At 42.4% G+C, this 121896-nt stretch overlaps 3 protein-coding genes across 3 annotated transcripts in view; 1 reads left to right on the top strand and 2 right to left on the bottom strand.

Moving 5' to 3' along the window:
* Nucleotides 1-477: 477 nt before the first annotated feature.
* syn3 (synapsin III) lies at nt 478-86120 on the top strand. Its single transcript, XM_070853767.1, has 13 exons — nt 478-890; nt 9250-9307; nt 21002-21093; nt 32493-32649; nt 33533-33622; nt 71493-71555; nt 77406-77548; nt 78758-78832; nt 78937-79039; nt 84190-84315; nt 84992-85001; nt 85758-85914; nt 85997-86120. The coding sequence occupies exons 1-13, from the start codon at nt 478-480 to the stop codon at nt 86118-86120; spliced, it is 1611 nt and encodes a 536-aa protein (XP_070709868.1).
* On the bottom strand, nt 35987-52668 carry LOC139221907 (metalloproteinase inhibitor 3). Its single transcript, XM_070853857.1, is given in 7 exon segments — nt 35987-36322; nt 38515-38636; nt 40483-40594; nt 42916-42998; nt 52277-52447; nt 52450-52606; nt 52609-52668. Coding segments are annotated over 7 exon segments (903 nt in total). The 3' UTR covers nt 35987-36124.
* A 19200-nt stretch (nt 86121-105320) lies between the features above and the next one.
* Nucleotides 105321-121896, bottom strand: part of rerg (RAS-like, estrogen-regulated, growth inhibitor) — a 37803-nt gene continuing 21227 nt past the window's right edge. The window contains exons 3-5 of the mRNA XM_070854077.1: nt 115300-115356; nt 107762-107835; nt 105321-105879 (exon numbers count right to left, since the gene is read on the bottom strand). Of these exons, the coding sequence (XP_070710178.1) occupies nt 105469-105879; nt 107762-107835; nt 115300-115356 (542 nt within the window). The 3' untranslated portion in view covers nt 105321-105468. The remainder of the gene's footprint in view (nt 105880-107761; nt 107836-115299; nt 115357-121896) is intronic.

Below are 121896 nucleotides of genomic sequence, written 5' to 3'. Positions count from 1 at the left end.
TCGTTCTGGCTTTGCTTCTGGTTTCTAATCAGTGTTTTCTCCGCGGTTCACTTCCTGTTGCGGATGGAGCTGTCATGACTGCCCCTGGCTCCTCCACCTTCAGTCTGAAAACGATGTGCATTGTTTTGCTTTGGTTTCCAGGTTGAATGTTTTTCTCTCCTTTGTTCGGTGTGTATGAACCTGGGTGTTCTCTGCACCACAGTCCCTGTTTGAATTAAACATTTTGTTGGGACTGAACAACAATAGCATGCTGAGTTTAGCCGGTCAACACATAACAGACAGTGAACACTCAACTAAATAGTAAATAAAGGAGCTTTTCACCCGACTGCTCTCCAGCAGCAGCTTTAAAACAGGATGCTGTGACAAATAATCGACACTTATAGGGATTCTTTCTCCTCTGCTTTGTCTCCTGTGCAGGATTTCACACATTCTTCCCCTTCACCTCCTCTGGCCTGACTGACCCACCAGCCCGTCACCATGAACTACCTCCGCCGGCGCCTGTCAGACAGCAGCTTTGTGGCCAACCTCCCCAACGGCTACATGATGGATCTACAGAGGCCGACTCCTCCGGGCTCATCCACGTCCTCTCCTGCGTCCCCGGCCACAGAGAGGCGGCAGCCCCCGAGCATCCCGAGTCAGACCCAGGGCCCCGCCTCGGCCCCGGCCCCGGGGCCGGCTACCGGCTCGACCGCCGGCTCAGGGAGCTTCCTCAGCTCCTTCTCCAGCGTGGTGAAGAGCGCTCAGATGGCCCAGAACGTGGCTGCTGCTGCACACGCCAAAGCAGCTGCAACAGCTGCCGAAGGAGCCTCGACAGGAAGCAGTCAGCCGCCCAAACCTGTCATACGCAAGCCCAAGATCCTTCTGGTCATCGATGATCAGCACACAGACTGGTGAGTGGACGTTAATGGTGTTAGCATGTAGCTTCCAGTAAGCATTGTAGCTCACTTGCCGTCTTCATGACTGGAAGTAACATCTCCATGAAGCAGAGCAGCACCGGGGAAATAAAAGAAGACAGCTTGACCTTTTAATTTCAAATGTTAAGTGTGTTTATACTGAATAAGTGAGCGCTGCTTTAACATCAGCTCAACCTCTGTAAATATGCTGTTTTTCACAAATCATTAAGAGAATAGTTTGATAATTTGGGGGGAAATGAGGTGATTCTCTTTCTCGTTGAGAGCTAAAGGAAAAAAACTACAAAGATACAAAGAGTTATAATTGACTGTGTTTATAGTTGGAGGTGTTCTACAGACGTCTCTTTTACAGCGGTGGGTTATCAGGAAAATCCTTTACAGGCCGCAGGGGATTATTTAAGTGCAGTTCCACAAGTGGACACTTGGAAGATTTGGAAATAAGTGGTGGGAGTACTGATCCAGGACTTAAAATACATCTGTGCTCCATCCTCTGATTTATGCCCAGATTCTCAGCAAGAGAGGAACAAAGTTTTAGTCCCCAACGTGTCTTGTACTTCCTGTTTTGGAGGCAACTTGTCACTGTCAGTACGTTAATTAACCATCAAAATCTGCTGGTTTATGATGAAAATAGTGGCAAAAAAGAATGTGAGCGCTTCGCACTTTGCTTCCCTTTGTTTCTCAGCTGCTGCTAAATCAAAAACAGTCCTTCGGTTCAGTTGTGACAGACGTGAAACGTCTTCGTACGTCCTTGGTGTATGGAGCCTTATTCGTTAGCTCTCTGTGCTCGTATGAAGATTGTCATGGTAACAAGAGGAAGGAAATGACAGCAAAGTAAATGAACTTCAATGAGAAGAGATGGTTCATCTGTCAGGTTCAGCACGTTAGAGGCTGATATCAGCCGTCTTTTGCTGCAAACTGTGGAGGCATTGATTTCCAGAGCTGCAGACGTGCAGCAGCCAGTTTATCATGTTTGTCCTACTGAATCAATAAACCACTGTTCCGTTTTATGAATTGTTATTCTGCTGCCTGACATTTGCTGGTAAGTCGACCTGAGTGAAGCTGTTATTAGCTATTTCCAGCCCTTTGAATTTATCTACACAATTAGCGGGGATCATTGTGTACTGAAGCCTCTGTATGTGAGGCTCTGCTCTAAAAATGATCACTAAATTAAAGCGCCCCGCTGACAGCCCTGCCAAAAGCACCAAGATTGCTCTCAATACTCTGAAAAGGCGGGTGGCCTCTTTTCTTTAATCCGGCTAGGCTGAAATCTCAGAAGGGCCCGTTGCTCTTCACATCCTGGTGTTTGTGAGACGAGTCGTCAGAGGATCATTCACCCACCGAGGGGCCGTCGTCACAGCAGGGGTGTTAATTCACCTAAACAAACTCAGTCACTTATATAAAGAGAGAATAACGGAGGCTTTGGAAAGTGTTTGGTTCACTTTTCAGTGCAAAAAGAAATATATTTTTGTGAAGGTTCAGGGTTGACACGGAAACAGCAACGCCTTTTACAATATAATGAAATCCACTGCAATCTCACCTTTGGTTAGTTTTTAGTGCACTAAAAGTACTTTTGTTTTGCCACTGACAGGCTCAGATTATTATTCAGAATGTCTGACAACATTATGGAAAGGATCCCTACAGAGACAGATCTATAAGAGCCTTTATGTTTAACCAGAAATAGCTGTTACATCGCTTAGTGTAAAGCCACCAGACTCCATTGACAAAAAGTTGCTGGTTTACTACTGTCTCAATCAGTTAGTTTTTTTGTGTTGTTGTGTGACTTTGGTGTTTTAAAGGGTTAGTTTGGATCCAACACAGCATTTGTGTAACACACAGTAACACTAACAAACCAACCAACTGAGGCAGCAGTAAACCAGCCACTCCCATGCTCTGCAAGGTTAAATAACTGTTTTTGTCAATGGAGTCTGGTGGGTTTGAATAGCACGATACAACGGCCGTTGTATCTGGTTTAACTGAGGATCTGACAGGTTTATATCTGTAGGGAGCCTTTCTTTAATGTTGTCAGACACTGTAAATAACTATCTGAGCCTAATTTACATTTCCCTAAACAAAATAAATGGATTGCATTGATTTAGTCTGATTTGATTAGTAACCCGCTCTGTTCCTTCTCTGACCACTAAGTGTCATTGCAGTTCAACTTCAGCGTGGCAGAGAAACGCTCGTCAGCTCTCCTCATGCTCTTCATTTCTCTGTAGAAGTGAAGGGTTTTGTCCAGCAGATGGCGATCTGTGACAGCGTCTGACGTTCATATGAAACACTCTTCCTCTACTGTTGTAACAGTCAGGATGATTGGTCTTATAGATGTTCTGTGATCAACACTAGCTCCTCTACACAGGCTGAATCAGTCAAATCTGAACACACAGACACGATAAACACATTTTTCTAGATTGAGAGAGATTTAAACTTTCCAAGTATCATTATTAGCGTCATTGCTGATGTCCAGAACTTCCCTTAGAATCATAATGTTTTTAAGTTTTCTTAAGTATGAAAGCACCCCAGTGATAGTTGTCTGTATGTCAGTGGGTACACTGCAAACAGGAACTGCTAGAAGCCAGTTCGGCGCTTTTAATGGTGCCAAAATGTAAACAAGTGAAGGGTGCAGTTAAATTTTGTTGAGGTGTCCAGAGGCTTGTCTCAGTGTCATCGTAGTGAGCTGCTAGATGGATCAAAGTTGAAGAGGTCTGTTCAGAGCTGACCAGTATAGCTAACTGTGATTGGCTGAGACCTTTTTGTCAAGTAAAAAGCTTTATTATTGAACGTTTTATTGAATTTGTAAAGATTGAGAATCCACTGTGCTTCCCAGTTCATTCAATACAGTCCTGCAGCCTGTATCTAGTGGCCACTGCATCATATGCATCATTAGGCCGGTTCATATTGGCTTCAGTATTAGAGGTTGGTTGTTTCCTTTTTTCTTTACATTCTGTCTGGTGGCTCTTTTCTGCCACACAGAGTGATGACGTTTGTTTGGAGTAAACACAGAGAGAACCTTTTAGTGTTTCTTTACAACAATATAAAAGAAGCATCTGAGCCTGCAGCAGATTATGTACTTTGTTCTGCTTTATCTCCACACATGCAGCCTTTCTGTGGGAGCTGTTATGTAAGATATCCCTGACACAGACGCCGTGAGAGCGTGTGCGATGCTGCACAAGTTAAAGATAAGATGGCAACAGCACCGAGGTCAAAACTCTTCATGTCTGCCTCAAGGTCACTTTAAAAAGTGACCATAAATCTGAGAGCTTTCTCTGAGTGTCAGAGGCCACTTCAAAAGGTGCAGGTAGAGCACGAAGCAGTAGCTTCGCAGTTAAAGCTCGACCCCCTGAGACAAGTACAGCTTGTAAAAAAAAAAAAAAAAAAAAAAAAAGACCAAATATTTGGCTGCTGCTTTGGCAACGTGTCTGTGACACAGTGTTGGCTTTTTCTATCACAGCGTTTGCTTTCAGGACAATGTGAAACCTGCTTTTAGGCAACTGCTGTTGGTTCACGGAGCGTGAGGAAACAGGCACACTGCGAGCTTCAGCTTCAGCGACACTCGCCAAATTTCTAATTTACTTGACGGCTCAGTACTGATTCCAGATGTAATCTTGATTTTATTTTCGAAGCCACCATGTGGTGCTCAGTGAGTCTTCCAGCAGTCACCCTGTAAGCAGATGTGTTGTGTTTTTCATGCATTTCCATAAATCAACATTGATCTTATCCCATCTGTGGTCACCGGTTTAACTGGAGCCTCAGCTGCCAGCAGAGCTGTTTAATCTGGAGGCAAAACAACTTCACTCTATTGCACTGGCAGATAAGTAATCACAATAAACTGTAACCATCCACCGAGGCACCGCTAAAGCCGCTGTGTTGCAAAAGTGCAGACTTCATATTTTTCTCAACACATTTCATATCAGGGAGAATGTGAAAGGAAATCCCCTGAAAACTGGGACATTAAATGTAGCTTTTAGCATTTATTATTAAGAAATTATCAAATTGATCACCAAAAATTAGCAGATAACTTTTCTGATGATCTTATCAACTAACTGTATTGTGATCGTCAGTCTGCAGGTGTGATTCCCAAATCAAATCCAAACTTATCAGCTGTTTCTTGGCATGAGAGTCTCTGTACGAAGAAAATATCTCCCTGTCAGATTCTGTTAATATACAGTGGAGCCAGACGTTTATATCCGTGTCATGAACCTTTATTTGAGCTTTTGCTAAGCTGCAGGACGGGTTACTGGTCCGATAGTGAGCTCAGTCTCTCTGAACTGTCCGGACTCGAGGGTGCAGTGAAGGTATCACAGTGGAAGTTGAGGGTGTCCGTCCATCCATCGCTCCCTGTCTTGGGGTTGAATTTCCTCTTGGGCATTCCAGCCGAGAGGCTGAGGTCTCTGGGGAAACGCTGCTCTGTCCTGACAGTCTTGGCCTCCAGCAATGACTGATGCACAATAGCAGTACACAGCACTGAGGCAAAGTATCCGAGAGCATCACCGCCACCACGACAATCCCTCCTTTTCTGTCTCTATGTCTCTCTCTCTCTTTCTCTCTCTCTCTCTCTCTCAGGCTGACGTGTGAGACGTTTTGCCAGGAAGCTGTCACTCTGTTTGCACTCGGTTCTGAATGATATGAGCATCTGATTGCTCAATACAGCTTCGCTCTGGCAAAGTGTTTACTTCATGCACACAGCAGAGTACTGTGGTTGCCCTGAGCCATATGAAGATGGTTTTAATTTCATGTTTTGTCTAAAGAAACAGGAGAGCCCACACGCTGCTGAAGGTCTCAAGGGCAAAAAGCAGAGCAATCTTTTGGCATTTACCAATCTGTGCTGATCCTCACAAACAGGGCGAAAGTTCAGCGCAAACACCAACAGGAGCTACCAGAGCTATTTAAAAAAAGAATTAAAAGGTGAAGGCAGTAATCTACTCAATCAGGACAGCTTGTCTCAAACCAGAACATCCCAGACACCTCTGGTGACATTTAGATGAAACCGAGAAGTTTCTGGTGATGAACAGCATGTTCAGGTCCAGTATTCTGCTCATTTTCAGGTTCGTACTTGTATTTGAAGGTCCTACTAGAACTGGTTTACATGGTTTAATGTTCATAAAACACTTTATTTTTCTCATAGCAGACATGGCTGCTGCAGCTCTGAATCTAAACGGAGCGTTTACATACGTGAAAGATGAAGCAGGATGGTCTTTACTCTGAGTTTGGTGGCCTGTAGGCACACAGGGGACACACATTTATGTTTGAAAGACAGTAAAAAGTGCATTTTGTATAATATGGGAGCTTTAAGTGTTTGGCCTCATAGGGATCCTGTAGTTGAACGTCCACAGCAACTTTGACAAAATCTGAAAGGAAGATGGCACCACTGTATGTGTCAGCACTAAAAAACCATATTGGATTAGTGATGTCCTAGACAGGCTGTCAGACTGACACCACATGTGCTAAACACATTAAGGTATCCTTGAAAATCACACGTTGTTTTTCCAGTTTTACGCTTCGTCTTTCAGTTTGCACTCACAAATTGCCCTTGTTGTGCTGCAGGCCTTGTTATTGTCAACGTCACTGTTGGCCAAGACAGCCATGCACCTCCGTCTATACACATTATTACAAGCTGCTTCTTCAACTCCATGAGAGGGTATAAAAGCCTCGATATGTGTAGAATAAAGTTCTTGTTGGATTGTCATCAGTGTCGGAAACAAAGCAATAATTAGTTGGGTGCATTATGGGGAATTTGCAACTAGCTTAACTATAAGATACTGAATATATTGGATGTTTTAGCGCCTAAAGAGCCAGATATGTTCCTCAAAAGTTGGTGGAGACCAAAAATTGAGCTAAAAGGAGTGGCTATTGGACTTTCATTCATCAGTCTCATGAATGCTAATGTTGCTCCATGACTGCTGGATGTGTAAATAGGCAACTTGCTACCAAGTTGGCCATTCCAACTTAAATAATTGTTTTTCTGCTGCTCCCAAGTGGCCAAAAACCGATCTGTTGATGGTTTAAGGCCTTGACGGGCAATAAGTACACTACTAGTCAGATTATGATGAAACTCGACCAGTTTCCTGTTACTGGGAACCTTGTGCTCAGGAGAAAACACAAGCTAAACTAACACACGGGGAATTTAATCTTCATGTAAAAATATGTTTCCAGCATAGAAAATCTCCTTTGTAAACACAGCAGTATTAGCACAACATCAAGTTTAGCGGAGTGGATACAAATAGAAGCAGGGATAACTGTAAAAACACCCTGGAGGGGTGATTGGTCTTGTCCACATACATGACTCATACGCTTCCTATTAGTGGTACACAAAAGAAGGAACATATTCTCATGGTAAAACAAAGGAATTCAGCTCCATGTGTTTGTATAGTGGGTGTATGCGCGACCAGGAGACGGAAAGCCCGGACCTCGTTGCGAGCTGAATGTTTAGGTTTGAACACATATGAAGCCGTTGTTCAAACCAGAGCCCTGCAGCCTGTAAATTAAATTGATCGTTTGGAGTGACGACATGTTTTGCAATACCTTGAAACGCATACCAGTCATTTTTAGGCGGTGAGCTCGCTGGTCCTGCCTCGTGCTCTGTGGTGGAGGTGGTCCAGGGTGACAGGGGGCATTGCCTGTCGAGTATGTAGGTCAGTCACGCTGAAGATTCACGGCTTCCAAAATTACAGAGAATGAGACAGCGAGGGGATGCAGATCTTTAAAGTCCAACAGCTGGGAGATCTTAAGAATAAGATCCCCCCTCAGTGGTCGTAATGAACATTAATGAACGGACCTAAAGGGACAGATGTAGGTAGATGAAAAACAAAGAGGCGGATGTGGAGAAGATAAGTGGAGGAGGAAAGAAGCTTTGTTTGGTGAGACGCTGCGAGGGGAAAAACGCCGCCAAAGGAAAATGTGTTTTGGTGTGAGTAGGTCGAGAGGGGCCCTAAATCCCGAAAAGCCTGTCCCAGTAAGCAAAGGCCTCCAAGCATGTAGCCCAGAGCCTCCGCGGCACACAGCTCCAGCCTGCAGCCCTCAACAGATTGTTAACTGTCCCACGCCTGCAAGGGGGGAGAGTTCAACACTGAGCCCAAAGAGCACTGGGACACAACATGGCTGTAAATTAGCTGAAAATGTGCGTCAGAGAATCCACTCCAATGTGAGTTTAAGGGGACATATTATACAAAGAGCGCTTTTTAATGTCTTCTTAACATTAAAATGTATCCCTGGTGTGTCTACAGACTCTCGAACTCTCTGTGTTTGTTCTGCTCCATCTTTCAGTAAATGTGCGTTAAAAACAGGCGGTTTAGTTTTGGCCCCACTTGTGATGTCACATGCAGGCATCTGTCGATCATGTGACCATATTCAGTGTTAGCATGTTGCTCGGCTGATGTGTTTCCCCTTTGGAGATGACGGAGCTCATCACCGGACGGAGCCAGACACCTGAAAATGAGCAGAATATGTCTCCTTTAAATAAATGTCACTGTTTAGTTGAAGTGATTTCCCAAATCAGGAAACAATCTGACTCAGCAAAAAAGCTGAACACAAATATTCATATTCACAAATATTGGTTTTTGTTTTTGCAGTAATGATGGTAAAAGTAGGTGTGGATGTCTCTGCATCTCAGGTTTGACCAAAACTAAATAATTAGCGCATCTGTTCAGCTGTATGAACGTCAAACAATAAGAAGCATGTGAAGAAGACAGTCCTGTCCAGGTGAAGTTACACCTATAAACCTATAAATGTATGACAGAATCCACATACATCTATCGGTCCCTGCAGGTCTCATCTGCAATGTGACCATCAGACGGCTCCTAAACTCCAGATCAGTGTGAGACGACGGGTGGCGTCTTTCTCTGGTAGCGGGAACAGAAATATCAATTCAGTGCAGCCACCAGGGTTTAGTTTCACCTTGACCATACACACACACACACACACACACAGGGACTATCCCCAGTGAGTTCTCCTTATTAAAAGCACTATATTTCACTAGTTGCTCTTTGCCAAGAGATTCTGTTTACTTGAAGCCCGGCGAGGTCAGATTCTGTAATTATGGAAAATATGAGTCAGTATGTTGCCCGCTGACGAGGTATTTTGGAAGGTCTGTTGAAATTTCAGCTCTCCTTCAATCAAATAAACAAAAGATATTTTAAGGTTGTTTTGACTGTTAGTCGTCGGTGCTGAGGACGAGTCCACATGTTGGAGCACACGTGTGTTTCGAATCCGTCCCTGCAATATAGGAATCTATACTATCATTGATCTCATTGTAGAAATGTCACATCTGCAGATTTACCTAATTCAATAAAAGGCTCTGTGAGTAACAAGCATATTTTTTTGTTTCTCTTCCGTTTCTTTGCAGGGCGAAGTATTTTCGAGGGAAGAAGCTCAACGGGGAGTACGAGATCCGAGTGGAGCAGGTATGGTGGATCATCTACATGAAGATAAAGATCACTTCACGACTACGACCTTTAAAATCACTTTCAGGAGTCAGTCAGCAATTAATTCATGAAGTAATATTGTGGGTGATCTTCAGTTTGTAGCCAATGCACAGATTTTAACAGATTATTTATGAGGCAGAAATTATGTTTTCTTCGCTGAATGCTCTGATACCGTGCCACTCATTTCCATTTCCTACAAGCTACTTGAAATATTGAGGTATCAGGTCACTTGTTATGTTAAAAATAAGTGAAAACAAGATGTACAGTTATTTATATACATTTATGCCCATACATGCAGCGACCCAGAGACTATTATTGTGCATTTTCTTTTAAATTTGAGTGCAAACAGCAGCAGTAAAATAGTGTTGATAATGTCGTAGCTCATCAAAATTTTGAGTATTTTCGGCCCACTTCATGAAATTACCCACCAAACGGTGTTGATGTACAGTGTTGATCATGATCTAGTCTTCTTAGAAGGGTTTTTAAAAGAATTATATGCATTTCTATGAAGATATCTGTTTATAGAGATTAACCTTTGCAAGAAAGCCCAGAAGCATAATCCCACACATGTTGAACTATACCTTTAATGTAGCCCGATTCTAATTCAACACACGATCGTGCCAATATGATACAGTATACACAGAAATATGTGTATGAGTCTAGACACAGAGTATTTACAGTGTGTAGATAACATCTAATTTACCTCAAGTAACTGTTCACTTATACATCTGCAAGCCATTGTTGAGACTGGAGCTGTCTTTGAAATGGAGCGGTGGGTTTTTATGAGAGAAGGAAAAAGGGACCACAAAAAGCTGGACTGGTGATTTTATAGCCTGTTTGCTCGACTCTCTACTGTTGTGGTCACATCCTCTTAATGAGACCGGGTGGGGTTGGAATAGGAGCTGAGATTTTTCTACGAAATGTAAACCTGCATGGATTTTCTCTTAAATCTCGTGGTGTCACCGATATTGAACCCCAATAAAAATGCGGTACAGTTAATTCGGCCGCTTCAGTTGATAGTGAGCCGCCCCCAAAGCTCAGCGAGGGCTCCAACTGACCTACTTAGATCTTGTTGGACCCTCCACTCTTTCCCAGAAGCCCTCTGTGTTGACGATAACAAGTCAGTTGCTAATTGCCTTCCGCAGCCAGACTCTTCATAGGCTGCTGGTGCACCTCGCTGAGAGCCTTAGGACGATGGAAACCCAATCTCTGTGTGAAAAGTTAGCGACATGCTGAGATGAACCCTTTTAGGGGATGACAATAAAAGCAGAGAGACCCGCTGCACTTTCTCCCTCTCTCTTCAGTCCCACTTCCTTGTGAAAGCTAGAGCCAACGTTGAAGCTGCTTCCCACATTTTATGCCTGTGCATCCACCAGATATTGTAAAAATCGTTCTAATTTCAGTTCAAATGGCTCTAAAGCTCTAAAGCTTACTATTTTTAAACCTAATTTTTTTTACATATTTAGGGTTCAAAATGGTTAGTATGAAAAGATTTGGAACTGGTCCGATAGATCGCCTCAGCCAGCAGCCGAGAACGGGCGGCTGTAAAGGATGCAATGTAATCCTCTGGGGCAATTGTGCTAAATCAAGGTATGTCCACTAAAAGTGCTTGTTGTTGCCACTGACATGCTCAGATTGTTATTTAAAGTGTCTGACAATATTGCAGAAAGGATCTCTAAAGAAATAGACCTGTAGGATCCTTTTTGTTTAACCAGAATCACGCTATTCAAACCCACCAGACTCCAGTGACAAAAATAGTAATTTTACATCGCAGAACAAGGGGAGTGGCTCGTCCACTGCTGCCTCAATCAGTTAGTTAGTTTGGCGTTTTAAAGGGTTAGTCGGGATCCAATACAATCTTTGTGTAACACACAATGACACAAAGTCAAACAATAACACAAAATGAGACAGCGGTAAACCAGCACCTCCGTTATAAAATTACTGTTTTTGTCAATGGAGTTTGGTGGCTTTGAACCAAGCGTTGTAACAGCTATTTCTGGTCTATTTCTGCAATATTGTCCGACACTTTGAATCACAATCTGAGCCTGTCAGTAGCAAAAACAAGCTCTTTTCGGATTACACTTCAGCCATCGTAACATTAGCCTATTGCCTCCTGGTCTCTGCTGCCAGCTTAAGTGATCTACTGGACCAGTTCCTAAAGCTTTTATACCTACCAGCCATTTCAAACCCAAAATATGTGAAAATAGGGCCCAGCCTTAAAATATCATGTTATCCTTCAATATAGTTGTTTTAACCATAAAATGATCCATCGTGGTCATTTTTACATGTGTTGAATGGACATTGATGTTGCCTAACATATGCAAGCTGTAATCTATCATGCAGATGCTGCTGAAGCTCTCTGAACCAGTGTTCACAAGCCCCAAGCTAATATAACTCTTCTCCGGCTTTCTTGCTGCCATATAAGGTACCATCTTTAGACACCGGCACAGACTCAGGCCTGCTGCCAAAATGTATGAAAGAGAAAGAGAGCGGCTTTGATTCCTCAGTGTAATATCTGTCATTAAGGCTGCCACGCCACCTGTACCTTCCCCACAGCAAATCTGTGAGCCCATTGTTGTGGATCATTCCCTCTCATTTAGACGACCCACTTTGAAGTCCTGTGTCCACCGGGTAGCTCTTTTTTATCTACTGCTGCTTGTTTGCACTCCTGAATGACTAAAAACAAAACAAAAAAACAAGCTTGAAGCCATTGCTTTTTCACAAAATGATGAAATATGTTCAGCAGTAGTTCTTGATGCTCTCGAGTGCCAAAAACATGCCAAGCGATCCTCACAGCCAAATTAGTAGAACAGCATACCTCTTTTGATTCCTAATAAAAAACACAGGCAGAAATGTGAAGGGAGGGCTTCACTGACGCGCAACTTCAGAGCCAAATACGAAAAGGTCTCCGCTGCACTTAGCATGAATAGAGGTGGGAGTTGTGTCTTAACTTCCTTCACTTTTTCTCAGTCAGTTATTCCCTCAGGGAGAGTTTAAGTGCAGTTACACCAGCTTGGTGCTCATATATCATGAGCTGGTAATAAAATAAATAAATAAATAAATAAAACGAGGCAAAATAAAAGCTAAAAATATGATGATATATAGTTTAGCCCCTGGTATGTTCCTCCTCTTTCTTCCATATTGTCATAAAAGTTTAAATAATGTAAGCAATGCTGGCACACGGTGCTGATATTAAGCCTGCAATCTTGTATATCATCATCATCATCATGTTTAGTGTGAAAGTGTTAACACTAAACACAAAGTGCTGCTGAGGCTGATGGGAATCTGAACTTCTTTTCTGCTAAACTACCAGTTAGTCACCGCTGAGCTTGTCAACATTGCAACAGAAAAGTGTGTAAGATGCCAGTAGGGAGGAAACTTTGGGGCTTATTTATTGTGTTCACTACCTTGAGAGTGTTGTACAGCAAAACAAGGTTTTTATCGACCCTTACAATGAAATGGGAAGACGGTGATCGGCCCTGTGAGGTCTTCATGATGAAACTGCTTCACTTACTGTGAGCGTGACTCAAACCGATAAGCATTTTTTAATATATTCGCAAACTTTTTTTTGTTTCTGTTGGTTTTGTTTACATCTATGAACTTGTAAGAGTAAAACTGATCAGTGTTTTTGACCAGTTAAAGTTTTGATTACAAGCAGCGGCTCTTCAATTATGTCTGTAAATTTAGCCCAGATTTTGTAATGATTGATTTAAAAGTTGTCTAATTTTTGGTTCCACAAGTGTGAATTATGGGATAATGCTTAAAAACCTAAAAGCAGCACAAGTAGAGCTGTCAGTTACTGTCAGTAAAGTCAAAGTAAAGTCAGTAATGTGTGTTTTATAGCCGTACTTAGCTTGTGATTCCTAACATTAGCTAACATTAGCCAGCTGCTGGTCATACCAGACCAAGTAAGACCATAGCATCAAAAGTTCACTGAGGTGAGGAGGGGAGTTTTTTTAGTCTGTAAGTATTCAACTTTTCATTTGTAAAAAGAGAATTGTGTTGTTTCTCCTTTCAAACGTGTCGATTTAAGAGTATTCTCCAGGTCCTGACCCACTTTTGTGTTATTTTCTTAACAAACATTTCCTCTGGGAGTTTTATCTCACAGTAGGTGGCTGAAGATAAATCAGCCTACTGTCTTAACCACTTTGTTATCTGGACACAAATGCTCGCCACTTCTCACTTGGACCCAGAGATATGGCGCCTTCCAGCGAGCTTAGGGGATTAGATATCGCCTACAATGCCTCTTGTATCCTTTGAAGTATCTTGGATGTATGTAGCGTGGTGGCAGTGCCAAACTGAGGGGAGCGGAGATCTTGAGCACTGAAAGTTGTCGCTCTGCTCCTGATGTTTGGCAGTTGAAGTTCACCAGCTGCAACCAAGGTGATGACACCCAACAAACGGCTGTCAAGCCGACTGTCAAGACTGTGCGAAGTCATAAACAGTGCAATTTACACAATTGGACAAATTAGGCAGTTAAATTTGAAGAGGTCTGGTGTTTGTGAGGGAACAAGGGGAGGTTCTTCAGGGTTGCCGGACCATGTGTGGTTTGGGTCGCGCAGGGCAACATCTGCTCAGCAGGCATATGACCTCAGTCCAGTCCGCGCTCCTTTCTGCTGCAGTCACGGCAGCTCACAGGCAGTTGGCTGTATGTTATCCGTACCCTTTTTTGGCAGGTATTTGCACATGACACAGGGCATCTGGGTAGAACTCGCTCAAGATGGAGGATTTGGTTCGCTGCTCTCTGCAGACGTTTGACTGATCCAGCTGCCCTTGTGCCTTCTGTCGGCTTGTTGCATTCAGCATCTGTCTTGGATTTCAACATTTGGTGCCTCGGTGGATTATTTCGCTGTTGTACAAGGTGGTAGTGATTAGCGGCAAATACTTCTCTGGGGTGCACATGAATGGTCCACTGTACTTCAGACCTCTCAATTGCATCAGTGTGTGATTCAACCGAGCTTATCAAGAGTTGCTAATAAGTCAGAGTTAGTCAACAACGTCTGCCCTGCAGCTCCAAATCAAATCACTGCAGTCTGGTCTGCCTTAACATGTGCACACAAAACTGAACAGCTTTACCTCATATAACTCTTAACGTGTCAATCTAATCACTCATTCGTATTCCCCAATTAGTACGCATTACAATCCAGTAGCAGTGCAACAGCTACTTCGTTTTCTATTCAAAGTTATCTTTCACCCAGGTCTTGGTTGGTCAAGGTTTTTCCCAATTGAAAGTGAAGAGGTGGAGCAATAAAAGAAGCACTTTGTGTCACAGAGAAACATCTATTTTGAGATGAAAGGAAACCACACAATGAGAGGCTCCATCTGGGCTACAACGATTTTATCAACAGCTTTTCCAGTTCTGTCTTCCAGAAATAAAGACTATCAGCGGAACAAAGTCATTGTTGAAACATATATAATAAGCATTTGTGGAGAGGGAAAGTTAAATATCAGTGATGTTGATTGTGGCTTAGATCTGAACCTTCACTGGCTCCTTGTAATACCTGCCTCTGTGATTAGAAATCCTAATAGGTGCTCTTTTCCATAAACGTCATGATAAAGTATACATAAGTATTCTTTTTTTATTCAGGTTTTTTGTTTTACGCAATTAATTTATGTGCGTATGCATACAATCTCCAAAGTATAACATTTTCTTGAGTCCGAAGACTAAATCGCCACCGGGAGCGTCTGCATTGTGCCGCTTATCTCCACTAAAGATTCGGCACCAGGTCTGTTTTTGAGCAGCACCGCAGATGAGGCGGGCAGGAAATCAGCCAAACAAACAGCAAAGAGAATTTTCAAATGAAACATAGTGTGCAGACTTTCAATCGTATATTTCGCCACCACATCTGCCAGATGTTAACCAGTCAGAGTGTTTTTTAACATAATTGATAATGAGATGTTTGTCTTGGAAGTGGAAAAACACTTTCCCTTGAGCTGCTGTGTGTAGCTACAGCACAACAAAGTAGTAAATACGTATAAGAAACACATCACGGGGTGTAACCCTAACCCAGCTGACATTGGGCGAGAGGCGGAGTCAATCACATGGCTGACACATGGAGACAGACAACCAGTCATGCATGTCTTTGGGCTGTGAGAGGAAGCCGGAGAAAACCCACGCATGCACGGGGAGAACATGCAAACTCCACACAGACTTGCCCAGGTGGGATTTGAAGCTGCGTGCAGGAAAACCGGGTTGCCACAGCATGCACACTCGCGGTTTGCAGTTTAAGTCACATTCCAACTCTTGTACCTCAAATGACAGTTCAACTACAGTTCTCTGTTTTCAGCGCTGACACGTCAACATTTCAGTTTTCTGTGGTGGTTTGGACATGTCCTGGCGTTTCAGCTGCTTTCCTCTCTTCAGCTGACAGTTCACCTGTGTAGAGGGCTTGAACTTGAACTTGAAGCCATTGATTTCAGCTGCTTTCAGCTCTACGACTGCAACTGAAACCTTTGCTCATTTCAGTGCTTACACTCAGACAATAAGTTCTTAGTGCTTTAACTTGGAATGACCTTCAACTTAGTCCACAAGTGCCATGCAATATTTCACATTCAGTGAATTAACATTTTTAGACGTTTGAACCTGATTACAGTGTTTGCACCTTCAGTTTTAGTTTACATTTGCCTTGGAACATTAAGCTCTCTCTAGTTATCAGAGAAAAGTTGCAGATTGTTGCTGAAGTGCAGCTCCTCCCAAGTTGTTTTTGCCAAAGGACGAACAATCCTGTTTGCAATTTGACTCATGACCAAACAAAAGGCACCTTAACCTCAGTGACATTGCAAAGTCCAAACCTAAAAATACTCGCAAAGATTCCAGATGAGCTTCTGTCAAGTGGTGTTTACTGTACTGTCCACAGGTTCACATGGCTTGGCAGTCAGGACAGCGTGCACGCAGCACTGCAGGGATAAATGAGGCTTGCCTGTAAACTCCTGTAGCCAAGCTAAATCAGTGTCTTACAGTGCAGTACTTTTCTCAGTAACAAGATATTGTTAATTCAAGTATAAGATTTTGTTGATTTATTGATATAAATAAAGAAACATTTGTCCTAGGTGCTCTTGTCTTTAACATAATGTTTATCTAAAACTTGTTAAGCCCATGGAAGATTGCTCACTTGCTGCTCTAAAGAGAGAGAAATGCATTTTGCATTTGTAGTTTTCTTGGATTATTGTAAATAGACTAATTAGGGAGCAGTAGCAGTGGCAGTGAATACGGCTGTCATACATTCAGACGGCAGAAGAAGCTCAGTAAAGAGAAAAATACAGCTTGAGACATGATTGAACCTGATCGCAACCATACTGTCTTCAATAATTCTGTGCCTCCTAACAGGTTGGCTGCAAGCTGTCCAGCTCTGGAGGCCGTTGTCCCATGTATCACTTCCTGTTTTCCTTTCCCAGGGCAAGAGCTGCTCCGAGACAAGTGTCTGAATGTGTTACCGTGATGGTAACCATGGCGCTGTGAAAAGCCTCCTGTCCTGGCTTCTGGGCCTGTGCCCCACACCAGCCACTTCACCCATTGCTGCCCAATGACAGCCGCTCTTAGCGCTCCTCTTACCCAGAACGAGCCTATCAGAGGAGACGTGGAATGCTCGACCCTTGCCAAAACGCTGCCCACTCTCTGGTTTTATCTGGTCACTGCAAAAGTCAACGTAGGCCCCAGTGTTTGGGATGGGATTTGCTTAGGAGATGCAGTGATGGAGGATGTGTGCGTTTGACTGTGCTTTTGGGTGTGCGGTGCATTTAAGAGCGTTTTTTTTAAGCAAGGCCTGTGCTGCTGAGCACACAGATGTTTCTTTCAGAGGTGGGTATCAGTAAAGAAGAGCTGAGAAACGGAAAGCAGCCAAGTGCATGTCCTTGAGGCACAGTGAGTGTGAGTGGCGCCTCGTTGTCCCCTAAATAAGATTACAGCATTTACTCGCCTCTGCTCTTCCTCTGAGAGTGCAACACAATAAATAAAAGAGGTGGGTGTTTTTTCTTTTTTTCTCTTGGCAAAAAAAAACCAACCCAGTTTCGTTATGTTAGCACATTCAAAACTGACTCACTCCCCCATGCAGAGTTTACATGGGCCGCAGCGCTGGATGAAAGGGAAATTTATCTCTGAGAGAATATTGCTGATAATATTTCCTTTTTATGTGGATGAAAGCCCATGTAAAGCCTGGTAAAGCAGGATTAAAGTCTCAAATGATGATCACAGAATGAGAACGTATAGATAGCAATTGTTTTAACTTGGTATGCAAATTAGCAGGAACTGGGTTGAGTAGAGGGTCAGCTGGAGGATTTGCTTGCTTTCCAATCCATGCTGGTGTTTGTGAAGGCTCGTCTATATGGGACAAGTAGCTCTGACTTTCTGTTGAAGCCTACAAAACTGCAGCCTTGTGTCGTCGTGAGGCTTGTAGAGCATCTGACACTTCAACACCTGCTCATTATTTTTGTTTTTTATTAATTTGTTTATGAGCATTCAAAGCATAATTAAGTTTCCTTTGCCGTGAGGTGTTGGTACCTCTGGCTGTTACTCTTTATACCACAGGCTCATGTCCCATCAGGTTTTTGGTGAGCTATCATGTCATCAATCTTTATATATAGTCTATGCTATATAGCTGCATTAATTGTTGTTTTAGTGCAACAAGCTGTAAACACAACACTTTTCAACTTGCAGTTGTGTTTCTGGTGACTTATAATAAAACCTACAATGTAAATCCAATATTGTATTTTCCTTTAGCTCTGTTTTTGGTCTCCACCAACTCCTGATTATAATATCTGGCTGTTTGGCCGCTAAGTGCTCCATTATGTTCACAAGATAGCTGCTAACTTTGTCTATCTATCGCTGTTGCAAGAGTAGAGTTAAGAGAGAGATACATTTCTGTGGTTTCGTCGCTACAAGTGACACCTTTCACATTTTATATTGCCATTTGACTCATTGCTGATGTAACAGTATTGATCAGAGCAGCTTTAAATCTCTAGATTGATCCACCGCATTGACTATCAAGGGTGAAACCAGAGTCACAGCGCCCCACTGTTCGGATTGGGCAAGTGACAAAAATAAACAGTGATAGTGATCGTTCTTGCACTTAGAAGAGAACTTTTTCAAAGGCTTTGAGTCTCCACAAATGGTACAAATGCAGAGCAGATACAGATGGCTCCATAGTGTGCGATCAGGCTTGTACTTACTTATTTATCTAGCCAGTCCAGGATTTAATCCATCAACCCTCCAGTCACAAACCTATTTCTTTGATTAGCTGCCTGCCGTATGCTATTAGCCATGTGCTGTCCATGTGTGCAGGACTTCTCTCCAACATGCAGCACGTCCTTCAGAGGGATGCATGAAAGGCTATAATCAAGCTATAAATCAAAATCTATGGAAGCTAACACTGGATTATGAACTCGCCAGTCCCCCAAGGCGCAGGCCACGTGCGACACATAGCCCGAGACTTCCAAAGGTGGTTGAATGCCAGCAGCCCTCAGTGTGATAGCAAAAGCTAACAACTAAGGCCCCCCAGTCCCCTCAGTGCTTACAATGTGTGGGCCCTCTGACAACAAAAATACCATAAAGCATACCAAAAAAAATGTGGTCTCAAGCCACGCACAGCTATGGATTTATGGATCTAAATCTTTTTCTCTATGGAAAAACTAAACTGGGACATAGAGAGCCCACATGTGCTTTTGTAGGCTAAACTGGAAGTTAGCATCGCCATGAGTTCTCGCAACAAAACTCTAAAATCCTACAATATCAACTTCTAAAGATCGTTTTTTTTTTTACAAATGAGAGCCACGTATAATAATTTAAGCATAAAGTTTGATAAAAGTGAGAAAGCTAAGGGGTGTGGACAATGATCCAACCCTGACTGTAGCATTTTATTTATTTTTTGATATGGTAACAACATCTTTAGATGTAATCAGTTGAGTTTGATACATATTGATGCAATTACTGTAATTTTGGGCCAGTCTCTCCAGCCAAGAGTAGGTTTTAAACACATTGTGTTTTGTTCTTAGTGGCAGTGTGCTGTGCTCAAAACTAAACTCTTGGCCTCAGTTTGGCACATCTATGGAAGGCATTTTCATTTGATTATGCATTTCCTTTGAGAAATACTTCATTGTTACACACTGCAGTGTTAAGAGGGAGTGAATGCTTGAATTTGTTCCATTGCTGACTTGATGAAATGCAGCCATGTTCTTTTTGTAGTGTTGTGTTTGGTAGTCCAACCCCTTCATGTTGAATTCAATTTTTGTTTTTGAACAGAGAGTCAGCAGGCTGCTTGTTTAAGGCCCATTAAATCTGCCACATTAGCGTCACTCCTCATAGTTTAAAAGTGATGTGAAGTTGAACAAATGGCAGCTTTTCATGTCTGAGGTCAACTGGCTGCTGTTTAACTTTCCTCCAAGTACCTGGAGTTTTACGATGATGTAGCTTTGAGGCGGACTACGCCAGGGAACGTGGGATATATGTGACCCAACAGGGTGTTAAATTTATTGAAAACGTTCAGTTGAGCCACGCAGCCCTCATCATTACTCTCCCTCCACTTGCCCTCTGATGAAACAAGCAGACCTGTTCACAGTGTAGACAGGTATCTGGCTGAAGGCTATGTTTTGCTGTGGTGCTGTTTCCCGTCCTGATTCTCGGGGCATCATCAGACGCTTCATCACCACCTTTGGTGTTTGATATTGATGCACAATGCACCCTTCTGCCTCAATATTAGACATTGTTCTGGCCGTCCCTTCCCTCCAAATGGCTCTCATTCCCACTTCAACAGACACTGACACCTTATGTCCATCACGTTAACAATAAAAACGTGTTTAACGTTCTGCAGATTGGTTAGGTTTAGGCACTAAAGCTGCTTGGTTGAGTTTAGGTATCAGTCTCAGACGCCAAAGGTGGTTTGATGCCCTGGGAATAAGAACAGGCTGGTATTCAGCAAACTATATTATATTAGTTGGCTACACAGACGTGCTAGCTGCTCAGGGACAATAATTTAAAAGCCCCTTTGTTGTAAATATATCACATGTGGTTCACGGCACTTTTATCACAGTGGTGTTGGGCTCAGTGCTGAAAGCAGCATGTTCATATACTAACGATGACAATGTTAACATGCTGATGCCTTTTGTGAAAATGGCATCATTAATGTGACAGAAGAGCAGTTCATTTCAGAAATGCTAAATTTGGCAAGGGGCATTGACATCTCAACTGCAGTGCACAAGGAAAATTGAATTGTTCCTCTCTGGTCTATTCCCAGAAGTCGACTGTCGCCCCTCCTTTTGAGTATCTCTGGGAGTTTGACTGAGTCATTAGGTAGCCAGGCTACGGCCTTTCACAAGGCTCTCACTGTCCTGGAGGCCACAGGCTGGGGATAACTCAATTAGTGTCCTCTCACCAACTCTGTTTCACTCTGAATCTTGTATTTTTCTCTCTGATGCAGAAATATAAAATGACGTTAACCCGAATTAATCTATTGTCTGTACTGAATTGGTAGTTGGAGCTGCTACCCCTGTATTTTTTTTTCTTTCTTGTATGAAACATGTGAAATGGAAGTGCTGAAGTAGCTCTATCACATGATATTGAAGTCATGAAAACAAGATGTTATCACTTTATGACATTTATGTCAGAAAGGCCTATTGTCCAGTATGTTGTTGTGGGATGTAACATCTAATCTCAGGTTGTGTTTTCTCCTTTTTGTTCCCCAGGCGGAGTTCTCAGAGATCAACCTGGCCTCCTACGTCAACTCGGGCTGCATGGTGGACATGCAGGTCAACAAAGGTGGCACCAAAGTGGTCAGGTAAGATGCTTGAGGACTAAAGAGAGCTGGAGTCCTTTGACGCATTTGCCCACGCAATCTGTAATCTGCCTCAGTGAGCCTGCACAAAGACTCCACTTCTTTTCTCTCGGTGGCATTGAGCATGGCTGTGTATGTATAACATTGCTTGCACTCAGAGAAATCAAGGCTGTAACGTGATTACGCCACGGGGAAACAACGAAAAGACTTCTTACCCTATTTCAACCTTTATGGAACATTTGTGTTGAAATAAGGATTCAAGATATTTAATCTTCTCACCTCTTCTACTGTTTTCATGTACTTATGAGCACTGTTTAAACTCTAGTTCTCACAATTTCACCATCACGGTATCTCATAGTGCTAAATGCATGTTATACACCCTGAGTTGTTTTAGCTAAGCAGTCTGTTCAGCTGTTCCAGCTTTTGTGCAAACCAGTAACCTAGTTAAGATTGAGCAAATGTACTAATCACTGTGTAGAAATGTGATTATTTTGAGTCATATAACCCGTCATTACAGCTAATATGGGCTGTGACACTGACAATTGCATCACCTTCATGCGGTTAATCACAGCGAAGAACATACATATCTGTGCTGTTTCTAGGTCGCTACTGAGCATTTGGGTCATTTGGAGGCATCTGACAATTTTAAAACAATCTTTCACACTTTCATCTCGCAGTGGCAGAGGTGGCCTCTGGCCAGTAAGCAGATCCTGCAGCAGCAGCAGCAGTTAGACACGTGAAGCCGGCTGTTTAAATAGACTCACTGTTGTGTGAAGTTGGCATTCAAGGAGATCACTGATGATCAGCTGATCAGTGGCAACGATGACTTCATGCTCCTGCTCAGCCCGCACTGTAATTGAATAAGTAGTTTTATTAGCAGCGACGATCAGTGTTTTTATGACAACGCCGGGTCACATGACTCTCACAGCAGGAATCCTTTTCCTTGAAAAAAGCTCAGATGAAAGGTCAAAATGTGTGCTGTGAAAAAAGGCCGTCTTTGACTCGATGTCTGTTTGTTTTAATGAATCTTATAAGTTACATCCAAGTATATTTTAGGTCTCTAATATTAATTACCTTAATTTACTTCTTCTTTACACAAATTATTTTTTATTATTCTCATCATTCTATGAAAGCCAGTAGTGCCTCAGTAGTTAGCTACACTAAATAATGCTAGAAAACTTATAAGTATTGAAATCAACATCTTTGCTGTTCTCACTACTTCACTTCACTCCTGCAGTGCAACCATTTATCGGCAGTTTTTTCCTTGTCTGGTTGTTACGTTTTCCCCCAGCCAGCTCTCTCCTTGACACCCCGCAAGGCATCAACTGTCATCGTAAAATAAAAATTAAAGACCATATCTGCAAACCCTCAATGGGCCTCATTCACAAACAGGATCACAGTTCTGGACGACATAATCTGCTGCCTCTGGGCAAACAAATGTGTCATGTATGTGCCGTGCTGATCGCAAATAACAGCCAAGCACCTGCCAGTTTACAATAATTCTGATTGACTAACATATGTATGTATGAATTCGACGGTTATTTTGCATGAACACTTATTTTTTGTGCACTAAAAGAACATTTCTATGCACATATTAGTGAACGAGGCCCAGCGTTGCTCTGTTTTCTGAGTTTCCGCATCCTGATTAGTCCAGTTTCAGCCCAGCAGTCCTCACTCCAGCCTTCTTGGGGAATAATCAGCTGATCTGTGTTTTGGCCTCGACTCTGCACGGCTTCGTAGAATAACTTTCTTATCGATGTTATAAGTAGCATTTGTGCAAACTGTGAAATCAAGCGAGGGTAATGGCAGACTGGGAGCACTAATGTGCCTGATGTTACAATGCAACCTGTTGTCAGAATGGACACAGAGGTTATTGTGCGGGTCGAATATTTTTTGGTGATATTGCTGTAATGATAGAGAAGCCAAATTGGCTGCAGATGGTCTGACTACTGCCTTGTTCACACAACACTGACATTCACTGCCAAATTGTTGAGGTTTAGCTTGTCGTTTATGACTCTGAACTCGACTACAAATAGCATAATGACAGTGTCTAGCTAGCAGTCTGATTGGCTGATGACTAATAAAGCATAGTGGTTTAGAAAACAAGCTCTTGTAACTGGAAAGTCACAAGTTCAAACCCCTAAAAGTTGATGTGTTTCACTCTGCAAGGCACTGAAAACTTAAATAAAAGATCAGCTATGGATCCCAGAGTGTAAACTGATTAAAATCTGTCCTTGTCTTGATTATAGCTAATATAAGCTAATTATTTCGTTAATGCGTTTCATTCTCAGCCAGAAGAATGTTGTAATACATCCACAGATAGATACAGGACAGACACAACACTGGTTTCCCAAGCACAGAGTGCACTCTGATCACATTTTCCCAAGTATGTGAGTGTGACCGTACGAGGACTGCACACATGCATACGGGCACGTTTACACCGTAGTGTATATTTAAAGTGGGTTCCTGCTTTCCCATGTGTCCTCTGACCTCTGACCTCTGTCGTCCGTCCACAGGCACGCTCTCTAAGACCTCTCCTCTGCCGAGTCTGTGCAGCAGCACGCTTTCTCACAGCTCTGTGGTTTCAGGGTTGTTTATGCAGTGAGGTTTTTCTCACTTATGTCATGTTTGTTCTTCATTACAAAAATATGAATCCACTGTTTGGTTAAAGATATCCAATGGAAAGGAGGCAGTGGGACATCACACTGAGACACAATCAATAAAGCGCCGCTCCCTCTTTGGTGTTTTTGATTTTATTGACAGGTCTGAAAACTTGTGGAGGAGAAACATTAATATGCAAACAGGTCACTAATGGTGTCTTCATCCATTTATGGCTAACTGTAGGACTGGAAATCGTCAGATGCCACAAAGCCTGACTGCCGGCTCCTGCTTCCAGGCTGTGAAATAGAAAGTTGAGCTTACATGCAATTATGCCACCAATGTGCGCAACGTGCAACGTGGCACGCATGCACAGCCTACAGTAGAGCAGAGCGACACGCCACAAGGTACAGTAGTTATGGCGTGTTGTTCCCTGCTGCACTGCTGTAGTCAGCCCTTTGGCCTCTCCGCTCTCTGCTGCCAAAACCTCCGGAGTGCTGCTCGGCTCCAAGTGGGAACGCTGGTCTGGCTGAAAGACGGCTCGCAGCAGCCAAAGTATCATAAGCTGCAGAGCAACAGTTCTCTCCTTCACGACCTCTCAGAGCGCCTGGTGTGGTTAATGAAACCCGCTGATTAATTAGTGGTGAATAATGTCAGGGTGTGTTAACTCTTGCTGATTGAGGAGTTTGTGGCAAAAACGTGGATGCTAAAGTAAGTGAGGTGGAGGTTTTAAACTTCTTGGAGTCCTTCCTATCATGTAATGCTGAACTTTCAGCGCACTAAACTACAGCATTCAATAAAAAAACATTTATTGAGTGCCTAATTAACACTCACTGACCACATTATTGGACTGATGGCAACTGAATTTCAATGAAACAAGCTTAATTCAAGCCAGTTTTTCTTAATAGACAAAATTTAAACAGATTTCCCATCATGGATTGATCTTAATGCTATTAATGCTTTCAGTTATCCATTATTTTTTTATTCAAACTGACAAAGTGACATACAAAACGTTGCTTTACATGAAGCCTGATGAGCAGAATGAATTGTGTTTCACCTCGTTCAGTCAGTCCTCAACGCTGTGCTCATGTTAGCTGACATCTTCGTTGGCAGTAATCAGTGAGAAGCATCTTTGTCCGCCAGATGTCACTTTCAGTCGATGAGGAAGTTGGGGTAGCTGTTGCTAGGAGCAATCTGATGTAGCTGTAGTTATGGAAATCAAACTACAACATAATTGTACAGCTGCATCAATCTCATCATTTTCCAAGGAGCTAGCTAACTAGCTATGTAGGAAGACGACGACCACATATGAGCAAATGGAGGATGTGGGTGGTGATTCACTGCGGTCATGTGGAGTTTTCTTGTAAGGAAACAAAAATGTACATATTTTATCTCTAACCAAAACTATTTCCTTCGTCATAAAACTTTTGCAAAGCCAAATTTCTTGAAAATATCTAAAATCCTGCACTCTTTATATACGTGTTCGCCTGCTGCAAGTGTTCTTCTTCATCGTCTCTGTTGGCGCACTGCTGTGTTTCTTGATGGATTAACACAGCCTGCTGTCGACGGAAGGATTTAATCACACAGCGATCGATGCATAATACAAATAAAACAGCTTGTATGAACTTTGCTGCATCACAGGATAAACAAAACAGTCCAGAACAGTCTTCCTTCAACTGAGCTGACTTCAACTCAGGCGTCCACAGATGTATGAAGTCAAGTTCAGCTTGTGTTATGACAACCTGAAGCATAATTTCAGCCTTTAACAGTCCAAAGTGCAGCTTATTCACATGCAGTCAGTTTCTTTTAATATATGAAAATATTGTAAATGGGTGTTTTTTCGTAGTAAACATGGTTCCTGATCGTACCACGGCCATTCTGCACTCTTCTCTGCCCCATAGATGGATGCAGGGAGGGAGCCAGATTACATTAGCAGATCCTTGTCTGATTTCTTTTTTTTTCTCTCTCCTTCAATTTAATTTAGTGTTTACTGAGAGCTACTGGACTCGGTCAGACAGGGCCACCCCTCTTTCCTTTCCAATCCCTGCAGAGCACATAACAAGACTGTCCTCCTTTGGTTACCTGAGGTGACGATTTACTGCTTAGACCACACAGAGATGATTCACACACACACACACACACACAAGCCTTTAACCCCCCTTCCCTTGACCCCTGTGAAAGCCCATTTTAATCAGTGAAGGAACCGTCTGCCCGGAGCAGGCTCAACACCTAATACCTTAGACAGGTTCATCTCGTTACCAAGCAAATAAATCCCGCTCACAGACACGCTGAGTTCAGACATGGCTTTAGGAGGCCTGAGGGTGGTTTCCTTTAGGAGTGCTGTGACTGTAATGAAAGCATACAGCAGCCGTGAGGCCCACTCCACCATCCCTGCTTTTGTAATATAGCCATGAATACAAATGGCCCCGCTAATTCACTCAAACTCCCAACAACACTCATTTCCCCTTCTGCCAGAGGTCATTTGGTGCTCTATCACTCTTGCAGCTCCTTTCCTCATTACATCTGCCTCCCGTGGGACTCTTCTCCAAATCCTCAACACAATCACTGCTAACCAACTAAACATTCCCTAATTTGTTTTCCTAGTAGATGTGAAGTTACACCCTCTCCTGTTTGGATTTCAGAGGTGTAATTCAAATGTATCTACAACTCTCTGTTACTTTAGTTGTTGGCGCGTGTCCTGTGTTTTCTACGTGACCTTCGCTGTGTTCAGTGCGGTGTGGAGATGAGCCCTGGAGTGCGATCCAGAGCTTTGGCAGCCCCGACCGGGCCGCCGCCCAGGATCTGAGCCGCTGCCAGGTCGCTCTGGTGCCACCGGGCCTGGAGCCACCGCCACAAACACAGGGAGTCCTAGTCCAGGCCAGGGGACCACAGCATGAAGCTAGGCTACATGGAGACACAGAATGGAGGGTTCTTCTGACGCTCTTTACGCTCAATAGATAAAAACCCAACCGAAGAACAGCCTGGTTTGTTTGAGTAAAACTTTACAACCATCATAAAGTAAAAACTTAATGTTCAGCATCATTATTCCTGCATCTAATTGGTATTTTTTTCCAACTACTTTTGGTCAAACTTTAACGTTATTAAAATAAACAAAAATGTTGATTTTCGCAAAATTGGACCAAGTCGACCCTCTCCAGTTGTTTCTGATTGGCGATGCTTATCATTTAACGAAAACACACACGGTTTTCACAAGCAGAATGCTTGTGAAAAGTAAGTATTAAAACTAAACCCCAAAGCTAATATCTTTGTTTAATGTTTGACAGGATTAAATATTTTGTTACATAAAAGTGGGAGTGCTCTGCCAAAAGGCATGAAACGGCGATCCTTCTCATGTGTAAATGATGTCTTTAATCTATTTGGATTTGCAACAGTTATTATATTCTTAAAGTTGCACAAGGCAAGATTTTAATGTAATAAGAGAGCAGCGTTGGTGGCCTTAAAGACACAATGAGGTTGCAACAGAGAGAACAGAGTGAGAGCTCCGTTGAAATGGAACTAGTTTCTGAGGCAATTTACTGATGTTGACATGGATGTTCAAACTGTTCTTCTTTTAAGCAACCTTACCATAATAGCGCTTTGAGAAATATTGCTTTCTTTCCAAAAGTTTTGGGGTTTTTTGCAATAGTTTCTGTCGTTGTAACAGGAAAGCACAGATTTTCCTCCCTAAGGTTCATTTCCCTCCGATGACGGAGAGCCAGTTCAGCACAATGCGCCATTGTGTACAAATGCTGCGCTGATCCTCGGTATGTACTGTTTGACATTTATGGCATTCCCGCCGAGCTCTACCCCGATTATCCTTATCATTGAGAGACAGACTGATGGGAGGAAGATAAGGCCCTTGCCAGCCTTTGAGCCAGGCACAGGGCCGAAGACAAATGTTCCCCGCAATTCAGACATCCCTGTGGAGCCTATTAGGAGGTCAGAGATTCTGTATGATAAATGCCTCTGGAGAACAAAATGGCAGCATATTGTCTTGATTCTGAATAGTTTTCTGCTCTAGGAATGCTGATTAAAACATCCTGTTGGCTCTGTTGGACAGTTTATTATATAATGGTCATAAATAACTGCCCAGGTTGCTGCGTATTTATTTTTATATTTTTATATCTCCTCCTGTTTATATCACCAGTTTCCCCATTGTGGGACTAATAAAGGAATATCGTATCTTATCTTATTCATAATCAGGCAGATAGGAAGATATAAAAGATATAAAGATGGATATAAACTAGCTTTAACCACAACACTGACACTTGACACATGAGCATTCATTTGATGTGTTTGTGGTCGCCCGAACACTCACTCTCCTTTTATCTCTGTTTTGTTCTCCACCACCCCTTGGGGAACCCCCTAGTTACAAAATGCTCCACCATGTTCACTAGTTTGTTGCTAACTTTGGTGATAACTCTCTGCACTCTCCATACTGTACATTTCTGTTCACAGGGTAAATATTTATTAATTATCATTACAATATATATATTTATTTACTATTGCTTATTTTTCTACTGTTGCTCATTTTATTTCTTTTTCTTTCTATTACTGCTCATCTTGCCTCTGTTGCTGCTGTAATATGTGAATTTCCCTCTATGGGGGATCAGTAAAGTCTATCTAATCTAATCTAATTTAATCTAAAGTAGTCATTAGATCCTCTGTGAATATAAAAACACAGATTGTAGCAAGTCGAAGTATTTTCAGGTTCCCTATAACCAGCTCATGGCTCACACATACATCATGCACAGTTATGCAATGTCACTTTTAATATTTACCCATTTAAAACAAGTCAAAAATCTGCTAGCAGTGTGAAATAATACCATTTTAATGTCAATAAATGTGACAATATCAACATGAAATAAGGTAGATTCAGTAGTATTAAGACCGTTAAGGCTTCTCACAGGTTTATTTGACTTGCTGAATATGATCTTGCTCAATTTACGATTCGAGGGTTGAGTGGGCTCATGATTCATGATCCATTCCCTCCTCATGTCGTAATCTACAACCCCGCTACAAACCCCCTTTCAGCCTTTATTGCACCACTGATAACCCATTCAAAGGGTACATCAGCACGTCACCTGTGAAGTGATGACCGTAGGGCCTGAGCGTTTCACATCGTAAAGCATAGATGTGCAGCTTTAGTGTAATCCACGACCCGCAGGGAGCCCTGCTTCTGCAGAGCAAGTCCGAGTGAAGAGACAGAAAAACAAAGTTAATGGGTGACAAACCCCCAGTAATGCTCCGCTGCTATAGGGCACTGGCTCCATTAAGCATAGCCGGTGAAAGCCATCCCACAGAGCTGAATATCCTCTGCATCTGGCCTTTCTGTGGTAATGAGGTAGCACAATGCTGTGGTCTATTTGGCTGTGTGTGTGCCTGCGCTTAGCATCACACACAGAAAACACTTTTGTAAACAGACCATAAAGGGTAAAAGAGGTGTTTAAGAGTTTGTACATCTGTGTTTGAATATATCAGATACATGGAAAATGCCACTGTCGGAGCAAAAGTCCATCTAGGATGTTTACACATTAAAGGTTGGTTGGTAATTCATAGAAAATTTAGTTTTGTGACCAAGTCTTACATGAAACCCTGTGAAACATGTGTTAATGCCAATGGGTTGTCAATTGATTGGTTGACAGAAATCTAATCGGCAACAGTTTGTTGAGGTGCATTTTTCATTAGTTTGATAGTTGGCAGCTAAATGGTGGCAGGAAGTGTTGGTAAAGAAAGGAGGGAGAACCAGGAACACCATCATTACATGGTTGGCATCTTAAAACCCTCAGTCCATCAGAATGCCCAGGCAACAGATTATTAGTTAAGATTATTGATTAATGGTTTAATTTTACAAGCAAAAAGGCTCAAAATTCACTGGCAGCAGCTCCTCAAATGTGAATACTTCATGGTTTTGTTAGTCTGTAGCTATAATAGTAAATCACTTTCAGGTTTTTGACTGTTTTCTAGGCAAAACAGAAAAAGATTAAAGATAGAAGATGATGGGTATTTTTTTTATTATTTCAGGCTTTTTATGAAACAATGAATCAACTACTAACTGGAGGACTGATTGATAATAAAAATAGGAGTTACTTGCGGCCCTGCTTTCTTCATAATCTGCATTCAAACCAGCCGATCTGGATTTGAAAGCTCTTCTTGGATGCAGCGCTACATTTAGCTCTAGGCTCACAGTGCAGGTGTAATTTAAATCAACGTCTTGGCTCATGCAGTGTTAAACTTCTCATGCAGACTCTGAAGCAGAATGGTGTTCTCCTTTAACTTTAACAAATCAGCCCATATATTTAATCAGGGACTTGTGCTTCACATGAACTGTTGAGTCTGATTTGGTTCTGGAGCCTCAATAAACAGCTTCATCCAGTATAAATAGCAGAGCCTTTGGTCTGCTGCCACTGCGGCTGAGTGCAGCAGCAGGGAGGAACAGCTGTAGTCGCTCTGTCGCCGAGACCAGATCACTCCTCAGTCATCCTGCCAGTCCCGTCTGAGGCCGTCTAACATAAGCAACACTTGAGGACCCAGAGTCCGTCGGAGGGCCAGGCTGTAATTTCAGCCTACAACCTGCAGCCCTTCACCTCCTTCGTGTGCGCTAATGCTGTGCTCGTTCAGAAGGAGGCTAATGATTGGCTCCCACCAGGTCTGCTAGCAGCATCGTCTGGGCCCCATTTGGAGCACATGCCTGTTGCGTGGCCTGATTGCTTCGTCCCTAAAAGTGCTGCTCTCACTCAAAGCTGCCTTGTCTTGGGTCCTCAGCAAAACACCCACCAAATGTGAAGGTGATTGCATGTATGTCAGTGAGAAAAACATTTGTGACTGGTATTTTTTACTGGAGTCCAGATTGTGCAGTGAAGATGAACTATTGCTTTTTTGAGAAATAGGGAAATCGATATCACTAGTCTTATTGGTTATGTTCTTTATCGATACTCTTATTGGTTCTTTTCTTTATTAGATATTTGCTTTTAAGTATATATATTACTGTAAAAAAGGATGAGAATTTATTACTAAATTACATAATGTTGGGTCCCAAACCAAACAGCCACCAAGTGTGAAGTCGATCAGATGAATGGTTGTTATATCGAATATCGAAATTCCTTCCATTATAGTCAGATACCAATCCATAAATATTTATCAAGTGTCTGCAAATTAACACAAATTTACGTCTGGTAACTTGTATAAAACATTCATCCATCCATCCATCCATCGTCTTTACCGCTTGTCCTTCAGGGTTGCGGGAGAGCTGGAGCCAATCCCAATGGACACAATGAACTGGTCGCCACATTCACACCTACAGGCAATTTAGAGTCACCAGCATGTCTTTGGACTGTGGGAGGAAGCCGGAGAGAACCCACGCAAGCACGGGGAGAACTTACAAATGACTTATTGAAGATGCACCTATGAATACCTTTAATTTATACCTTTGATTTGTGTAATCAAGAACCTCTGATAAGGCCGCAGTACACTTCCTGCTCAGCAGACAGGGTTAGTTAGCAGCAAGTAGCCAAGAAAAATCATGAATGCTACTTTAATGATGCAGTAATATAATTATATATATATATATATATATATATATATATATATATATATATATATAATAGGTTTATTTGTAAGTATGTGCTCATTTAAAAACCATATCTAAGTGTAGTCCTGTCAGAAATCTGTATGAAAAGCTACAGTCATGTAATGCAAAACACACTGATGTTGTATATAAAGTGCATTTAAAAATATGTACTGTAAATGTACATTTATAACCATAATTGTATGATTCAGATACATTTTACACAAAGAGTAAAAGTATAACTTTAGTAAATGAATGGAATCTGAAACATGCACAGCTGCACAGTACCTGAATCAAAACTGAACACATTAATAAGTGAAACTTGACTGCAGTCAAAATAAATTTCCTGTTAATATGAAATGTGGGCTGCTTTAAATGAGGCCTCCAGGTGCCTGATGGGTTGCTTGGCCCTGCTCCCAGAACAGTTTGTAAAGGAAGGATTAGGCTGTGTTAATTGGATAGATGGTCCAGAAAGATTAGGTGCTCCGAGGAGCATTTCTTCACCCCTTCAGCCCGACACAGCCGCTGAATAATGGAGCAGCTGACTGTAAACACAAGGCCCAGATACAGCGTGTTAACGTGCTGACAGAGCTGTCAGCCCGGGAGGAGCCGCCGTCGTGGAGATGTTTGACCTGAGCGTAGTCGGAAAAGTGACTCTTTTAAAACCTTCATTGAAACTATATTGAAAAAGGGAATTGTATTGCTGAACATGTCCAGATGCACCTGAGGGCATTTAAACTCCCTCGTCCTGTTTACGTGATGGTTTGTGGCAGGGTGGGGGGCAGGACAAAAGCTTCACACTGTTGCTTCAAAATTCAAAAATCTTCTGCTTTTGAAAGTTTGCAGATTTCAGGAAATTTGACCAAAGACTGGAAGCTTGTGAAAATCATTGACTGTATTAGCAAATAGATGCAGCTACAGAAACCAGCCATTGGTTTGAGGACAACTGTTTTGAAGCCTCATGTTTGGTATTTTCACAATTGCCTCTGATTGGTTAGGTTTAGGCATGACCCACCTCTAATTGGATCATCATAAGGTAGCCCCGCCCTAAAACCTCCCTTGCTTTATAGTGTATTTTACTCTAAATGGGACCATAATTTGTAAAATGATCGTCATGTTCACATCACTTATAGCCCTTAAATTAATTATTCCTCCTGCATCAACTCATCATATCCACTTTACATAGAATACCTTAAAAGGTAACCTAAACATCTGCATGCTTCATGTCTCACTGCAGGTCCTTCAAGGCAGACTTCGTCCTGATCCGTCAGCACGCCTACAGCATGATCCCCGGCGAGGACTTCAGGAACCTTGTGATTGGCCTGCATTTCGGCGGCGTCCCGAGCATCAACTCTCTCTTCTCCATCTACAACTTCTGCAGCAAACCCTGGGTGGTAAGCGACCTTTAACTGCTGTCTTTGCTCTGCTTTAACCCACACCGAGGCGTCGTGAGTCCAGGCGGCTGCCTCTGACTGATTTATTTGGGCCATTAAAGGGAGCTGTAACACCTGTCTCTGGCCTCCACCACCTTCACCACACATTATTACTCACTCTGCACTCAGAGAAAACAAGATACAAGACTGCAGGGAAAAGGGTGTAAATACTCTCGCATGGCTTCATAATTGTAGGCTTGTCAACCGCAACTTTAACGGAGCAAGTATGTTCCTCAAGAGACACATACTTCCATACTTGTCCAAGCACTTGTCCATGTTGAGGCTAATTCACCTCATACTTACAGCTGTTACTTATTTCACAAAGCATGTCATAAGTTGACCACAATGTTTATTATTAGATCTGAAAGCTGCCTGAGATACAGTAGATCATCCATCATTATCCATGGTGGTTATTTACTGGCTGCAAATCAGTTTCTTTGGGTACTTCTTTCTGTCACGTCCTCCTTTGGAGGCCAAAACCACTTTAAGGCTTTAAATTAGTGACATTGGAGGAGCTAGTAAGAAAAGTAGCACATGAACATGAACTACATGTTTCTTTTTAAGCATATTTCCCATCAGTTTCTGCTTTTTCTAACCAAAAGAAGGTTTTTCTGGCTGCTTTGACAGACACCTTTAGAACAGTGGTTCAGACCTTTACAGTCAGAGGTGGGTGTAATTGTACTGGGTTACATTTTATAAGCATATGAAAGGCCAGTGTCCCCTGGTTATGGATGTCGTGCTGTGAACGCAGGTGTATCCTCTAAAAGCTTGTGTTAAGCCTCTCCCACACGCCGCCGCCGTTTAAATAATGACGTCTGACTGTCTTCTTTATTTCTGCTTGCAGTTCTCTCAGATGATTAAGCTCTATCACTCCCTCGGTCCTGAGAAATTCCCCCTGAATGAACAGACCTTCTATCCCAACCATACGCAGATGGTGAGTGCCTTGCAGATATTATTCTTCATTTAAAAGCACACCAAAGAAAATCACAACAGACCTCCTGTGGCCCAGTTTTCATTAAATCTTTATTATAAAAATATAAAACACAGAAATTAAGTCAAACATTTCTATAACCCCTACAAGGAAACACCCCCCCACACACTTCAGGAATCAGTGTTTACACACAGACTGTACACAGCTTCCTTGATTGGATATTTTCTTTTTTTTAAGGATCAAACTTGACCAAGTGTTTCTGTGTTAAGCAGACAGTATATTTACACAAACATGAACCACAGAAATAGTGACACAGAAACGCCACAGCTGAAGAAAGAGCCTCGTCATCACAAAACAGACGGAAAGGAAATGTTTTATTTGATACATATATAAAAAAATTGTTTTTCCTCCAGGGTCATTAGCTATTAACTTTTCTTAAAAGCAAAATTATTCCTAATCACGTCATTGTCACTTTGGAATGGAGATGAATTAATTTAGAGGAACTACTTTTTGGGAAATACGCTCATTTGCTCTCTTAGTATAGATAGTAAGTCGAGAATTTCGATTCAGCGACAAGACAGTTAGCTTAGCTTAGCTTAACTTAGCTTATCCAGCAAAAAGCTCACTAATTAACATTAATATTCATTTTATCTTGTCTATCAAAAACAGTAAATATGGCAAATATTATACTCATAACTCATAACACATCAAATTGTTGTTTTTGAATTGTGGCATTTGTACAAATTAAACAAAGGAGATAGTTATCGAGCTTTAGTGGTGTTTGGTAGGCAGATATTATTACTTATTAACCATTTCCTGTCTGTATGCGCCTGTAAACTAGCTAGCTATTCAGCGGACAGACTTAAGAGTGGAGTCGACCTGCTCGTCTTGGTCTGCCAAGAAAGCAAATAAAGTGTATTTCCCAAAACTGTTTAGGGGAAATAAAAACCCAACTTGGTCTAAGCCACAGTGTTGCCTGTGTTAGCGATGTAATATTCATTTAGTGTCGGTGATGAAGGGGCTGTCACTCTTTTTGAGGCAAATCTGTGTCGGTACATGGAATGGACTGAAGGTACGGCACTGGGAAAATAAGAGAAAAACCGTAAATGGGAACAGGTGAAGACGAATGAATTTAGTGACAATATTGTTACTTTCTTATATATATATATATGTATATATACACACATATACATATACATACATATATATATATATAATGTCCATTTGAAATAGTTAAATACAAAAAGATTGAATATACACTTAAAAAATATCTCATTTTCTGAAACCTCTGCTTATATTTGACTTTGTCTTCCGTGAAAAGTACCAGTCGGGGAACAAAGCTGACGAAGAAAGTACCATAAGTACCATAACATAAGAGATAGTCCTTCATTCTGGACGGGTGCACAGGCTGTGATGGTTGTCTCAATGTCGTTTTGACCTGTTATTATACATATATTTTTTCTTTATTTTGCAGATATACCACATGGTTACTGTGTAATCCAATAAACATATAAATAAATGTGTTACAGAGGTTTCAGCTGAGTTGATAGTTCATTTCTGTAGCTTATGTTATATACAGCAAAAAATAAAATATCATCATCTCTGCAAGAAGTGAGCTCTTCCCTGTGTTGGCACTGTAAGAGACATTTTTAGTATTTCTGATGGTCATCAGTGCTCAACAGAAAGGGTGTTGTTTGTGATATAACTGCAAAATGAGTTACATGACAAACATTCAGGTAAGCAGAGATACTACCATCCATAAAGACACATGTTACAGTAAAAACTGTCAACATAAATCAATGTATACTTCACTGTAAAACAATACCATTTTCCAAAAGTTTCTTTTGAAGCCGAAATAAGAGGTATAACTTTCAGAGATCATACCTCGCATTGGCATTGGCAAGTTTCTTGGCTCTGTTTTGTATTGCTGATGTGCAGAACTGCGTGAGTCAGATGCCAGCGAGCGCAATTCAGTAATAACAACGTTTTACTTCTGAAATTTACGTAGTGATCACTGGCTGTACATTGTTCTGATACCTCCCGACCTTTAGTTGTCAGGTTAGCAGTAGTCAAACTGTAGGTCAATGATGATTTTAATTGTGTGCAGGTCACTGCTTGTCTTGAGAATTAGTTCTTCAATTGGGAGGATCCCAATGGAGGTTGAGTGAAGTCTTACAGTTCTGATGGGTGCTTTAAATGTCACCTTTTAACTCCTTTGAACGCTAAAAAGACAGTTTGGTGCAAAGACTATTTGAGTCATGGCTTGGGAAAATGATAATAAAGTTCTACAGGACGATCAGCAAAACAAAAAAGGTATTGTTTTCTACCAGAAGTGCTACGAAACAGGCACTGTAATGGATTTGTTCCTTTCTCTTTTTTTTGCCCCTTTAAAGAGGCTGTCACCCAGGTCAGCGAGCTTAAAGAGTCCTGTAATACTCTAGGAGTGATCGGGATGGGACGGAGTCAGGGAGGCGGCAGTGGATTTCGGTCAGGGTGCGCTGAGTTTCAGGGGTCGGTGGCGTTGATGGTGGTTTTGTCGCGTGCGGTCATGCCCCGGTACCAGCTGCAGTAGCCCTCCTTCTGCTGGATGCAGGCGTAGTGCCGGGACTGGTAGCCGGGATAGCCGAAGTGGGAGAGCATGTCTGTCCATAGGCACTCGTTCTTTGAGGTCACGAAGCAGGGCAGGTAGTGGCAGGGCTTAATCTACAGAGACAGAAGCGAAACTAAAGATGTAGCCATGAAGCAGGAAACAAAACTGGATATTAGCAACAACTAGCGCAGACTCACTGTGTTTTAATAGTCAAATACTTGTGCATCTTACTGCAATTTACCTTAATATGTTAAGAAGCCAGTGAACTTCATATCCTCATACTTGTAAAATACACTTTATGGTAAGTTAACTTTAAAAGAATAGTTTGACACTACTACTAGCCAGAGATCGACACCACTCTCATATCTGTGCACTAAATATGAAGCAAAAGCCAGCAGGTCATTAGCTTAGCTAGCGTAAAGATTAGAAACAGTAGTTGTTGAAACAGTTATTTAAAAATTAATCGTTTAACACCTCTAAAGTTGTAGCTAGTGAGCTAGCAGGTGGCTTTTTAAACTTTGTAAACAACTAGCTTGGCTCCATCGAGTCGTTACGCTAAAGTAAGCTAACGGTCTCCTGGCTGCGGCTTCAAATTTAGCATACAGACACGAGAGTGGTATTGATGTCTTTACCTAAATCTTGCCAAAAAAGTGAAAAAGCATATTCCCCAAACTGAACAGCATTAATTTAATGTTGCTGAATGACATATTGGACTTTTTCAACGTCAACAACAGTGAGTCTACAGTCTAGAAGTTTGTGCACAGGCCAAAGTAGAATTAGCTTAATGAGCCATTAACATATGAAAAAAAGTCTCACAACTGTACAAGAGAAAAAAAGCTCGGATAATCAAAGAAAAGAAGTGAGTATATGATTTGGTTGAATTATAAAAGGGTGAACATGCGCTTGGTGAAACAACTAGAATGTGAAACTTTGCTCGACAGCTTAGACTTTCAGTCATTTACAGCAGCAAATTAATAGATGAGGTGTAAAAAGGGGCAGCTTTTTGAATAACTAAGTGCAAAACCAGTAAGCGCACCCTAGCATTCATAGGCTTTGTGCTGAGGAATGTTAAATGAACGGCAGCCTTCCTGAAGCAAGTGATGCTTGTGTAGTTTCTTGAAGATTCAGTTGGATTTTTACTGAGCCTCTTTTGTGCGTCACACCACCAGGTGCTCGCACAAAAAGCGGCTTCACGGGTGAATATACAGCATGAATTGACAGGAAGATCCTGAGAGAGGTGATGAGCGGAAACGCTGTGCTTGGTGACAGCAAAACGGAATCATCCGCTGCAAAGCGCGGCATTTATCTGGATCTGAATGAGCCAGCAAATTCAATCAGCTCAAGTTCAAGGGCACACTTCCCATTTTGGGTGTTTTTATTATTCAAGCATGGGGAGTCTGTCCTTCACAGTTCAGATATGTTCGGCATAACTTCCTGGTTTGAGTGGTTTTTTAATGATGTGTGGAGAATGATTTTCTAACCGGTGCGACACGCTTCCTGCTTTCCCGTGCAGTAAATGATCATTTGCGGAGGAATGCGGAGGACGGTGGAGTGTGTTTAACAAGTATGATGATGTTTACGCCTGCCTGTGCTTACTGACTCTCGAACTGAAGTCTCAGTTGATCGATGGCCTTCTCTGGATGCCTCTGGGCTGCTGCCATGTACACAATTTACAGGCGCTGGCCCGCGCTGGGAACAAATAGGTCTCTCTGCTAAGCCACTTATACTGATAGGGACCGATGGTGTTAGCAGATGTCCGGGACGCTGCTGTACAGTAGGCGGGTCCGCAGCTGCACAGCACCAAGCAACATGTTTGAGTCACATAAAACTGGGAATGAAGACTTGAGCTGATTCCAGAGATGTTATTTAATAACTCCCTATGATAGTAGTAAAACTTGTTTTCTCTCAGTTTGTGTTGCCGGTGAACATCCATGATGTGTAATAGTGGAAATAAGGCTCATAATTCAGTCTCAATAACAATAATACAGCATGTGACGAAGAAAGTTGTTGACGCAATGAGTGTTGCTCTCTTATTTGTTGGCAAAAGAAGTTGAACGGCAGCATTTATGAGCCTTAATTGGTTTGACCCTTCATCAACAAGGGTAAGTATAGTATAGTATAGTATAGTATAGTGTAAGTATTGCCTTCGTCCTGTGATCATTGATAAGCACTCTAGTGACTTTATCTAAGCAGTCAACCAGTTGCAGCATAAGCTCTAGCTCCTCCTTCTCTTGATCCTCCTCCTGCCTCCTCTTCCCTCATCTTTCTCGTCCTTGGCGGCCGGAGGTTGCTGGTTTCCACTCACCCTGCAGTTGCAGCCCAGCTGGTAGCGATGGTTGATGCCTTTCTTCTGGGCCAGTGAGAGGCGCTCCCACCGCTCGTTGAAGTTGCACAGCCCCGTGTAGACCTTGCCATCGTACACTCGACCTGAGGAAGCAAAGAATGGAGCGAGGGAGTCGGTTAGCGCTCTTAGACTTAGAGGTTGTGGTAGTAGCTGCAGATTTCTGCTGTTTCAGAGATGTTGGGGATTTAAATTCCTGATTCAAGCAAAGTAAACAGGTGCCTTCTTAAAGGAAATGCTCGGCATAAAAGCTTCATGTTAGTTTTGTAGGTATCGTTCTGGGATGGGAGCATGAATGTCTGTTAAGAACTTCAGTGCAAGTCATCCAATAATTGTTGAGACATTTCACTCAAAAGCTCGAATATCAACCTGCTGGTGGTGCTGAAGGAAACCTCAAGTGATCACCAACATCATTAAGATTCATCACTTGGTATCCCGAAAACATCTGTACAAAATTTCATGGCAATCTGTCCAATAGTTGTTGAGATATTTCAAAGTGGACTGAAGGTGAACTGATCACTATCTGATTTCTAGTGTTTTCTACCGCTTTAAGAAAGTTAATGACTTATTTAGTTAATCAAACTTGGCGTCATGTTGCTGGGATCTCATTTTGGAAAGACGGCCATTACCGTGAATGCACTGGTGCTATTTTGTTATTTGTCTAATTTCATAATCCTCTGCATGTAACATAGGATAATATAAACAAACCGCTCAAGCAATCCAACGTGTTTATGTATGGTAAGACAATCTCATACAGTAAGCCCATAATAAACCAACACCCCTATTTCTGACTATCCAAAGGTCAGCAGACGTCTATTTTTAGCGCCGGACCGTTGGCGGCTTACAGACTCCTGAGACAGGTGCACCTCAGTGGCCTGCTAGCGCTCAGGAACATCATGATTTGTCACCATGTGTCTCCTTCACCGTGTTGTCACTACGCAGGAATGTGACAGCTCACAAATATGTGCTTCTTCGACCCCGCTCGGCCTGCATCCCCTCACTGGGCTCACTGGAGTCACTGGCAGGATTATTACATGGTGTTGAGTGTGTGACATGCTTCTAAAATACTAATCAGGGCCGGAGCACTACAGACCTGATCAAAGCAGAGCCAAGCAGCTCGTCTCACAGGCGTTTAGATTGCCTGCAATGCGGTCCTCATCATATACAGGACCTATTATAAACGCCATGAAAACAGCGACAGACGTCAGTGATGTCACTCGCACTCGAACTGGGTAAACATAGCCGCCGCTGCCTGGCAACGGCAGCTCATTGACTTGTACTGGGGGGTGCAGTTACAGTATTTACAGGTCGGGACTTAGCGACAGTTACATACACCAAGCACAGCAGGGTCCAAAGTAAACTGCACCTCTGTTGGAAATAGCAACTCATAAAAAGCTTCTGCTGGAAAACGCCGGTCGCTTCCTGCTAGCTCTTAATTACAAGTTGTGAGAGAGAGAGAGAGAAAAATGGCTTCTGCTGTTTCTGGCCTGAGAAGTTGAGGGAAATGAGTGCAGAAATGTAAAAAGAAGGGCCCCTGCTCTGCCTCCGTGCACAGTGGCAAATGGGAGGTTATAAATAGTGGGAAAGTTTGTGTCACAGGACAAATGAAGAAGTCCTTGGAGAGCAGCGAGGTGAGGGTGCACGTTCAGCCCCTGAGAAGGAATCAGTGTGTATTGGCAACGGAGGGCTGAAATGTTGTTTTGACGACTGCGTCACCAACTTGGAGTTAAAGGACAAAGTATAAATGGAGAAAGTAAACAAATTACTAATTGCTATTATCCTCTAATTGTCACAGTGGCCAGTGTTCATGGAGGGGCTTTAAGTTTGCCAGACTTGACAGTTTAACAACAGATTAGAACTTCCTGTGACTAGTCAATTGAGTGGATTGTCCCTTTAATAAAGCAGCATAAGAAGCATAAACATTCAGCTTACCTGTGATCAGGTACTGGTACTTGTTGATATCAAACTTAACGCCACACAAACTCTCGGAGGCGTCTGTGTAAATGTGCTGTACATGCTGGACTTTGTCGAATCCTTTGTACATCTGCAACACACGAGAAACAAAACTGGAGTTAAAGCCTGAATTTAAAAAAAGTGCAGCGTTGTACCCATCGTCCTGGCAATACACCCCGACTCCGCCTCTTCACAGTAATAATCAGGAATGAAAACAGCACGCCGGCTTTATCAGATGACATTCCTTAAGGAATGCCTGGCGGGAGGAGTATTAGGCTCTGCCCTTAACTAAATCATAGATAACATGATTACGTTGTGTAATGTGCTTTGACTTTGATGCTGTTTTGGCAAGGTCATTGCTAAACTGTGGAGCTCATCTCCTTCTATTCAGCTCAGGTATGCAGAGCCAGTGGTCAGGGTTTGCCCTGAGAACTGTTTTGTTTTCTTCAGTGTAATTTATTTGTCTGGGAACAACAGGAAATCCCTGTTTAGACGCATTGCTCCCAGAAAAGCAGAACAAACTGTTACTTAAGCCCTAAACTGCGGAGGTTTGGGATCGCCAAAGGCATTTGTCTCATAGGATTTGTTGAAACTTGGAGGGAAATGTATTTTATTATAGCCCACAAGGAGAACCACTGTTTGTATTATAAACCAGCAGACTGTAATACAAATAAATTACCTAAGAGGTGCAAAGGTCACATCTAATTCCTGAGCATAATCCTTATAGTGATGATTGGTGTGCTTCACGAACAAGAGGGCCACTTAATGCCTTTGTACAAAGTGGGACCGTACTGATGCAGCGCATGACTGTGTTGAAATGTTTACTCTCAGAGTGAGGAGTTTGGTTGAGCTGTAATGCCCGTAAGCCTGCTAATCTTCCGGCCTGGCTCCTGTCTGAGCAGCAGGCCGATGGCAGCATCTGTCAGAAATATGCAGCGTTATGTAAGAATATAGAGGAAGTGAAGAACAGGCTTTCGGGCTAAGTATCTCAAACTGCTTTTCAGCTATCACACAGCAGCTGGGGGGGGGGGGTGGAGAGGCAGTCTTGTAACTGAAGGGTTCCTGCTACATCCGGTGTATGACTTTTTATGTGCCAGTGCTTCTAAATAGGTGTAGTGTGATGTCCGTCCTCCACACGGCTTCATACCCCACCTGGAGCGTCTCAGAGGTGGAGCGCTTTGCCTGGCTGTCGATTGGGTTATTTTTCCTTCTTCTACTGTGTATAAACAGGCTGCTTAGTTAAATGGTTTGTTGTTTGTCTGTTAGTTGTGTTCATTATTGTTATTTCAGTATTTCCACTTCCTCTTGTCATCCGCGGTGATATTGACGGTAATAATGATGCGAAATTGACTGGATTCTTTACACTGTTCCTGTGTCTGTGTCCATTCTGTGCACCTTGGCACGGCCCTGGAGGTCAAAAATAGACTTGGCACATATTTTTAGCGGAGAGTCACCCCTGGCACGCTTCTGAAACACTCTGACACTTCTGGTGGCATCACAAGTATTAACTAGAGAGGCCGCCATCAGCCGCGCCAACCTGGTGGAATCGAGCTGTAAATTAAGTGGAAGAAAAATGAGTTTGTTTGTCCATCTGTGGCCCCTTAGAACAGCTTTTACTTGCTTATTCATAAAGATAGCTGATTAAATAAGGGGCAATAATGAAAAGCAAACCAAAATAAATTTGCAGCCTAAGCCAATTGTTCCAATATGTTCAAATACAACAACAAACAAAAAATAAAAGCCTACCACAGGGTGCAACAGAAAAAACAAGGCATACCAAAATGGAAGTCACAAAAAGTTTAAATTTGCTAAGAACATTAGCTGATTCGCTTCATCAACAAATGTAAGTTTGCAGACTGCTTTAAAGTTTTAAAGATCCGCCCACAGGGTGAATGTGATGGACGCCATCGGTCCACCGCTTCCTGTTGCCTCGCTTCATCCCTTCCACACATTACTGCAAAAGGAGCAGCTCAACATTTTGGGAAATACACTTATTCCTTCTTCTCCTAAGTGTTGTATGAGGAGATCGATGTCACTCTTGTTTGTTTGTGCTAATTATGCAGCTAGAACGGGTGATTAGCTTAGCTTAGCTTAGCTTAGCTTAGCTTAGCTTAGCTAAAGACTTGTGGGGGGGAAATGGCTAGCCTCGCTCTGTCCAAAGGAAAAAATAAATAATAATAATCTAATTAATCAATTAACTAAATATATCATACTGTTTTCCCCGTCTTTATGCTAAGCTAGGCTAACCTTACACGCTCTAGCTTCATATGTAGCTCACAGACATGAGGCTGGTATCAATAACATCAAATAATGGAGTTAAGTGTATTTGCTAAGATGTTGCTGCTCCCTCAAAGCTGAAATACATTGAGTGTCTTGCTCAGCAGCACTTCATCAGAAGATCGGCGCTCTCACCTTCATTTGTTTGACCGTGTAGCGCATCGTTCCAAAAGGTCCGTCCCTCAGGAGCTTCTTGCCGACCACTTTAGCTCGAATCACTGCAAAGAGAAGAGACAGACTGGTCAGTGACTTTGAAATGATCAGAACAGACTGTCACATTCCTCTAACATCTGACTTTGAGCTTTCCCCTCCAATCCATCAAATAACACACTGCCTCGGCCAGTAGGAGGCATTAGCAAACCCATTATAAATACCATTTCAGGATGAGGTTGGCACCACAGTTAATCCGTTTATCCGATTTTCTGCATTGCTGCCGTTTGCCAAGGGAGGCCAATGGGAAAAATACTACAGGGACTTTTGAGTTTGATACAGAAATTAGAGGAAAAGAGACCCCGTCCATGCATCAACGCTTCATTCTCACTGCTGATTGGGTTTTTTTAAGGATTTTTTTTGACTGCTTTTATCTAAAGATGGAGCTTCAATCACAGGAAATGTCACATCCGCTTTTTGCACCTTGGTTTTTGATTGTGTAGATGTCATTTCAGAATCGTCAAAACATGATTCCAGTCAGCTTAAAAACACCAGAGCAGAGTCACACGAGGGAAAAGGTGCAGTGTGTATCTCCGCTGTTTAAACAGGTTTCCTTATATATTGGGATCAGGGCTTGAAAAAGATCTTATCTGTGTGCCGGTCCCTCATGTAAACGTCTGCGAGGTGAAACCTGGCAACGACTTTGATTTGTTTGCTTTCACTAACGTTGGAGTAAGGGGGCTTATTGTGGAAGGGCAGGGAGCCGGGAGGGTACAAACGGGTGATAATTTGAGCCGGTGAATCGAGTCTAACCAGAGCTGTGGGTCCTGCATAAGCACTAAAGTTCACCTGCTGCCCACAGCCCACCAGCCACAGACACAACTAACACTGGCCGTGTTTGTTATCTTCTGTCTGTGGAATTTCCTCGACACATTCTTCGGGGGGCTCACATTCCCCAGAAACAAAGAAAGAGAAAAGAAATGAGGCATGTGGCATCTTCGTGTGGTCTGTATTTGTGTAGCTGTCCCACTTCCAGGCAAATGGAAACGGGCATAAAAATAAAACTCCAACAGGAAGCGGTAACGGCACGGCCACCCAAAAGTCACGACCACAAATTTGTTCTGGACATGAAGACCCCAATTTGAACCAAGCGTTTATTTAAATAACCCCAAAAATCTTATGTTGAGCCAGTAGGTACAAATTAAAGGAGCGTGGCCTTCTAGCTGCTTACCAATAGAAATATAATGTACTCTGTTTTATTAATTCTGCTTTAATTTGGTGTATTTTTATCAGTGAAAGAGTCAATGACAAAACGACATGCAGGTCAGATGAGATCTCACTGCTCTCTGAGGCTGTACTTTACGCTAAATGCTAATGTGAGCATGCTAACGCACCTGCAATGACAATGCTAACGTCCTGTTTAGCAAGGAATGTCCATTATGGTTACCATCTAAGGTTAGCACGTTAGCATGCAGTCACTGGCTAACTAAACACAAAGTGCAACTCAGGATAAGTTGCTAATGGACAAAGTGAAATTTGATGCTATAGATGAAAAAGTCAGAAGTTATTGTAACCACAAATGTCTGTATAAAATTTCATGGCAATCAATGAAACAGCTGTTGATATATTTCACTGAATTATCACCAAAATCATCGGGATTCCACGAACATTTGCACATTCATCCAATAGTTGTCAAGAGATTTCACTCTGGACCAAAGACTAAATATTCAATCAGTGTTAATCTGTCCAAATTCAAAATTCATGACTCCACCTGTTAGCTTGTCGCCCCAGTGAGGCAGTAGATGGTGCTTTAGAGTGCCAACCACACATTTAACATGCAGAACTACAGAACTGCAAAGTGGAAAAATCTTAAAAACAGCATGTGAGGTAACACTGACTGACACCTGCACAGTAAATCACTCTACTCAGGCAAATGTGTGTCATTTCAGAGCGTTGGGTATGAATGTACTGACCCCCTGCCCGACCTTACACAATAACTTGCTGCAGAACATTTGATACATTAATCTGTCAACTCTTTTAATATGAACCGAACCGTGCTACTGCCTGATGTTTGACAGACGTTTGCCGACGCAATTACAGAGGAACCAGGTCACAATTACAAAGGAATGTGCAGATATAACAGGATACTTTTGCCTCTGCTAAATACACTGCTGCCATTATTACCAAGTGTCACCCCAAAACCTAGTTTCCTACTCTGGTCTGACCTCAAAACCAGCCCTCGGGAGAAACAAATGTTCATGTTTGACGGGGTGCAGGTCAGCTGGTTTTACTGAAGTACGCCCAGATAGGACCCCTCTTGTTGGACGGCAGCCACTAATTGGCCAGTGATGGTGCCATCACTCAAAGGAATGTGTGAAGGGCCTCAGCTGCTGCGGAGACAGAGGATTTGTGTCATTCCCCTGCAGTGACCCCTTGACCTCCTCTACATTCAGCACGTATATTTACGTACAACCGCACGGCAGCCTGCTCACGTCAGAAAGTCTACATTACCAGTGTTTATTTAACCCAGTTCAATAATGTGATCTCACAGCACCCTGCTTCAACTATGGACACACTGTGTAGATAAAAGTGCTGTTTCCTCACTTCATTCTACCTTCTTAACTTCTCTGTTACGTACTTAAACTACCCGGACACGTACATGTGCCTGCTTACAACACAGGAGATACAGTTTATTTCTACTTTTGAACTCATACCGACAATATTGTAGTCTGATCAACGTTTGCAGCATCTTGCAGCATGAACATTACATATGAATGCAGAAGTGTCAGGATATCAGGCAGGTTGTAGAGATCATATTTCCAGCCACATTCGGCTGAAGATGTTTTATGCTGACGACTTCTGTGGCGAGCTGCTGACTTTAGAGCTACATACTGTGTAAGCTATGACCATTGGAGCCTGTATAACAGTAGCCATCAACTATTAGCGATTTAAAACTCTCGCTTTTCATTATTCGACATGTGGGAGGACTCACTATGCTAGCAAGTGTAAGCTGGTCAGCCCGGCTAACCGTACTTCTGATACACTGTTTTGTTTCATGCCACTTCAACACCTGCTGAATCATTTTAAATGCATGTATAATGATTTATTTGCTAAAAAGCTCGTTTTACTTTCACTTAAACTTGAATCCTATAATTATGAGGATAAAGTTGCTTTCAGACAGCGAGCACTTGATGCCTTGCAACGCTGATGTTGCTCCCAGGTCCTTCCAGCCCGACCTGTAATACACCTATTATAATCTAAACACACAGCTGCACAGAGTGGGCTGCTTTAAACAGAAGAAATAACAATATGACACAATTAACATGGCAGATTTTTCTAACTAGCATCATAAATGTTGTTTATCGTCCCAGCAGCAGCAGCAGTCGCCGTCTGAAAGCACCTTATAAGGTGAAGCAGCCACATGACAGTTAATAACCCAGTAGTTATTATAGTCGGGTTGAAGTATCTGTCGGCTACTCTATACTGTGATGTGAGAGTCTGTCTTCCTCTTACTTTGCTAAACACGAGGAATTACAGGCCAACGCTGTGACGCACGAGCATTCATCTTCTGCAGAGGATCTGACATACATTTTCAAGAGTGGGAGGCTTTTCGTGATAAGAGAGGTAACAGGGGTCTGACAAAAAAGAGAAAAAAGAAGAAGTGAATCCATTTTTCACTCAGTATATCTTGCCTAAAGCAGGGGATTACAAATGCTAAATCTTAAGGTGAGCATGTAATTTAGTTAAACATTCATTTCAGCCTACGTACAATGTGGCAAACTGCATGAATAAGGTTACTCATTTATGTGTGTGTGTGTGTGTGTGTGTGTGTGTGAGACTGAGAGGGAGAGAAAGAAAGCGAGGCGCAGGGTGGATGACGCTGATTTTAGTATGCGGAAAGTGGTCCAAGTTTGAGGAGGCGAGTGGGAGGAAGAGGAATTCTCAGGACGACACACTAGCATGCTCAAAAATAAACACTGAAACTGAAAACTGAACGCCGGAGCATGAAGCCTGTAACGTCCACTGACCGGCTGGCAAAATGCAAAGGCAGCCGACGAAGTTTGCTCTGATAATAATAAATCCACCTTGTAACAAACAGCTTCTAAGTTTGCCCAGATGCAAAGTGACTATGTAACGTTTAGGGAACGGATCGTAGAGTAACAGTAGTGCAGGTGCAGAGGAGTCATAGACCCTGTTTGCACTTTAAAGTGGACATTCGTCACTTTGAAGGTGAAAGGATGCACAGTTAGCACAGTCTTGAGCTGAATAATCTGCCCAAATGGAGATTAGGCTTTGATGACGTGTCCTCCTGTTACATCCCATTCAGATCAGAACGCATATGTGGTCATTTATGCTTTTATTTACACATGTTACCTGACACATGTTAGAAAACAGCAGACTGACTCAGTAACATCTTGCTAAAGTCTGCTACCATACGCCAATACCAAGGACGGCTGTGCCAACAAAATCCATTATATTCTTCATGAATTAAACTTTTATTTAGTAAATTTTGTGTTATTTCTTCTTTAGCTATGTTGTTTCACTAACTCATGACACACATACATTACAATAAACTAAATACAGAGAAGAATATGCAGTAGGAACTAAATAGTGGCACAGGAGTGAATTATTTTTTATCCATCAGATCATTAAATTATGACAATGAATATCAAAAAGGGGCAAATTTGAGGGCTTGTTAAAAACTTTGCTTAAACAGTTCAGTCTATTGTCCAAAGAATACAATATTTTTTGACAAAGACCTTTCAAGTTTTCAACAAAGTGACAAATAAGTGTAAATGTTTCTGTTGGATTGAGGCATGGAAATCTTTAAGCAGCTAGTCATTTAGGTTCAAATGTCATGTTAGCAGACCTCAAAAACACGGGCTGTCAGAGCTAAAACTGGTGTCTAAGTAAGCTTTGCCACAGTATTTAAACTAAAGAGTGAGTGTCTTAGAGAGTCACAGCCAGCACTCGAAGCCTCGTCAGCTGTTATCTGTGTGTTCTTGCTAACTTGGTGCCTGCTTTTCATATCGCTCTCGTTTTATCTTCGTCATTTACTCACTTGCCGTGTGTCTTTGTAGCTCGCTGCCTCTTTTCCTTTTAGACGTGCCGGTCAGATGATTGTGTGACTGCTGTTTAAATGTCAGTGATACTATATGAATTTACTGCTTGTAGTTTGACCTCTGTTTGGATTATCTAGCTTACTGCTCACATTTCAAAAAGTCAGGCCACCATAAGTAAAGGAATGTGACATTCTGGTGATGAATAGGTGAAACTACTCAATACCGCCTTTATAAGTACAACTGAAGGCGATTAAATCTTGGGTTGGTGGTGCTCTAGTGAATGTATCATCATGAGTGTGTGCTGGGCTGACGGCCACGGCCCCCGTGCTGGCCTCCTGTTTAAAACAGCGAACCCCTGAGCAACTGTGTGGTCATTAGAGAAGGGAGGGACGGACTGGAGATTTGATACTCCTGGCTCACGGCTTGAACATCCCAGGCTTGTACGGAATCCAGACCCTTTGACATCTCGTTGTATTTTAGCTCACTTTAGGGAAAACTACGGATATCTGATCCTGAGCTTTACATAATACTTCATAACAGGAGTCCTGGCTTCAGTCAGGTTATCAGTTGTCACCTGCTGACCTGCAGATGAGGCTGACGGAGGGAGTAGTGATTTAACTACAAGCACCATAGCTCATCAGTAGAAGGAGGAGGGTGTATTGGTACCAGGAGAGCGCCGTCACAAAGCCCCCGGCCATGCATCGCTCCAAAACTGCTACGCTGCACTTGTTTGACAAAGCTCGCCAATGCACAACAACGTACCCACGGCAGGGTGGGATCCGTTTCTCTCAATGACCTGATCCGCAATCCCAAACCCAGCGTACACGCATCCCGCTAATCCTCAGCAACTGACCTGGTTCACGGTGCAAGCATGTAAAGGTTTGCTCCTGTCACCCCGAGCGCTTGGGAACGAGTGTTGTTTCGGAGCGATATTAAATCTCAGGGTCAAAGTTTACAGCCGGGCCTCTAATCTTGCTTTCAGAGGGCTTTGGAAAAACAAGTGCTGCTCATTTCCCCTTGTGAATGGGCCGCTTTAACCCAGCTGCCTAATAGCAGCCAACTAGGTCTCCTCACAAGAATGCAGCCAGGTCATTGCCTGCTGCACAGGTATGTTAGCAGGGAAAACTTACAGGACGTCTCTCACCTGATGGAGTTAAGCCATCCCAGCGCACCGTGGAGGATCTCCCACGTATAGCTCCACGAATTCAAACCATAAAAATGTCATTTTATCAGCAAGTGCTCAAATACCACCATCAAAATGAAGGACAAGCCTGATTAAGAAAAAAACATGGCACACCTTCATACTTTTGATTTAAATTTGTTAAATTGAGACAGACACCAATAACCCAATTTTCAACCCTTTTAACCTAATTGTGATTCATCCAGTGGAGTGCCTGCAGGTGATTATGGGTCCGGGCCAAGACAACAAGAGCAAAACGCTTTGAACTCAAGTACAGGTCTGAAATTGGGAAGATGCAGGCCCGTCGCCTTTGATGTTGACGGTGAGAATTACAGGGTTTCTCCTTCGCCGCATTAGCATTTCAACCCCGTACTTGGTTGTCACGTCTCCTTGATTTAACTCGGCGGCACAAACAGAAGAGCAGCTTTCAGTCCACTGTGTTAGAAATAGAAGTTAAACAAAGTAGGATCACAGCGTGTTTGTGTTCCAACAACCTGATATGTTTGTTTTAACATTAGCCACAAATATCTGACCAAAGACGAAAGAAACCCTTCAAATCGTTCATGCTTCCTAAACACACATCGCATCAAATCCACTGAAGGAAACCCGAGAAAAGTAGATTTTCCATCGCAGCACTAACTTCTAAGTACATTTGACCCAGATTAATGAATGTTACGAGCTGTGACCTTTGTGCTCTGCGTCCAACTGGCGTCTCCCTCAGAGCGCCGAGGTATAAGAGAGACTGTGAGCATTCAAAGCACACTTCAGGCTGAGCCGGGACCTTGGAAATGGGATTTGTGAGGCTCACGACTGATCACTGCGCCCATTGAAGTCAGTCCCACATTCTACACTGGCAAGTCTCAGCGGGTGCCAACACCACGAGCTATCTGCAGATCTGAAGCATCGCATGAGTGTTTTTTGGAGGCGGCATCTCCGCTCAGTCCAACCGGGTCACTTGGCTGAAGACGCTCCCGCAGCCCCGGGGGTTACCGAAGAGCAGGAGACACAGAGTGACCATTTTGGGTCTTCACATCACCATTTCTGTGACCTATTTCACAGGCTTCCTCTCATAATGGGGGGGCTCTCAGGAGGCTAGTAGGCTAAACGTGCACCTCCTCCCCTCCAGGACTCTAAAGAGGATTCACCAAAGCATCACCGTGAGTTCCCGCCCACGTTAGAACTAAAAGAAGTGACTTGCGCCTACAAAAAAAATACACTGTCCTCTGAATCTGGGCAAGAAACCCTCCTTTTCTTGGCTGCGTTTAAAGGAGTAAGTAAATAGGACACACTGCTAATAAAGAGACATTTTAAAGGCACATTATGTCTTTAATGTGAAGTGTTTCTGGCTGCAGTGGGATCAACAGGAGATCAGATGAGGAGGGACAGAAGGACGGGAGCAAGAAGTTATTTAAGGTTTACATTTTCACATGCTTACACCGTATGAGGCCATAACTAAAGGAGTAGTTCAGTAGTTTAGGGAAAACGTTTATTTGTCTCTTGCTGAGAGTTTTGAAGATTGATAGCTTAGCTTAGTTTATTTTAGCTTAGCATAGCGTAAAAGACTGGAAACAGGTGGGAACAGCTAGCCTGGTGCTGTCCATGGAAGCTCATCTCTCAATCTCACTAGATAACACGGCAAATGGTTGTTTGTTTATTCAGTACAAACAGTGTAAAAACACTGGGGGGGTTACGTGCTGGACTGTTTTGTGGCCGGGTGTAGTGACTTCCTTCCACTGGCTCCTTCACTGTGACTTCACATTTACTTTACAAACATGAGAGTGGTGTCAATTTTCTCTCTCCCAAAATGTCAAACTACTCCTTTTAAGGATTTAAGGGTACCTGTAGGAGTGTCTAACATGTGAAATGTCTTTCAGCCTCCACTGATGAGCATTAGTAAGTGCAACATCATTGAAAGTGCCATCTGTGTGCGTAGAGGGGCGTTGCTGCAGAAACTAGGACTTCCCTTGTATCGTGTTAGTCGACACAAGGGCGAACACATGGCTGCAGTGTGTGTGTGTGTGTGTGTGTGTGTGTGCGTGTGTGTGTGCATGCTCAGTTTAGACTGAGAGATTATTGTTCGATTATGTGTCAGGGGTTTAGAGAGCCTCATGATGGTTTCATGTTTTTGGGTCAAGTGATGTTGAAGCAAAATATCAGCTGCACTCAAAAAGACCATCAGCCTTTTGCCGTTGGCTTAAAGTGAAAGGTTATCGGTCAAAGAAGCTCACGTCAGACCACGTTTGGCTCCTTCCCCAGCCGCCCTGCGGTCACATGTGAAACATCTCACCTCCCAAACTACAAATCTACCCCCAAAAAACACCCCCCCGCTCTTCCTACAGGGCAGATCAGATAATCCCAGAGTCTTTACGAGTGTTATCTAAAAACAGAGGCCAGGTTGAGCTGGCTCTCCAGGCTAAAAGCCAGATCCTGAATTCATATTATTGTGTGGTGTCAGAGAAAGCACAGCCAGGCAGTAAAACAAGCCATGCAACCCCCCCCCCCCACTCACTCTCTGCTCCCCACCTCCACCACCTCCGCTGTCCACTCTGTGAACCAGAGGCCGGGCATATCTGAGTTACAACCAGGTGGCAGTCTGACAGAGAAATACCAGAGTGTGCAGATAAACAAGCACGATTTAAAGCTGATCTGAGCTCTCAGTGGATCGTACCTCACGCTTAAGCCACAAAAACACTCCTGCAGCTTGGACAGCTGAAGAAAATATACAATAAAATCAAATCTTCATCAGTTTGGGGATGAAAAGCATGATATTTAAGGGGAACCTTTGAGTTAGTGGAGCAGCCACTACTTAAAGAAGCATCACTGGTGTTTTGTCAGCTGACTTAAAACACTGAAGTTTGGTGTATGATGATTTAATAGTAAAAAAAAAACTCTTGGCAGATGATGGCTGAACAGAGCCCAAAAATTACACAATCAGAAGAGAAAGCAGGAGGATTATGCAATTTATTATGTTTCCTTCACACTCAGAAGAGACATTTGGCTGAAAAGAAGCTTCCACACTTGTATCTCAGCATCTAATCTCTGGAAAAACTGAGGAAAAACGCTCTTTTGCAGGGAGGGAAAGTGGATTTAATGCGTTGCTCACCTATGTCGGAGTTGCAGAAGGCGTCCTGCGGGTGCGTCAGAGCGCACGAGCAGCCCTCCGTCAGCTGGTGAACCTGCAGGCTGCTGAAGACAAACAGCAGGCTGATCAGGTGCTGGTACACTGACTGCATCTCTCCAAACTTTGCGCACTCCTCTCTGCTGCTGGAATAAAGTGCGTGGAGTCCGGTGCTCTGCGGGTTAATGTCCAAGTCTCTGCTCCTGCTCTCGCTGCTGCTGCTGCTGCTGCTGCTTCTCGCCTCGCTTGCGCGTTTCCTTCTCCTGGTCCTGGAGAGGCGCACAGCCGCACATATAGCGCGCCGGAGAGACGTTCACGCCCCTCTCCACCTCTGCAGCTCGCGGGCGGGGCGGCCAATCAGCGGCCGGTGATGCCATTAGGAATCACAGACACGATGACATACTGGAACTTTCTTATTTTTCTTGCGTCTTATTTTCCCAGACTGACACACACAAAAAAAGAGAAACAGTGATAGAGTTTGTCTCAAAGGTGCGCCGAAAAATAAACGTGTAGTCCTGATGTATAACTGGACTTATTTCCCTGCACAGAGAGCAAAACAGTTGTGAGAATGGCCTGAGATTTATTTCTATAGAGATATATATATTAAGTTTGGCTGGAAAGTAATGCCTCCATGTATTATGTATCATAATGTGATTGTAAGTCTTCCCATTCTGCAGTATGATTAAAAATATGTACTCCTGTAATATAAATTAAACAAACTTAACAACGTAGATTGGCATTAAAATTTAAATCTTAACTGATATTATGATAATATTATAATCAGATAAGATAAGAGGACATTTACTTGTTACAGCAACAGAGGAGACAGAAAAAATGCAGAAATAAAGTGTTTACAAGGGATTTAACAAAATACATAGACTACAATTAACTATATTTTCATTATAGAGTAACCAGCAAGTAATCATCTTCAAATGACACATCCTGTCTAAAAACAGTAAATCCTCACAATTAAGAAACATAATCTCGATAATGTTAATCTTAAACAATTGACTGTCAGAGTGGTTGCGGATTAATTTCCCGTTGATCATATAATTGGTTAATTGAGCAGCTCTAATGTGTTTTAAACCCTGTAAACAAATGTGTCCATCTGACTGTGAAGAAACTTATATAAGAGACTGCTGGCTGCTTTATTCTTTTCTTTTTGCTCACATCTCACGTCCCAGAGTCTCACTTAGTCACGCTGCCCACCCCCTGACGCCCCCTTAATTAGTAATACTTACAGTATATTGAACGCAGGGCTGCTGCAGCCCATCAGATGACAGTTTGACTGTGAAGGAAAACCAGCTTTCTCTGATATTTCTTGGCACTTCAGTGCTCCCTGTGGCTGCTTCTATGGCCTTGCATCCCGTTTAGCCACATTTTATTCTGAAAGGGATTCACTTCAAGTTACTCAGCGAGCCCTTTTTTTCTCCTCTCCATCCTGACTGCGTTCATGGACCTGTGTTATCGCTGCAGAGGCTTATCTGCAGAGCGTACAGAGGGAGCTATGTGAAGGGTTGAGGCTACTCGCAGTTACATAACCAGGCCAGAAATAATCAGGTGAGGGAACTCTGACCCTTAACGTGTCTTCATTAACAGTTATCTCCGTTAAAGAACCTGCATGGCCATATAGAGACTTTATTTTGTGCTCAGCGTGGCACTGATAAGCTTCTGCTTCAAACTTTCTCTTTTAAAAGTGAGTTTCATTTTGAAATAACAGCTGGAAAAGATGACTATGAAGTTATGTGTTGACACTTAATGAGACTATTTTGTGCTAGTTTGGGGATTAGCTCATAATAAAACAGGATATATGGTTTTAGACTAGTAAGAATCACAGGAACTGTCATGAATGATTACAGTTTCCATTCACGCATGACTCACATGATAAATTCATCATCCACCATGTATTTGTCCTTACTCTATTACCCAGGAAGTAGCCAAAGCCAGTGTTTGTTCAGCGGTGCATTCAGGTACAATACGTCAGCACATTTCTGATGTCTGTCCAGCAGATAGGAACAACAGGACATTTGCCATCCTCCGGCCTCAAGTCTGAAACAACAGATTTGTGACATTCCTCAGTTAGACAGTGGATCGGCCTAACAGGTGGACTTTCACACGTTTTATGCCCAAATGAGGTGAAGAAAACAGAAAGGTTGTGGAGAAAAGAGTGATTCACTGAGGAAATATTACATATGACTTGCCTCGTTCATGAAGAGGTAAAACAGCCCTGCATTCCTAACATATATCCCAGGCTGAGTCAGGCCAAGAGAAGGAAACGGGCGTAATAAAGGTTTACATTAGTGTATAAACAGACACTTTTTAACACTGAAAATATGAAAAAGGAAAGTAAATAAGTGTATTTCCCCAAATGACAAACTATACCTTTAACAGATCAGTTATTTATTGGCTAAATGTAGGTTATTATTACTGTCCACATGTCCGGTAGCTACAGCATGGTAAGTAGTCTAATAGTTGATCATATACAGTAAAACCTCAAATCAAAGATGAATGTTTTCAGTCTTGAGCTGCCTTTTATTTTATTGATGCTTAACCATCATTCACCATTTTGTAGATCCACAAGAGCAGAAAGTAGGCCATGGAGCTGCATATCATCGTATCACATATCATTTTGGGATTGTTGATTGGTTTTATGTTTAGTCCTTTTGCAGTCTTGCCTCTGATGAAGAGCTATAAATGAACTTACAGCACCTTTCTCCTGTTATTCTGTCTGTTTATACTTGTTCTAATCTGGACAGAAAGTCCGACCTTGCCGTCTGCTTTCTGTTAACAGAAACACGTAGGAAGCTGCAAACTGAGGTAGAAGTTTCAAATAAAGTGCAGCACTTCAGCGCAAAATGTTTCTTGATGTGTAGGAAGAATCAAAAAGTGATTTATTGTGTTTAAGAGTACATGAGGGTGAATTTAAGAGTGAGCGGTCGACCGGGGAGAGCTGCTCGCCATGTGTGTGTGGGATCAGTGTGTCGTCTTGGCTCGCAGACGTCCTCACAGGACAGTTCAATCAGATGGACGAGGCCTCTCAGCCCAGCATAAGATCACTACGTCTGAGTGTTGTAGCTACACCGATAAAGTAGTGGGCCACTAATATGCAAAACTACATGCTCTACTTTAACTTTACTGTCAGAAATGGGACAAGATAAAACGGAGGGAGAGTCCAGAATATTCTGTTTGTGTGTGTCTCTCACTGCTTGTAACTATGACTTGCAAGAGAGAGAAAAAAAATATAAATATATATATATATAAAATTCAGGACCCTCAGGAAATGATGTCGCCAAACTAGGCCAACATACTGTAAGCATAATACAGAGCAAAGTGCATTTCATCTTTAAAAAGCCCAATTATAGAAAAAAGGCTGTTTAGAAGCTGGCCGGCCGCCGGAGGAGCAGACAACAGCATTGTGTACTGTAGGTCTTTAAGGCCTGCGTGGTTCTGGGCTGACAAAAGAGAGCAGAGCGGTGACTCAGAGGAAATACCTTTCATCCGACTGACAAGCCGCTAAAGAGACACAGGAAGAGGCGAAACTTGAAAAGATAGCACCGCCGGGAGCGACGGTCACCGGGGGAGAGTCCTGACTCACTCGACCCTGCTGTACGGCCCACATGTCATTCCAGTTAAGTGGGACAGACGGACGGACAGACAGACAGACAGACAGACAGACAGACAGGACGACCCCTGCTCTGCAGCGCTGTGCTGTGAGGAGGACGGCTGGTGGAAGTGGTGTCACAGGAGGAAAACAGTAATTGGATGTTCCTATAGTTGCAAAGAGCGTTGACCTCAGTTCTCAGGTCGGGAGGAGGATTTGGGATTTTGTTATCTGGCGACGGATCTTTCTTAAACTTCTTGTGTGGCTGATTGGACGGAGAGGAAACACCTGTAGTCCAATGGGTTGAATAACGACTTCTGCTTTTAATGTCCCGCGATGATGCATTCATACATCCTTCAGATACGTAGCAACATTAGAGCTGAGTTACAAGTCCAGTAGTTATTATAGTTGTAGCTCTTTTTTGGTCTCCACCAACTCCTAAAGGAAATATCTGACTCTTCAGCTGCTAAATATTCCCCAATGTCCACCAGCTAGTCTCTAACTTGTCTGTTTCATGCTGGGCAGCCGCTATTAAAGCTTTAGTGCAGTTTACACACAGACACAGACACTGAAAGACGTTTTCACATCTTTATGCAATTAAGAACACAAGAAGCTGAGTAGTTCATAAACTGCTGATATTTGGTGCCAAAAGAATATTCTTTTAAATTAGACAAATGCTTTATTCTGATTTTATCATAATAATTTGATTTAAACATCGAACGCTGAAGGATTGTTAGACTGCTGACCCAGCACGCCACAGTCTACTCCTCTATAAATACCCGCAGTAGCTTTTATCTTTACAAAAGAGGCCAAATTGTTAGAAATGAGCTCAAAGCTCAGTATCTAAGAGCTGTCAGTACGGGGAGATACTGCTTGTCTGAGTGGTGTCCTCGTGTCCACCCTCCGAGCTGAACAGGAAGAGATATCAAGTCCTGGTGGCGCTTTCATTAGCCGCTCAGTCCGTTTACGCCACTGAACTTTTCAGCAGATGCTCCCCGGTTTCCAGCTCCAGCACGTCTGTCATCTGATGTGGAGTTAAGACATCAGAGAGGGAAACACAAACATGGCCCTGACCGATGATCCCGCTCACAATGGGACTCCCCCTGCAATAAAATATGATGAACGGTCAGTAACTTCCTACTCAGGCGGGCCAAATGCAACCACAGCGCTCGCTGCTCAGAAGCTGGGTCCCCTGTTGTACTCTACTGTACATATTTGGTGTGTGTGCGGTCAGGAAACCCCACAAAATGACTATGTTGTATCACGGCACGAGACACCAGGCCTAACCATAAACACTGACATGTGACAGCATGGAAATAGCTTTGAGGAATTCCTTAAGGTTGAGGGAATGCCTAAAGTGGGTCTGATGCTGAGCGCAGTGAAAACAAAATGGCTGTTAGCGTCAGATTTATAACGCTACAACATTTCCAAACTAGGTCACCATGGCACTAACGCGTGGCATCGTCATTTAAGTAAACATAATTACTAATGCGTATTAATTTATTCTTTCAAGACAGTGTGGATCAATGAATCACACATACAGGAAGTGATTTCTATATTTCTACCTTAGCCTGTATATGAGACGTGGACGTAGCCACCGTGACGGCGCCCAATGGTTTGTGGCCCGCCGTTCTGAAGCCCCAGATTTGGCTTCACGGGCGTCGCCATCTTGGTTCTTTGAAACCAAAAGTTACATTCGTTCCACAAAAGCAAACCGTGGTTTCTCGTCTATTTTCCTCTAAATAGGACCATGTTGTACTGAGTGAACATCCTGCTGTGTTGGAGACGACTGTAAACTAGCGACAGACAATAAATCTAGTGAGAGATTTACTCATTTTCTCATTGACTTCCATTCATTCTGAGCAGCGTCGCCCCCTGCTGGTCATTAGAAATAATGCAGGTTTAAGACTCTTTTCAGTCTATCATTTTTTTTATTAATCTTAATCTTAAAGTCCAAAAGTTTGATTGACAGCTGATCTCTGCAGTAGAAGCATTGAGAAAGATTGATTCGGAGGTTATCTGGTTCTCCGATAGCCACTTAAAGTGTTTAGAGTACAGGCTGTGTTTACCCATACTGCCTCTCTATAAACTGCTGTGTTATTCCCTCTTAGCATGCTTGTGTGCCCTATTAATTTGCGTGGAGTTCATTTGGGAGACACAGTTAAACACACCAGTGCTTCTCCTGCTCACAAAACTATTACACAAAAAGAAAATAGAGTTTCCCAGAAACGCGAGCAGCGGAGGGAAGATGTGTGTGTGGGAGGAGGAGGAGGAGGAGAGAGAAAGTTGATTTAGGGAAGATGGTCGGTGAGTCAGCAGCAGGTCAGAGGTCAAGGGTGTCAACAGGGTCCGCAGGGTGCTGATGGGAGGGTGCAGGGTTAAATTTAGAAATGACATCACACCGTCAGGACACCCCTGTCAAATGTACAGTTTCAGAGAGCCTTTGTTATCTTTGTCCACGATGTTTGGCAGGAAACTGAGTCAATTAATGGGCTGCTGTTTTAGGAATGAGTCATCTGAACTTAGCTTAAAGAAGAAGAGCTATTATTTTAGAATCGCATCACTTCAGTGGGAAGTGGAAAATGCCACAGAGATTATTCACATTTAAGTATTTCAACAAAAACCAGAAGAATCCAGTGAGATCTTGTCAGTGATCACCTCATTTAAAGCACAATCAGTTCAGTCTTAACAGCTCTACATGGACTCCAGGTACAGAGACTGGATCACACGGATCCATGTTCTGTTAAGGTCAACCGAGTGTACAGTGGATCAGACTGCAAAAGTGATCAACAAGCTGGAGGCAGGACGGACCCTCTTCACCGAGAAGCTTTAAGAAACTGAATGTGAAGAAGTCAAACTGATAGAATAGAAAATATAGAATAAAATAAACATATCTGAAACAGTTTAAACATTAAGAACATGTTTTATCATACATGGTAAAGGTTTTTAAGCAGCAAAACAGCATTTTTAGGTTTGTCAGGTCCATTATATGGGTATATTATATATTTTTTACAAATTATTGGGTCGGATAGGATCTCACAACAGATTTTCCAGATCCATTGGGGTCATTTTGAGCTTGTGAATACTTCTGCTTCAAAGTGCATTCATTCATGATTGCAGAGATGACGCTCGTTTCTTCTTTCTTTCTGAAGTCCAGCGTAGACTGTGAAGAGCCTCTTCTCCTCCTCCACAGTGGATGTTGATGTCTTAAAGCTGCTCTAATTCATATTTTTTACATCAACAATGGGTCAGATGAACACGTGTAATGTGAAAGGTGACCCGACGCTGCAGTTTGCCCTCAGTTCTACAGAGCGTTTTAGTTTTTTTTAGCTTTCAGTGTGTAATTTTGGTTTTATCGGCTGCAATTTTACAGTTTTTCATGAAAAACAAAAGCCAGGTATTTTCCCCAGGAGGCGGTAGAGACCAAAAACACTAAGAAAGGTCAGAAAGGTGACTCCAAACGAATGCTAATTTAGTATAGTTGCTGTGTTTACAGCTTGTGATACAGCCCCCCAGTGAAATGTGATAATGCAGGTTTAAGATCAGTGGTTGGCGACCTTTTTGTGTCCACTTGTGATCCTTCATCTCGGGTGAAAGACTTCGATGTGATTTTATTTTTTCTCGTTAGAAGGATTTGATTTTAAAGGAGGTTTAGAGTTTCACGTTTTCCTCTTTAGAAGGAAAACTTGTGATGTTTTACTTTCTTATCCTTTTAATTATCTTGTGACCCCTCAGATTTATCTTGGGGGGGGGGATCACATAATAAATATCTGGACAGGACATCATGTGTCTGCATTCATGAAGATGTAGACACACCAATCTCAATGGAGAGATCCCACATACTTCACCAATATTTGTTTTGAGCTCTGATAAGCTGTTGTTGGGAGTTTTCCCTTTAAAAGCTGAGATGGCTCAGTGTTTCTGTGGGTGGTGATGAACCTTTCGCCGGCAGACACCAGAGGGTGTGGGCTTTGTTGGCCATAGCTGCCCATGATTTGCTGAACAAACCGCAGCAGGAGGGAAGTCATCCCACATTTATTTTTACGGCTGGAATCCCCCATTAACCAGACAGGGGACTCTACGCAAACATTTATGCACAGCATGGAAACACAGTCACAAAGTTATTTTTCTAGCTGTTACAAAACTCATAATGGTGTTTAGATAGCTCACAATAACAGCGTCTTTGTTAAACTTTCTCTCCCCTTCATCCCCGTTGACCCTCTGTTGTGTTTCTTTTGATTTTCCTCAGAAATAGGTACATAAGTTCGACTAATGCAAAGTCTCTGCTTGGTCTAATGTAGTGCTAACATCATGTTCTTTAGAGCAGTTGTTCCCAAACTAAAGGTCACACAGGATGAGTCAAAGGGGTCCAGAGTTTATTACAGTGGTAGCAAAAACAGAATTAAACAAAAATATGTGACACATTATTGTTATAATAAGATTAAATAAACTGTTTTATAAACTATGTCCTTCATTAATCTTTGCTTTTTCCTCACAGTGTCCTGTGTAGTTCAGGCCTCGGTCTCCAAGCTGTGCTTTCACATGAGACGTCATGAAAACAAAAGGAATATTATTGTATAATTGGAATTTAATTGTTAATTTAATTGTTAATTGTCACCTTTAACATTTAGGAAGGGGTTTGTGATTTAGAAGACATAATAATAGTTTATAATAATAAGAAGAAGAACTTTATTTCCGTCGCACCTTTCAAAAACAACTTACAAAGTGCTTTACAATAAAGACAAACAGATGACAACAAAATAAGATCTAAAAAAGTTTTATACATATATATGTGCACCAAACGGAAAAGAGGATACTGAGTTTGCCTGGTTGGACTTCGTGGTTCAAGACACTTCTTAAAGTATATGAACAGTTCAAGCAATTACTAGCTGCCAAATGGGTTGTTTGCAGAAATAAACAGATCAACCAAAAAAAAAACAAATTAAGTAAGCACACACTAATAGTTATTAATTCCTGCCAGTCTTGTTTTTTGGATTTCCAAACCATGTCCCATGAAATGTCCCAGTTCTCCTCCATGTGTCCTATTTAAGCCAGCGACAGCAACAGGACGCATTCAACTGAACAAAACACTGTGGCTCTAAGTCTGATTCTTTTCTCATTTTGCACAGGTCAAATTGCCAAAAATCTTGACTGCCGTCAGCCAATCAGGATGATTATCATCGTGTGTATTTGGCTAATCCAGACGCTCTGTTATTAAACTGTATTTGGAGGATCGTATGGCCTGACTGCTTCCTAGTTATTAATAATAACTTAGTGTATCACAGTCGGTGCCTTAACATTGCTGTAGTGTATTACAGAGAACCGCCCGTTCCTGCTGCTTGCACAGCTGGTATAAATACAGACTAGGTTTGCCACATCCAGCTGTTCCCAAACATCTTCCTCCTTGATGTCTCCCCTCTCTCCTCCCTGTGTACCGTGTCCTAATTGAAAACAGTGGTGGTGCTGACATTTGGGCTGAGCCCTGATATGCTCTCTGCAGAAGTCCGCCTTTCCTTCCTCTGCTGTCAAAAAACCTGCTGACGCCTCGAGTGTCCCGTCATTCACGGCGGCTTATCAGGAACAGAGAGCAGGAAGCGTTTCTCAATACGTCCCGAGGTTGCTGTCATCTTGTGCTGTTAGTTAGCATGAGATCAGTATATAATACAGCCATGCCTTTTTTGGGTTTAGACACCCAGAAATTTAATTTGTTGTGTCTTCTTCTAATCTTGAAGTCGGGAGTTTTCAGTTGAGACAATTGCAGCCCTGTGACGCAAAAATACTGATTATAAAAGCTTTTATTACTGGATTTTGCCACTGTTGGTTGCCGCATTGGCTATTAACATTCCTGTGCAGGCGACTATCACTGGATTACTGTGATACTTTGGAAAATGTAAAAATGGATGACTGTGCAAGAGCAGATTTCTGGAGGTTTATTCATGATGATATCCTAGAAAACTGTGAATACACTGGTTCTAGAGATGTAGTTTTATGTCTGAGTAAATGTAGTCAGTACGTCTGAGTATCCAACCTCTGTTAACACATGTCAGTATCTCTGGTGGCCGTGGTTTTAGCGTTGGAAATGTATAACCTCTGGAGAGAGTGATTAGATATTTAATCGATGTGTTCATCATCCACACGTCTGAACGGGTTCCTTTCTCTCTCCACCTGCTGCTGCTTCTGACATTAACTTGATACTGGCTTTGTGGGATTTTAATTTTCCTGATAATGTTGCATGAAACCACTGAGTAAAGCCACAGTAACGGTAGTTAAAGGAACACTCCATCAAACCCAGACATCATCCGACATCTGCTTTGCATCCTGAATGTTACGATGAAGCTGCACATTTAGAGCAGCTTCCTTTATTTAAACACAGGATATTGGGGCGGGACGTCGCTCAGGAAGGAATTATTCAAGGATGTTTTCTTGGAAACCGCGCGGTGGCAGAGAGGCGACTGTCGTTTAAGGCGAGAACTGCCAGCGACGTGTGACCCCGACCTCTGACCTCCCTCTGTGTGAGTGTGTGCACAGAGATGGGCTGTAAAAATGAGACGTGCCACAATAGCTAAACCTCATAAGTCAGCTTTTTCTGTCACGTTGCTCACAGATGCAGCTTTGGATCGGTTATTGTTTTCGCCAGCATCACTGAGCTGAAAGGACGGAGTGAATGATTCCATTCAGTCTTTGGATCACGGCACCGGGAAGCCAACACTGCACACAGCCACCTCATTTCTGCTCAGCCTTTTCCGAGACCTAATACTTGCAGGAGCCCCTGGAAAATGGGAAAGAAACATCACTTTTCCTTTTAGACTGAGAGGAATGTGGCACAGCGTTGATGGTTTTTGCAGGATTGGCTCGCCTGAGGCCCGTCTGTCCTTTTTTTCTTCAGAAGCAGGAATGTAGGTTAGTGAATTGATTAGCGCTAATAAGGCCTGTCCAGGTCCCTATTACAGCACGACCGCAGAGAAGCCGGACTGAAATAGCTCCCCTTTAGTGCAGTCTGGACATGTACTTAACGCTGACTTTCAAACAAATCTGTGTTTATTTAACTGAACGGACCGGTCTCAAGTAGTGGCTGTGTTCTGTTATTAAACGATATTGGTTAACCATCTGTAATATTAATATCACGGAGATATGACAAGCAGCTCTCTCATAAGAGCAGTTTCTCTATTAGAGTATTCATGAAGACGGCATAAAGGGGATTTATAGTTCAGGGGTTGGTGAAGTAGGAGCCGACACACCTACACTACAGTTATGAACAATCTAACCAGGGTGGGTGGTAATAAGTACTTTTCATGCTCCTTTATCATAAATGTACCGCTCCACTTTTTACTTCATTCGTCTGCTCCACATGCAGGGACTGCTGCGTCACGGTCTGGCTGTGGTCCAGTTCTGCTCAGTCCTCCATGTGGCTTCGTACCCCACCAGGAGTGTTTCAGAACCGGAGCCTGGCTCATTGGTTGTCGCTCAGTTGTCGCTTTAGTTGATGGTCGTTTTTCCTGCTTCTTTTTGTCTGTTTTATTGTGTTCATTGTTGTTATTTCTGGTGGCCTTTGGTGATGTGCAGCTGTTGTTTTGGTGAAATGACTCAACTTGTTATAGAAAACCCACTCTGCACAGATGGTTGATATCAAAGATACGTCTGCGGATTCATTTTCCTTGACCTTTCTTTTTATATTAACCCTTTCATGCATAGAGGTCACTACAGTGTGCAGCTGTTTTCTTGTATATGCATGAGTTTTGATGGCATAGTTGCACATCAGCCACTACAGTGAAGCTACTGCATCATCTCATACACTGACTGCTCCCCAGAGTGAAGCCAAGATGGCCGACAGACAGCCAGAAACACCAAGTTGCTCATTTTTTTCTGTTCAAACCTTCTAGAAAAAGAAACCATGCAGGTAAGAAAAATATAGGGACATCAAGTAACATCTAAGGAGTCATGCAATTGCTAAATCAGGAAATCAAAATTAATCATGCATCAGTAGCTCGATTTCAACTACTGGACATGTAACTACATCTTTACAAAATTTGGGTTGAAAAAATCTTGTTTTTCAGCCTAAAGATGAATAAAAACACTTAGTAAAAAAATCCTGACTGAGGTAAGGATCATAATTCTTGCATGAAAGGATTAAAATCAACAATCATCAATCAAGTCGTAAAGTTTTGGTGCCTGGCTACTGATTGAATATGAATATGGTGTACTACTTGAGCTAAAACACACCACTGTGCTGCACACACTGTACGTTTCGTCCTCCCACCATCACTTAGCGAGTTGCGATGACAAAGCAGGTGGCTTGACCACCAGGAGACGGCACCAGCCGACGCCGTCACTTCTCCATCAGCACCTTGGTGTCGTCAGGGAGCGTCCGCCCTGGAAACTTCCATCCTCAGGAGCAGCTTGTGTTTTCCAGACAGCTGTCTCCCTCCTGGAAATACACCCGGACGGATCCTAATGGAAGCCAGATGAGCTTAAATTCCACAACAATAATTACTATACAGCTTTTACTGTGTACACGTTAACACAATGAGCATCTAGTGTTAGTTGCAGTTTCGGGCGGATGTTAGCCCAAAGGGGGGGTTACCATGACAACTTGTAAATGTGTGTTATGGGCGCGTATCCAGGAACTACTGTATGTGTCATGCTTATGTCAGCGTGGAAACATGTAAAAGTTGTTTTGGAGGTTTACAGTCTGCCTGCTGCTGTTTAGTTCACTCGAAAGTCGAATTAGGATCAACTCCTCTAAATATATACTTTTGTTTTAATTCATCGAAATAATAAAACACCACAAACAAGACAATATCAGTCTGTGGTTTACAGTCACTTCAGATTAAGAGTTCAGTGTGTATTAATTAGGGGGATCTAATGTCAGAAATGGAATATGATATTCTTAATCATGTTTTCAATCGTGTATAATCGGGTGAAAGTCCACCATGTTGCACTGTCATGTTTCTACGGTGGCCCAGAACAGACATAAAAAAGTAAAAAGTGTCAGCTTGAATTTGGTGGCACAAATTCAAATTTGTGTTGTGACAAATTGAGTATCAGACTTATTATTTAAGCGAAGGTGAATCCTCGTCAGCCACCGTAGCTTCGCACCACACACTTGGAAAGAGAAGCATATAAGCACAGTCCACGATATGTTGAACTATTCAGATAAATATTGCTCAAACGTATGTGTGTGTATGTACGTATATTACACAGCATACTTTAATTAGCATGTTGAAACCATTTGATAGCATACAAGTGTCCACAGATGCTCTTATGGCTGTGGAATACAAACAAAACAAAGTGTGTTCATTGTTTGGCATCAAAAAGGATTTTATTTTTGGCTCTACATACGTTCAGACAGCTGAAACGATCGAGCCTCGGTGGTTAATGTGTTGGAGAAGCTCATCTGCACTTCATACTGTAGCTGTAGCACCTCCCATCAAAGTCAGGACACTGCCCACCCGTCTGATCTCTACAGTGTTGGTGGTTCAAAGTGTCTTCAACAACCCAAACGTTCCCATGCAGCGCTCGGTCCTCTCCTGTCAGGTGTACGAGTTCAGTCAGTAACTTGCATGATAAACATTACTGGTCTCTTGAGGCTCACTTAATCCGCAGGCAGGGTTTGATGTGGGCAGGCCGTCTTTGGTCCCACTGCGGTGGGGCTCCTGAAAAGGATTCTGGGTCGGGGTGCCCCGCTCTCGCCGTCTGCCCAAACCATTGCGCCTCATGTCTTCTCCTTGATGTGGCAGGTTTGAGTGGCCATAATAGAAATTAAGAGATCATAAATGCAGGATGGATGCACCATGTGTTTTGCTGGATAATGCATGTGCCCCCGAAGAATAATTCAACCTCTGCTCTGCAGCTGAAGCTCTCTGCACACTTTTTAGTGGGTAATGTGTGTCTTTGTGTTCAATACATTGTTTTACTTTACTATGTTAATTAAATTAGAAATAAATACCACTTTTGTGCCTTTATATTGCACAAAATCTGAAGAGAATAACAGGATTTCTGATTAAATATGAGAAATACACACATTAGATTCTCCCTGTTTGTGACAGAAGAGCCTTTTACACTTTGTTTTCATGGCAGGAAACTTATTCCACCTCGCTGTCTTGAGCTTGTCCTTAAAAGCCATGTTTTGGGATATCTGTGTGAAAAGAGCTAGTGTGATTATATTTAGGTCCTTGACAGCTCAAAGTAGTGCAGAAGAAGTTGAATTGGTCTCAGTTTAGTGTTGTTTGTTTCTTTTAAAGGCGCAATAATCAATATTTCTATATTAACAATGGTGATGAACTCAGCCTTTCAGTTCTACGCGGCGTTTTAGTGACGTTCAGCTCTTTGTTTTGCTTGTACGCCGTCACTTTACTGTAATAAAACCACTGTGCTCCCACATTGTGCTAGCAAGCAGCAGGTGAACACAGAGGAGCAGCTAAGGGCCAGAGATTTCCCCCAAGTGTGGGTGGAGACCAAAACAGAGCTAAAAGATTTATATGTAAATATAATGTGTGTATTTATGGAATAAATGTAGGATGTTTTCTGTTGTGATAGATCCTAATATGTGATCCTTCAGTAATAGATACAGTCCTTTATTTCTGGTCACCTCGTGTTTTAAATGTGCACAGTGGGATCTGGAAACTTCCACTCCACTATTGATGAAAGTTTATGGGCCTGGAATCTCACATTAAGGTGTTTTGAGGTGAGGGAAGCATGATTCACCTCAGACACTGACCTGAGCGACAATCCTACGTGACTCACTCACAACAATCTTTGCATATATACGGCCGGAGGGAGGGGACGCCTGCGGGGGTGGACGGGCTTCCCTGAAGTATTTCCATCATGTGCCAGGCCCGGTCGTCTGGCACATTTACTGTAAATGAAGGGAGCCTGTGTGTGTTACGAAATAAAACCTAGACTGCTGAAATCGCCCACCATATAATTAGCTTTTTTAGCATGTGCCTTCTTAACGTCTTTACCACGCTGGATGCCTTTTACAGATTTCTGCCGGGAACAAAAGGCCGGGTGGCGCGCGTGCAGCTTGGATGACACAGAAAGCTGAAGTTTTAAACCAGAATTTCCACATCTGAGAGCATCACGGGCGCTAATGGCCACCAAGGCTTTTCTTTAAGGACGGAAACTTGTTTTGTTGAACAATCTTGTAAAGAATATCACGGTGAAATAAAGATTTTTCCCATAAAATTGCCTCCCTTATGTCTGAGGGAAAGGTTTCAGCTACAGTTCAAACCAGTGGCAGAATGTTTTATAGCTCTGTCCTATTTTATAGCTTCAACAGAGAAATATACAAAGCAAAGGAACATAATTAGTTAATCGCAGATGCCAAATACGTAAGGCACATGTCATAAAATACAGGTCAAATATGGCAATTAAACACCATTAAATATTATTAAATTAAACAGCTAATCACACCAGCATTTAAAAAAGCAAAATTTAACGACACAGTCAATCACACCGCTATCAATCGACACGCTATCTTAGCTTATTAGCTTAGCTTGTTAACCCTTTAACACTATTCTGTCGGTGGATAATTGTTCCGCAATAGAGAAATGGTTTTAGGAAAGCAGCTACATCTTCTGAATAAACTGAATGAACTTGCTGTTTTGTTTCTTTAGTGTCCAATCTAACAAGCCTGCTAACTGAAAACAAGCGATGTCACTAGCTTAGCGAGCGTTTATAGACCTTCACTGACTTTCTAATGAAATGACGTCGACCCTGAGAACAAAATATCTGTGAGACATGCACGCTGCAATCTCTGAACAGGCAACATCAAATGTAAGATAGTTAGAATTACAGCTTTTGCGAGTTTATGTCTGTTATATTGTTATAAAGCCACCTAGTTGCCTGTTATTGTATTTATAGTTTAAATGATTCATTCATAAAATAGACAAGATTATTTGTTTTTGCATTTTTTGACTCCAGTTAAGCAAAGAACATCCAGTGAGCTTTAATACTATAATATAATAACACAATATCACGTATAATATAATAAAACCATACTATAATCCATAAAACAATGCTATAATATATGTGATTTTTCAGTGCTATATAACTGAACTGACTGGCAGTATCATTTTCAATTTTTCACATTTTTAACAAACCAAATTCCATGAAAATCGGTTCAGAATTAAGCAAATTAGAGGCGATTTTGTTGTAAAGTCTGCGAATCTGGAATCCTGATAGCAGCAACCTGCAGGCAGCCTGGCTCATATGGTGTCAGAACATCAGGGATTACTTTACGTGTGATATAATTAATGTTAAATGTTCTTTAACTGAGAACAGTGGTTCTTCGTCTCCAGTATTGATCAGTGACTTTGCATTTTTTGTGGCGTGAGAGTCACAAAACCAGAGTGAGCGCACGTCTCCGTCTGACGCTCCGGTTTCATCAGGGTCGGAGGATGTGGTCGTCTCTCCCCAAACATGTTCAGCGTCTGCCGTCATTGCCACACTGATGGGAACGACTGGGAGGAACATGTCCAGACAGAGTGGGTGGCTACAGCCCCTTGCAACCCAAAACACTCCCTCCAGCAGATACTTGCTAAACCTCAGCCATCGTATCGCTCGTCATGTAACACACACGTGTAATAGCTATAAAAGACTTGTACCTCTGACTGGCCTCATTTAGGATACTTTAAATAAAATAAAAAACTTGTTGTAAGAAATGAAACTAACTTAATTCCTACTAATAACAGCTGTCATATGGTGTTTTTTATTATTTAGCTGCAGACTTTTGCAGACTTTCCAGCTACCTTCTGGTCTTCAGCATTGAAAAACATGATCGCTTTGATTGAGGTTTGGTAAATGACTGTGCCACTTAAGAAAATCTCACTGCTTGTCCTTAAAAACCTTCTTAGTTTTTCCTGTGGATGTATTCAGGAGCATCATCCTGCTTTTTTTTTGTTGTGAAATTGGAGAATTGCTGTTAAAAAGTGCTTTGAGTTCCATGCTGTCGACCCAAAACAGGCCAAAACCCCATCAAACACCATGATGGGCCCCTAATCAGACTATATTTCCTGACCCTGGATTTACTGTGTGGTAATTTAACTAAACTGGAGGATATGCAACATGTAGGCACATAAAAGCAGGTTTTGAAACAGCTTCTTCAAGTGTGTTTTCCCACCAGACTTGTTTAGTTTGGTTGAATCGAACCCTGGAGCAAGAATGACCAAAACAACCGGACCAACACCTTGGACACTGGTCCCTAATTCAGACCAGAGCAACAAACTACAGGTGTGGAAACACCCCAAAACAGGGCCTCACTCAGTACCCACCTGAAGGGCCTTATCATGTTGATACTGTGCTTATTTGTGCAAATTCCCAAACACATTTTCAATCAAGTTAGCTCAAAAGTAAACCTGGAGTTCCTCAGGGCTCCTGGAGATCCTGGACCCAGTTGCCCAAATTGCCTCCTTAGTAGTCCAGCCATGTCAAAACCTCCCCAAAACTGAGGGACAGTATAATAAAGTTGTAATCCGAAATATCTCCGTCCTCTGTATATGTGAAAGCAATTTAGATCCTGTACGGTAATGGCGGACTCCGCCACTAACAATGAAAACTGCTGTATATGGAGGTAATATACATAAATGTATATTATTATTATTACTATCTGAATCACACTGTACCAGTATTTTAATGGTTCAGTTTGAATTAGTTGTAATTAAATGTGTGTTCTTTCATTTTCCTCACTTCCCTAAATGCTTCCTACGTGCAGTACAGTGACAGAGAGTGAATTACAAACTGGACCTCCACATACAGTCTCACCTTCCGTCTGTATTCTGGCACTTGTGAAGTGATAATGGAGACAATTAGAGAACACTTTATCTTGGCAGCGTGTCGGCCTGGCCTGCACTGTCAGAACAGCTGTCAGCAGCAGCGGCGCTCACGCCCTCGAGCAGCTCGGTGTCTCTTCAAGGCTCTGCCCAAATCAAGCTGACAGCAACGTTAGGATGTGCCGTCCCGTCAACTGTCGGGGAGGATTTGGATGAAGTGATAGAAGCTGTTTAGGCGTTCCCTTCCTCGCCACGGGTCTGAGCTGATATCTCCGCCTGGCCTTGTGCCTCTGGCCTGAACACGTTCTCTTATCATGTTTATTTGATTGTGGGCTTCACATGGAGGTGCCCACGGAGATAATCACCGTACAGTAACACTCTAACGTCTACGTGCCTCAAAGCATTGTGGGTGTGTGAAGCGCTGGTCACATCCTGTCTAAATCACTTCTTTTCGCACAAAGCTCCGCGGTAATTTGGGGTGAATATAAAGGCGTGTATGTGCAGTATTTGTACTCAAACATCAATAAATGATCACAAAAGTACTGTTTGTTCTTCGTGGTAATTGCTGTTAACCAGCAGTTACACAACTCTCCGCTCAAACTGGAAAAGTCCCTCTTAGATTACATCTCATTTACAATCATATCGGTGGATTTATGGAAGGGCGTTTGAAGGGAGGTTTGAAGTAATCTGTTGATGTTTCATCCACTTTACTTCTACAAACTATGAGAAATAGCATGTTTGCGGTCTGTCTGGTTTATCCAAACCCATCCCAATGAGCTGTGGTCTTCCACCCAAGCTTCCCCGAACCTCCCTCTTTTGTGAAATAAACCAACATTCTTCCGACTCGAGCTCCTAAACGGGGCAGCTTTAGGTTGAGCTTCTGTACAAGGCCACGGCTCTGGACACTTCATGTACACATCCAAATCACTTGCAAAGGAAATATTTTTCCGCTTTTGGTTTGCGTCTCAATGTGGTGCTCACCACATGTCTGTCTTACTGTATATTTAGTACAGAACACTGAATGTTTCCTAGTTAGTGGGACGTCCTTTTCCAAACAGTTGACACCAACAATCCAACTGTTATTCATGTCATGTATAATCTTGAGGTTAAAGCAGCCTCAAAGTGCATTTTAATCCCTCTTTCTCACTCTGTTTCCAGCACACGTGCAGTGACATTGATGTTTAAAGGTGCAATAATCAATATTTTCAGGTTGAAAATGTCTTTTTCATGATGTGAAAGGTTTATTATCACCAGGATTATGGAGCATTTTAGCATCGCTCAGGTTTTTTTACCTCCAAATTCACTGTTTTGATTCATTCATTCTCTCATTAATGTCTGTTTTTTTAGAAATTGTACACAGTTTTCAGCACAAAAACTCTGATAAACCAACTGTACGCTACCAAACACACACTTACAAGTTAGTGACATATTTCCCTCAGGACAAAAACAGCACTGAGCAAAGAGTGAATATTAGACTTGCATTCATCAGGTGGCCAGAGAAAGTCAAAATGAAAGATTTATTTGCTCCACATCTGCTGGGTGTGTGTATAATTAGCAGTTTGCTAGCACATTAACTTTATAGGGTGATAATATGTCAGTATGCACGCAAGCATGTTTACAGGATGCCTGTTTTGGCCTCAGTGTCTCCGCTTCTCAAAGTGAAAAAGTGCATTCAGAACCTGACCTTCAGCCCAGTTTGTGTCTGGGGAACTGTGTCCTTTTCTATTTAGATACCAAGAAAACAAATCCAAACTCCACCACCCCCCAACCCGCGAAGCAAAGATCAAGGTTATTACACCGGCCTATAATCTGATGCTGTTCCTGTCTGCAGGTCACAACCCCGTCCTACCCTGTGGTGGTCAAGATGGGACACGCCTACGCTGGCATGGGAAAGGTGAGTTCTGTGACACCTACAAAAACACTCACTCAAGTTAATTTTGTTCTTTTATCTTTGCCAGAGCCAGAAGTTTCAAATTAAACACTGAACTGAGGTATAATATTGACATTAGATGTATTAATGTATTGGTATTTAACCCTGAATCGAATCCTTTGCATAAAAACAAATGAAAACTGGGTTCAAGGTTAGAAATTCACAAATCAGGAGGTTCCATCTTTAAAGTCTGGCCACATTTCTGAAAAGATGCTTATTCACTTCTTTCTTTAAGTCACTAGAAGACTCAGCGTCACGCTTGCAACAGCTGACAAATTCAGATTTCCACTTCTGCCTACTCAGATTAAGCGCTCACACTCAGATTTGTCTAGATTGCAGTCATGCAAATCAAACATGTGATATTATCAGGACAGTTTTGTCTGGTCTGAGGTTCAGACAGGAGGCAAGAGATCGTAAACCTCAAGCTAAACCCCCAGCTGTCTGTTCTAGCTTTGTGCACGCCAGCGCGGTCTCTTTGCCATCTTTAAAATCAGACATGACGGCCAAATCACAGCTACAATCAGGCTGTAAAGTGTGTTCCTGCTTTATGCCCAATGGCAGAAGAGCACACAAACACACTGATACGGTCTGATACAGTTCACTGCTAGTTTCACTTCTGATGTTGTCTTCAGACACAACAGTCTGGCCGATTAGAGGTGACCTCTGCAGGGAGATAACTGTAGACTGATGTCTGTCAGCTTTGTTTATTGCACACGCTTCCCAAATGGATTTAGCTTTTTGTAATATGTTTATTTAAAGACATGGAGCTGCACAATTCACACAGCAATAAGTAATTTCCCACACTGACTCTCCTGAATACGGATCTCTCTCCCGCCAGTTATTTGGATTCACAGAGGGAGACACTTCCTATATGTCCTCGGCCCTCGTCTGTCTGGATGGGTTTGGTTTCCTGCTCAGACGTGCTATAGAATTTCCCATAAGGCTGGAGGGGAACTTGGCAGGCCCTCGTTTAGAGCAGGACCTCGTTTAACCCCTCAGACCTCACAGAGCTCTGAGAACGGACGGGAACATGCTGCCGTTCCTGGTTTGGTTTGCTTTTCACAGAAACCCGTAATCATGTTGTAAGTGGATCAAAGAAGATGACTTTGCATTTTCTAGCTCGCTAATATCACATTTACTGACCCAAACACTCCCTAAACAACATTACATCAACCATAACTTAAAGTGATCATGTTAAATTTGGGCCATTAACATTATAGTTGTAAAGTTAAATGAGAGAACTACTCTGCATTTTCCACTGTGAGCCACTAATTTCTTTCCAAAGCAAGTTTATTCTGAAATTAAAGCACTTAAAGCTAACTACCTAACCTCTGAAACTACATAAAAGAGACAATAAAAAAAAAATAAAAGACAATAAAACAACTACGGTCTTTTATATGTGTAAAGCAGACTGTTGCTACAGACGGCATCGTAAATCATTTTTAAATCAATAAAATCAATTTTAAGTTAGTATTTTGAGTCAGATAGTTGATTTCTTTAGTATGAAGTCGTGCAATAAGCAGGATAAAGTACAACAATGGCCGCCGATTGCTGCAGTGACTTTATATTATTTATTATTATAATGTCATTATGATATGGGAAGTGGTGTAAGTGATGTGCTCGGCGTTCAAGCGGTTAACGTTGCTCGACAACATAGATGCCAAAAGACTGAGTGCCTGTCGGCGTTCTTGTAGCCATGGAGGCTAACGATGTAGCTAGCTAACAAGCAGGTGAGGTAACATTAATGCAGGAAATGTGAGTCTGTAGCAAGAATCAACATTTTCCACAGATATCAAATCCATATAACTGAAATTACAATATGTTAAATACATTTCTGATAGCATCTTAAAGTCCTGAGAGGGGGGCGGCGTCTATAAGGACTCTTAACATAACTCCATTTGAAGGTACCATAGGTTTTATCATGTCACACATGAACAATCAAATGGTCCAATCCAATCCAAAGGTAAACAACAATAAACATTATCTCACCAGGAGACGTTCTTTTCATCTCCTTGAGACAGATGACAAAGAAATTCAATGTGCCGTCACGCTGTTAAAACCACTTCTGACCAGAGTCTGTGTTTGAGGGAATTGTGGTCTTTTATTCCCAGAAAACAGCCCCGTCTGTTCAGGACGTGGTGTTTTACCTGTGATTCACTCCCGATGTCCTCTGACGTCCATACTGTATATGTGGTGAGAAAGAAGGAGGGATGTAACTTAAAGGGCTTAAAAACAGTGTGAGCTTCTAAAGTTAGCTGCTGATAATGTTTTTATATCTATTTTAATAGGTTATACATGTTAAATTTTGTATTTAGCCTTTTTAATGTGACAAACATTACTGATTGTTGACAACATTCATACCCACTTTTCCCATTACCTGCTTTTTAATGAGTCAGACTCTTTATTTTTAACTAGTACAGCGTGTCGTTTATTCTGGACAATGACTACTGTGACATGACTTTTTCCACCAGGCGTCGTTCTTCATCTCTGTGCCAGTGTTTCACCTTCTCTGGCTTACCTTTCCACTTTCTGTTTGCATCATCACGGCTTGTTTAGCTTCTCAGAGGAATTGCGTAATTCTCTGGATGAATTTGCGTGCCTGCAGCTCAGAGCTGGACCTGCCGCTGACTATCAGGTTCTACCTCTGGAGCCATGATGTGAACTGTGAGTCACTTCCCCGCACTGACTTGATTTTTGTTGTTTCAACTTCTGCCCGCTTACTGGGAACCGGCAGGTTTTCGGTGGCCAGTCTCAACGCCTCCGTCACTCTGTTAGCGACACTCACAGCATGAAAGAAGCTGAATGCACACATTTACATTACAGCTAACGTGCACACGTACATTTACAGACTCCATAAGATGATATGATAGACAATAAACAAAGACACACCTCGATTAAAGGCAAAAAAAAGAAGCAAAAAAGAAAAAGAATTGCTGTTTTGTTTCTCTCTGACCTCTGGAACGACTTTATTAAAGCACCAATTGCAATCCAACATTAAAAAATTGTTGAAACGCTGAATTCATTGGTGTTAAAACAAACCTTTTCTTACCTCAACACACTCACAGATGTTGCTGCTGCAGCCTGAATCGGTCTGGTATGACCAGAAGCTAATGGTGGCTAATATTAGCTCATTTAAGCAAACTTTATTTAGATATTTCTTTGTAACTGATATAGCTGGGTTTGTTTTGTTACACTTTACTGTTACACTAGATTTTAGCATGTCACAAGTGAATATTTGAATAAATATTGTGTGTTTACTTCCTGTTTTGCCTCCATGATAGATTGACTTGTTAAAGCTCCCATTTTGTGCTCACATACTTGTATTTGGAGGTCCTACTAGAACATATTTACATTTGATTTAATGTTTTTAGCCTCATATTACAATGGTGAACAGACAAAAAGACATACCATCGACTCATATTCATGTTGAAAAGACATTAAAAAGTGTGTTTTACACAGTATGGACCCTTTAATGAGACATATGACGAGTGTAGAAAGGTTTTATCATCAGCAAACTGACTTAGATAACATCAGTCACATCTAAACTCCAAATTAATCAGATAGTGAACAACATAAAGACCAACACCATCAGTCGTTTCCCCTAAAAGCAGAATGTGTGCTGTGTTACTGTTGTTGGCTTAAAGTCTCAGAGAATTATAAATTCCCTTCATCTGACATGTGCTTCTATCGGCCTGAAAAATTAAAGATATTTGCTCTGCCTCTGAGCCCACTGGAGTGACTAATAGTTGTAGTTGCAATAGAACGAGCTTTTTTATGTGGCGTCCAACAAGCGATTTCATTTTATTACCCATCAAAGTAACAAGATTGTTTATTGGGCTGCAGTAAACATCAAAGTTTCTCAGCCTTCTTTTAAACGTTTAAATCTGCTTTCATTGTTTTGGTGCAATTCTTCGCTCTTGTTTTGCTTTATTTGTTTTCCCACTGTCAGTCCTCTTGCTCATCTCTTGGCGAGGGTTGCGTCATTTGTTAAAAGCTCCTTTGGGATTTCTGTTTGTTCCACCCAGATAATTTGTATTTCTATTTAAGATTTGCTTGTGTGTGAAAGTGCACTAGACGTAAACCTCATAAACACGTTATGAAACTGTTTCCTAACACCTCGCAAACTGATGATGGTGCATCACTTCCATTTGCGCTTTGCGTTCGTTTCTCCATATTGATTTTTTGATTTGAATTTATGTAATGTCTGGCACGATTGCAACTACATTTCCAAATCATATCAAGTTAAATTCGCCCTCAGAGGAGCAGAACAGTTGAATTCCTGGAGGAAGAACCAGGACGTCCGTTTCCACCGTGCAGACCTGTGACGACACCAGTGAGAGGGAAGGTGATAAGTGAGCTGAAGCTCTGGACTGAATCAGTTTGTGTCTTAGACGCTGAGCTCTGACAGTTAAAGTTGCTGATTAATGAGTTTGTCTGCCAAGATGCCCCATTTCCCACGACCTGATGGGACGTCACCTCATAAATCTGTGCATCATAGTTGAATAAGGCTTTTTAACTGACAGGTGATTGTAGTGAAGACGACAATGAGAACGTTCGTATCCAAGATAACGTTGAAAAGGTCCCCTGGTGTTAAAGCTGTTTGCTGCTGCTAAGGATAGACATCGTCAGGAAGCAGCCAGGCTGAGAAGGTGCTCACCAAGGACGCTTCTTAGCCTGAATTTTTAGATTTGTGGACACAGGTGACCCAGTCTGGGGCTGTTGTCCAGCCTTATTGGGACTAGTGGAATATCTTCATACCTTAAAAACAAGGTAAATAAAAAGAGAGTGCAGGAAAGAGCCTCTCAGGTAGAGTTGAGGTGCATTTATATTTAGACTGGGCACGGTGTTGTCCTGCAATACCCTAAAAATCATTTGATCCAGCGGAGGGATGTCCACAGCTGTCCCACCAGGAGCAGTTCTACCGTCTTCGTGCCGCCCAGGTTTGAGAATAATCTGAGGAAGGAAACGTTTTTGTACATTGCATCAAATCTGTGGAATAGTTTGCCAGGAAATCTTAAGATCATCAATCATCAAGCGTCCTGGGAGGTTTGAAACTGGCTCAGAGGGAACGAACAGTCTGTGAACAGGGTGTCTTTCCTTAGTTTTATTTTCTGCTGTATGTGTTTTTATCACGGACAGACGTGCATGTGATCAGCTGAGGTGAATTAACTATTAATATTGAGTTTTTATCTCAGGTCTGTGTTGACGATGGGGCCCTATTGGCTAAGGTACTAAGGAAGCACTGAGGTAGTGCTGACGTTGTTCATCGAGTCAATAACTTGTTGAGTGTTTTGTATTATTGTTTTTGATGAATGACTGCTGTCATTTTTTGCAAACGCCTCTTTCCCAAAAGAATCACAATGGAAATACGCCTTTTTTTGTGTCGTCCTGACTTTTTCTTTTATGTTAACATAAGGCAGAAATGGTGTTTCCTTCTAATAAGTCGAATCAAATCAAAAGACTCTTCTTGCAGACTTTCCACTGAAGGGCAACTAGTAGTTATCTTACTGTGTCACACCTCATTTTTACCTAATTACCTACAAGTTAGAGTAAAAAGTCATGTTTTGTGTTGATGAGTTCCCATTGCGTCATTTCCCGTCAGTCTGTGTCTACAGTTTAATCACTTGATGTGTGATGTGTGAGTGAGGTGACGCAGTTCAAAGCCTCCTCTGGCGATGTTTCCATGCAGGGACCCTTCATTATCCCGCCACTGTACAAGTGTGAGATTCCTGTGGGATCCTAAGCGGCCGCTGCCGGCTTTGACGGCGGTCTTCTTAATTAGCCGCCCACTAACGAGCGGCGTCTCTCCCGCAGATCAAAGTTGAAAACCAACAGGACTTCCAGGACATCACCAGCGTGGTGGCTCTGGCCGGGACCTACGCCACCACCGAGCCCTACGTTCAGTCCAAGTACGACATCCGCATCCAGAAGATCGGCAACAACTACAAGGCCTACATGTAAGACGGGTCCCAGCACCGCCATCACACATTTGACAGAAGGGTTAGGGGTTCATTTTGGGACAATATCTTCAGTGTTCTTGTCAGAGTGGGAAATCCACAACCAGCATTTAAACTGTGGTTAGACAGGACAGGACAGAGTGTAGTTCCATGAACTATGGAGCCACAGCAACTCACAGAGGAACTGAACCAGAACTCTTCAGCACAAGCAAACGATTGTTTGATTATATCATTGAAAAAAAGTCTAACAAATGTTAAATTGAAGGGAAACATCACTTCAGCCAGCATCACACTGAAATGTTAAAGACGCCACCTGCAATCTGCTGCAGTATTTCTCTGCACTGAGGTTGTGATGCACGCTTTAGTTTATTCACAATCATCTCTTAGATCTCTGATGAGTCTTCAAGTTGAAAACATTCAACAACAAATTCTGGCCTTTGTGTCGGATCACTTAAACCTACGTTGCAGACGAGGGAAACTGTAGAAGATGATGGATGACGACACGCAGGTGTCTTTGACAGCCGTGATGTGAGTGCACTAAAGTAGATAGTAGTAAAGGGATGATGCAGGGAAACAGGGCCAGTAATCACAGGTAACATGCAGCCTTGGTTGAAGGCTAGTGACAGAAAATGAGTTTGCTGTTATGTCGTGTGTGTGTGTGCAGGTAAATTATTCTCTAAAACTTTTACTTATTATTTCTAAGCCACCTTTTGCCAACTACTGGTTTATATTTTGCCAAAAAACACCATAAACTTTGATATTACTATCTTAAAGATCCTGGAAAATGTTGCAGACGGCCTCTTCTGCTGGGAAAACCTATTAGCTTTCACGGTTACGGTTTACAGATTAAAAAGAATGACGAATAGCTTTGTACCTAGATTCTAGGAAGTCATGGGCCCATTTCCTCTTCAAACCCACACACCCCTTTGAAAGCAAGAGACCTCGGTCTGTAAATTCAGCCGAGCGTTCAACAACAAAGTGAACACCCTCTTCAACTTTCAAGTATCTGAACAATTACTTGACCAAAAGCAGAGCAGCAGAGCGGCCAAGCCTTATCTCATCTGGTTTTCCCTTCACCACGAAAGCTCTGACACACACATCATGTAGGTGTGGATGGCAGCCATGGGAGATGTGAGTGACTAAGTCTTGGTGGAGCGTCGTAGCCTTCCAGCACGACTCATCTGTTGCTGTTTTTTCGCTGCTTTGCAGGAGAACGTCCATTTCTGGGAACTGGAAGGCGAACACAGGCTCCGCCATGCTGGAGCAGGTCGCAATGACGGACAGGTGAGCTGGCTTAGAGATACATTTCAGGACGTAGTCTGAGCCCGCCTCAGTGACGTCTCCGGGGATGATTGGGTTTGTCGGTCACTGGTGTCGCTGTGTTCCAGATATCGGCTGTGGGTGGACTCCTGCTCCGACATGTTTGGCGGCCTAGACATCTGTGCGGTGAAGGCCGTCCACGGAAAAGACGGCAACGACTATATCATCGAGGTCAGTTTGTTTTTCAGAGCAACGTCAGTGGAAAATCACTTTACATTTTATCTCCACCAATCAGCTGTGCACCGGCTCTTAGTCAATCCAGTGGAGACGTCACCTTGGAGTGAGCCTCCTTCCACGCTGATGGTGTTTTTTTTTTTTGGTGAAAGTCAACAGGGAAGGGTGAGGCCAGACTTGATGGTATGTGATCGTCAGAGCCTTGATGATTAGTCTGTAGACCAAACACACACAGGAGAATGAAAACAACATCAGGAGGCAGCGGTCGGCTCACTGCAGCGACTAACACCGTTTATTTTCAGTCTGCTGGTAAAGTTTGGTTTTCTAGGTGCTCCAAACAAATAAAATGACCTGACGCAGGTTGTAGCCTTAAATGGGATAAACATGTGGGTGACACTGATTGGGTTAAAGGGATAGTTTGGATTTTTTTAAAGTGAGGTTGTTCATAGATGCAGTTTGGAGAACTTTTTTACTTTATTTTATTTGAAAGTGACAATGCAACACATGCCTGCACCATAAAAGGCTAATGTTGCTCTGTCTCACCGGAGGAGATGTCACATGTTTGGATATCTCCCAGCAGACCACACTGCACCAAAACTGTCAATAACGGCACTATAATGTTCACTAATGTGCAATTTATTTATTCATCTTTTTACCCCACTTTCCAGTGTGCACTACTTTCTAATATCTCCCCTTCTTCTATATTCCCTCTATGTTTATCATATTGTTTCTATTGTTATGCTTCCTCTGACTTATATGTATATATAGTCCTGTGTATGTATATATGTATGTGTGTGTATATATATATATACACACTAATAAAGGAGCATCTTATCTTATCTTATCTTCCCACTGCCCCCTAGTGGCCACAGATCAGCTAAGCACCAGAAGCAGCAGGTTTTTATACTTTCTTCTTACATTTTTCTTTTTCTACCTGCCATTTTTTCAACAATTTTACAGGAAGGAAAACATCATAGACGTGTCACAGAGACCAATTTCTACTTACAACATACAACAACGGTTGAGATTTGAGTAAAGGGCATGACCTGCTTTCTCTCAAAAGGAGGACACCTCAGTGTCAAGCAGGTTCGGTCCTGTTATCGCTGCAAAACAGTAAATCGGGAGCTGAAGTGGACGACCGGTAGCGAGGTGAAAGTCCTCATGATACCCTATGTGGGGGGGTGATATGTGTTCCTTTAAGGATAATACCCAGGAGGGAAGCAGGAGGCGAATAGCTGTATCATCTGTAATCAGGTTTGTTTTTAGAACGGTCCCCTATGTCTTCACATCTGAGGAAACAGGCCGGTCTGGGACGTCTGAAGAGCCCATATTTAGGTTGAGACCATGACATCACGCCCGTCTCTATCTATACACTGGGTGAGGTCCGCCGTGAGAACACAAGCGTCTTTTTTTAAAACTTAAACTATCTCAGGAAATATCTACCGGCTCCCCAGAGATGTGCGGCCTCAGAGCCGGACTGTTTGCACAGAGAGAGCAGTGACACAGTCGGGTAACAATGTTCTCTGACCAGTTACACTTCCTCCTCCTCCTCCTCCTCCTTCCTCCTCCTCCTTCCTCCTCCTCCTTCCTCCTCTCTATCTCGCTTTCTCTCTCTCCCCCTTCAGCGTGATGGAATTTAATTAACCACAACAGGGAAGAGCTGTCCGTCCAACACAGTGGGAATCTGTTTTTGTTCCAGGCAAAGACATCAGCCATGACACCTCTCCTTAATGAAAAGTAACGAGCGGCTGAGAGGCTTCATTAACAGTTTACTGCGGCTGGAATTAAACTCCAGCTTCGGGTTGAATCTCTGAGAAAGTGCCCAGATATCGGACGTGGTCTCCCACAGCATCATAACTCACAGCGTAACGTTAAAGGGCCTGAGAGGAATCCTACAACACAACTATACGACACATGACGTGACAATATGACACATGATTTTAGCCATATTCACAACAGATTACATAACGGGGGTGAAACATAGACCGCACAGGAGAAAACTCATAGAAGCAGAAGCAGGAAGCATCTTGTAGTGGTGTAGTGGGCCATCATTAATCAGAGATCACACCATGTCTGCATGAGGCCTCAAGAGAGCTGTGGGGGAAACAAGATATCAGAGTTTATACATTTATTTTAACATAAAGACAATTACATCATACTTTATATATACTTTCCAGGTATAGATAGATAGATATATAATCTCCGTACTCTGGTATAACACATCATAATAGAACGTGGCTTGATGGCAAGTGAAACATGATCTGGCATTCTGTGTTATTTATTTGCCGCATGATATTAATCCTGACTTGGCCCGACAAATTGTGTGGCATGATTTGACTGGACCGAATGACTCAGTGTCATGAAATGTTTTTTTTACCTTTAACTTCATTCAAATCATTAAGATAGCAAGAGGGAGGGACGCAAGTGATGTTATCTTAAAGCTACAGTTGTTTTCTCAAGAAAGCGCCACCCTCTGACCGTCCCTGCCCTGCAGCAGCAGCAGCAGCAGCAGCAGCAGCAGCATATTTTTGAGAGAGCACATTTCACATGTCGTGCTCCGTAAACGTTCCCGTGCAGCAGAGCATTTTGTGCAGACAGAACGCCGTGCAGCTTCATAAAAGTGCAGAATAACACCTCCGTGTTCCAGTGCAGAAAAGGCTTCTGCTAGATGACTCTGTATCCTAATAAATCAGCAGGGTGGATCCCGGCTCTGCCTGCCACCGCACGCCTTTTGAAGTGGGGCCTGGCGGTCGCTTGCCAGGCCTCTGCTCAGTCCCCTGTGGTAATGACTCAACTGGCCAAAACACGGTGCCACGCCCCACCTCACCGCCAAACCCTCGCCAAGAGGAGGAGGAGGGGAGGGCTCCTTCTGAGTGGAACAGTGTGAACTGTAAAGGTCGGATCTGAAACCAGTCTGGAAAACAAAGAAAAGAAGAACAGTCCGAATGTAGATGCTTTTAATGCTCTGGATTCATTTTATCCAAGAATGTACGAAACAAGATTTTAATTTTGCTTTGTGGCTTTGACGTGTTTCCACATGAAACATGACGTTAGATTTAACATCAGGAAGGGACCTGACTGAGACTTGATCTTGGCTCAGTCTAACCAAGATCTGTGTCGTGTTTTATTGGATGGAACATTTATACTGTCTGCTGAGGATATAAAAGATGGAGAAGGCTTTGAGGATGTGCTAGTAGTAAAACAGGGCTTTTTAAACCAATGTAGTTAAACAACGATGAGCTCCTTGGCCTTGGAAGTCGTGCTTAGCTACTGCTGTAGGTAGTTAGCTGGATATGCTAACATTTACACCTTAGAGAAGATAAATACATGATGTTAAATCCATATGAGGAGGAAACCAAAGCTTTGGGGCCTCAGGTGCTTGGTGATGGTCGCCAAGCTGATTGGACAAACAAGCTAATGGTCAATTACACTTAACTGTTTCAGGGGTGAAACAGTTAAAATAACAAATGTTCTCACGTTCCAGCTCCTTGTATGTGAGGGTTCACTGCTTTTCTGTGTTATAGATATTTAAATGGAATATCATTGGGATGTGTAACACTGCTCAGTTAAAGTGAAGGGTCTCTTCAGGGCTTTGGGCTCGCAGAGCTTGTAATTGGGGTTTTATTGGCTAAACAATTAGACAGATTAATCAATAATGAAGAATAACAGTTTGCTGTAGCCCCAGTAGATACTGCATGGCTCTGTGGTCGTCTATATTATAGATGTGTGGACGTCTATATTATAGATAGACGTGTATATTCTGTGTTCCTAATGGTGTGGAGCAACTTTTTAGTTTCTCTTTTAGAGTGTAGCAGTAGTGACAGCAGGTCTGTGGCTGCTGAGTCTGTATGTACATCATTAGTGTGTTTTACTGTCAAAGGTGTCGAGGTTTCAGTCCAACAAAACATCACAGCACATGACTTGGACTCAGTTGGAGTATCTTTAATTTCATTAGATGGATGCTGCTAATAAAAGCAGCTGTAACCACAGAAGAGGGGAAGCCTGCAGTGACCCGTGCGGGTGTTTGGAAGGGCATCCTCACACGCTTGGCAATACACTGTGTTCACCAGCACATGCATGCCCAGCGCTGTGTTTACAGCCCGCGGCCGGGGCGCGGTGCAGCAGCCTCCTCCACCGCACGGCTGCGCCCGAGCCAGCGGTGCTGGCAGCCACACTCCTCTGCGCCTGTTTGTTTGGGTCCTCTGGGAGGAGGACGGCGGGTCTCCGAGCCCCGTGAGCTCTGTGGCTCTGCAGCACACGTGCATGTGCATGTGAGCACAAGTAGTGGGAAAGTTGTTTTTTTCCTCCTTCTCCTTCCTTCAGGTTAATTATTTGTGTGTGGCAGTGGATGTGGTCTGTGCCCTTCCAAGTCACCATGCCCAGGGCAACATAATATTTACAGATGGAGTCACATTTTATCTGCTGCTCTCTGGACTTTCTCATTTTGGTTCCCTTTTGCCCATCAGAGGGAGGAACGGACACGTAGCAGCTTGACAGATGAGATTTGTGTGCTTAAATATACCTTTGCAGTTTATCTACTGTTTAAATGGAGAACAGGTCAGGAGCCGTCCACATTTATGTCCTCCAAGTCCTCAAAATGACACATCACACATACATCATCTCAAGCTGCACATGCACAGTTTGTCCTTTTACTTTATTATCAGAGAAGAAGAGGGGCTGATTTTTTTTAAGACAAAGAAAACATCAGAGAGGAATTCTGTCCCACCCCACTCTGCCCTGTTTGGTCAGTTCTGCCTCTGAAGGGTCTCAGACCCCCTCATTAAAGACTGGAGGATGCTGTGGGGTCCAGATGCGGGACGAGGGGTTTTCTGTGGAGTCCGATAGTGCATGGGAATACACAGAAAAGTCAGCGTCACGCTAAGTGCATCCGGCAATAAACTGTATTTATGAGCAGCACAGTGTTTTATATCTTTTATTATCTGAGATGTCTGTGATGTGAATCATCATTGCTGGCAAAACACCACAGAGTCCATTAGCGCTGACATCTCCTGGGGGCTGAACGCTGATCACCTCGGTGATGAGAAATATAATGCTGCCATCTAGTGGAGGAATTATACAGTTTCATTTCTGGGATGTTGAGCCAGCAGCAGTAATAATTTTTGTTATCATTATTTCTGGCTCTGCAGGTGATGGACAGCTCCATGCCTCTGATTGGTGAGCATGTGGAGGAAGACAAACAGCTGATCACTGAGCTGGTCATCAACAAGATGGCCAAGGTGCTGCTGGGAGTTTCCACTCCTCAGCCCTCCTCTGTCAAGGTACATCATCACCTTTATGTACACGGTTAACTAGTATTACAAGTATTACTACTGTAACTACTGCTGCTGTTATAATCATCATATCACCTCTTATTATAACAGTGCTGTGACTATAACTGTTAATGTGTCTGATACTTTTATTATTAATATAAATAAAATCCCTCCTATACTATAATAAACAAACATTATTTACTGTCACTTACACTGTTATCAATATGTTTACTTATCACTATTGCCACTCAGGTTCCTGCAGGTTTATTAATGATTTCTGTAAATCTACTTCCAGATTTAGGAGAAAATGTAATTTAATTTAAACTAATTATAAACCATAATATCTTAATGGACCTTATAATGTATAAATTGATTAAACCCTGATGCAGGAGCAGACTATATTACAGAGAAAGGATGAAATCAGATATAAATTCAGGTGCTTTACTGTTATTACTATTACTGTTAGCTGGAGAAACAACAAGTTCACTGGTCTCCCTGAAGAGGAAACACTGTTTGTTATGCGATTTAAGTGAGATTGAAGATGTAACGATCGATTGAAGTCTGTTTCATGTTTTGTCGCTCATTATGTGATGATTTACTTCAGGTTTCAGCTAAACGCACCACATTTCTGATGAGTTCTTCTGGGTGAATGATTATGAGATGCAGCCGAGTATCTAAGCGTACATCACGTAGCTGCAAGGCTGCATCAGTATGAAAACAAATAAAATCAATGAAGAAGAGGGACCTCCTGCCTCGATCCCACTTGGATCAACATGCTTAAAAGACAGAAACTGCGCCCGTGTTTATACTTGGTGCACCCCAGTGGGCTGACCAGCTCCATGACCGCAGATACTTTTCTTCTGCAAACACAAGCATTCTTGTTTCTCCCCTTTTTCTGATAGACCGTTCCCTCATGACCCAAGTAGTGTGTGTTTCATTATTTGAGATGATGTATGAACCTGATATTACGTCTGTTGCTGTTTTTTGTTGTTTTGCAGCGTGGCTCCCTTCTGTTGTTTCTCTCAGTGCACTTGATTTTATGCACGTTATTGAAGTGCCAGTGATGATTTGGATGTTTAGGATGGTTAAGCACAGCTGGTCAGCCCACTGGTGTGCATGATGTGTGAATGTGGTTGTGATCCAAGCGGGACTGAAGCGCTGTCAGTAATAAAAGCATTTTTGTGGCTTGGAGGAGCGAGTGTGCAGGAATGAGCGATTATCAGACACTTGTGTTTTAGGAGGGGAGGTTTCTTCTTATTTGACAGATGTTTGACCTCTCCAGCTGTATTTCTGATGTCTTATAACGTCTCTGTATGCCTTCATCCACAGACCACACAGCCCAGACGAGGTAGGAGACACCTTACTGCCACAGAGTTCAGTCTGCAGCAGTCTTATGGTGGAGTAAAATGACTAATGTGCATGTCGTGTGTGTGTACCTGCTGCAGGGGGACACCGCTCCGCCTCCGCCTCTCCCTCCCAGTCGGCCCAGGGTTCACCTCAGCGAGCCCGCTCAGCCACCACCTCACCCAGCCAGGCCTTCCAGCCTGGTCCCATCCCCGCCCCCTCCGGACCTGGAGCCCAGAAACAGTCGCCACAGCTGAAGTGAGTCCACGCTGGGGTCCCACTGGTGCCACACCATGGTGGAAACATTGTGAACTAAACTACCGTTCTGTTTTCCACTCAGCAAATCCCAGTCGCTGACCAACACCTTCACAGAGACGTTACGAGGAAGCCTGACGGACGACGAGGCCAAAGCTGAGACCATCCGCAGCCTCCGACAGTCCTTCGCCAGCCTCTTCTCCGACTAAGAGCCTCCCCCCGCACGCTTCCTCTTCCTGTCTGCTGTCAGGTTTGAAAAAACAGAATCCTGACTGGTTAATCTGTTATGGAGTCTCCTCCCTCCCCAGAACCTCGGCTTCCTGTTCCTTCCTCTTTCCTCTCACTGTTTGTGAAGTTCAACACCTTCTGCTGTTCAGATCTACGATGAGTTTACCACTAGAAAGGCCACCGAGGTGTTAAAGGCTGACATACTTGCATTTGTCTTCCATACAGGAGATTTTAAAAGGTGCAGGATGTCAGTGCAGTCACAGGATCAAGCCAAACCCCATTCAAATTTCTATACATTTTACTTTATGATCTTGTATGTTTCCTCTTTTGCTGTTCCTGCCAGTTGGGACTGGTGAGGAAAATAAAAATGTCATATAAGCATCAGTCCAGCAGTCCTACATGCCTCTGCAACTGTCTCCTGATACCCATAATCCCTTGCGTTTTCAGAGAACAGCACTGCAGTGATCATGTCAGGCGACTGAGACATTTCCAGGCAACTTGATGCTGCAGTTTTGTGTGTTAGAAGTTGAAAAGCATCAATAAAAACCTGAAGTTATATCAGCAGTCAGCAGGTGGCAGGTTGGCCTTTCTAGTGGTAAATAATTTACAGTAATTAATCATAATCTAGCTCATCCTGCTTGGTATATAGTCGTTATTCTGCATTCTGTTTGTCCGGTCAGTGAAGCTGTTGATTAGTGGGAAACATCTGATTTATTCTGTTCAATTTCATTTAGTTATTTTAATTGATTCACAGCTTCCAGACGTTTTTTTTTTTCAGATGTCTACGGCAATATTCTTATCTGAAGCTGTTCCAGTTAACTCATGAGAAATGTACTGAATCCTCAAGGTTCACCAGCGATTTTGAGCATCTTGCCAGCAGCCACATTTCTCAGACATCCATGTGCTGTAGACACATATTGGCTTAGGTAGTGACTCCTCTCCCTGACATTACCAAAGTGCTTTTTAATAAAAAAAAACAGAAAACATCCCCCCCTGCACTGGGTCAAGAAAACAAACACAGCAAAACTAACCTGCTGAGCTTGTGATTTCACAAGGTGCAAATGCTGTTCTGGCTTACAGCCATCGTCTTCCATCACAGCCCAGATCTTCCCCTGAAACTCCTGTTTTTCTTAATGTTTCATGCTTAGCGAATCGCACTCTGGCGTGTTGTCTGTGGGGGATTTCTTTCATAACTGCCGTGTGTTTTAAGGCGAACAGTGAGGATGTAACATTTTGAGACTTTTTAATTTTTCCGCTGAGACCAGACGAGGTTTGGTTGTATAACAGCATTGCGTGTTATATCTCCACTCTTCTTCATTCTCTGAAATCACAGTCAGCCAGAATTGCAGATAATTTAGAATCATCTTTGTTTTTTTCAGTTTTTCTTCAAAATGTGTGGATGCAGCATCTGCAGTGGTAGCAAAGCCTCTTCCAGCGTTCACCCTGCTCTGGAGCTGCGTGTAAATGTTTAGTGAATGTTGAGCCCCGTTGGAAAACCAACACGAGCTCATGATCTCAACTTTTCTACAAAGGCAGCAAAAACAATGGTAATGCTTTATTTTATGGGTGCTGTAATTTCCTAATAATTTCCCAGAGTGTTTTGTGGAAAGGACAAATAGACCTTTTCTCTGTTCCAAGGAAATAATTAAGCTACAAGGACCCGTAAAATGTTGGCGAGGAAATTTCTTTCCAAAACAGTTCCTTTGTGCACCCGCTGTGCAAAAGTTTGGCTTTTCCATGCAGAGCACAATCACGACCTAGTAATCTGTAAATTACTCTCTGTGCAGGAACATTATGAAGCTGTCTAGTAGTTGGTTCCATAATGATTTGAGCTACAAACTGAATAAAGCCAAGTTTTTTTCCTTCCCCACCTTATTCAGAGGAACCTGGACACAAAAGAACATTATAACATTTAACATTATGTCCCATCATTTTCTTTTTTTAATGCTCCAAACAGAAACAACTGCAGTTTGTTTTTACAGTTTGGACATTTTAATATCTGTGAGTCGTCAGCAGCAGTTTAAATGGACCTGTCATGATACCAATACTAATAATAATAATAATAATGTTCCCCATTTTAAGGTCAGTTTTATTCAAATGCATGAAGCTGTATAAACTGTATAGTGGTGTGAGTGGGTGTATATGTATGTGTAAAGCTGTAAATTTGCCATTATGATTAATAATGTTACTACAACAAAAAAGAACTGCCCATTTTTGCAATAATCATGTTGATAACAAACTTAACGCCACTTTGGGTTCAAACTATGAAGCCCGACGCTTTCAGAGAAGCTTTTATTTTTTTATGGAGCCAGACTCTCTCTGATAAACTACCGTTGTTTGTCCGCTGCGCTGAAAGAGCTCAGCGTGCGTCAGCTTGACAGAATTCACGCTACAGTTACCAACAGCCATACTGAGCACGGATCAGGAGTGTAGTTTTACTTCTGCAAACAGTTTCTCTGGAGGGAAAAATGATCACATTGGTTGGTTTTATCATCGATGGATGGAGCCACTGAATCACAGTTGTTGGTCTTGTTAAATAGGCAAAAAGTCAGCACCCTCACCGGTTCAGTTGGGTGTGTTTGGACAGAAATGTGCTCTGCTGCACATGTGACCACCCAACAGTGATGTCAAGGCTTTTAAGATGAGGACTAACTAGTGTGTTTCTGTATCACTAGCTGGGTTGGGGTGTCTAGAAAGTAAATTAATAAGCCAATGATTTGTGCATTGGTGGTGCCATTGGGCGCAGAAATTCTTCTTTCAGCAGACTTTCATTGTGAAGGACATTCAGATTAGCTGATAAATGTTTTTTGAGTGTGACAAACTCTGCGAAATGACTCGTTTCACTCTCTGAGTTTGATCCGTTTCTGTCCGATAACACAGGAAAGTCAAGAAGAGCCACAGCATCCAATCATTTTATCCCCGTTCTAGTTAGCGGTGGGCTAACTGGAGGTCACTAATTCATACATACACGTCCATGTGTAGAAAATCTGGGTCATTTTATACCTGAGAACTCAGCTTTTTTTGGCCTTCAATGCTGTATCCTCTTCTCTTACACATCCAAGCACCAGTCATGCTAATGTCAGCTTCTTATGTTAGAGCCGATAAACACACTGCTTAATCCATTCCTTACTTTTGAGTTCCAGTTTTTTGGTTTGGGAAAGGGATAGAAATGACAGCCTACACACTCCGAGCTCTTTGCATAAGGAGTTTTGCTCTCGCAGCCTTTCAAACATCAGGACGTCTGTGTTAGTGATATCTTCCTCTGCTGCCATATCGGTTTACCAACGCTGTGATTCCTTTGCTTGCCCCCACCAGTCGCTGATTATAATAATTCTTGCCTCTGAGGATTGTTTGTAAAAGCAAAACTCTGATGTGCAGTCAGCTTCATGTCTGAGTCCGTGCAGAGTCAAGTCGCTGAGCACTTCAGCCGGCGGTTCATCACCTTTGGCACTGTGTGAAAATGGACCAAATTAGCATTTCATTGTGAGACCCCTGGATGGTTAGAGTCATATTGTTTTGTCTTTATTGTAAATAAGCCTACCAGTTAGTATGAAATACTGCGGTGTGATAAGCCATAACCAAACCATGAGGATTAAATATCCCTTATGTGCCACGCAATAATGGCTGTGACGTCACCGATGAACTGACATACGAACTTAAATCACTGTGTCCGTTTAAGAGTGCATGAGGCCGAATGCAGAGGTACACAGCAGTAACCGTCTTTGATTTTCGGTAAAATCAAGAGAAGTCGTGTCACACAGTTGAATTATGTGCTACTGTTACTTCTGTCAGGATGAAAGATAAACTTTGATGTCACTTTTCTTAATTTTACTGCAATTTGGGTTCAAAAATGCAGCGTAGGACACACACACACACACACACACACAGCCATCCAGCCATGCATCTACCCGTCTGTTGGGTCAGATTATGATTAATGACCAGATGATTTTAGTTTCTCACCTGTTTTTTTTTATTATCTTGGACCTGATAGTCTCTCATTCAGCTGCTCTACACCTGACATCTCTGATTTGACTCAATTCGAGCTGAGCTGCAAAGTTTTCTACCTCAAGTTCAGCAGCGCTCTGCAGAAACTGCCTGCAGGGTGGCAGCACTGGGAAAGACTGAGGAGAGTTTCAGATGGTCCTTAAAGGGCCTGATAGTGCAAGAAACAGGAGAGTTTAGTTTGACATGTATGGGCTGTAGAAAAACAGCGTCTGTGACATCAACCTGAGGAAGACTGGAGTCCAGATCTTCATCCAGCGTCCAAGCATAGGCAGCTTTTCAAGTCTGACATCACTGTGTTAAAGTCTCCATCCCATTAATGGAACTATATTTTGATGAAATGTATATAACTACTAAGGCCTTAACATTTTTGAGGGGGAGGGAAGATGGCGTTTTCCACATTGGAGCCATTATGAATGACTAGTTTGTTGTAATTTAGTTAATTTAACTCAATTTGATTAAATAATGTCATTTATGTGTTCATTTTTTATTCAGGGCCCGATAAAGAGTGCATAATGAAGCTACTATTTGTAGCCTGTAGTTTACGCTGTAGCTAATGGGCTCTTAAATGCAGCAGGATAAGTACATGCACAGAGAAGGGGGCCCTTTGGGACCCACAGCTCATTTTATGACCCCTCTTGTGTCCTCATTTGGTGCCAGCATGTAGTGAACACTTCTGAGAGGAATTTCCCCATCAGGAAGACACTAACGCTTAAAGGAAGTTATCTTAACGCTAAGTGTTTTGCTTCCACTCACAGAAAACTCTTTAAAAAAAACCTGCCGTTGATGTCACAGATGCTGCAAACAGCGTGAGACAGAGTCACTTCACCCACGTTTTTTCTTTCCGTCGCGTGAGTTCAGTCAAATATGCCGTATGATTTGGAGAAAAGGCAATACTCTGCTGCGTTTAACATTTCTTTTTGTTCCGGTCATGACATGGTTGAGTCACAGGCTCAGCTTTAGGTGTGCTGACCTGACGCACAGCCTGATACTGAGTATTGAATATGCAGCCACAGACACTTGCCATTAAGTACAGCTACTACCGCTAGGATTGTTGTAAATGAGAGATCTGATGTCATTGCACGGGTGTATTCGCCAATCTTTCAGTCCACTGTGTCCCCTCCTCTCTGCTGAATGGTGGATGGTACTGTATGGTATTTTAAGTGTATTAACGTTCTGTATATTGGTGTAAATGTGGCATGAAAACCAACTCCTCTTGTGTGCCTCAGGTGTGTAAATTTGGTCGTTATGTGATCTTAATGTCTGGCTACTTAATTGTGAGAAGTGTGATGCATCTCATGTGTTTCTGTAATTTATTAATATTAAGATTATTTTGCTCTCTCTCTGTGTTTTTGTTCTTTTGTCTGAAAAATCAAGATTTCTGTTATTAAAAGTAACTTTTATTACACCTGTGTTTGTGCATTCCAGTTTCTATCAGTCACCCGCTGAGCTTCACATGAGAGGATTTCTCCATTTATGGTCACCGTAGCAGAAGTGCTGGCTCGCACTCTAACTTTAAAAAGTCCTGTCTGAAACACGCAGCTTTCAGAATATGTGGTGATAATCCCAAAATCCCTTCATCTTGGATTACTACCGTGTTTTATTCCTCTTGGCGTGAAGTTCGCGGTGTTAAAAGCTGACTGGCAACACAAAGCCACGAAGAGGGAAACCTGCTGGACTCCAGCGCTGCCTTTCATCTGCTGCCCACTTTACGTCAAGCTTTCACATTAATTGCGTTAGGCACTAATGTTGCAGAGGTAATATGAAACACATTCGGCCGTGAATGTGTCACTGCACACTCACACACACACGTTATTACTTTTCAAACAATGGCATCACCATTCAGATATTTCTGAGAAAACCTCACGTCTGAATGTGCCTGTCAAACTCAGAATGTGCACAGTTATTTCCATTTAATAGATAAATGCAGTTTACTCATATCATTTATTCACAGAGAAGATTCTTTTTGCCAAATGTTAAATAGAGTTATTATTTAATAGTACACAAGTCTGAACTATCAGGATTAAGTTTAAGGCGACAATCATTGATTGTTTATTGCAGCTTTTAATTTAACTGATGAATATGTTAGCAAACATTTGCTAATTTACACATTATGGAGAAACAAGTCCAGTATGTCCTGTCCTTGTGGCTCTGTTTTGGTCTCCACCAACTCCTGAGACAAATATCTGGCTCTGTAGTCGCTAATTATTCACCAGCTAGTCGCTAACTTTGTCCATCTGCCATTTTGGTGCTGGTCAGGAAGTGTGCATCAGGTTTATTGGTGTGTTTTTTCATGAAAACAGAGAGCTGCTGCTTGTAAACAAGGCTAATGAGAGCAGTGAAAGCAAAGCAGAACAGTTAAGTTTCCAGTTATAAAACCAAAACAATGAGCTGAAAGATGATAAAAAGTAACTTTGCCGTTAATAAAACACTAAATGTTTAAATATCTGCCCTAAAGATCTCTGGGTTAACACACAAAACAGAAACTATTTATTATTAGAAAATGGCGACCAAAAGAAAAGAAACACCAATGAATGAAAAACAACAACATTTATCTCAGCGTTAGAAGCAACGACGGCCTCAGACACAGATGTCACTGCACTCTAATGATAAAAACACTGATTAGTGCAGCTTTAAGCAGAAAGAGAGGTTTTGTCTCCACCTACAATATTTGATGCCGGAGAGATTAAATAAATTAAAACACAAAGTTTGGAGAAAGTAAGTGGAACACTGAGAAAACATCAGATTTGGCCTGAAGTGAAGTGGCAGGAAATTAAAGTCCTTAAACTAGTTGATCCATAAAAACAGTGCACACTTTTCAGCCAACACACACAGGATTGAGCCTCTACGCTGACGTGCTCAGAGAAGCAAACCATCTCTATTTACAGAGTGCCATTATTCCAGCACATGCTCTGAGATAGAAATAACTCACCAAAGAAACACCATCAGCAATCAAGAATATCGTAACTGTAAAGAGAAACTACTACTACTACTACTGACAATGTGTTGTTCCTCCAGCTGCTCTCTGAGGAAAAGTGTGTCAAGTTAAATAAAAAAAACTGTTTTGTTAAGATTTAAAACCTCACACCCTGCTCAGTGACTGCAGATCACCCCCACTACACCCAACAGCAGGTGATTTACAGATAAAATACAGTATAGTACATTAAGCTTCTCGTGGAAACCATCATTTCTTCTTTGTCTGAGGTGAAATGTAGATTTCTGTTCTCCTTAAAAAGCCATGAAACTCTCAGATAGGTTGATCTCTGACCCTCTGTGACTCTCTAAACCCTCGCAGCTCGTCCTGTACTTCACATTAGTTTCCCAATCTGAGACGTGTGCTGCATACCAGGCCGCTGGCAGCCTGATGCTAATCTGCTGCCAGTGTGATTTCTTGCATTCTTAAGGTGGAATGTCAAATCTCTCATCTGCCGCAGGTCCCTGCCTGCCTGCAGTCACCACGCCGGCTCACTTATAGTCCATCTCCTCAACCCTGCTGAGTGTCCTGCTGTAAATATTAGCTGTGAAAAAGGGAGCAAACACCTGAATTTTGAGTCTTCGCTCCTCTCGTTCCACCTTGAAAGGTCTGTTTTTGTGTGCAGGAAACACAAAGTATAGATTTGGGTTGTTACACAGCGCTATGGTGAGTTAATGAAACCAGAAGGGGGCGTTGTCCTCCCAAACAAAACCCATCCTCACTCTACCTTTTGATCTTAATCTCTTCATGTCCTTGTGATGTTCTCAGCAAAACACTCATATGTGACTACGTGTCTGCACAGAGTTAGATTAAGATTAGACAGTAGATTCATTCGAGATTAGATTTAGATGAAATGGAAAGGAAAGTCACAGTTATTCCAGCTAATCTGTAACACCAAGCATGGCTTCAGCAGTGAGGGGTTATACCAGAAGAGTGATCTGTAAATCTATATATACATCTATAAATATACATCCCTATTAAAACAATCTGTAGCATATAATGTACGTTGGAGGTGCATTTAGGACGTGTCCAGCTCCACCTGTGCAGGTTAAACGACACATAATCTGGGAGTAAAGTGAGGTGCAAAGGACCCCCGACACAGAAAAGTGTCATTCAGGTTGGCAAGAATCACCCAGTTCAGTGAACAGAGTCACATTTTCACTCTGTTTTCACTTCCTGTGTGTCGTCAAACGTTGATATCGATCCTCAGTGGATGCTTGTGAAGTTCAGAGACTTGATATGCAGACATTAGTCTCTTAATTAACCCCGTGTGTTGGCGCCCAGGTGGGCCCATCTTTCTATGTCAATAACGTGCCCTTTAAATTGCAGGAAAGTGCTGTGCTATTGACTTTACTATTACTCAAACAAACACAGGAACAGAAAACAGATTATTAATCTGCGCTGCAACAGTTTGAGCCTGATAAGTGTCTCTAAGCAATGAAGTTATTTTTGTATTAAACATTTCCTAAAAATGTATGTTTAAATATGCATAATATAATAATATCTGAATAAATAAGCACTCATTAGCATTCAAAATCTGAATTTTGAATCTTGTTTCATTTTGTTGACATATTGGAGCCAAAAGTTTGTACAGAAGAAACTTTGTCAAGTCCCATAAAGAAATGAGAGGAAAATACTTAATATAGATCAGACTTTGAATGATGTATAAACAAAGAGTATAGATGTGTGTCAGAGCCTTCTGAGTGTGAGAAAAAACTCATTTTGAGAAAACGGCCTTTGATGTGATTATGAATTAAGGAGAAATCTACAGACCAACAGTGAAATAAACACCTTGGATGTTTTCTTCCCACTTGGGTGCACAGATACAGATACAGGTGCTGACTGTTATGATGCACAGTGCGCCGTGTAACATTGGACCTATAAATACTGTAAATTCCACAGGAATATAAAAGCTGCACTAATCAATACTTTTATAAGATCACACCTGCCCACAGAGAGGTGACACTGTGGAGCATTTCAGCGTCTTTTAGCTCATTTTGTGGCCCAAACTTTCCTGTTCTGGTTCAGCGTCTCGACTCTCATCACTCTCATTTCTACTAACACCAGGTGGCTGTTTTCAGCTTCTTGATTAATTCGCTGTACTTCGCCTGTCCGGCATTAATCAAACAGTAGCTCTGTGTCTGCGTAAAAAGGGCAAATCAGCTTCATAAGGCAGCGATACAGCATGTCGGGGTGCTCCTCTGCCCCCCAGTGGCCAAAGATGCATTGATGCAGCTTTAATCCAGCAGAACCTGTCCAGGTAAATGTGAACAGGAAGGACGCAACAAGATGTTGCTTGGCAACAGATGAAAATCATTGGTAACTTTCACATTTACATTGATGTGGAAATGTATAGATCCGTCCATCCATCCATCCACTGTCTGTGCTGTTTATCCTCAAAGGTCGTGGGGGGGCTGGAGCCAATCCCAGCAACAAGAAACTTTAATCTTAATGGAACACCATAAATGCTCATTTTGTTATCAAATATTAGTTTAATAATATAGTATTATAAGTATGTATGTAAATAAACTAAACTTAACAGGCAGCTCTGAGGGTCGAAGGCTCACAAAGTCCCAAAAACAAAGTTCCATCTAGATGTTTGGACGGAAGCCTTAGATTTACAAAACACTCGTGAGATTTGTTTTACGGTCAGTTCACGAGGAGGTTGTGGTTGGGTTAAGGGCTGGGGCTGGTTAGGAGGACACACTGACTAACACTGCGTACAAATGTTGCGACAGAGTCTCAGAAGGACAAAATGAAATCAGACTGACTTCCTCTGAAATCCGCTGTAATTCCCTCTGGTGACTGTGAATCTCTTTTATTCAGAGGAAAGGTGAAGCTCCATCGCCGCGCTGCAGGTAGAGGTGTGTGACTGTGCAGCCCTCCGGGGGGGGCGAGCGGTGATCTTAGAGGGTGGAGAGACGCTTCTATATTTAACCTTCACTCTGGTTTATTCAGCTCAGTTTATATGTCAGACCCTGAAGACCAAAGCGGGCACCAGAGGTCTCATCATCATCACATCAGTTCACCACCACCACCACTGGCTTTGCGAGTACGTACCTGAAAGCGTGCTGCACGAGTGTGTTAGTAGGCGTGTGTGTGAGTGTGTGAGTGTGTGTGTGAGAGAGAGAGAGAGAGAGAAAACCCTCTCCCCCCCCTCCTCTCAGACCTGCCTACAGCACAACGCCTTGGTCACCATAGTGAGTCTGTTAAAAACAAGTGAAGGCCTTGGTTGTCATGGCAACTGCAATGCTTCATAGAGCACAGGGCGAAGAAAGAGACGGAGGGAGATGGAAATCCTCCACTTCGATTTCCACGGCCCTTTGTGCTGCTGCTGCTGCTGCTGCTGCTGCTGCCGCCTTGTTTCCATGTTTCTGCAGAGATGAGGGGACTCAGACTGACAAACGCTAAACGGTGTCACTGAACTACACGCCGCTCACTCGAGGGGGCGCTTCAAGACGTGGGCGGTGGGAGTTGTGGACGACCCCGTGACTACCCCCTGAGCCGCAACTTGAATTCCCATCTTGAATTTGTAACGTGGTGTGTGTGTGTGTGTGTGTGTCCTGCCAAGCTTTGTAAAAAGGTACAAAGCAAAGACTGGAAAAAGAAGGGCCAGTTTAAAGGTTCAGTTCACCCAAATCACACCCTCATACACACACAACATAAAAAACAAACAAACATGGCCCCAGTATTTAGACATGCATAGTTTAGCTTTGATTTATGTTTTTATTTTTAGGATTTCCATTCATTTCAGAGGTACTGTGTCGAAATCTAACAAGATGGATATCTCAAAACGTCAGCACATAAATCCTAAACTATCTGATTCCAGCTTGGGAAAAGAAAAATGAAGTTTTTTTGAACGCAGCACAGTAGCAGCACTCTGCATGTTTAAGGTTTAAGAGGAGAATTCCCACAGCACATGTTGTGTTTATCATGTGAAATACCTTATTGCATATCTTCCTCTCTGGTTATAAAGATAAATGGCTCCGATTTTTCTAACCATAAATGGTTCTTCTAGTGAACTACACAGCACTTTATCAGATGTTCAGCTCGGTGGGAAAATCCACCGAAGCTTTTACAAAACATATAATAGTTCCACATTTTCAGACCACCGTCATGTCTGTTAAATATGATGAGATGATTAGCTTAGCATAAATACTGGAAGCTAAGCTAACCACTTCTGGCTCTATGGTTCATGTTTAGTTCCTACGTGCAAATTCTTTGGAAGGAAAATTAATTTGGTACTAATTTTAGTGTTAAAGTTAATGAATTCCAGGTAACCAGTGCACAGCAGGTCAGCTTAACATGCAAATATATGAAAATACATAGCAATGAAGTTTCCATTAATTAGATTTACATTTATTTGAATGGAGCTTTTTCCTCTTGACTCCATAATTACTGATAATTCTCAGAATTGCTGCTCAATTATTCAAAAACTTCAGGTCTGTAAAACATAATAGTTTCAGAGTTATGATCGTACTTATAAAGTGTTTCACTTTTTGAATTATTGGGTTTTTCACGATTCCACTGATTTGTGTTTAAAGCTTCACGTAAGAGTATTTGTTATTGTAAAATAAGAGAATTATTGCGAAACAGTCTGAGGCTGATGAAATGTGAAGACTTTCACAGAGTGGACACTCCATAGCACTCTGGATGATGAACTCAAGGCGATGATGTTTTTCTCCTCTGAAGCGGATGCACTGTATAGCTCTTTGAAATAAACTCTTCAAGTGTAACTTAAACAGTTTGTCAGCGTATCGCCAGCGCACTCAGAGAAGAAGGATGTGCTGTTTGTGAGAGAACGAGCCGAAGAGGAGGGAAGAGCCTCGGAGAGTCGGCCTGTTTACAGAGGGAACGGTACCCCTCTCTGTAGGCCCTTCATTTCCTCAGCTATGAAACTCTTGATTCTTTCCTTTCTGTTTTTCCCCCTGCTCCTCCTCATGATGGAAAATTTCATCAAGACGGTCTCAAGAACGTGTCTGCTACCAAATATGTTCAGAAAAAATAAATACACAGTACATGTGAATGTTCAAATTCACGTTTAAAGACTTCCTGAGATTGATTTATCTCTGTTTGTCGGCAATAAATTATCTTCTGCTGTGTTTTAAACCTGTCATCCAACCTGTCAGTCAAAATATTCTCACATGGTTATTAGGGGGAGCATGTTGAAATCACTGAGGAGCTCATTTTCCCCATCACTGCATATCTAAACAGGATGTATGGGGACATCAGCCTCTGCAAGGATATGGGAATTATTTTCGCTCTAGAGACGTTTGTTTCCCTCCAAGATGTGAGTAGCATCATCAGAGGGTGAGTTACTGTACGTGCTTTCAAAGGGTGTTTGCTGGATTTTTTTCCCTCTAGCTGAGCGTGATGGCATAAAGGGCCAGAAGTCAGATATAAACACACGTGCTGCACGCTGCGTCTGGCAATTCAAACTGGCTGAAACTGACTAAAACTTTTAAAATCAGGAATATGCTCACATTTAAGGTGTGTTCGAGGTTCTTCTGGAGCTGCTGTTTCCAAGGTCAAGAATGAGCAAATGTGCTGATGAAGATCATGTGAGCAGAACAGCAACTGAGTGGACCATGACATGAGATTGTTCAGCTGTTTCCGAGGTCAAAAATAAACTTTGAGCATCAATAAAAAAATCCTTGGTTTCATGAAATGCATTGAATCCAACTTTATATATAAAAAAGGCTGCCCAAGGACAAAATAAAAGACTCAATGCGCCTATATGCCTTTGTGAAGAGAAAAACTGACTGATACTAAATCTTTCTCATAGATTTACATACCTTAATTTGTCAATATAGGAGAAAATAGGAGCAATTAGGAGAGAGTAAGAGTTTAGACAATAGTTCTCTGAGATAGCCAAGCTAGCACATGCTTCTTCTATCTATTTTTATCAGGAACTTGTTCAATATTAATTAATATCAACATTAATATGATTAAATTAATAGTTTTAGGGAACGTTAGAAGTGTCCTCCCTTTAGAGCAGTCCTTGAACCTATCACGCTCTGTTTCTTTGTTGCCTATTGGTCAATTAGGTGTCACTCTTGTGTATCAGCCAATCAGTGATGAGTACGCTTCCTGGATGGGCGGGACTAAAACACCGGGAAATCGAGTAACGGAAAACAGGAGAAAACGCGACCTGATGCTGTTTTGAAGTTCGGGAAAGTTTGGTAAGTTAATTTATGTGACTTAAATTAGAAGCCGGAGGTTTTTAACGTGTTGGTTAGCCGTTAAAACGCGAACGTAAGCGTTGCGTGCCGCCATTTTCTACCTGTGCTTCCTCTTAATTAGCGCAGGGTTGGTTTTTAGTACTAGCTTAAGTGAGAACTGAGCTCCTACAGCTACATATTTTTATTTTCAATAAGTTAGTTAGTGCCCCCAAACACAGGCCATGTCGGTTTAAAGGTACTTTAGCTGAAATCTTTGCTCTCATGTGTTTATTGTAATAAAAAAAAGACCTAAGTGCCCTAAACCTGCATTCCCGCTAATGGCCAACTGATTTTACTGAGTGTGAATGAGTGGAAGTCTATGAGAAAATGGCTACTTCACACATGATTTCATAGTTTCAATACAGCATGATGTTAATTTAGCTGATTGTGGGCTCATTCAGAGGAAAATAGGCGATAAAGCAGAGAATGCATTAGGGCGGGACTTTGCTGTGACTAACCAATCAGAGGCTGTCTTCGTGCATCACTTCCGGCTCCAAAAAAAAACCAAGATGGCGACGACCGTGAAGTAAAACTCGAGGCTTCAGAATGGCATTCCACTTCCTTTACGCAGTCTACGCTGTCATCACTCTTAACATGATGTTTTTTTGTTTTTTTTACCCTTATCAGGAAGTCAGCCATGTTGGATTTCTTGTTACGATCACGTTTTAGGCCGTGACACTGGTCAAAAGCTCCTGAACCTTTGCAGCCGTGTTTGTACTAGTAACCATTTTCAAAATGATGTGGTAATTCGGCTTCGGTGTGGCTCTGTGGCGCCTCTAAGTTACTTTAGGCCTTCAAATGCATTATTGATGCTTTGGTATGTACTCAACGTACGAAACATGGTGCACATCTCAAAACTCCTCCAGCAGGATTCAACAGATCCACCTCATATTTTATCAGTAAAATCTCAAAGATCTTCACGGTGATAAACTGTGAAGCTTTTGAGTTTTCGTGTTACTGCGTTGCTGTAGGGTGCAGGCTGCATGCATGTTGCACCATGAAGCAGGAAGCTGTTGTAACTTGACTTTAAATAGTCCATTTTTCAACATATCTGTACGTGTACGTGCACGACACCCGACAGTTGTTTGTGTCTGTTTTGGAGTGTATAACCAGCAAAGTGGCAGCAGGTCTTTGAGTTTGGAAATGATGACAGCAGAATTGATATTGCTAAACCAAAGTGATGCACAGACGGTCAGTTCACAGCCAGGATGGGAATATTTCTGCCCCGGCGTGACACTCATGCCCTGGAAGTTTCATCTCCGTCGCTGGTCAAGAAGTGCCCCCACCACCACCACCACCACCACCACCCGGCGACCCCACTTAGCACCAGCTGTCAGAGCGTCACAGCAAGACAGGAAATAGAGGACAGGACACACACACCAGCCCCCTCCCTTCTGGGGCATTTCTCTCTCCTGCTATAGCAAGAGAGCTCGACCATTGGGGGCCGTGTACATACTCATAGAACTGGGGTCATATCCAAGTAACTTGTTTTTTCAAAACAAAAAAGCTGCAGTTACCAGTATATTTATATTAATAATGGTTCATGTCTAATGTAAAAGGTGTTGCTTGTGGTGATGAATCCACAGAGAATTATCACCAGCGTCTTTCAGCTCAATATTTTGGTTTAACAGCCCAAAGTTTGACAGTTTTGCTTAAGTTACACCCGGCTCAACAACCCCATTATTTACACTACCTGGACAGCACCTAATGACAAAGTTAGCAGCTTCTGTTGAACATATTGGAGCATTTAAAAGTTAAAGAGAAGGACATTTCCCTCAGGAGTTGGTGGAGACCCAAACAGAGTTTAAAGGAGAGTGAATATCAGACTTAACATTCAACAGGTGGCGAGAAACACGACTACAAATTAATGCTAATGTTTCTCTGTGTAAATAAGCAACTGTTTGCTAATACGTTCTGCATGCCAACTTTAAAGGTCCCATATTCTGCTCATTTTAAAGTTCCTACTTGTGGTTGGACGTCCTACCAAGAACAGACACCTTCATGTTATCAGGAGCTGGAGTTAGAGAGGTGGATTCAGGAAGGTCTCATAGTTTGAGGGTCTCTATAGTTTTTTAAAGTTAAAAAGGTGCAGTTTTCATCTAAAATAAACCCCATTATTTACACTACCTGGACGGCACCTAATGACAAAAGTAGCAGCTTTTTAATGTTAAAAGACAAAAGGACCTTTAAAAGGAAACAATACTGTACGTCAGTGCCGTTATTGGCTTGTTTTCCTGCCCTCAAGGCCAAAACATTTTAATTTAAACATGTGAAATAGAGGGGAAATGTAATCATCGCATCATGTGATAGATATTGCTTGCTCTAAATTGTTTTTTCAGTAATAAATGTTGTTGCTGTGGAGCAATTATGTGCGTTAGTATGTGTCAGTGCTCACTCTCAGTCATGCGGTTGCACAGCCTAAAGCCTACAGAGACTATTGGCAACCCAGGGCATCAAATCTGGAGTGTAACCCTTTGACCAGTACGGGGTCAAAGCTCCAGCAGCATTCACGCTGATCGACCTGCCCTGAAAATACGAATCTGACCACATCCACTCAGCGTTCTGGTTTTTTTTCTGTGCTGTTGAGAACAACTGGTTTTACTCTTACTGCAGCAGAAACAGAAAACCTGGAATAGTCCTCCCAACCGGTCAGGACGAGGAGGAGCACTGTGGCTCCTTCCCCTGGCTATTATGGGATTTTTGCCTCTAGTAATTATCTGCCAGATAGCAGGGCCACTCCTCTCTGCTTCACCCAAACTAAAGAAAGCAGTTTTTGTTTTCGTGTCCTCTCCCTGAGTCAGCGATCTATTTGCAGTCACTGGGTGTCTTTCGTGGAAGGTTTATGTTTTTAATACAGCACTGAGTCACAAGTGGGTAACAGTGTTAATTTTCTTGGCCACTAAATGGGAAAGTAAGAGAGCGTTTTAGGTTTCAGCCCTCAAGGCAATAAAGATGAAACGAGAACCAAGATTTCACCCAGAATTTATTGAAATTTTACATTTTTTCTGTGTGTGTGTGTGTGTGTGTGAAAGAGAGAAAATGAATATTCTCAGAATTAAATTCAATCAGTTTAATGAAATTAAACCACATTTTTGATCTTCGTGAGTTTCTGTTTTTTCTGTAGTAATGAGAATAATATCATTTTGATTCAGTAATTGTTTCTCTTTATAATAAGTTTTAATGGAAGCGGTGTCGTCCGTCAGTCCTGTGGTCGAGTCAGGCTGTCTATAAAAGCATGAAAGGATTTGTGGGGAAAATTATACATGCATATAACCCAGTACGTTTTTATCTCTTCAGTAACCTCCCTGGTTACAGCTCACTGTCTTCACACTGTGTCAGAACTAAAATCAGGTCGCAGTCGCAATTAATGTTTACTGATTTACTAACTTAACCATTGAAACAACCTGAGTTTGTTTGGTTGCACTAAAAACAGACGCACCCTTTGCCCTTCTGTTGTACTTCAGATTTCTGGAAAATGTAGCATCAAATCACGCTTGCACAAGCAGCAGACTGATGTGCTGGTGCTCCTTTTTATTTTATTTTAATTCATTATGTTTTTCCTACATAATAATACAGTGGCACAGTGCATATGTAGCAATGTGTAATATTTAGTATATTTACAGAGAGGAGTGTTAGTGTGGGTCCACTGTGGCAGGAAGCAGTTAGACAGCCTCTCTACATCTGTTTAGGTGCAACATCGACCAACAAGAGCTTCAGAGTAACGGTACATATTTTCTAGTAGGTTGGAAAGTATGTAAAATGGTGTGTGGGTAGGATGCTGTAGTAGGAGAAGAGGGGTCTTTTACATAACCGTGTGCCCAGGGGCCCCTTGTTTCATTATCCATCCATGGATGGAGTGAGCTGAAAAATGATTTCTGGTTGTTTCATTTCATCAGGCTTAAAGTAATGATCATAATTAAAGGATGACTTGGGTAACTAGGAGGTTTGTTTTTAAACCAGGTCCCTATTTTTGCATATTTAGGGTTCAAAATTACTGATATGTACAAAAACTTTGGTCCAGTGGATCAAAGTGCATCAAAGTTTCTCCTGTAAAAGTGCTTGTTTTTGTCACTGACTGTCTCAGATTGTTGTTCAAAGGGTCTGACAACATTACAGAAAGGATCCCTACAGAGAGAGACCTGTTGTTTAACCACAAACATGCATTGTATTGCACTATCCGAACCCACCAGACTCCAGTAACGAAAACAATAATTTTACCGCGCACAACACGAGAGTAGCTGGTCTACTACTGCTTCAATAGGTTAGTTTGTTTGTGTTACTGTGTGTTACACAAATATTCTGTTGGATCCAAACTAAAACTTTAAAACACCAAAGTCACAGAATAATACAAACAAACTAACTGATCAGACCAGCAACTCCTGTGTTAAATTACTGTCATTGGCAATGGAGTTTGGTGGCTTTGAACCAAGCAATTTAATGGCTATTTCTGGTTAAACAAAAAGGATCATACAGGTCTGTCTCTCTTCCGAAATGTTGCCAGACAATCTGAGCCTGTCGGTGGGGAAAAAACAAGCACTTTTAGTGGACGTACTTTGATCTGGTGCAATAAAGGATTAAATTACAGCCATTGCAGCTCACTTGCATCTCGGCTGCCAGTGGAGGCAATCTACTGGACCAGTTCTTAACATTTTTGTACCCACCAACCATTTCAAACCCCAAATAAGTAAAAATGTGGCCCAGATTTAGAAATACCTGAGTTATCCTTTAGAGACTGCTCAGTATTCCTCTTCTTTTATTGTTTGTGCACTCAGGTTTAGTTGAAATTAAGTGTGAGACTGTAAACATGAACATCAGCACATAATGATTGTATGTTCTTTAGAAAGCCAGATGAACCCGAACATAGAAATAATTCAGGGGTTGGATAAAAAGTACATGTTGAACAGTCGCTGTTCTGCCTGTCTGGAAACTGCCGCTATGTAAATGTGACATTTGATGGTGTAGCTGAAGGCATGCATATCAATCACAATGGTTATTTCAAAGTTAGCACATTGCTGAGTGACTCTTTGAATCGTCATGCATGCAGCCATGATGCTTCCATTGAAGCCAACCACACATATGGACTCATTATTAAGAGGAAAAACTGGTGCGATTATATATATCAGCTTTAATTACAAGTGCACAGCTGGTTTCCATCATACAGGTCACATACATGAAGGAGAAATCAGATATTACATTTCAATAATTACAGAATCTTCTACTGCAGATGCCTTTGGGTTCTGTACACACCTAAGACACAGTGCTAAGGAAACATACCATATCATACACACTGCATGTTTACAGTTTTACAGCCATCAAGAACATCCCAGGAATGTGACGTGTTAGGATGGACTTTCATATGACGCTCAAGAGCCTTGACATGTTCTGAACCTCTGCTTCGGTTCCTTGAGGGGAAGAAAACCATGATGTATTCAAGTCCTGGACAAACACACTGAGCCACTGCAGAACATTTAATGTCAACGTGATGTTACAAGGGTTGTTTGAAGGACGGGCTTTGATAACTGCGGGGTGACGGACGATCGATCTACTGTTATCTAATAGTTCTCTGATCTGATTTTTCTCTGACCACTGCTGACAGAACGGTTACACACACGTGGGCCGACGCACGTCACAACATCCCCCTACAGACAAGATACAGAGAGGAAACTACGAATCTTCCCGTTTGACGTCAATAAATGCTTGGATTGTTTGCATGCTAAATAGGACAGTCGGCATGCATCATTCCCAGACTGCCATCTGGCTTATTCTTAAAGAGTGGAAGGTAAAAGGATGAGAGGAAAGAGAGAATCTCACCATATCAATGATTTGTCATGAAACATGTCATATCTTACTAGTGTCCAGGATTATTTTGATCCAATCAGCTCAAATGTTTCGACGACAACACATCCGGTAAAGTTACCATCGCTGAATTTACGTCTTTTAGCGCCAAGAGATGTTGCACTTGGGACCTTTTTTTTTGTTTTTCGATGAAAAATGATCAGAGAAATAAGAAAAGAGCACATTCCACATTAAATCAGTCACATTTTGTCCATTTCAGGGCCAATAATTGCTTGAAACACTTAGATGAGAGAAATTTACATTTCTTGTGTCATCAGACGGCCGCCTGGCTCTTCCCTAGCTGCTGATCTTGGTCAGCATCTTGTTGATGGCCTGTTTGACGTGCGTGGTTGAGCTGCGGCGCCTCGCCTTGCCCTGCACGGCCTTGCGGCGCCTCACTTCGCGGCACAGCTCGTGGAAGGCCTCGGCCACGGCGCCACCCTCATTGGCACATGCCGAACATTCGTAGAAGGCGCACGCCATTTCGGCTGCCAGACGCTCGCCTTCCTCGGTGCCGACCTGCCGGACGTGGTCCAGATCGGACTTGTTGCCCACAAGGACTAGAGGGACATTCTTTGGCTTCTTCACCTCCTCCAGGAGACTTCGGAGCGGCGCCACCTCCTCAAAGCTTACTCGGTCTGTGATGTCGTATACGATGACGAAGCCGTCACCCCAACGCATGTGACCCTCCTTCTGCTGGATGTCCTCCTAAGATGAAGACAAAAGAATTCAGGAGATGAACTCTAATTACTCTAATACCACAAAATTTGAACAGTTTGACATTTTGGGAACAACTTGTACTTGTTTTTGATTCAGAACAAGTTGATTTATCTAAAAAAATCATCCAATTTTCAAGCTTAAAAATGATTTTTAACAGTTTGAAGCCAGTATTCAGCCACGTTCCACTTTGTGACACATCTAGTTTTACTTTATGGGAGAGTGTGTGCTCCTCTCTCTCTCTCTCTCTCTCCCACACCTGCTTAAGCCAGAAATTAAATTCTGCAGCCATCTGAGGAACGTGTACATTCATGCACGTGCTCCTAATTTGATTATGTTGAAACAGAAACAGTCCGTCCGGCAAACTTTAAATCGTAACCTGACCAGAGGGGAGGCAAACACACCCTCATCTCATAGTTATTGATAGAAGGAGCTTAAATAACAGCACATCCCTCCAGAGGACAGATGAGGAGGCTTGACGTTTGTGTACCTGACCGACTTTTGAACTTGGAATTTATGAGCTCCACAGAAGACTCCACCTCCACAAATCATGAGTTCACACAAAGCCTTGATACAGTCACACTCAGGAGAGGCCTGACATCCAACACAGCCGTGTCTGGAAACATTCAGACCTCATCCTAATGCCAGCTGAAAATAGACCACAATGTAATGAGAGAGAGAGAGATGACTTGGCTGAAGTGTCGCCGGGGAAATCAGCCGCCAGCAGAACACCTACGCAGCGCTGCAGCATATTTATCTTCAGCCAGAGGACTTACGCAAGCTCTCCCTCATGGCCGCGGCCGTGCAATGCTTCTGTCAGACCACAGGAAATCACCATCTTTAAGTGTCATTCAGCACAACTCCCCGACAAATTCTTCAAACAAGTGTCTTTCCAAAATGAGTGTCAAGCCTCTCCAAGAAAAGGGCACGAGCAAGATGATGAATATTCAAGCTGATTTGCGTTTGAGCAGTCAAAAAAACTTAATGCTATGAAGTATTGATTGTTTATGTCCCTTACGACCACTGAAAATCTGTGTGTTCATATTTAATCATTTATTCATCATCTCACAAATTCAGTAATTTAAGAAATGAGATTCATTTTGTTCTCTGTTCTTTTTACTGGGAACCACACGATGTTTTACCGAAATAATAATAATAATGATAACTTCTTTAGTTTAGTTATAAAATAAGTAGTAAGTAGTTTAAAGGGAGTGCAGGAAAAGACTTGAGGATATTTATCAGACGTCACTGAAGGCTTTTATTCAACTTGCGCAGATGTAAACAGACTTTAAGGTGTAAAATCAGGGGAGTTCGACGTTTATCGTTTCAACTAAGAATGTTTTCTGCTGAATAACGGCACGAATGACGTGAGGCAGGATAAAGAAGAACAAAGCTGTTGATCGCAGGAGTACGCAGACACCTGTCGCTCTGGATTCACTTCACTGGAATAAAGTAACACTGCTGGCACATTTTAAACTCAATAACACATAACTTGATAAGGCAAATAGATTCAATACAGCTAAACTGCTATTTTTAAAGACCAATATTTTAATGAAATGATGTTGGAGATGTGAGTTAATGTGAAGATTTCTGCAGTGAAGTACATGTTGGTATTTTGTTACTGTATTATCTAAAGGGGCAAGCCACCAATTATGTCCTCAGACGTTTCTTGATGTAGAATCAGACCCAGTCGGACAGTATTATCATATTTCATATTTAACAGAGTGCCTGTGTTACAGAGCAGTGATGTAGAGTTTGAAGAATGCAGCTCTGATGAAAACAAACATGAGAAATGAGGTTGAGACGGTGCTAGAGAGCTCAGGTCTGCCTCATATTTCTCCTCAAATAGGTACTGAAGAATTGTTTTTCTCACCTGCCCCGCAGTATCCAGAATCTCCATGGAGACAACCTCATCGTCAATGTTGGCTTGGTGACGATATGTTGATTCTGTGAAGCACCGAAGAACAAAAGACTTAATCCAGTTTTTACAAACTCAAACTGATGTGAATCATCATTTTTAATCTTAACATTATGATTAAAACATTGTTCCGCATGTCTGAGGTACTAAACGGCATCTCATTGACTAATGAAATGTGACAATAAATCATCCCTATTGAAGTGGTTAATGTAATTCCACCCACTCTTTTTTTTTAATGATTCAGAAGATCTCACATAAAACCGATGATTGTTGTGTGAAAGACTTTTGCATTTTCCATTTTCATTAAACCTGCATGAATGATGCACCTTCTTTACTATCAAACTAACAGCCCCACAGGATAGACGGGCCTGAAAAGAAGCATCAGGAATGCATGCAAGATGTGTTAGATGGTCAAAATGATGTGTTGGTAACAGACTCTTCTGCCGGGGAATTGACCATTTATCTCAAGTGGTTGTACAGTACAGTCTGACTTTGCTCTCAGGGAGCTCTCAAAGAACTTAAGCAGCTACAAGGATTCTGCTGGAAAAGGTATTTCTCCACATAACACACCACAGCATAGATACTGAGATAGCTGTAAACATGAACGTAGCAAATAACAAGAGTGCACAGCCATGGTAGCAGCTGTCTGAAGCTTTCACCAAAGTGAAAGTAAAGATTAATGGATGTGATTAGTGGGCGACCAGACAATGCAAACGTGATTTCAGTGCTCTGCTTGAATGAACATGTGAATTCACAGCTATATACATTAACCCTTTCATGCATAGAGGTCACTACAGTGTGCAGCTATTCAAAAGCTGTTTTCTTGTATATGCATGAGTTTTGATGGCACAGTTGCACATCAGCCACTACAGTGAAGCTACTGCATCATCTCATCCACTGACTGCTACCCAGAGTGAAGCCAAGATGGCCGACAGACAGCCAGAAACACCAAGTTGCTCATTTTTTTCAGTTCAAACCTTCTGTAAAAAGAGACCTTTGCAGGTAAGAAACATATGATGACATCAAGTAACATCTAAGGAGTCATGCAATCACTACATTGTCCAAGTATTGATTTTATATTGGGAGGAAATTATGATTAATCACATCATGCATCACTGGCTATATTTCAGCTACTGGACTGGAATTTGGGTTGAAAAAAAAAAAAGTTCAAATCTTGTTTTTCAGCCTAAAGATGAATAAAATCACTTAGTAAAAATCCTGACTGAGGATCATAATTCATGCATGAAAGGGTTAAATACACAATGGCTGGTTGGTTATCACGGTGCAAATTAGTTTTCCCTCCAGGTCACAGATTATCTACAGACACTGACTGTTGCAGCTTGGTACAACCAGACCAAGTGATTTAAAACGTCCCCTCAGAGACCCATGTGTGAGATGGACATTACTGCAGTTTGGGCTGCATAACTAATTGAATATTAATCTTGATCACGATTTTGGCTTCCGATAATTAATTAAAGAAAACTGCTGCATATCGATTCGAGGGTTTGCTGAAATAACAGGCAGCCACCAGGGGGCGATCTACATGTTTTGGCCTCCCTTTTGGGGTGCTGTTTGGTTGTGCCTGCAGTCCAAAGTAGAGGAGTAGTGAACAACAGAGCAGACGGACAAGATGCATAAAATGAATTGGAAGTATTTTGGATTTAGGGCAGGTGATGTTACGCAGGAACATACCACACGCAAAGAGCACGTGAGACTCACGTCTTCGCCACAAAGCAACATAAACTCACCACAGACTGCAGCATGTCGTCAAGGTTACCTGACATAATCCCAGCCCTCTGACAACGTCAACTCAGATACAGACGCTGTGCTGTGTTGTGTAGTTTTGGTACAACTTTATTCATATGAAGTTGCATCTAGGAGATGCACTGTGAATAAAGAGCAGCATTCTTTGGAAAGATTGATGCAAAGATTTGTACGTGAGGAGGAATGTGGCACAAGATGGAAGTGAAAACACTGAGATCTTTATTTAAAGGCAAAAGTGCGTTAAAACTATTTTGTCCCTAAAATAAATGGTTTTAATTTTGGTCTCAGTATTGATTAGAATAACCCTGATTATCATTTTGGCCATAATCGTGCAGCCTTGACTGAAGCTTCTGTCAGAGGTCAAAACCAGTAACGACGCTGACTTCTGCCCGGCTCAGACAGGGTCCTTCCTTGGTTCCTTTTCTATTAAGTCTTTATTTTGCATTTTGGAGCCAAAAAGCTTCAGTTCTTTCCCCCTGTTGGACCCTGCTGGTTGCTGGATGACGGCTGCCTCCTGCAGTGACCTGAAATGACCCGAGCTTCACCTCTAGCTGGTTTGAAAAGCTTCTTATTCCTGGCACAGGAACACAGGTGTGAACGGCGGCCGTGACCTTTTCTTCCACCTTGGACAGCGCAGGAGTTAAACGCCTGAATTGCCCCCTTGTAAAAATCCCATCTGTGTAAACAGCTCACAGAGAGCGCTGAAGCCCCTCAAACCCTCCCTGTAAGGAGAGAGCTTCTGCTGGATTGTGCTGCCATTTGAACCAAAGGGTTTAAGCCAGAGCTTTCTCAAAGCTTTTTGACTTTGTGAAGCTAGTCTTAAAATTGCTTTTCAGCTTTTGACTCACTATCTCCAGATGGATGGTTCTTTGGTGAAGGGAGGAAGTGGAAAAGCTCAGTAAGTCAAGAAATCTGTGTCCAGCTGAACGATTTTGTGTCTAAAATTGCCGTCTTGTTTGCCAATTAGCATCTGGTCAGCTGACATCTTTGTTGTGATTGGTTTTTAACACAACACAAGCAACTTGGACATTTTATGTTTGTTAATGTTTAATGTTACTTCTCAGTTAAAACACTGTAAGCTGCATCAGTCATTCTAAAGTTAGCATTAGCATGTTTATGACCAGCTCTGGTTAATTAACTAGCTAGCTTTAATAATTCTTTAATATTAGGATGCTTCAAACAATGGACTTTGAGGTAACCTCTTGCCTTCACTAACTTTTTTTAGTTTGGTTCCAGTTGTAGTCAAATAACAAAAGCAAAGTTCAAAAACTCTAAACTATGAGCGACACCAAAAAGATGTTTAGGTTCTCATTGACTGGAGTTTAAAATAGCAGATCCAGAGCTCGTCGCTGCACCAGTCTCTGCACGTCCACCCCGCGGTGCCCCAGGTGCGCTCACCTCTCCGGGGGATTCACTGCATCCTGTGACGTCAATGAAATGTCACGGCGAGCCTGAGGGGGAAGCAGAGTGGCGATTTATAGCTGTTTGGCTGCAGGCATGAGGAGCATCTGCGAGGAGGAGAACCAGAGTCCCACACGGCGACTCATGGGACAGCCTATTTCAGGAGTCGTCACTCTGTCGGCTGCAAACAGCACCCGGTCTGCCCACGTCCAGCCCGCTGAGTATTTGTTGCTAGATGCACTGACAGGGGGGCAGGACCGACGTGATTTAACCTCTCCCACCATCCCAACTAAAGGTCTCGGAGAGAAACAAAAGCTGTCATTTTTCTGGCAGCAAGCAGTTCATCCCTCATAATTCAAAGCCCCTCACTGCCTAATGGCTGTTTTGGCAGAAGGCAGAAAGAGAAAATGTCGCTCCAGGCTCAGCGTCAAAGCTGGAGACAGAATCTAGCTCGCTGATGAAGCTCATCAGTGCATGCTGCCCCAAACTGCTCTAATCACCAGAGCCAATCATTCTTCTCTACACATGCTTTACAGGACTTTATTTCCAAAACGCTCATACCAGAAACTCCCTCTGCACCATGTGATTCAGTAGTAAGCACTGTTGCTGGTGTGACGCCAAGCCACAGCAGAAGTAGCTCAGAGTTCATGTCTGTGTGCCAAAGGAGATTAGATTCTCTAACTGGATGGTGTTCAGGGACAGAAGTTGAAATATCTTGGCCATGTGCATTCTGACCAGCTACTGTTTCTCACAGCGCTACAGGGAACGAGATCCAAATGGCCATCCTGTAATGTCTGGGGAGTGAGCCCAACACACTCGCATACAAAGTCAGCAGATGATTTTTGCTTTTCCACATTGTCATGTCTTTTTGCATCACGCATTGTGATGAAGGAGCGTGGGATCTGACTAATGTGATGATTAGAGCCAAATAGGTTCAAATAAGACCAGAAATTAATGCAACCAACAAGTTGAATCTCTCAGTTTGACACGTTCTCTTCCTTCTTTACTGTCAGTGAAGTCACCCATGGGTTTTTTTTTGGTTTTTCTCTCTATATAATGCTCTATATATCTTTTATTGTATATGTATGTATTTATTTTTATTTTATATACGTCTCTCCCAGCCAAAGAATTTCACGAGTGTGGCAGTAAACATCTTGATTCTTGTTATTTAGGCTTAATGGGTGTTTTTAATGGAAGTATATTTTGTAAAGTTGCCACTAAGACACACGTTAGAAGGAGAAATGCTATTAAAGGGATAGTTCGGATTATTTGAGGTGAGGTTGTACTGCTGTGGATGAAGGCAGCAGAAAAGAAGTATGTTATTTATCTGAAAAAGGCCGACATCAGTTTAAATGTACGCTACATTAAGAATACTTTAAATGCTTTACACTGTTGACATCAGGCAGCTCTTCTGATGGGGAACTGAAGCCACCAGACTCCATCCACAAAAACACTCATTTTACCACACAGAACACCGGAGTTGCTGGTCTACCGCTGCCACAAGTCAGTTTGTTTGTGTTATTTTGTGACTTTGGTGTTATAACCAACCTGTTAGCTCATTGATTGAGGCAGCTGCAGCACAGCAAACTCCCGTGCTCTGTTCAATTTAAAGCGGATATTGATTTTGCTCCCCCGTCCGCAGCGGTACATTGTTCAGCATCTGTGCTGAAACTTCTGCCTCTTCCTCAAAACTGGTGGCATGCTGACTGCAATCTCCTCTCGGTAATGCATTAACTAGAAATAGGAACCTCACAGTGCTCTTTTTTTCCTTGAGTTGGCTGAATGGCACACCAGTTATTGTTCAGCTCCCTTCTTCCTTTGCCTTTCAATTTGTGTGTAATGTTTGGGTCACATGTGGCCTCTGTTTTGTTCATATATTGATGAAATAGTAATACAATCGAGCTTGGAAAGGTTGATCTGTGTGTGTGTGTGTGTGAGAGTAACCCCAGGTCCAATGTGTGTAAGCTACCTCGATCTACTCAATCTACTACAAAACCCACGTCATATAATTCAGTCTATACCTTTGAGACTCAAATATTCAGTAGAATTAATACTTAACTTTCTAAATTTCTAGATTTCAATACAGTCAATTACCAACAGAAGAAATACACAGTGTCTATTGTGCCTGTTGAATAAGTCTAATAATATAATAACTTAATTATAATGATAACTAATGACCTGCTTTTACGGTTCTATATCTGCAGGTCAATTTCTTTCCCATTTCACTTTTTGTCTGATTGCCTCATTCAGAGCATTTTTTAAAAGAACAGGAATCTGTAGAGGAGCCGATTCAAGGACACAGTCCTGAATTTATCACAGCAGAGTCACGTGTCCCCTTTTTTTTTATTTTTCAGGATTGTGTCTTCCATCCAGCTCTGTGTGAATGTTTTCTGTAAAGCAGAGTGGTGTTTTTTCTAATAAGCGGCTCAGCAGTCGATGAGGAACTGGACATTAACTGGAGCCTGCTGATGTGCGTTTCTGGGTGTTTTCCTTTCGAGGTGTGTGAGACACCTCTGCTCGGGCAGACCAAGGACACGCTGGAGCAATCATGTGCAAAGTACAGATGAACAATCGTGCTAATCAGCTAAATCTGGCACAGTTCTTTGTCTGATTACATTGTACCAAAATGAAACCTTCCATGGCGCATGTTTGCCAAACCCTGCTCTGATGGGACTGTGCCCTCATCGTAGAGAGGAGCGTCTGAGCTTGTTTATGACACTGATGGAAAACAAATGGGGAGATGAATGGCGAGCTGCAGGCACTGGAAGGCATATTGAGATAAATGAAGTGCAGCCCACGTTCTGGCAGTAATCCTGCATTTCTGAGACCAGAGCTCTGCACACCCCCACCTCCATGACGTGTCCATAATAAGGTTGTAATAATGTGCCGACCACTTCATGGGCAATCTCAGCCGGGCCGTCTGATTGGTCACAGACACCCTCCAACGGTGCTGCTATTCACATTATGCACCTCAAGCTGTGCTTCTTTAGCTGTGACGTCAACGGTGGTATAACCATGGAGGCATGGGGGTTTTTTTGTGCTTGACCTTAAACACTACTTGAAATGCATGTAGTAAACATACTGCATGAGGCTGGTACACACAGTAACGATACACTACCTTGCAGAAAGAAAAAGCTACCCAAGGCATCAGTGCTGAGCTACAGAGAGAACAAATCTTTATTTCTAGTTACATGTTAATAACAGCTGTGTTCTGCCTTCTAGGTCGAACAACAACAAGCCATTCATTACCTTAGAAATAAGTGTCTCTATTGTGTCGCCCCAGCAGCTAAAAGTATCTCAGCAATCACCCAGACATATGTAGTGATGTGTGATGAGGGCATAATGGCTGTGAGATTGCGATCGCCATGTCGTTGCCTGAAAAGGGTGAAACACGGAGCGTATGCTCCCAGGTGTGGTCTGTGTATGCTGCTAATTGCACTCTGCTGAGCTGCTGCACCTCGTATCACCAAAAACAGACGTGGTGTTGAAGAGGGCACCGTGCGAGCAGAGGCTCTGACCTGCCGTGTACAGCCAGGAAATGAAAAGTACCTAACAGAGGAGATGTGATGCCTTTGTGCCTCATAATTACAGGGCATGAGATTGGCTCAATCTGCATCAGTGTATAAAAAGGCTAGTTCTACATTATGCACTGATGAAGGCAGAAAGAAGTGGCACAATCATTGTTGTGCTTTTGAAATACAAAAAAACTGACTTCATTTCTCAGGTATTTTCTCTATGAATCTTGAGCATTGTTCCTTAGTTTTACACCTTTTAATACAATACAAGGTTTAGAGAATAGGTATTTGTGTATAGACCCCTCAATATTAAGCTATGGCTAACAGGTGATTATCTTAACTTAGTGGTAGTGGTAGTAGGAGCAATGGATGGGTGGTAGTACTACTAGTAGTAGTAGTAGTGGTGGTTTTGGTGGTGGTGGTAGTTGTAGTAATGGTAGTAGTAATAGTGGTGGTAGTAGTGGCAAAGGTAGTAGTGGTAGTAATAGCAATGGTAGTAGTAGTAATGGATGGGTGGTAGTACTACTAGTAGTAGTAGTGATGGTTTGGTGGTGGTAGTAGTTGTAGTAATGGTAGTAGTAATAGTGGTGGTAGTAGTCGTAGTAATAGTAGTAGTAGTGGTGGTTTTGGTAGTAGTAATGGTGGTAGTAGTACTAGTGGTAATGGTGGTAAGAGTAGTGGTAGTAGTGGTTGTAATGGTGGTAGTGGTACTAGTAGTAATGGTAGTAAGAGTAGTGGTAGCAGTACTAGTAGTAATGGTAATAGAAGTAGTGGCTGTAATAGTAAGAATTGTTGCACCAGCGGTCGTCTTACCGAGTGTTGGGTCGTACTCCCAGATGAAGCGTCTGGTCAGAAATCTCACCACCAAAGCTGCAGAGAACAGCACAGAAAGACATTTTCAGACCATTAAATCTCACAAGAAAAACACAAGAGCAGGTTAGAAGAATATTTGGAAATCCAGCACTTTGTTATAGTGGACTTTGTGTCTTTGGTGTGGCTGAAAAAAACGAGCTTTATATGCATGAGCATTGGCTTCATAGTGCTGATTATTTCAGTCTGCAGTCCTAATATTAACCTCCACTGACAACATGTCTTCTTCAATAGCTCATCAGCTGTGGATCATCACCAGGAGACTTCAAGATCAGAACTCTTCTCATCTAAATGCTAATAAAAACAGCCTTCAGCATAAAACACCAGCGCTCCAACTTCATCATAAGCTGTTTCTTTTATATGGGATAGTCGGCCTGATCTCAACGGCATCGTCCTTCATCACAAATTAAAAAAACAAAACAAATACTGCATCCCCAGCAGGCCGGTGACTCACACTGGTATCCTTCATTCAAACAGAGTTAGGAGGCCATTACCTGTGAATCACGCAGAGCAGAAAAAACGAAACCATCTGTGTGCTGCCTGTCTGCGTAAAATGTGAAATGTGGGACTGCAGCGATGCGGGAGGGAAGCCTGGAATCTGAAACATGTATTTATGGCCCGTTTCATCTGGGAGCCAGGATCCTCTCTTCTGCCTTATTAACAGGGCCACACAAACCCCCACGCCCCCGCTGCTGCTTGTTACATTATCACGATCCTCTGCAGTTAAATCCATTTAAGACCCCTTCACACCCCAAGAAGTCGCTGCAGGAGCTGTGTGCCTGCAGCCGTTTATCTGAGCACACTGCGAGGTCTCTCACTTCAGTTGGGTTTAATGGGCGATGCCACTGAGAACGAGAACAAATGTACTCGCAGCAGGATCAGGAATGATAAACGGTAAATGGTTTGTATTTGTGTGGCGCCTTTCTAGTCATTTCATTTGGAGGAGACTTTTCTTTCACACACATTCTTTCTCAAACTGAAGCTGCTTCAGGAGCAAGTTGGAGGTCAGTGTTGTGTTGTGCCCAGTGACATTTTGACACGCTGACTTAAAGGAATAACCTCATATCAGTGGCGAGCTCCAAAGCTATCCGACCATCGGCAAAGCAAAGTCTGTCAAATACACACTTCTGTCATCATGTAAACAAACTAGCTCTGCACTCGAGATCAGACTGGAGATGTACTGGAGGAGGAGGAGGAGGAGTGCTTCCCCTCTTCCCACCTTTGCACTTTTGAAACTGAAAACATATTTTGATATATATAGAAAATATAAAACATGTTTTATTTTGTGATATTTAGATTTTTTTTTTTACTAGAAATGACACCAGCAGGAGGTTGTTATTATGGATATCAGCTTATTTAGGTTTCAATAGTGAAATGAGGAGGTATCATACAAATAGCTCCTCATTTTAACTTCACCAATCAGCTGCTCCTCATCCATTACACCGCTTTCAGAAATAGAAATAGAAACGTTTGCAGCAAGTGAGGACAGACCAGTAGAAAACAAGGCATCAGACAGAACTGATTTTGTCGCTGACGCTCTCATCGCTTGCTGTGAGGACACGTGTCTGCCGAACACCTCTGAAGAAGCATGCGGGTCCAGTCATACCAGGCCGAGGAAGGCTGTAGCAGTGTGTTTCATTGCTCATGAATTCAATTTTAAATTTGTAAGAGGAAGAATTTATTTGGTCTTTTAAAAGCTGCAGTGTTGCTTTCATTTCCCAAAAGCCAACAACGGACTAGCACGGGCCTTTAGGGGCCCAAAGTGACATATCTAAACTCTACTGGACGCCAGGACTGACCTCCAACATCTAATTGGATTCTAAATTTTTACACATATGTACATCCGACCTATTTTTGGCCAAAATATCACAGACCTGGTGCATGTCCTGGAGGAGAGAGACCTGAGAACTGTTTATGTTATGTACCCGACAAACCTCGTAATATAACTTCCTACAAAAAAAATGCTGTTTCACTGCTAAAAACGTTTATCGTGTCGGAAACAACATGATAACAGAAACAACACACAGAGCAGAGACAGCGAGCAGGTTTCAGCCTGAGCGTCACCTTCACCGCCAGGAAACACCAGAAAATAACGTTTTACTTCTCTGATTCGCTGCTTTAATCAACAACTACCTCCATATCCAACTCATTCTGCCATTACAGCGTGCAGGTCCGAGGTCGGGTCTCCGATACCTGGTTCTATGTAGACCTGAGAAGACTCCTACCATTTAGAAAGTCAAGGATTGGTAATTGTTTTTCCATTTTTCAAACCTTGAGTGAATAATCACACTTCTGCAGGAAGACTTTTTTAGCTTTTTGTTAATTGTTTGCTAACACACACCAACAAACCAAGTGTTCAGATTCTTAATCCGCCTCTCTGCAGGAGCTGTCATGTGCCTGAGTGACTCCCAATGGCCTCGAGTGGTCCACTTGAGTCCAGGCGTGTATCTGTGTCCTTATGTCAACTTAGTGAGCTGCTGCGTAGCAAAGACACAATGGGGAAACAGCTTCGCCTTTGAACTGGAGGGGAAAAAAAACTATCCATCTTTGCCAGGCCTGTTTTCTGCTCATAATTAGCCACGACAAGGAAGGGGAAGAAAACCTATTATGCCGGCTAGAGTGTCGCTGCCACGTTTCATTACGCTTGTAAAGAACTCAAGTCCAGCCTTTGAGCTCGGGGCAGTGTTTGATGATGACTGAGAGTCTGGTGCTCAAATGTTTCAATTTGTTATTCGCGCAGAGGAGTAGCTGTGGAAACCTTCATCATAGTCTCTTTTTACAAGCCCAAACATGCTCGTCTTCCCAGCGCTACATCAGTTTGTCTGTTCATTAGCATGAGCCTGGTGAATAGGCAGAGTACAACATGAGCAAAGAGACCGGCAGGTATCTTTTTCTCAGTTTGAATGGCCTGTTTTAACCCTGTTTTGTTGATTTTGTTCGTCTGTGAGTCACATTCGCCTTTTCTTTCTTTCCTTAACACCCTTAATGTGTTTTCAGGCAGAGGAAGAGTGTGTCATGCAACTTTCAGTTATTCCCTGAATGCACTAAAAGCACAACAGCAGCAGATGATTCGTCATGCTGTTGAGGAGGCAGACTAATGTTTCTTCTTCGGGGACATTTACTTCTCTTATTCAGTGCTGAATTTCTCACTGAGGTTATTTGGTGGCGTTTCTGCTACTGTGGCCTGGATTCCAGGTAGACAGAACAGCCAATGGGGTGTGAAGTCCTTTCCTCATTAGAGGTAACTGTATCTCCTGCTTTTCACTAAGCCACTAGAAGAAATGTACACATGGAAGAGAGGAGCCTTTGTTACTGTGCGTCAATATGGACATTGTGGCACAGATTTACTTGAGGTTTGCAGAGGGAATAATGTGCCCTGTATCACCAAGCTGACCAGATCACAAAGGCAGGTGATTCACTGACGGTGTGCAGTGACAGGAAAGCTGATAACAGCGCTGCTACAAAGAAATATCTCATATCACTGCTGTGGGAACCTCAAAGCACTGGTTTGTTTGTTTCTAATTGAAGGATTACGTTGATTTAAAGTAGAGACACCCTGATTTGCTGTTGCACGTATAGAAGAGTTGGTTGAGTTGATTTCAGAAACAGCTGATTCACACATTTCAGATCAATTAAAAAGTGTGCTATAAATATAATATATAAAAGGTGTAATGGTGCCTAACCTGAAGCGTGCCAGATAAATAAACACTGTTAGACGTTAGACGTTATTTTGCTTCAGGAATAAGAAATAATGTAGGTTATTTTGTTGTTTGTTTACTTGAAATACAGTGAGCACACATTCAGCTCCATCTTTGACGGCAGGGTGGAGCACTGATGCTGGAAAAGTGAGCTAAGATAACTGAGCTCCAGGTGATCACCAGCACCAGCAGGTGTGTGTTACAGGAACACTTTTTGTTAGCGTGTCAGTGTGTCCTAGAATAATACACGTAATTGGTGTGTTTTGTGAATTTGGGGAACTGGAAGAATATGGACAGTGCAGTGCTGATGTGACGATACAGGAGCAATATTTCAGAATAAAAGGCAAACTCTTTCTGCTTCATGCAGACTTTTATTTGCTTTCCACATTATTCTTTGTTGATTTTTCACCCCGGCGTCTTGTTTAGTTTGTGGTTTTGGCAGCAGATGTTAAACGTCATACCAATAAAGCTTATTGAATTGAATTGATTTGATTATGGCAGCTTTAAGTTTAACAACAGCCACTATGAACCTCTGGTCGTACCAGACCCTGGTGAGGCTGTAGGAGCAAAACAATTATGAACTTTATCAAAGGAAAATGTGTTTCTCTTCTTTCAGCAGTTAAACTTCCATCATTTCAATGACTCAACTGACTTTGTCAAGACAATTTGTTTTGCCTGGTAGCATCTTGAATCATCCATAATTTGGATGCAGTTTCAGATTCCTCCATGTTTGTTGATGGAGTTTACTGTTGAGGTAGCAGGTGTGGATCCAGCATGAGGAGAGACTGGCTGCTCTCCTGTGGCACTGACACACTGTGCACAAGGAATATATTACTTCACCTGATTGCTCACAGAAAACTGGATTATTAGTTTAGTGTAAAAATGAGGGTGGAGGAGGAGCCACTGTTGGTGTTTCCTCAGCACATACAGTGTGTTTCCCTACCATGTTACATGGAGCTGTTCCTGTATCATACATCATATCATAACACCATATAATAAAATCTGGCATGCTGACAAAATCAATACCCTGCCACCGTCTGGTGCTGGGCTGTTGTGTTTCTCACACTCTCGAGCAGCATGCTGGTTGTGCAGCTGAAGCCCAAGAAGAAAAACTCATCTGATTTGATCAAATTCTCCCGTCCAGACTTCACAGGCCCGGTCTGGGTGGAGTGACGCAGGAGTGCCGGGTTTTCAGGTTCTGCGTCAAACACATCATCCATGTGAGATGTTTGCCAAAAGCCGCTTTTGTCCTAAGTGACCTATTCACATTAGCAGCAGAATGTTGGACTAATTGCAAACAAAGCAAGAGCAATTAACGGCGCCCATGGTCCTGTTCTGAGCCGGCGCTGTGTTACTCATTGAGCAGCCTCTATTGATTCCCCGCGGCCATCAGACGGACACCCACGGCTCTTTGGTTCCCTTCGGCCACAAAAATACCTCTTTACTGGCTGATGAGTGGAGCTCCTCTAATGCTGTGCAGCTGCAGTCAAGTTTTGTACCAATTGTGTTCATGCCAAGTCGGTTCATGTCATACAGGCCAGCTAAGCCTGAGCTCCAGATAAGACCGGGGGGAAATGATTAGACCGAAAAATCAGACGTCAGGAGCAAAAATGTTCCTCCAGAGGCAAAACTCAGGGACGAGATGTTTAGCCAAACTTGAGTTAAGGCCTAAATTGCCGCACTATGGATTGTATACTTGCTATAAGCTAGGTGGTGACACAGCTGTAGAAAGCTTTAGCTAAAACAAAAAATAAAAAAGGTCCAGTTCAGTTGTGATGTAGAATGAAGCCAGTTAAACTCCTGCTAAAGTTAATGTCCCTTTTCTCTTAACATAACTGCTCTCATAGTTACTGCTCTCGGCCCTTTGTGGGGCAGTAATGGTGGAAAACACCCCATTTATTCCAGCATACACACATTTGTGTTGCTGTGTTGCTGCTGTTATTATTATAGCAACAGTGGAGGCAAACAGGAGAGAGAGAGAGGGGAGTGACCTGCAGCAGAGGTCTGTGACCATACGACCATGTGGCCTGCTCAGTAACCACCACTGAGGCTGCTCCATACGTCTCATGCTTTTTCCATATTGATTCTGTACATGAGCTAAATGTTCTCACTGCCGTCATGAATAACATCTCTGTTGAGCTCACGAGAGGTTAGAAACATTAAGAAGGCGGTAAAAGTAAATAATTCACCAGTTCTAAGTAAAAATAATAACCCTTTAACACCAAGTGTATCATGATACATGAGTTTTTGAGACCTTATAAATGCCGGATGTAGCAAAAATAATACAAATTAAGAGTTTTTTTGTGTGTAATTTGTCAGAAGGTTCAATAAACTTAGAAAAATTTGAATTTTCTGGCAATTATTTCATGGTTCAGACATTAAAGAGTTATAAAAAATCTAGTTCAAGTACAATTCAGTGAAAAGAAGATTGTGGTGTTAAGTTGTGCTGATTGATATCATCAGACATCCTCTGCTGGCAGGAAACGCTGTTTTTCTCATGTTGTACATGAATAGAGGCCAATCATTAACCATACGAGCTGTTTCTGGAGTTTTAGTGCATTTCTGTCAGAAGAAACAGTCACACAGTGAGACAAGAAGCTACAATTCCTGCACAGTGCCGCTGAAATATGATGTTAACAGGAATCTTACATAATTAAATCTTTGCTATGAATATGCCCTACATCTTATCCTTCATTCTGCAAAACACTATTAACTTTTTCATTCCAATTATACCAAGGATTTAGAAATTGTAAGACTCATTAGTGGCTTAAATTACCATAAAATTATGTTTCTAAAGCAGGCCAGTAGTCGGTATCCTCGCCAGTTATTACCTGAGGTTTTG

The sequence above is a fragment of the Pempheris klunzingeri genome, chromosome 22 (assembly GCF_042242105.1).
Source record: "Pempheris klunzingeri isolate RE-2024b chromosome 22, fPemKlu1.hap1, whole genome shotgun sequence".
Lineage (NCBI taxonomy): Eukaryota > Metazoa > Chordata > Actinopteri > Acropomatiformes > Pempheridae > Pempheris > Pempheris klunzingeri.
Note: the sequence above shows the minus strand (reverse complement) of the source record. Positions and strands in the feature narration are given on the sequence as shown.

Excerpts from the sequence above, each read along its gene's own strand:
- syn3 (XM_070853767.1), top strand. The coding sequence starts at position 478 with ATGAACTACCTCCGCCGGCGCCTGTCAGACAGCAGCTTTGTGGCCAAC. Across the intron at positions 71,556-77,405 it reads CCTACGCTGGCATGGGAAAG|ATCAAAGTTGAAAACCAACA; the intron begins GTGAGTTCTGTG and ends TCTCTCCCGCAG. Across the intron at positions 79,040-84,189 it reads GCAACGACTATATCATCGAG|GTGATGGACAGCTCCATGCC; the intron begins GTCAGTTTGTTT and ends CTGGCTCTGCAG.